Source organism: Physcomitrium patens, chromosome 20, assembly GCF_059467195.1.
Source record: "Physcomitrium patens ecotype Gransden chromosome 20, ASM5946719v1, whole genome shotgun sequence".
Classification (NCBI taxonomy): Eukaryota; Viridiplantae; Streptophyta; class Bryopsida; order Funariales; family Funariaceae; genus Physcomitrium; species Physcomitrium patens.
Window position 1 is genome coordinate 7,380,429 of NC_143429.1, and position 144,179 is coordinate 7,524,607.

The 144,179-nt window shown below is 33.5% G+C and overlaps 9 protein-coding genes and 1 long non-coding RNA gene across 58 annotated transcripts; 4 read left to right on the forward strand and 6 right to left on the reverse strand.

Annotated features, from left to right (window-relative positions):
• The first annotated feature begins 12,815 nt into the window (after positions 1-12,815).
• Positions 12,816-17,266, forward strand: LOC112272976 (mitochondrial import inner membrane translocase subunit TIM50). The gene is made up of 10 exons (XM_024501231.3): positions 12,816-13,282; positions 14,097-14,185; positions 14,580-14,616; positions 14,758-14,819; positions 15,115-15,228; positions 15,464-15,568; positions 15,885-15,983; positions 16,147-16,303; positions 16,464-16,566; positions 16,698-17,266. The coding sequence occupies exons 1-10, from the start codon at positions 12,967-12,969 to the stop codon at positions 16,750-16,752; spliced, it is 1,137 nt and encodes a 378-aa protein (XP_024356999.1). The 5' UTR covers positions 12,816-12,966; the 3' UTR covers positions 16,753-17,266.
• A 506-nt stretch (positions 17,267-17,772) lies between these two features.
• On the reverse strand, positions 17,773-26,111 carry LOC141044620 (phosphatidylinositol:ceramide inositolphosphotransferase-like). 7 transcript variants are annotated; one of them, XR_012216239.2, is made up of 5 exons: positions 25,478-26,111; positions 21,032-23,185; positions 19,227-20,703; positions 18,726-18,877; positions 17,773-18,225 (listed from the first exon to the last, which is right to left on the reverse strand). XR_012216239.2 is itself a non-coding variant. In XM_090245378.1 (2 exons), exon 1 carries the CDS (start codon positions 24,807-24,809, stop codon positions 23,919-23,921), a length of 891 nt encoding a protein of 296 aa, XP_090101504.1. In that variant the 5' UTR covers positions 24,810-25,813; the 3' UTR covers positions 22,659-23,185; positions 23,462-23,918. The 7 variants fall into 7 exon arrangements, 1 of the variants encoding a protein (XP_090101504.1); XR_016499102.1 differs by lacking the exon at positions 25,478-26,111 and adding an exon at positions 23,462-23,920 and having other exon boundaries at positions 21,056-23,185; XR_016499104.1 differs by lacking the exon at positions 25,478-26,111 and adding an exon at positions 23,462-23,920 and having other exon boundaries at positions 17,773-18,111; positions 18,726-18,779.
• Positions 26,112-29,517: 3,406 nt separating this feature from the next.
• LOC112273643 (uncharacterized) lies at positions 29,518-32,549 on the reverse strand. Of its 29 annotated transcripts, none has more exons than XM_090245401.1 (6): positions 32,514-32,549; positions 32,141-32,267; positions 31,503-31,623; positions 30,863-31,281; positions 30,085-30,446; positions 29,518-29,894 (listed from the first exon to the last, which is right to left on the reverse strand). In XM_090245401.1, exons 3-5 carry the CDS (start codon positions 31,603-31,605, stop codon positions 30,129-30,131), a joined length of 840 nt encoding a protein of 279 aa, XP_090101527.1. In that variant the 5' UTR covers positions 31,606-31,623; positions 32,141-32,267; positions 32,514-32,549; the 3' UTR covers positions 29,518-29,894; positions 30,085-30,128. The 29 variants fall into 29 exon arrangements, with proteins under 29 accessions (XP_090101527.1, XP_090101526.1, XP_024358415.1 ...); XM_090245400.1 differs by having other exon boundaries at positions 29,518-29,672; positions 32,510-32,549; XM_024502647.3 differs by having other exon boundaries at positions 29,518-29,672; positions 32,147-32,267; positions 32,463-32,549.
• An 898-nt stretch (positions 32,550-33,447) lies between these two features.
• LOC112273410 (uncharacterized) lies at positions 33,448-37,160 on the forward strand. Of its 11 annotated transcripts, none has more exons than XR_002967008.3 (5): positions 33,587-33,890; positions 34,170-34,552; positions 34,720-36,497; positions 36,610-36,703; positions 36,948-37,160. XR_002967008.3 is itself a non-coding variant. In XM_024502142.3 (3 exons), exon 3 carries the CDS (start codon positions 34,749-34,751, stop codon positions 36,141-36,143), a length of 1,395 nt encoding a protein of 464 aa, XP_024357910.1. In that variant the 5' UTR covers positions 33,448-33,575; positions 34,170-34,552; positions 34,720-34,748; the 3' UTR covers positions 36,144-36,530. The 11 variants fall into 11 exon arrangements, 6 of the variants coding, with proteins under 6 accessions (XP_024357910.1, XP_024357909.1, XP_024357912.1 ...); XR_002967009.3 differs by having other exon boundaries at positions 36,951-37,160; XR_002967010.3 differs by having other exon boundaries at positions 36,622-36,703.
• A 1,655-nt stretch (positions 37,161-38,815) lies between these two features.
• On the reverse strand, positions 38,816-41,766 carry LOC112273412 (LOB domain-containing protein 4). Its single transcript, XM_024502145.3, has 2 exons — positions 40,272-41,766; positions 38,816-39,774 (listed from the first exon to the last, which is right to left on the reverse strand). The coding sequence occupies exons 1-2, from the start codon at positions 40,440-40,442 to the stop codon at positions 39,430-39,432; spliced, it is 516 nt and encodes a 171-aa protein (XP_024357913.1). The 5' UTR covers positions 40,443-41,766; the 3' UTR covers positions 38,816-39,429.
• Positions 41,767-47,218: 5,452 nt separating this feature from the next.
• On the reverse strand, positions 47,219-50,913 carry LOC112273543 (uncharacterized). Of its 4 annotated transcripts, none has more exons than XM_024502452.3 (8): positions 50,792-50,913; positions 49,683-50,109; positions 49,347-49,399; positions 48,976-49,040; positions 48,694-48,772; positions 48,309-48,608; positions 47,950-48,100; positions 47,219-47,712 (listed from the first exon to the last, which is right to left on the reverse strand). In XM_024502452.3, exons 2-8 carry the CDS (start codon positions 50,015-50,017, stop codon positions 47,610-47,612), a joined length of 1,086 nt encoding a protein of 361 aa, XP_024358220.1. In that variant the 5' UTR covers positions 50,018-50,109; positions 50,792-50,913; the 3' UTR covers positions 47,219-47,609. The 4 variants fall into 4 exon arrangements, with proteins under 4 accessions (XP_024358220.1, XP_024358218.1, XP_024358221.1 ...); XM_024502450.3 differs by having other exon boundaries at positions 49,683-50,115; XM_024502453.3 differs by having other exon boundaries at positions 49,683-50,131.
• A 10,640-nt stretch (positions 50,914-61,553) lies between these two features.
• Positions 61,554-64,993, forward strand: LOC112273628 (uncharacterized). Its single transcript, XM_024502598.2, has 8 exons — positions 61,554-62,358; positions 62,874-62,951; positions 63,133-63,182; positions 63,504-63,567; positions 63,862-63,917; positions 64,196-64,276; positions 64,444-64,521; positions 64,740-64,993. The coding sequence occupies exons 1-8, from the start codon at positions 61,569-61,571 to the stop codon at positions 64,893-64,895; spliced, it is 1,353 nt and encodes a 450-aa protein (XP_024358366.1). The 5' UTR covers positions 61,554-61,568; the 3' UTR covers positions 64,896-64,993.
• Positions 64,994-85,633: 20,640 nt separating this feature from the next.
• On the forward strand, positions 85,634-88,367 carry LOC112273162 (bifunctional nuclease 2). Of its 2 annotated transcripts, none has more exons than XM_024501639.3 (2): positions 85,634-85,853; positions 86,741-88,367. In XM_024501639.3, exon 2 carries the CDS (start codon positions 86,820-86,822, stop codon positions 87,819-87,821), a length of 1,002 nt encoding a protein of 333 aa, XP_024357407.1. In that variant the 5' UTR covers positions 85,634-85,853; positions 86,741-86,819; the 3' UTR covers positions 87,822-88,367. The 2 variants fall into 2 exon arrangements, with proteins under 2 accessions (XP_024357407.1, XP_024357406.1); XM_024501638.3 differs by having other exon boundaries at positions 85,634-85,716.
• A 2,019-nt stretch (positions 88,368-90,386) lies between these two features.
• On the reverse strand, positions 90,387-93,528 carry LOC112273161 (uncharacterized). The gene is made up of 2 exons (XM_024501635.3): positions 93,340-93,528; positions 90,387-92,862 (listed from the first exon to the last, which is right to left on the reverse strand). The coding sequence occupies exon 2, from the start codon at positions 92,635-92,637 to the stop codon at positions 90,907-90,909; it is 1,731 nt and encodes a 576-aa protein (XP_024357403.1). The 5' UTR covers positions 92,638-92,862; positions 93,340-93,528; the 3' UTR covers positions 90,387-90,906.
• A 29,563-nt stretch (positions 93,529-123,091) lies between these two features.
• LOC149987280 (uncharacterized) lies at positions 123,092-125,485 on the reverse strand. Its single transcript, XR_016498942.1, has 2 exons — positions 124,732-125,485; positions 123,092-124,317 (listed from the first exon to the last, which is right to left on the reverse strand). It is a non-coding gene; the product is annotated as an uncharacterized LOC149987280 (long non-coding RNA).
• Positions 125,486-144,179: the final 18,694 nt, after the last annotated feature.

Below are 144,179 nucleotides of genomic sequence, written 5' to 3' on the forward strand. Positions count from 1 at the left end.
TCTACTTCCTTTGGCAAGTTGAAATTGATCATAACTTGAATACAAGTCATCCATTGAATAGATCGCCCTTCCAGCAAACGCCTCAGCAAATTCATCCACAATAGGTCCAATTCCTGCATTCCTGACAGTTACTGCATTCACCGGTTGCATATCTTGAATAAACCGTAGTGACCCATTCTTCTTAGGTACCGTAAACCATCGACTAGAATACGGTGCAAACGAGGGTTCCAATATTTTCATCTTTATCTTTTCTTTTAATAGCTCAACCAATTTAGGTAAATGTGCCCTCGGTACTGAAATCGGTCTTAGATTCCAAGGTACATGCGGTAGAGTGAAGATAACCATAGGTGTTATAATATTTGGATCCACACACCCAATTTCATGAGATTCGAAAGCAAACGATCTACCTTGTTTAGCCAACATTTTTTTGAAGCAAGTAATTTCCTCGGGCAATAAAGAACCATCAGAACCAATCTTCAATTCTTGAAAAGTTTCTTTAGTAAACTGATGTCCAATACTCATTGGATCTCTTAAACTTGCTTCTTTTGATGCTTCTCTCATTTGTTCTTTAGAATCTTCAGGTAATGGTGCAGCAACAAGCTTTACCTTCTTATCTACCGTTTTATATCTCGTCTCTACAGTGACTTTTAGTGCTTGAAAAGATTCAAGTATGGTATAAACCTCTTTTGAATGAATCTCAACAATCTTATCATTATCCCCTAATCCAATAGATGTAATCAATTCCAATGAATCTTCCAGTCCATTTTCTTCATAAACACCTAAAATCCTCTCATCATCTTGCAATGTACCTAACTTGCGTAATTGTCCTTCAATATCATATAATCTTTTTCTTTCTTTTCTTTTAAAATCATCAACTTTCTTATACATAATATTTCCATTCTCCAATATACTAATAAAACTCGCATCAAAGGCACCTTCATCTCGCGAGAGTACCTCCTCTTTTGTACCTCCATAATTTCGCTTTATAGTGGTACCTCCCCAAAATCCTTAAATCCTTCAATAATCTTTGGCAATGGTTTCTCCCTCAACCTATCTCGATTCCGTTCATGGTTAGGAGGTACTGTTAGAAATTGTACAGCTTTCCTCCCATCTTTGCTCCGTACCCTTGCATAAGCAGAACCATCGTCAAGTACTTTTGTTTCCATCCGTGTTGCCGTGATATAAGGTTGTCCTAAAATCAACGGATAAGACGTTGTATCTTGAACAAAGAAATGTTGCTCCGTCGCAACATCCCCCAATCCGAATTTTGACATCTGGACAAGCTCCATATAATTCGCTCCATGTGTTATTAGCTGCTCGAATTGCCCATCCATGTTCCATATCAATTGGCCATTTTTGCTTCTCATAAAGATCTTTATACATGAGATTTATTTCAGAACCATGGTTGACTAAAGCAACTATTGGTTCTTCTATATCTCTTACTTTCACCAATACCTCAGTAGTTGCCCTTGCTCAATGCTTTCGAGTTTAATGGCTCAAAGTTTCCATTTCCTTGACACTATAATCTTCGAAACGTACTCGTTGATTATACCGATTCTTTTCATTTGTTGGTTGCTTGTAACCAATATCAACCTCTTCTTCATCTCTATATATTCTTGCATCAATAACATGACTCATTCCAGTTTCACCCATTAATTGCCTCTTTCGCTTAATGCTGTCAATGATAAAATCATGAAACTCCTTCTTTGCAATTTCCAAAACTTCTTTCAATGTGAATTCCATCTTAGCGTTTAATATACGTTCTTCCAACACCCCTTTCAAATTTGTTGCCACTTCAATGTCAGAAAGTAGCTTATAAGCAATTGATTTGCCCTTATCTTTTGTCTCCTTTGTTTTTTCTCCCAATGATGCTGAGGTATCCTTTACAGGCAATTCTTATGAAGTTGCTTCCCGAGCCTTGTCTCCTCGAGTTTGCCTCTTAGAAGAATTTCCTTCTCTAGTATCATCAAAATTTCCTCGTCTCTTTTCTTCCATCAAAGCTTCATGTTGGCTCTTAGCAATATATGCATGAACTGAAAGAGATTCAATAGGATCCCACCAATCTGTTCTACCTCGTATTGTAGCTGCAGTCCTCAATAACGCTTCTCGAGGTAATTTCCCTTCTTGCATTGTAGAAACGGCAGAAGCCCAAAACTCACTAGTTTCCGTACTTCCACCAATTTCATCATCTACTCTAGCACCATAACTTGCACTTTCTTGTGCTGCTGTTTCATGCTCTTTTAGGTAATCTTGAACCAATGCTCTCATTCCTCCCTTGCCAAAATTGGGTTGAAGAAGATCATTCCTATCTTTCAATGCTATCTTCCCATCTTTCCAGCAAATAATTCCTTGCCGTATCATATTATTAAATTCATTGCAATCTTTTCTAGTATGTGAAGCATCATCACACCAAATGCATCTTTGTACATATCCTTGTTTTGAAACATTCTTCGAATTGTTTATAGAAGTATTCTCTTCAAGTCTTGCCAATTTGATTTAAAGATCTCGCATTCCTCGTATAATTTCTTCCATTCCCATATCTGCTTTTTTTTATAAGGATGTCGAAGGTTGAACTGTAGGCATTGTTGGTGGTGTTGAACGTACTTGAGCTTTGGGTGCTTGTATTGTTTTTGGAATATTGCTCCTATCCTTCCTCCTTTCTTTTTTTGTAAGCAATCCCACCGCATCTTCAACGTTCTTCCACTTCGTTGTCAATCCTTCATCTTCTTCTTTGTCTTCAAGAAGGAGTTCTAATTTCCCTTGCAATTCTCCATCAGCAGCTTGAAGAAATAAATCAACTTTGTTCGGCTCCAATGTCAATTTTTCTACCTTCGATAATTGAGAGTACTGCCTCTCAAATTCTCTTAGTAGCTCTGTTGCTTGCAAATTCTTATTGGGCCGTTCAATCCATTTCAGAAACAGCTTCTTAGTAACGCGATCAGCATCTTCCAAGAAATATTCGTCTTTCAATGCATGTGAAAAAACCTCCCATGAATTCCCATAATGATCCGTAATCGATGTAATGTGGTCTCTTATCTCCGGTATCGTGGCAAGTCTAAATAATTCAACCATTTTCTTCTCAGAAACCCGATTTAATTCCATTTTACGAACATAACATCTTCAATACCTTGAAATATTCCTCCCATCAAATTGATCTACTTTATTGACCACTGCTTGCAATGCTTTGGTTGCCAAAGCTTCCTTTTGATCATTGCTTTGCTGTTGCTGCATTGATAATGAGAAGGCTTGAAACATACTAGCAATAGACGGATCCATGTGCATACCTTGTCCTTTAGAAGAATCACCACCAGAAAGTCCTCCCAAAAATCCTTCAAAATTTTTATTTTTGTTTTCTATAAAATAAAGATAAAATCAACTAAAATCCTATACCTTCAACCTCAAGCTTTTACGTCGGATTCACCACTTTTGTCGTATTACGTGCTTTCTTGCTCGAGAACGCGCTGAGCGTCTGGCTGTAGAAGGTAGTATGGAGATTCGCCAATATTCAAGTAGTTTATCGGTTTTTGACTGTTGGAATATAAACAACTGCAAGAATACACCGTAAATCTATACGGATGCCCTTCGACTGCTCGCCGAAGTCCTTCTTGTCCTAGCCGGTAGGTCTCTAGACGTTACAGAGAACCTCGAACAACTCAAACTGCTAATCTTTCATACCGCTTTATACTCACGATCTTGTATCCACTGACTGTCTTGTTAGATTAATCCAATAAATTTCATTCACTCCGCATACTCAATCCTATAGACACCCTTTTAACTCTTCATCACAAACGTAACTCGATTTCACAAAACAGTCAAGAGTAATCAAACCCACTTCATTAAAAATCTCGATTCACCATTACAACACTGACTTCAGCAACGATTGCCTTAGTCTTCCCAAAACCCTATGAAGAATAAAAAAACCCAATTCTCTGTCTTTTTTCCTCGCTCCGAAGCATGAAGCTCCTCCCCGATCCTTCAAAAACCCCTCCCCAAAACTATATTCTCTCCCCCTAACTTTATCCTTTGAATTTCTTCAATCTTCAGTCTTGGATCCGGAATTGGCTCCCACCGTCAGAGCTTGGATCCAAAATTGGCTCTCGCCGTCAGAGCTTTCTCCCCCGTTTTTACCTTTAAGAGATCTTTTTACCGAAAATAACGTTCCCTGAAACGGCACAAAGAACAGGACAGCCTGAAACAGAATCGAAACCCCGTAATCGGGACCACATTGAGTCGCCCGACCAATTCAGGTCTCATATTGGCTAAGAGTCCAGTAGTAAGACCCATATGTCTCCGTAATTGGATCAAATTGGTCCTTCGCATCAGATTGTCAAGGACAAGAACTCGATGAAAGCTAAAGAGTAAGTGAGACTTTTCTCAAAGAAATAGGACAAAATAGAAATATGTATATTAAGAAAGAAATTAGAATGGCTATTGCCAAAATACAAGAAAACTAGAGACCCTTGAAACTAGACTAGAAGCAAGAAAGGAGTTGACAAGAGTGAAGAGGGCTTCACTCTTGCCTCTATATATACTATCTAACTAGAAGCCACATGGCGATGTTCTATAAGACCTCCAATATATGTTGACTTTCTAGGCCACATGCCTTTGCTTACAAGGCAAGTTTTCTATGGATGGACCACGTAGTTAGCTTGTTCTTTAAGCTTCCAACATGTGTGGCACATGGCTAACTTGTTGACCAAGTTTCTAGCCTAAAAGTCAACTATAGACTCCTATAAAGTCAAAGCAACGTCTACGAAGCTTCTAAGAAGCTTCTCTAGAAGATATTACACAATTAACCTACTTTTATCTACTTTTACATACTTTTATCTATTCATATAGGTAATTATATGTATGTCCGTGACATTACCCCCCCTTCTAGGGACGAGTTCCACGAGGAGCGGTGATTATATATTGAGAAAATCTAATATGCGACGAATTGTATTTGCTACATACTCTGATCTTTGTTCTCTTCGAAGATAGTTGATGGGTCCTCTTAGCCATCGATAGTGTCCCATTCCAGGGCGAGAAGACCACCCTGTTATTTGATCACTGTTGAGGCCTTCATAACTTCCTTCAAATAATACATTTGAAACACCATCAGGAGTCGTTCCTATCTCCAATAATATCACCAAACATCGAGAATCTCTTCCAAGGTCGTGATACCAAATGCGTTGTATCTCACCATCTATTCGAGGAAGAACATGTCGTTCTTGAGGGTCTTCATCTCGGTTGCGTCGTCTTGAAGGTTGTGACAATCGCAATGTCTCATCCGGTAAGTCAGCAAACGAAGGTTCTTGAGTTGAATCCGCTGGTTGTTGGCTCTCCATCTAATTAGCGTCACAAATGCAAAGAAGTTACAAACAAGGATAGGAAATTGAATGTTATCTTGCCTCAATCTTGTCTCTTTTATAAGAGAGGTTTTCATCTTGGTTTTGATGGATGTCGTTGATGAAAAACTTTGACTTTAGTTGATGCATTTGCTAGATTCCTGGATGGCTCCCATGTGCGCTCACTAATATCATATCCGCGCCAATGAACAAGATATTCTAGCTTATTTCGGCGCCACCTTGAGTCTAATATCTCTTCCACCTCAAATTCTTCATTATTATCTACTTCTATAGGAGGCGGTGGCATTTGTCTTCTTCCTTGTATATCCACTGTCTTATATGGTTTAAAAAGAGACACGTGGAATACAGGATGGATCTTCATTGACTCCGGTAGATGTAACCGATATGCAACTGGGTTGATCTGTTCAGAAACAGAAAAGGGGCCAAGCCTACGATAGTCCAATTTGTCACAAGGTCGAGTGGTCTTGATATTGCGACGAAGTAGCCATACCTTATCACCCACATTGAGTTGTGGTTGCTCTTTACGATATACATCTGCATTTATCTTTTGTCGTTCTTGAGCTTTCTTCAACTGCGCCTTCATTATTGCATGTAACTCTGACAACCGATTTGCCATATCTTCTGCTGCAGGATTATCAACTTTTGAAAAATCAAAAGTATCAAGTCGTGGATGATAGCCATAATTGGCAAAGAAAGGTGTTTGTTGCGTGGAAGAATGTACTGTATTATTATAAGCAAACTCTGCCAATGGCAGAAGGATTGTCCAATCATCTTGTTGGTAGTTGATGGTACACCTTAAATACTGTTCCAAGACTTGGTTTACGCGCTCTGTTTGTCCATCAGTTTGAGGATGGAAAGCTGAAGATAGCTTTATGTCCATTTTTAAAATCTTGAAAAGAGTCCTCCAGAATCTCGACACAAATTGAGTTCCCCTATCCGATATGATATCTTTAGGTAATCCATGATAGCGATAGATATTATCAATGAAAAGCTTAGCTGTTTCTTCACCTGTGATAGATTTTGTACATGGCATAAAATGTGCCATCTTGGTGAAACGATCTACTATCACAAATATAGAATCATAAGATCTTGAGTTTGGAAGATCTGTGATGAAATCCATAGAAACAGAAGACCATGGTTGTTCTGGTATAGGTAATGGCTGAAGAAGTCCGTAAGGTCGATGTCGAGGAATTTTTGATCTTGAACAAATATCACATGATTGTACAAAGTCTTTGACTGACTTCCACATTTGTGGCCACCAAAAATCTCTTGATATGAGTTCCAGAGTCTTATTATATCCAAAGTGACCTGCTGCTGGAAAGTCATGACGTGCTTGAAGAACACGCAAACGTGCTTTTCCTTCAAGAACATATAGGCGTCCTTCAAAATATAATAGATTATTCTTGAACTCAAACTTAGAAGAATCATGAGACTTGGAAGAATTATTCTCGATATCATGAACAAGAGGGTCTGAGGACATACTGGACTGGATTTGCTTGAGAAAAGTTGAATCAACAGTCAGTGTTGATTTCATTGCTCGGAGATGAAATTGCTCCGGTTTCAAGAGGACCGTTCTTTGTTGCTCAAAAGCTGCATCTCCTTCTTTTGGTGCAAAATAAGAACGTCTAGACAGGGCATCGGACAAACCTTGTTGTTTTCCTGGCCGATAAGTGATAATGAAGTCGAATCTTGACAAAGACATACTCCAACGAGCTTGACGACGATTCAACACGCGTGCTGACATGAAATACTCGAGGTTCTTGTGATCTGTATACACAGTGACTGGACTAGAAGCACCTTCTAGATAATGACGCCATTCTTGAAAAGAATCCACGATTGCAAGAAGTTCTTTATCGTGGATCTCATAATTGATCTCGGCTACTGAGAATTTTCTTGAATGAAAAGCTATCGGATGAAGTTTGTCATCTGTTCCCATTTGTGATAAAACTGCACCCAAGGCAAAATCCGATGCGTCTGTTTCTATAAAAAATACCTTGAAAAAGTCAACACGATATAAGACTGGTGCAGAGACAAACGATGTCTTCAAGGCTTCAAATGCTGCTTCCGCTTCTTGATTCCATTGGAATTTATCTTTACTAGTCAAGCGTGTAAGTGGAGCTGCAACTCGTGAGAAGTCTTTGATGAAGATCCGATAGTAATTGGCAAATCCCAAGAAACATTGGACATCTCTTACAGTCTTTGGAATCTTCCAATCCATGATTGTTTGGACTTTCTTAGAATCCATCATAAGACCATCATTTGAAATGATGTATCCTAAAAAGTCAACTTGAGTAGTGTGAAATACACACTTTTCTATCTTGGCGTACAATCCTGCATCTCTAAGTTTTTGTAATACTTGACGAACATGTATTTCATGTTCTTCAACATTCTTAGAATAAATCAAGATATCGTCTAGGTAGCAAACGACAAAATTGTCTAAGAATTCACGAAATACATCATTCATGAGATGTTGAAAAGCAGTTGGTGCATTCGTGAGTCCAAAAGGCATGACATTGTATTCAAAGTGTCCGTACCTGGTTCGAAACGCAGTCTTCCATTCATCTCCTTCTTTGATCCGTACTAGATTATATGCTCCTCTTAGATCTATTTTTGTATAGATCTTAGCTTGATTTAACTGGTCAAGGAGTCCTGATATCAAAGATAATGGATACCTGTTCTTGATTGTGATCTTGTTGAGTCCTCGATAGTCAACACACATTCGTAAAGATCCATCTTTTTTCTTTACGAATAAAATTGGAGCTTCTGCTGGAGATTTTGAATGGCGTATGAAATTCTTCGCTAAATTCTCGTCAATATATGTCTTGAGTTCAGCCAACTCATCTTGCGATAAACTGTAAATTGGTCCAAATGGTGGCTGAGTTCCTTCCTTGAGATCGATTGAACAATCGTATGGGTGATGCTCAGGAAGAATATCTGCATTCTTTTTCTCAAAAACGTCTTGATAATCCTGATATTGACTTGGAATGCCACTTGAAGTCTTTACGCTTTCAGAAATAGGTGCAGCATAAATAGCAAAAGTTGATCCTTCTTTTGCTGCGTGTATAAATGCTTTTGCACCTATAAGTGCGGGTTTTACTATACTAGACTCATGGTTTTTTACTTAATTAATAGAACTGTTACTAATGCTCCGAGGAAAATCAAGTTTACGAGAAATCCAATCTATTCGAGGATTATACTTTTCTAACCATGATAAGCCTAAAATTACTGGATTAGAGGGAGATCTAATTATATTAAAAATTACGCAACTACTATGACCATTTATTACTACATCTACAGGAAGTGTTTCGTGAGTTACATCTCCAGAAGACAACGGACGACCATCTATGACTTCTACGTGTACAGGTTTAGTTTTTTGTTATAATGATATTCTATGACATCTAGCAAATTCTTCATCTAAAAAACAAGCTGAGGCTCCTGAATCTATCAAGGCAGAGGCTTTGTAATTATTAGGTCCTAAACGCACATCTATTATAAAACAAGGAGATGGTTCTGAGGAGAGGATAGGACCTTCATTAGAAGTTGTACAAGATTCCAGCCGCACGGTCCCTATTGTAGCTGGACGTACTCGTTTTCTGACATACTGTCTTCTTTGACAGCCTTACTCCTCATTTTGTAGTTACGTCGCTTCTTTGGACAATGTTGAGCAGTGTGCTTAGGTTCTCCACAATATAAGCACAATCCTTCTTGTCGACGACGAGACTTTTCTTGCTCAATAAGAGGTTTGAAACGTACCACATCAATTTGCATATCCTCTACTTCTGAAGATATGTGTTGAGGAGACGTCGGTGTTGCCATTGAATTGTAGTAACGTTGAGGCCTACTTGTGCGACTCTCGGATCGAAATTCAAAAAGTCGATTGTCGCACTTCACAGCAAAGTCAATTGCTTGACTCAATGTTTGAGGATCAGGTAAATTAAGCATCAATTTCTTTACCTCATATTGTAATCCGTAGAGAAATTGACTCACAAGTGCGGCATCATCCCACTTGATATCAATTGTAAGTTGTCGAAATTGCGAAGCATATAATGTTACTGATCGATTGCCTTGTCGCAAAATACGGATCTTGTTGGTTGTAACACGAATTGCATCATGTTCTCCAAACATGGATCGAAACTCCGCCAAAAAAGCCTCCAGATTATCCAATATTGGATCTCGTCGTTCAAGAAAAGATGAAAACCATGACAATGCTGAACCTGAAAGAAGTGTACCAATGAATCTAACTTGTGACCCTGGAGTTGGATAGCTCTGGGGTTGAAGTTCAATCACTAATTGGACCTGATTGATGAATCCTCGAAACTTGGATCTGGTACCATCAAACTTCTCGGGCAAGGCCACTCTCGGTTCTCTAACACTCGAAGGGTGTTCCATTCTGGGAGAAGGGACATGGTTTGGTGCAGATGTTGAAGCAGCCCCAATCATCTCTATATCTTCACTTCCTACCATTCTTGTTGCTCCTTGTGGTGGTAAATTGAGTTGATGCATCGCAAGCATTAACTCCCTCAATTGTTCTTGCATCTGTGCCATTGCACTCTTCATTTCAACAAGCTCTGCCATAGTAGCACTTAGAAAAGAGAAGATGTCTAATAACGCTCAAAACAAATAGAAGAGAGGAATTGATAACAAAGAAAATACTAAGAACAATATCAGTTTAAAAGAGGGTAATCCGCAACTTCTAATGCGCTTATGTCTTATCAAGAAAAAGGGGTAATCCACTCTTAATCAAGAAAAGACAAAGCTCTCATATTGTAAGTGTACTCTTGTCAATCTGTCAAGGACAAGAACTCGATGAAAGCTAAAGAGTAAGTGAGACTTTTCTCAAAGAAATAGGACAAAATAGAAATATGTATATTAAGAAAGAAATTAGAATGGCTATTGCCAAAATACAAGAAAACTAGAGACCCTTGAAACTAGACTAGAAGCAAGAAAGGAGTTGACAAGAGTGAAGAGGGCTTCACTCTTGCCTCTATATATACTATCTAACTAGAAGCCACATGGCGATGTTCTATAAGACCTCCAATATATGTTGACTTTCTAGGCCACATGCCTTTGCTTACAAGGCAAGTTTTCTATGGATGGACCACGTAGTTAGCTTGTTCTTTAAGCTTCCAACATGTGTGGCACATGGCTAACTTGTTGACCAAGTTTCTAGCCTAAAAGTCAACTATAGACTCCTATAAAGTCAAAGCAACGTCTACGAAGCTTCTAAGAAGCTTCTCTAGAAGATATTACACAATTAACCTACTTTTATCTACTTTTACATACTTTTATCTATTCATATAGGTAATTATATGTATGTCCGTGACACAGATTGGTTGAGGCCCATATTAAGACCTGGATTTTTCCGTAATTAGACTACATTGGGTTGCTCGGCCAATTCAGGTCTCATATTGGGTAAGAGGACCCGGATTGGATTCTTGAAATTGGATCCAATTGGCTCTTCGAACCAGGCTCATCCGTTGTGTGAATTGGTCCTTTCTCTTCCTGCTGACTCCCGTTATTGGAATTGAATGGAGCATTTCAGTATGCCTAGGCTGACTGTAACGGGGTGACTGAACCTGGCCACTTAGTATTTGCACTGGAGTTGGTCGTTGCTCCCAATATTCGAGGTAACTGAACATTAATAAAAGTCCCCTTTCTTTATATTTTCATGGTATACTCGTGTTACAACATGACAACGGGTTAGGAAACGGAGGGAACGCGGGTTGAGAACAAGTGGGTTGGGATCAAGGCCATTTTAATAATAAGGGTCACTTTAATAAAAGACTGGATCACTTTAATATTTCTCTGTTTTTATTACCTACCAAGTAAGGCATTTATTCCTCTAAAAAATTAAGACTATTTCCTCTAAAAAATTAAGACTATATTTGAATTTTATTGTAAGACTTTTAAATAAAAATATTACCTAAACAAGTGCAAAAATATCATCTTTGCTTGATATATAATATTTTGATAAATGTAGTGTTATTAAAAAATAAATCAATTCTTATAATCATTAAAAAATATAAAAATTAATGCATCTGTAATATTGGATATATATATATATATATATATATACGGTATTGCTAATGCCACCATAGTTATTGCTACACCTACCATAACTTGTCATCCACCACATGTGATCACAATTTTTGTTAATGCCACAAGTTGTCATAAACTTGTGTTGTACATTATAATATATTCTATAGAACACTAATCTACATATCCATAAAGAATGTACACTTTATCAATTGAGGTGTGTATTAGCAATTTTTTTTGTGAAATACATTATTGTATACAATATAAGTTTAAAACAACTTCTAGTGACATTAACAAAAAATGTGATGGTATGTGTTGAATGGCAAGTTGTGGTTGCAATAGCAAAGTTTGTGGTAGCAATAGCAATAACAATACCAAATTAATAAATAAATATATCAATAAACAAAATACCTTCATTCAACTTTAATGATGCTTCAAGATTTGTATTAGAATTTTCAAAATATCTATTATAGAACAAAAGTATATTATGAAAATACCACATAAGTGTATTGATGAAATGTATAATACAATATTGAGTCATCTTTATAAATATTGTTTCTATAAAGTGATATTTTATGAATTAATATATAAAATTGGATATAACTCAACAAGCTGTAAAATTGCAGCAACTTTGCCTTCATTATTTGAATGCAAAATATGATAATATTTTTATATTAGATTGTAAAATTATTTGTAAGTAGCTTCAATTTGCAAGTTTTTTTTTTTTGTAAGAAACTCTTCTTTGCACAATTTCTTGAAAATGACTTTTATTTAAAAACCAAGACAACAAAAATATATGTTTAGAAATTGTGCATAAAAGAGTTTCTTACATTTAACTTTCATAAAAAATTAAACACTTTAAATTTCCAAACACTTCAAAACTTCTATTATAAGACTTAGAAAAATAATTCTTAAAAACAAGCTCTTTTAAAAGAATCTCTTCAACTTTACATGCAAAATCGTGAATAAAACAAGTTTCAGGTCATCCTTAATTATGTTACCTCTTTTCAAAATTGCACTCATATTCTAATTTACTTATCTTCTTGTGTCTCACACATCCATTCAAACCACTTTACTTTGTAATAACACATTCAAATTTTGTTCTTCTTATTATTACTATTATTAATACCCAGCTCTTTATGCACACAACTACAAACAAATCTTTCTTTTTGGCAGCCTCAAAGAAGATCCAAACTCCAGCCTCCACCACTCGGGAAAAAGTAACTTTTAGGGTTACCCGGGACTTTTTCGATGTCCGACAACGAGGATAGTCCATCTCGACCATATTCCCAAACCGGAGCTCACGTGGAGGCGAAGTTCGTATCCACGTCAGCTCGATGGGTCGGCGACCATCAGTCGGTACGAGGTCGGTGCCGTTTTCTAATCCACATCGTCATCTTCATGTGAGTAAGCTGCTGCTTCTGCTGCTGTTGCTGCTGGAGTAGTAGCTTCAGAATTGTGGCTCTGTTTCAGTTTTTTGAGTGGGAGGGAGGGATTGATTGATTGATAGATTGATTGATAGATTGATTTTTCCGTGCCGTGTTAGCAGCAATAGAAGAATAGAAGGGCACTATTGCATGCGATGAGCACGGCCAAAATGCTGCGACGATCCACCGAAGCAGTGGCACTGCGCGGGGAGGTGGGGCGGTTGCCACCTTCGTTGTCTGGAATCGCTCGCAGATTCTCTTCCTCACCCTCTTCCTCTTCCTCGCTGGCGTCGCCGAACAATGTGGCAGAGGCGGCCACAGTGGCGGAGGCGTCATCGTCCTCTGGCGGGACTGTGAGTAGTGGGGGTGAGGAGACCGCGCGGCCCGGGAGCTTGTTGTGGAGGGTGATTAAGTCGAGTGTGCTGCTGGCTTCTACGGCTGTCGCGGGCGGAGCTGCCTATGTGACCTATGGTGAGGTTCTTGTTACATTTTTTGTGCGACGAGGATGTGTGGTTGTGGCTTCTGTTGTTGGAATTCTCCGGTGGTTTTTCTTCTTCTTATTTTCTAGTTAAATATATGATTAGGCTGCGTTTCTTTTTCTTTCTCTCTTTCTTTGCTTCCGGAATTTCGTTGGTGATGGACTGGGTGTAATTCGATGAAATTCTCTAGCTAGGTGTGGTGAGGAACTTCTTTGCGCTTCTGCATTGTGCAATTTTGGGAATGAACAGGTTTTACAGGTGACCAGTAGAGGAAAGTGGGTCAGGATACCTAGTTAGAGTTAGTCGCATACGTGTGGGGATAAATTAGTGATTCCATCTAGCGCTGAGTCTCAACTGGGGCACGAAAATGCCTATGCATTGAAGGAACCGAGCTCTGTCGAATGTAGGTCGTAATATTGTAGGATTAGGGTTAGGGTTATATATGTTTTATCATTTTGATTACATTTGTCTGATTGGGTCGTTTGACGTCTGCAACGAACATGTTTTTGTCAGCCAAGGATGCAGCTGTTAATGTGATCAAAGTTGATGATAGCAAGCATGTTTCCATTAATTCATTAGGTTCTGTTCATAATTTCGTGAATTCCCACCAATTTTATGGAGTGTCTTATCTGGTTAAGTTCTACATAACCTGTTTTAAGGAGTAGTAGCATTTAGAGAGGCATTTTTGAGCGTTTCTCTTTTGGTGTAAGGTTAAGCAAGGTAGTTTGTATCTCGTGTGTTTGCTTTCACGCAGTACTAGTGTTTTAACGTATCTATTTTTTTCATCCGATTCTGGAACCATGCAGCTTTCGATGTTGATACTGTGGAGCAAAAATTGTCTGCTTTGAAGTCCGCCAAAGATTTTCGGGCTTCTGATGAGGCAAACATTTTCGAAGTAAGTCCTTTACTTGTTTTTTCTTTTCTTTCCCACCGATTGTTGTTTCATGTTGGAACGTGATGAAATCCAATTCAATTTTTCGTGTGGGGGCTTCGATGTGAATTTGAATGGTCAGTTGAGTTCAAAGTGCTTCATTTTAGACTGACCTTGTGTACCATGCTCCCGTCATTTTGGCGTGGTTTTTAATCTGGAATTGAAAACAAATTAAAAGATTATGTTTTTTCGTTTTTAGATTTGATTTTTATTGTATCCGCTTGTCAAGTACGAGGTGATGGAATCTCATGATTTTTCGAAGTATGATCCAGTGACTTATCACACGAGGAAATAGGATGGTTGTAGTCTAACAAGCTAGAAAAGTTCTCATACTTTTTGTATTGCGTGTGCATTTCAGAAGTTACGCACTGCGGTTTACACAACTTCTCTTGGAGGTTTGTTCCAGTCATCCCGGATATGGTTTCTCCTAAAGATATGGATTACTAAATGGGTTTTTTGAGTGATGCTTGCTTTCGATCATATAGTCATCCTAGCATCTGAACGCTAGTGGGCTTTTTGGCATTGTTGGAAGGCAGCTGGTACATCTGTGGCGGAATTCTACATTGATACACGAAAGAATCTTGAAGATCAAATTCGCGTAAGTGAACTTAAACATTCCTCATCAAGTTACTTTCAAGGGTCTCGATTTAAACTTTTTTCTTAGCATCTTCTCTGTGGGCTGACGATACTTTTGGTCTTAATGAGGAGTTTATTCTGTTCTTAACCACCAGTAACAGGTAGCTCACAATGCCGTTCCTTAGTTTGAGGATTTCAAGTTGGTTTGAGTAGATGCAGCGCCTGTGTCGACTGTTACTGTTGTTAATTCTTTGTCTGGAACTTTCCCATATAATTTACCCTCATCTTTATTGAGTGAATTGCTGGCTTTGGTGCAGGGAATTGCAGCTCCATCTTCTAGCAAGTTGTTGCCAGATTTACTTCCACACGAGAAGGGCACGTTCACACTTGTCTTGGATCTTAATGAAACTTTGCTTTATTCTGACTGGAAGGTGAGCTTTTCGGCTTCTTATGTTCAATGCTGAGAGAACCCTTCTTTCATTATGGGGTTAATCGAGGTATTCGATTTCTTTGTGCCTCGGTTTGCTTGCTTGCTCTTGCGACTTGATATTGTTTATTTATGAAGAAGAGTTAGGTCTATGAACTTCGTTGTCAGAGCTGTGTGACGTTGTACAGTTTGTACTTTTCCTAGGTTGTGGCGGTGTTGACACACAATGTAATTCACAGAGGGATAGAGGTTGGCGAACTTTCAAACGACCTGGAGTGGATGCGTTTTTAGAGAAGCTTGCTCAGCACTATGAGATAGTCGTCTACTCTGATCAACTCAACTTCGTAAGTTAACTTCCTCACGTCTTCTCTCTCTCTCTCTCTCTCTCTCTCTCTCTCTCTCTCTCTCTCTCTCTCTCTCTCTCTCTCTCTCTCTCTCTCTCTCTCTCTCTCTCTATTATTATTATTATTATTATTATTATTATTATTATTATTTTATTTTAAATTTCTTTAATGTGAACAAGTGGTAATGAGAAAGGGGCAGGCTCTTTCTCCAATCAGTTTGCAAGTTCTTGTACTTACTCTTTGGAGAGCTTGCACATGTGCTCTGAGGATGTTTTATGTTTTTGGCCACTTTCACTTATCATAATTTTGTAAACAGTACGTTGAACCGGTTCTGGAAAGACTGGATCAGAAGGGGTGCATAAGGTACAGATTATCGCGGGACGCTACACAGTACACCAATGGCAAACATCTTCGAGTAAGTGTTTTCAACCGCTGATGATTGTATGTAGGAGGGAATTAAGTGTACACGAGTCCATGTTTCTTGAATGTCGGTAGTTTGCAGATTGTGAAAGACTTGCCGAGCATTGTGACTACGATGACCTACACATTTTGGTGTAACAGAATTAAATTTTATGCAGGACCTGGAGAAGCTGAACAGGGATCCATCCCGTGTGATTTACCTTAGCGGGCATGCCAAGGAAACGACGTTGCAACCCGATAATGCCCTTCCTGTGAAACCATGGAAATTAGAAGCCGATGATACAGTTCTTCTCGACATGCTTCCTTTTCTTGAATGTATGCATCTTTCGATCCAATATTAGCTGGTTTTACAAACTTTTCAATTCTCATGCCGGCTTTTGAGTTTCTTTTCATGTTTCTTAGACACTTTTATTGAGATTAACGACTTTCAGTATGTGATTAATCTAAGCTCAATTCCTGAATGTGGATATTGCAGTTGTCGCTAAGCAGAGACCAGCTGACATTCGACCTGTGTTAGCTTCATATGAGGGTTTGGATGTCCCCACAGAATTCCGGGAGAGAACCAAGGAATTACAGAGGTGATGTCACGAACCAGATGGCGATAGTTGAGAGCCCGGTATTCAGAGACGATGTTACTTCGTTCTGGCTCCTACACCTCTTGTGAAGGTCACTGATGTTATTTATTTATTTATTTATTTATTTCTTACAGGAAACTGGCGGGACGCAAGCAGACAACTCGTTTATGGAGAGGATCATCGGTTTGACCATCACTTAAGAGCTGTTCACTTTGTTAGCTAGTTGCTGAATTGATTTTCTAAAGCTCGAGATGTTCGAAGATGGAAATCTTTGACATGAGTTTGGATCAATTCGAAGATTAATCACAAGTCTTCTGGATGCCCTTGAATCTTTGTATGGGGATCTTTGGCTTTCACACCGGCAAATAACTTGACGAGAATGTTGTGTGTTTGCACCACATTGTGATGTCCTCACGCTTTTGTTTGATGGGTTGTCTCGAAGCGCTTGTAATGCAAGAATTATTTTGAGCTAAATTACAATTACGGATCTCAGAATATTTGTGAGGTTGGCAGACGTTAGATGTGAGAGTTGGCCCATATCTGGTTGAGAGTAGGTGAAGAGATGTTTTAGGATACTTAAATTTCAGTAGTGTTGACTTTGGACGCTTGGTTCCCATGGAACATCCCCATAATTTTATTTGTTCTCACAATGATGTATTGAAGAGTAGAGATGATTAAAAGTTCTTAGGTGACTGTTATATTCTATCTTTGTATTGAATTGGGTGCGAAATCATTGCTTTGTTTTTTTTACAGTGTTAATCCTTTCTGACAATGTATTTGTTTCGTTCACTCGCAACGTTTTACAGATGTAACTTATTTCATTACTGCTTGTACTCGTACATTCCACTGCTGAATTTCTTGCATGAATTAGACATTGAAACTGTTTGATTCCTTCGCACTGCTCACGTTTTAGAATGCTAGTACTTGAACAATGATCTCGATGATCACCTCAAGGTTTTAAATCATTCAAACATGTATTAAATTCTTCAAATGATTTAAAAGTAGTAAAATCATATGTAACGTTCATATGATTAGAATTGAATGTTTAGAATTCTCGATCAAGAAGACTGGGTTTCTTAGTAAGGTGTGAAAAAAATGTTGTAAATAATTCAGCCAAGTGTTTCTAATATTTATTTAAATGAATGATAGAATTATTTTTAATCCGCACATTTAATAATGTATCGAATGACGTTATGCAAAATACATGTGTTCCATTGCAATTGTAATTACTACTGAAAAAAGAAGAACAAATATAGTAAAAGCCAATAGGATGTTGTAATAAACATCCAAGATTCTGTCGTAAGTACTAATCTCATATTTAACCCGCTAAAAATATTTAAGTTATATGAAAGTAATTTAAACTTTATTCTTATTAACCATTCATGACGTTGCTGAGATATAAGATTCTATAAATTTACCTTAAGTTTCTAAATCATATAAGAAACTTCAATATCAAATAAATTAATACATTGTAAGAACAATTACAAATCACTAACAGGAGATTTCAAATAACTCATTTAATGGCCTAGGTCCATCCAATAGTTCGTCCTGCATGCAGATTTTGAATGTTTTTTAATTAAAATTTTGAATTTCGATTCTCAAGCCTATGGATGAATATAAATATAACGCATATTCTATAATGAATCTGAATTGTGGAAAACCCTGTTTCAAACAATAGATTATATCAATCAGATAGAAAATTTAATTATAAATAAATAAATCAACTATGTAATGTAATTCACCTCATTTGTATTTAAAACTAAAATATAAAATAGTATTAGATATTTAGTGAAAATATTGTACAAAATTTAGTCAATGTAATCTAGAATAAATTTATATGAAATAAATCAATGTATCTTACGATTTGAAAACTGGAATGAATTGAATTTTTTAAAAATAAAAAAATAAAAAATTATCAATCAAATGCATTTTTACACATTTATATAATAATAAAAAAAACTATGTATTAGTTTGGGAAAATTTTCAGGTACATCTAATTATCAAGGTATACCATGAGTGGAATACTAGAGTTTTATTTATTAATTTATTTTTTATTGCTTTATTTTTGTGATGTTTTCAAGATTTATTAACTTTGAACTGTTCTTTAAAGTGGATGCCATTTAAATTTGTCATTTCAACAATGCTAAAAACCAACTTTTTACCTTGAAAGAACTAATAATCCGTCTTTTGTTTTGGTAGTGTAGTCACAATCCAACCTTTTATATTGCAAAAATTATCATTTAATTATTAAATATATCAAAATATTTCAAAGTATTATCTGCTATAAATATCACGTCATTTAATTCCCTTAAGACTGCAAATAGTTACGTAACAATATTTTATATTGGTAGAAAATAATGTTTGTTTTACATTATATTTATATACTCTATTTCGTAAATTCATCAGCAAAACTCTACAATATTTATCTTTATTTAAAAATTAAATAAATGTGAATAAAATCAACACCAACGATTAACAATGAATAATCAATATAACATACTTTTATAATGATGTATTTGATTGATTGATAGATTGAATTTCATAATTCAGACAACAATTTATATTTCTTTAACAACAAAACAATTGATTTCTTAGTCATTGATTTATATATGTATTGGTGTAAATAAATGATAGTTAATAAAATTTGATATTTGAAAATTTACCATCTGAATTTTGTTTTTTGTGTTTTTTGTTTTTTTTGTTTTTTTCTTTGATTTTCCATTATTGCATTAGAGGTATGGTTTTACACATAATATATCAGATCAACCAATATTTTCGTCTAGTGTTTGATTGGAACTTTTGATGTTATAATCAACAATATTCATAACTCCTAATATTTTGTCTGATGCTAAAGTATTACATTGAAAAGTTTTGCTATTATAAAACTTACATTTGTGGCAAAAGTGTCCCGGTTTGTCACACAACAAACATGTAAAAGAGTCATTTGAAGGCCACTTTACATTGCTTTTTACTTTCCCATAGAATTTCACCTTACAATCAAGTTTTTTTCCTTGACGAGTTTTTAAAACATTAATATTTCTATGTATCCTAGCTATGTTATTATTTGATGCATTATTTCCTTTGTTCCCATTCTCAATTAAGTTCTTCCAAGGCATAAAATGGTTTATATTATTGATTGAATACTCTTTAGAAGGTACAAGTGAAAGATTTGAATCTTCACTAGAAGTCCAAGAATCATGTGATTTTGGTGTAAAATCATCAATTTCCATAAATTGCTTAAATTGAGCTTTTTTCCTCAAAAATGCTAAACTTTTCCAATCAACGTGTTTGTAGTCTAAATGATGAAGTTTTGAATTGGTCAGGGATTGCAAAACCCCAAAAGATATTGCACTTGAATCACTTTGATTACTTATGCCAGGTGACATTGTATCATTATAATAATTGTTGCTTTCAAGAGTTTCTTGTTTGAAATGTCCCCAATTCATTAGAGCCACATTGTTGAGGGTTAATGAATCGTTTGCAAACAATTGAGGTTTTTTTTCAATTGGCAAACTATACAATTGAATTTCATTTTTTTCAAAATGTTGAACATTTTTGGTCTTTTGATTTTTATTTGTCGCATGTGTTTCTGAATGTATGCGTACACTTTCTGGTTCAAAAGACAGTCTTTTCAAATGAACAATTAGCTCATTAGTACCTAGTACACTATTATCCAGTACTGTTTTTTGACTGTGTGTGTTATTTACATGAGGTTCATTCTGGTTTGTAGGCTTCTCTTTGGCTTTTAAAGATAAATTTCTCATTTGAAAAATGATTTCTGGCTCCATTATTATTATTATTATTATTATGATTATTAGTATTTCTTTTAAGAAGGAAGTTTTATAATATCAAATGATTGTGTTTGGACATGTTTTATTTTCAAAAGAATTTGAAATAATTCAATTTTGATATTATAAGAGATAATTCGTGAATTTATCGAGTTATGACTTGAAATTTGCATTTACAATATGAGGTTTGAAATGGTGAAGGAATGTGATAAACAATTTTCATGTTCATATTTCGTATTCATATTACAGCTCTGATGTTTTAGTTGTAGCATTTGATTAAGTGTGTTTTGTAAATGATTGACGCAAATACTTTTATCTGAATCTATTGTGGTCATTTTAGGATGCTCAAAATCTGTTTCAGTCAAAACATTATATTCAATTGATCTACAACCTTTCATGTAACATTTAATCAGGTTATTGTGATGTATATATATATATATATATATATATTTGATCTATAACCAACCTGCATGTTTTTTACTTAATTATTTATTAATATTATCATTTGTTGGGTATTCATGTTTATTGTTTTTTAAAACATGTAAAGTAAAAATGATTGAAGATCACAAAAATTAAGATTGAAATTTGAAATTATTTATCTGTTCTTATGTTGTATGCAAAAACACATTGTTTTTTATTTTTTATTTTTTATTTTTTATTTCATTTTAATTCAAACTTACATAGTTTTCAATTCAGGTTTGTACCAATTGAAACTAAATGATAATTGATTAAATAATTTTCTTGTAAGAAATTTCTTATTGACAGTCAGATTATCATCCTTTCCTACAAACAACAAAAAGAAGAAGAAGAAGAAGAAGAAGATATCACTCTTGGAATAGGTCAATTTAAACCTACATTTCAGCTCATGTTTGAAAGCAGCAAACAAAAACTTAAAATTGCTATTAATCCACAAATTTATCACTATTATTAATAATATTACTGTTATTTTTTGCAGACTTGAATATGATGAATTACTATTTCAATCTATTGTGACACGGAGGAATTATGTGGATGTTTTTTATGTAATGGTTTGGTCAAGAAATCTCAAGGAGCTGGGCAATAGTCCAAAAGGGTGTGGCTTTGAATTCTATGGTTATTATATAGACTTATTGCATGGAGATTTAGCATCAACCAGATGATTTAATTTATTTGCATATAAAAATATAAAAATACTATTAATATTGAAATAAAGCAAATTATAAAGAAACAATATATGAAACTATTCAAACGTTCTGTTTGTGCTATGTTGTTAAAATATTACAAAATTTAGTTTTGAAAGCTCATAATTTTTTTTAGAATAAACATGTTTCTGTTAAATTCTAATTGCAAATCTATTTCTTGTTGTAAATTTTTAACCTAAACTGGGAACAAAATCACATGCATTAATCTAATTTCTACTGGTGTTTTTATGCAAAAGAAAAAATATCTACTTTTACAACATTATATGTTTGTTCTTATTTTTGTTTGCAATTGTATGTGAGGATAGCACATGCTATGATTTCTTATATTTTAACACTCCAATATGATATTTAATTTTTATTTTCATCTTAGCGTAACAAGTGTTGAATATCACATTATTGGTTAAAACAACTTAGAGATGTTTGTGTAGTCTAATGGTAGTTGAAGTACTTTATAATTTAGCATTTACACTTAAAATTTTATTTTAATTCAAAGCTTGAAAACTTACATGCACAATTATAATATTTTTATATAATTACATAATAAATAATGCAATTTATAACATAGAATTAAATATCATGTAATGATAATCCTTACAATCTTTTATTGACGAATGTTTTTGCCATTTAGTAGTACCAACCACTAAACAAAAGTTACTGAAATTCTTGATTCTATTAATAACAAAAGAATTTTAATAAAACATAATTACTTTATGATTAATTATTCTACAGACACCAATGTAATCACAACCAACTTTGTAAATATTATAATAGTTCTTGTACCAATTCCAAATATTTTTACAACATCAATTTTAAGATGTCTTATTTTCATAACAATCAATTTCATGTAATGCCATAGTCAATTGAGATTTTGCCAAAATTTTACTTTTAAAATTTTATGCATTTGAAATTAAAATTATTTATTTTCATTAAAAACTTGATATGTTAATGGCAATTTGCAAAATATGTAAATCATCTACTCCAAGAGCATTTCTTAATATTAATGCAAACGACACAGTTTTGCAAAATTCAGCATAACAAGTTTGTTTTCTTATTTAATCAAAATTTAAACAAAGAATTTTACCTCAATTTTATACAAGTGATATTTAATGTTAAAAAAGAACCATGCTTTACGAATTCAAATCAACAAGTAACAATTAACTTGGAAAAAAATACATTTTGCTCTCCAATATACAAGTTCTTGAAGCCAATGGTTTTCATTCGCTTCCATACGTAATGAAGTACAAAATTTTAAAAAAATATATGGGGACTTCTCTGAACACTCTTAATCATACCCACTTCAATAGAAGCTCTTTCTAGTATACAAAGTTATTGGCAATGTAAGCATGGGATACACCGAAGTTCAATGGCCATTAACAAGCTTCGGAAACAAAAAAATTTAAAAAATGTCCACAGATAATATATGAGAAAACAAAAATGTCTGTGCTTCATGAAAAATGAAGTCAGGAAAGCCTCCAGATTGCCTTCATCAAGCTCGAAAGCTGAATACATCAAAAACACAGACAGAGCTGAGAACTTATTACCAAAATCGAAACAGCCTCCAAAGGATCTCATTCGAATTGTGCCTTTCATGAAGTTCAATGAGACAGATGAAAGATCACCGACTCCCACCTTCCACTTCTTTCAAACGCCCAACTGTCACATTTCAGAATCAAGCTATTAAAATGAAACTCATAAAAGAACATACTCAGGTAAATGGAGATCCTCTTAATACAAAATCTATAAGATCCACATTGGCAACGGCCATTAATACAGGAGTCTCTGTAAGAAAAAATTGTCAAGTGGAAACTGCAGCTCACATGAACAAGGGCAAAATACTTCAACGTAGCACTAAACATTCACCAGAGTCCAACATGTGAATTAGATTTCGAGTTCCATTGTTCTATCAGAAAGTAAAAAACATCACTATACCTAAACACATGCAAGAGCTGGCGGAGATCCTTTCAAGTATGAAGGACTTTTAAGAAGGTGGTCACAGTCGCAGCCGCAGGTAGAGGAGCACAGTCCCCATCATCTGACCTCAACCCTAAGAACCTTTCTCTCCTGGTAAACATGAAGAGGCTATGGCAGACCTCAGAGATAAATGTTCAATGTATTCTAGCCGGATGCCGGTGACTGGGATCCTAGGTTCATCAACGAAAGATGAAAGAATTACTGAGCCAATTTCGTACAAGCCTTTCGCAGCCCCCCCCCCCTCCCCGAAAAAAAAGAAAGAAAAGGTACTACACACACACACTCTCCAAGAGCACCGAGAATTTCTTCTTCTTCTTCTCTCCTATACCATGTAACTAAAAGACCACCATATTTAGGGCATCAGAATTATCAAAAAATCTGCTCATCATCGAGCCCCTGCTCTAACTTTTTACACTCATAGTTCAACGCTCCCATTTTCTGTAATTCCGTTCGACATTTTCTCCTCTCTAATGCGACCATCCTTGCCTGACCTCGCAGTCATCGGCAGCAGCGGTGGTCCATTACTTAGTACACGCTCATTGATTCCGGCATCGACCAACTTCCGATCCACGAAAAAGAATACAAAATACACGGTGAACCAGGCCACGACAATGTCCACAGAGTAATGCTTGTGTGAGGCTATGATGAGAAGGCTCTGGGCTACCATCGCCAAAAACGCAACAAACTTCATCCACTGTCTCGTTCCATACTTGAGATAAGTATGGAAGAACGTCAGAGCGAAGGTCATATGCGAGGAAAAAATCAGGTCTCCACACCCATAAATCACTCCATACGGAAAATTCAAAAGCAGCACGTCTTTGATACTCTCCGGAGGCGGCAAAGTTGCCGTTGGCTGTCCTTCATGGCAATGATAGTTGGGCCCGGGTAATTGGGTCACCATGAAAGATGACATCCTCAGAAATTGGCAGATTATTAAACAAATAAGAACCCTCAACCACAGCAGCGCAGTGTAAAACCGCTTGTTGTAAAACACAAAAGGGTGGAATGACCATAGCACGAAAGATACAAAAACAAACGTGAAGAGACTCTCGCTTATGTGCGCTTTCTGTTTCCCAAGCTCCGGCAGATATTCAAAGCCAGCGTCATGAAGTAGCGGTCCTGGATGGTGTTGGTAATGCGCGATACGTGCACCAACTCCATGAACATACTGAAACAGCAACCCTCCTAATATCACCTTCCAATGCTCCATCAACAGTGCCCATTCCACCGATAGCTCAATAATCCCTCTCTTCCATACTTTCGAAACCTCACGGGTCACCGAAGTCGGCAATCCCATCACCCCCATCTCTTCTTCCAACGTGATATATTCCTCGTTACACCAAACCCACTACTACACCTTGTTCCCCCGTCCCCCACCAGCCCAAAAACCAAACAAACTATACATCAAGTAAAATAATAAATAAAAATACAAAAACAAAAACAGGAACCTAACCTACGCATATTGCTACTTCCAGCAAATCCCCCAAAAATCAGTCAACTTATAAACCTCGTCCATCTTTCCACCCACCCCTGCTGCTCAAACAAGTCCACTTACTTCTGGCGGACAATCTCACTCCATTCCATAGTAGCCTCTCTCTCTCTCTCTCCCTCCAAACTACAACTCTCTTCTTCCTCGCCCTCAAATCAAATAAATCATAACCACCTTACTACGTCTAATAACGAATCACCCACATAGAATAGCCCTCCACGCAGATTGCTCTCACCTCTCAACTCTCATCTCATCTCATCTCTCCCTCACTCACTCACTCACTCAACCCACACACATACCACCTCAAACGTACACAGAAAACAGGTAGAAGTAGTAGTAGTAGCAGAAGAAGAAGAAGAAGAAGAAGAAGAGGGGTCGGGGAGCAGTGAATGAATCCGGATTCACCATAGCCAAGGAGGGTTTGCAGCAGGTAGCAATCAGGGTTAGGGTAGTTAGTAGCCTTATACACGTCGAGTGGGACATACACATAGAAATCCCACAATATAAATCAGTTGCAGGTCCCCTCGTCCTCCTTCAACTCTCCGAGTCAGTTGAAGAATTGGGTGTTGTCCCTCCCCTGCCCCCTTCATTCCCAGAAACAACAGAGCACAGAATGCAACAAAAAGAAGAGGAAGAAGGAGAAGCAAAGCAAAGCAGTTCCGAGAACCAGGAACTGCAACAATAACAGTCAGTTGGGTGGGGTCCCAAAGGAAGGAAACAATAAGAAAAAGGGAGGAAGGAAGGAAGAAAGAGCATCAGCAGTAGGAATGGGAATAATAATAGAATTAGAAGCAGGAATAGCAAGCCCTTCCTCCCTTCCCCTTTATTGATTTATTTTGTTGTATGATTTTTCATTTATTTCATTGCAGATGGTTAGTTAGTTAGTTAGTTAAAAGAGGGGATTCAGGTTCTCAGGAGATTCGTGGTGGTAGATTGTGCTTTGCCTTTGCAATTTCCATGTTTCCACAACATTGTAACCTTTAATGATTTCTTTACCAGAATGGCTGTCTTTCTTCTCGACCCTTCTAAAGTTTTACTTGTTATACTCTTCTTTTTTAAAATTAATAAATAAAAGAAAAAAAGAGAAAAACTTCTTTGGCGTTTTTGTGTTTAGATTCTCTTCAAAACATTTTGTTTGCATTCTTCTATTTGTTTTTGCTTGCTCCTCGTGGCTAGTATCCTTCACCTTGTTTTTCTTGTCTTATTTGTGGTAAAGTTTTGTTTCTCTTCATCACTCATTTAATTTGAATTCTTGTTTTCAAATTGAATTACTCCTAACATGTGAATATTTCTTCTTATAGGTATTTTGCATTGTTTTTTTTTTCACAATGAATATTTCTTCTCATGACTAATATACTATGTGTAATGTTTGATTCTTAATATGATTTACATTAGCTTGCTTGTTGCTACTAATTTTATTCTATGTAGTTGTTTAGTTTTGATTCATATTGTTATTTATGTATGATTTAATTATCCTTTCATGTTTAGAGTTTATAACTTCTTGTTGGTAATTGTTGTTGATGTTGTTTCATATTTGAATGTGGTCACTTTTTGCTACTTAGTTTCTTCACCATTGTTTTAACAAGGTATTAGCTATAATTTAGTCTAAAAATTTTCATTTTAGCTATTTTAAAAATATATTCTATTTCAATATTTTATCTTGATTATAAATATATATTGTTAACATCTAATCTCTCTCCTACTAAATCTAGTCTATCTTCAAAACTTTTAAAGAATCAAACCAAGTATTGTTATTTAACAAGTTACCATCAATTTATTCTAATATAGATTTGTATTAACCACTAATTATTTTTGGTTTTTTTCTTCCTATAGGTAGATTTCTCATACATTTTCAATCAGATAACTTGTGTCTGTATAACCTGTATCTTTGCATATTAATTAATAAATAAATTTTTATATAAAATAATTTAAATAGTATACTAACTTATGATAAAAATTAGTTGTGTAAAAATAAAAAATATATAAAAAATATATTTTAAAATAAAATATAAGCACCTAAAAAAACACAAATAAATATGTTTTAGATTGCATATAAGAATTCTTTACATGAACTATTGTATTATTTCTACAAAACTTAATAATATAAATCTAATAAATTTCTTATCAATGTATAGTTCTATACTTTTTTTTGTATAAACCTCTACAATGTTTTTATTTTAATTGATAGATACGCATGCATAATCTTTTTAGATTCAAAATCCATGTTTAGATATAATGAATTACATGCATTTCTAAACTTTGGACTTTATTTATCATCATATGCTCTTTGTAAAATTGCAACACATTATTGTGCCAAATTTAATATCTTCAAATATTTTTGCAACTTTTATAATTTTTATTTTTTATTTAAGTTTTCACATCAACTTCTCATAAGAATGTTGATAATACTACTTTAAATATGTGTACATGTGTACAATATTCTTCTTAATAAGTAATTCTTCAAAAAATAATAACCTCTAATAATTAATCATAATTTTAGAAACCAACCTTGTTCTATGGTGTACAATTAATAACCTCTTGTTTCTAATAATTTATTAATTTTTTTATTAAATTCTATTAATTAACAAAGGTAAATAATATAGGCCACATGGCTTGTAGGGTTACATGGCAATACATAATTGGACAAGGCTACATAATGACCATAATAGAAGCAAGCAACCTAGACTCAAGGACCCTAGCAAGGATGATTTCTATTTTATCATTAATGTGCCAATTCTAATAATTAATATTCTCTTGTAATTAATACTTTTTCTTGCAACATATTATAATAATTAACAAGGAGGACTTTGTACATATATATTTTACTTCTTCACCTCTTACATTATTTTTAATGTCTTAAGAATCATTACTATTTTATAAAAAATAATTTTGAATTATGACCTCTGAATCTAGATGTATATAATATAATATATTCTTCAAAGCCATGTTATCATAGTTCAACAAAAATTGGGCCCTCATAATTGGTCACATGGAAAACCAAGAGAAGCAATAAGGAGAGTTACATTCAATGCCTGACTCTATGCCATAAGCTGTATTTAAAATAAATTGAAAAAGAAATAGCAATTATATGTTTGCAAAAATTACATCATTTGACATGTTCACCAAAATAACATGCACAATTTATGAAATAAAACTATTTATTTTGACCCATAAAAAAAACTTTTATATAAAGTATAATTGTTGTAGTTTTTATTAATTTTTGAAACCACCTATTTTGATAATAACGAATATCAGATATTTTCTTTTTTAAACACACACACACACACACACACATATATATATATATATATATATATATACACTTTGCATTTTTTTATTTTTATGTTGTTTATTAACTTTTACTTTAGCTGTTGTACTGGTTTTACAACCACGATTTTTATACTTATCAAAAAAAATTCAAAGCCATTACTTAGACCAACGGTGGTCAAGATTGACACGTCACCACCTAGCTGCTGCCCTGACTAGTCTTATTAAACCGACAAGATCTTGCTTGGGCCATTGAAGGAACGGAGCAAGCTAGACAAGCATAGAGCGACAGGTGAAATGGCCCACCCACCCGTAGAGGGTGGGTGAAAAATCCATCCACCAAGGACAAGTCTAGGTCTCAATTTTCCCAGCCTGTCATGATCACACAACATGAATTTTCTATTGTTTTGCGCTCTTTGTCTTCTAGTAACACCATGTGATGGAGCGCAGGCCAAGGTCAGCTGTTACATGACTTGGGTGAAGGGAGAATTCGCAACTAAAATGACCTGGAAGCATGAAGTTGGAGAGAACTGAAGCTGATTACAACTGGAGCTAAAAACGGACATGATGATAAGTAGAGTTGTCCAGCAGCAAGAGAAGCGGCATTGGAGGTTCGGCACTGACGGGTTCAGCAGGGCTCTCACGTTCACGTCCAATCTGCTTCGTCCCGAAAGGATGGGCCGTGGTATCATTTCTAGGCAGCCTCGTCTTTGCAGGGAACAGGTCGAGCCCAGATGTCCACAGTGTCGTCACATATTCCAAAAGCGTTGACACAGTAGTAGATTCTTATGTGATCCTCAACCCTTCCTTGGATGACTCTGATTCACTTCACAAGATTGATATCATGGTAATTTCATCCCATTAATGGTTTTCAAGATTATTTCATATCATTGCAGGAGGATTGCGACCAATCACTGTACCGTTCTCTTAGTAGATTCGTGATTGAATAAAATGGAACATGAAAAGAGCAACGGCGCAGACAAATCCACGTAAAGTTCCAAATGACTTTTGACATTGAGGATGGTGATCGAGGACATTCTATGTATTCACCCCCAAAATTAACTTCTAGTCATAAGATAGAAACCATTTGCTTAGTTAGAGGTAAATCCATTACTGCACTGCCGTGCTGCAAAATAAGTACAGCATATTATGCAACATAAAAGCGATATTATGGCAGAAGCATCTGTAAAGTAAAAAGCATGAGTAAGAAATTGAAAAAACACATTGAAAACTAATTTACAAACCATGTGATGTGCAATGACAGCAAATCCATGTCGGACAACCTTCATTAATAAAGGCATTAATTTTGTGAGAAATATATTAACAATCTACATAAGTGAAGTGCAACTGAAGCCCACTGCCAGTTAGGTTTGGATGTTCGTTCCTTCCAGAAGAGATAACGCTGGAATTATTCTGCGAAACAAGGTTATTCTTTGACCAATTCAGTAAAAAAGAGCAGAACAGCTAGCTTGTTATTGTTTGGATCAAACTACATCAACAAAAAGGCAACCAAACCACTAACACTAATGTCCATACAAGCTTATAAGCTAAGAAGTGACCTGTCAACAATACTGTACTGTATGTTCAGCGAAGGCAATTCCTACACGGTGTTGTAACGTCGGCTCGTTGTTGAATCTGAACGAAAGGGTGTTAAACACGGATGGCGCGTAGTACCGTTGCTCCAAGAAAGAAAAAGAAAGTAATGAGAGCAATTTAAATGGGTAAGTGGGTAACCTAATAAAAATATTTCAAACTAGATCCCTTTTCTGACATCCTCAACAGGGCTTATATTGGAGAAACAGAGTTAGCGAGAAAACTAGCCCACCTGATATATGTCAGCAACCAGTTCAATAATGATACGGAGAGATTTCAAAGCTCTTCAGAGGGTGGTACTTCCTCATCAGAACCCCAACCCCAACCACTTCCACTCTCGTCACTGCTGGGATTCTCGACAACATCTTTCGCTGACGATGACTGATACTCGTTTGCAGCTATATACTCCTCGCTATTTTTCTCCTCACTAACCTTCTCTTCTTCGTCTTCGCCAGTAACAAAATCCTTGACTTCTGAAGTGATCAATTGTATTGCTTTAATTATATCATAGGTCATAAGAGCAACCCTGCTCCCAGCCCAGCTCCCCACTTGAGATCCAAGAAGATAGCCAACACGCCCAAGTCTATTCTCTCCCTGCACATGAACAAAATTATTAGCACTGGTGATTGCAAAAACCTACGCAAGGAGCTTGAACAATATTTTGTATGATTTTTGTGTTAAAATTCCATTTTGAAATATAAAAAGAATGCACCCAAGAAATTATTACTTGATGTTGAGGAAAATGCTACAAAGTTCAAACTAAGTTGCATATGACACTTTGGATAAAATAAATAGATAAAATGCACAGAAGGTACACAATAACTTTTATGTAAGCATCAAAATAATCTATTACAGGATCGGGGTATAAAGGCTGTATGAGTACTGAATCAAGAACAAAAACTTAGCCTCAAGCTAGCAGACTCGAAATCCACACAAAATTCTCAAGGCAGTGCCTGTAATCTTAAACTTAGCGAGAGGATAACGAGATGGGGTATGCTAACAATACTTACCAGTACGCCTCCATACCAAGTCCCGCAGAGTGTGCCAGTTGCCCGCATTGAGACCTCAGCAAAACTCCCACCATAGTAAAGAACCTCTAAACCATCCCAGACAGCTGCAAACAGAGGTCCGAATATTCTCCGAGCCTGCTTTTTCGTGTCCTTTGCAGCAAGGTCCGCTATACTTTGAGCCTTCCTCGCAGCTTCTGTCATTCCCAAGCCATCTGAGATTAATGCCTGCAGGGCATTCTGATATGCCCTTTGCTTGGAATGTTCTACTATACTTGCACGAATGTTGTTGGTGTACAGCTTCGAGCCCTGTTTCACCGCACATGTTAAGGAACCAAAGCCTAAGTCGAGGCAGTCACCAAAATCATCCTTGCCGGTTTTTGAAGCAATCTCATCTCCTAATTGTCTCCTCGCTTCTTTGGCTGAACTCAAAGAAATGCCAAATGTCGCCGAAAGCAAACTGAGCATTAGAAAGCTGTACCTCTATCAAAGCAGTGGTTAAGCATACTACAAGAGAAATTGAAGAAATGATAACCCCGTGCCAACACGAAAACAAGACGACATGAAACGGAAGCCGCAGGTTGGTTTTGTAACGTTAATACTGCCTCAGTGAAGTGGATAAAAGAGGATGATAAATACACACCTCCTAGGTGCAGAAGATAAAAGACAAGAATAAACGCCGTCCACAGAACAAGATTTCTCCGCCACTGTGGCTTAGGGTGCTCTTGAACCGATGACTGAGCCATGTTCTAATTTCCTCCACACTGCAATCGTAACAGCAGTTAAAAGTGTCAAGGGCATGGAATATTACATTTCGATAAAATGAAAATTGGGAAAATAAAAATAAAAATCCAACGTACGCACATAACGGATCTAACTTGATGAATCTAGTAAATGGATTAAAAGAGCCAGTGGAATGTTCCACGACTTAACAAACGCCGCGAGAATTAGTGCAACACTGTGAAAAATTGAAAAACCCTTCCAACGTATACATGACTCACACTACAACAGGAAAACCACGACAACTAGCAAATCGCAACGTCCATCAGGCAACAGAAAGCGAAATTAGCATTAATTCCTAGACTTCTTAGATCTCCACCTCTTTCACAAGCAGCAGATTGTGCCCTTGCGAACATGTAATCGACGTCTTGCGTCTATTTACTTACTCCGCGCATGGTCTAAAAGCTTTTTTTAAAGCCTCCATCAGTTATTTGCACTACAAGCTGTTTTAAAGCTAGACAAACCTAATGATTCCTCCTCCATTGAAAATGTACACTTAACGCTTACAAACTCTGACAGCTGATTTTCGCTGAAGGAGATCTTAGGCCATCTCTGCAACCCCGACACCTAAACCTCTAACATGCACAACTTATCCGCAATTTTCGGCACATAGAATAGCACTCAAAACCTGCTTCAAAAAAAAGAACATACTAAGAATCAGTGTCTCATAGGTTGCAGTCTAATGCTACAAACCAACACAGAAAAAGCCTTAAAACCAGAAGAGAAAGTGCATGTGAAGAAACACAACCAGAACTTCTCCGCTACTGGACCACACAATTAGAAACTAAATTGACAAGAATTACACAGAAAAAGAGGGAATTACAATGCGAAGGAGATTCTATCAGTGCACGAGGGAGATTCAGCGTCCACCTACTACGCAGTCTACAAATCGCAGTCCGCGGGGCACAAAATTGACAAGGCTGCGGAGAAAGGTGATCGACGAGACGTGGTAGAAGACCCAGGGGGGGGTCCAAGCCTCTTCCACAACGATGGATGAATAGAAGAACGAATGACGTATATCTACTGACCTTCATCCTTCACGCAATTCAAACATTGAACTTTCAAAATGAGATCCCGACTTAAATATCCAATCAGTTAGTAAAAATTTTTAAAACTCCTTCCTCCTAGATAACTTCATGACCTTCGAGAGGATATTCATACTCCGTCGTATGTATTTATGTATAATGATACCAAGGTATACTACAGCGGGCATCAAGTTGACGTATACTACATGAGGGCTACGAAACCACGTGGCTCCTCCTGGCAGGGATTTCAGATATCAGCGTTTATTAAGGGAAAGCACCAGATGTCATGTTCGCTCGAGTCCAGCCGATGGTCGAATGGGAGCAACCAGGTGGCCTGCGCTTTTTGGACACCTTTTTAATTCACTGATAAAAATGCGCAACCGTTTTGACCGGCAACGGCGGGAACGGGCTGCGTGTCTCGACAGCCCAGCCGTGCCCGGGGGGGTGGACAAACATCTATTGCCCATCATCATCCATGCTCACACTCCACACGCTTATCGAGAATGTTCCGCGAGTATAATGAAAAATAAATATATTCAATATCGAAAGTCACCATTAAAGAATCAGTTCATTTTATTTAAGACCACTCTTCATTTTATTCACACTGTCTTCCTATAAAACCAATATCTCAAAATCAGCATTCTTATATTAAATAACGTAAAGGGCCAAATCTTAAAGCAAGGATTTGATCAATGCACTCGGAGGGAGGGCACGGATGGATGAATAAGGACAATGAAGAGGGGAGATGAACAAGGATGAACACGATGCGGATGAGTGAAGAATTGCCGCTTCCACCGTGGAGCTTCGGGGCCTTCTTCAGGGCTGTCTGGTGAGAATGCAGCCGGTAGTCCATGGATTTGCATCTGTACGAAGAAGAAGATAGATGGAGCCTCCTCCTCCCCAGCCAGAGAGTATGTGTGTCTTGTTTGCTGTGTCGGTCGTCGTTTTATAGTTTATTTTTGTTGGTTGTGTGCGAAGGTGTCTGGTCACTTCAGTGTGTCAGTATTCGGCTTTTTAGGTTGCAGCTGCGGGGGGGGGGGGGGGGGGGGGTGATGTGTGTGTAGAGGTGAGCGCTGGTTTGGCTGTTTCTAGGGTGTTTGTGTTTGTTAGCCGATTGTTGCTTGCGATTGACTGGCTTGGGACTGAGGAGAGTTCTGTTCGTAAGCTGTGCGTGGCACTGCGAACGAATTTTCCTTCACTAGACTGTGAGTGATTCGCAGTTTTTGGTGAGTGGTAATTTGCGTATGCTGTGTTGGTGTCTGGCTTAGTTTTCTTGCCGTGGGAGTTTTAGAACCCGTTGAGGGTGATTAATTTGAATATATTTTTTGTTTTATCGCATACGGAGAGTGCGTGGACTGGTGTGTGTGGGAGACAACTTGGAGCTGTACAAAGCGGTGCTCTTCTTGTGGCTTGATAATATGTGTTTGATCCTATTCTTGTTTTATTGTTTATCCGTGGTTTATTAGAGCAAGCACAAGTTCTTGACTGTGGTTCATTTGCCTCAGGGAGGTTGCAGGGAGCTTGGAAACAATGGAAGTGATAATTACTGATCGAATCGATAGGAGGAGGAGGACATCACCCTTGGGACCTAGCAATTAGTGCTGTGGTACAAAGTGTGAAGAGGATATCGATTCCTTTTTGTGTGGCTTATCATTCATGAAGTTTGGTTTCGAGGAAGTGAATGCCAGGTCGGGAAAATCTAGGTCTCATTGCGTGAGATTGTCCCGGATTCTGGAGAGAAACAAGGCCCGTGCTTAGTACTATCGATCAAACCTCGAAGAGAAAGTTGGAATGCACTGACTGTCCAATTAGTATAGGACGAAATCCGGTAACACCTACACTATCTTAAATGCATCTAGTGCACGATCTCCTGGAGTTGCTAGAGAAGGTAATACACCTTGATTCACTGTGTCCAGAAGAGCTCTTTTTGAACAAAATTTGCTTACTTGTCAGCAGTCATTGATCACTCGAATATTCAAGAAGGGATACAAAGCTTTATATTTGATACCGCCGATCGGATCCTGAAAAAGAGGTCGGATGTGTGTAATGAGACAGGGTTAAAAATTTTGGAGAAGAAAGGGGGAATGGAGGAGGAGAATACTGCTGCAGACGTTCCGACCCGGCAGGGGAATGGAACAGGTACTCGCCAACGCAACAAAGAGGCATTACAAAGATTGAATTTGGAAAATGTCACGAGAAATTTAATTTTGAGACAGATCCGGGAATACACAGTGGACATCGGTGTACCCTTGATGACGTTGCTGCAGGGATGTTTGGAAACAGAACATGGACGCTCCTCCATTGTTGCACTCTCGGGGTACGTTGAGCATTTCGAGAGTAGGCTTGAGGAAGACCTTGGTTGGGGCTGTGGATGGCGTAACATTCAGATGCTGAGCTCTTATATGCTTGCTCAGGATTCAGAGTCTAAAGACGTCTTGTTTGGTGGGGCGGGCTTCATTCCGGATATTCCTGCGATTCAACAATGGCTGGAAATCGCGTGGCTGAAAGGGTTTGATGTCTTAGGTGCAGATTATTTTGATTGGAAAATTTCGGGCACTCAAAAATGGATTGGAACGACAGAGTGCGCTACAGTGCTGCGTTCGTTCGGCATGCGAGCACGTATCATGGACTTTCGCATCGCGAGTAGCAAACGAGCGGCGGGTGGTATGAGAGGCAAGGGCGGCTCGCATTTAGATCAACCTGGTGAATTGGATGAGGCGGATGACGTGTCAGGCAATTTCAGTCTCTTGAAAATTTCCAGCAGCCATCCTGAAGAGTGCTCTGATGACATCAATAATGAGTCTGATGATCAGAGTCCTCCCACCTCCGGTGAAGACGTCTCAGCGGAAGAGCGTCGTCTCATTGTACTTCCTGATCAGAAGGAAGAGCTGCATTTTTTACGACAAAGTCCGGACGACCCCAACATATGCCTCACATGTGTGGAAGAGCGCAAGAATAGTACATTTGCAAACCACCTGCACAGAGAGGATGATGCTGATTCAACCGCGTCCAACAAGGAAATGACAGAGCAAAACACATCTGGTGATTCTATCGCCGGCGGAGGGTGTGGAACGTACCTGCCTGATACAGACTCGAACCACAAGTACATGACCGACTGGATTTGGAATTATTTCCGCGCTGAAGGTGGCAGTTTCTGCAAGTCCATTTATCTCAGCAATCGTTCTCCGCTGTACTTTCAACATCGGGGCCATTCACGCACCATTGTTGGGATTGAGCGGTCCAAGAGAGAGGGCTCGTCCAAAGAGGAGGACTATTTGCTTGTGTTGGATCCATCACAGAGAACCCGGGACATTGTTAGGTCACTAGAAAGGAAACAGGGATGGGAGGAGCTTGTGAAACGCGGGATGCACTCGCTGAATCAATCTGAGTATCAGTTGTGCTACGTTGATCCTGGTATTGCCAAGGAAGAGGAATACGAGAGTTTAAAAACGCTCAGCAGTGTGCGGTACTTGTATTGATACGATTCGTTGGGTAGAGAAGTTCACCAATGCAAGTGCGTTCATTCCTCAGGTCGTTGCAGTTTCAAGATTCAGTCTGTTACAGCTGGTCGGATCACGGATGGTTGTAATATAATGTCATTGCAGTATGGTTTTAAGTGTAGAATGCGGGAAGTCTTCAAGTCCTTGGTTTCGTTAGCAGTAGCTCCATTTCACAAGCTTAGCATTCTTGGCCGCATGGAGTCTAATCTCTTCTAGACATAGAACACGCACTATTTCTGGTCAGGTCTGGACTTGAAAGTTAAGGTCCAAAGCAACTGCAATCCGACTTGTATGGGAAGAACTCTTCAGTCTATTTTAGACATCTTTATTTTGGTATGTTATTAATTCTGAAACCTCTTATTGGTTCGTCTGGCTCAATTCCTGTGATGATACCAGTGGGGACTTCGAAGGAGGAATATACTGATGCATTTGGATTTTATCATAGATGTTCTTGCAGCTATGAGAAAAGAAATGGCTGGGCTTGCATGATACCGTGAATATATGAAATATCATTCAGCAGCTCTTGCTACGTCTTTCAGGTGCGTGGTGACTTAATATCGCAAACATCTTAATCTTAGTTACTAACATGAAAGGTCTACTTGGGCTTTGAATGTGATCTGTAAGATGTTCGCTTTGCATAAAGACGGATACTTGGAAAGCATGTACTTCGACAAAACTGGTTTGATGATGGTTCTGCTTTGAAGTGCATTTCCATTCGGGGCAATCTGTAGTCCTGAGCATTTGCCGATTGTAACTCTTTTTTGATTTTTCTGCGAGGTGAAGAAGACGTATGATTGAATATCAAGCTAAAGACGTGGTGCGTGTATCTAAGATATTTATTTCATATGTTTACAACATGAGCATAGTAAAGCGATAGTCACTTCTTTTTGAATCATGAGTTGGTAGTAGGGTCTTGTATTAAAAGCTTTGCATGTCTGGTCTAGAATTTAAAACAAAACCATTAAATTAAGTGACGCATGGGTTGTTTGTCGGGAAGTTATTGTTCTATTTGTTGTGTTTAAGATGGATCTGAATGTGGTCATGTGATTTGGATTGTGCTTTCAATTCCTGTTTGTTGGATGGTGTGTCCAGTTCCGGAGTCGGGGCTGTCATCCTTTAGCTTGTCGAGCATATGTGTATTTTCCAAGGCCAGCCCTGGTCTGAAACTTGTTACATCGGAAATAGGACGTTGCTAAGAATGATTTAAATCCATGTGTTAGCATGTTTGCTTTCTTTGATAATCTAGAGAATTTGCAGTGTATTAATTTGAATAGATAGTCTTTTCATTCCTTCTGTTGGGATTAAGATGCTGATGGTAAGTAAAATATGCTGTCTTATAGAAAAACCTACTTGACCTAAGAGGTGGCAGGCCCAAGTCGTTCTTCAAACCCCTGGTGCTTAACATAGACAAGAATTCATGAACATAGGACAGCTGCATGTTACTAGCCATTGTAGTAAATTTCCGCTACAAAGAGACGCAAACATGGCACCATATTATCAGGACACAGGTTTGCTCCACTGTATCCTTTGACCTATCTGTAAAAGCAGTCAGTATATGTCTACAGTATTCCTAGCAAAAGCAACGTTCTGACAACTACTATTGAAAAGAGTATTGCAGTACAATCTTGTTGATGAACTGACAACATGACCTCCAAAAGGATTATGGGCATTTGTTGTTGCTCGAACCAAAGTCACCATCCCGGGGTGCTCATGGGCCATTTTCATGAGTGAGGTGTTGGCATTTGTCTAACACTTTCCCTAGCTTAAACATTCCATCAATCTGACCTCTTCACTCTAACATTTACAAAACATGGAGCCTTCAAATGTGTTCTAATTTCAATCAGAATGCACCTCAAAACAACCTTTAATACATTAATGAATTCACTACTCATTATTTGCACTCCACTGAAAGTACAACCAAGTCTTGATCCTCACAAAAGGATTCGTTAGAAGCTTTTGACAGTTGAGTCGTCATTTTGCTCATGTCAAAAGAAGCGATTTACGAGAAACAATTGTTATAAGTTTTGAAGAGTGTTTTTAATGACCATCGAGATGTTTTTTTAAAAGCAATTTTTGAGTTTGTTGTTAGCCATTAAATGGTGGTGCCTAACCAAAATTTGCACTTCATTTGTACTCGTTGACTTTCGTGACAAAAGTAGAAATGATCAACTGGTTTGTGCAATTATTAAAGGGCAAATTAACCTGCTTCGAATTCAGGGAATGTCATGAAACGAGATGATAGATTTCAGTTGCGGCAGTTCTGCACCCAATTGCATTACAATGAAGCTTACGGTTCATGCATTCACAAGCTGATCGGTGTTGTCGATGAGGTTGCTGACTTCGGAGGAAGTATTACGTTACCGTTTCATTGATTTTTCTGATTGAAGACCAAAAAACAAAACAAAAATAAAATGTTGCAGATGTGTTAATGTCCGAAACAATAGCCTCAGCTTCTGTCAGTTGCATCTGACGCTCAAAATACAAGTACTAATTTAGATCAACAATCAGAAGGGTCTCGCAAATTTCAGAGCGGCTCGGAAGAAACAGCATCTCTGACTCATCTTAAATCGTAACTGAAGACTAGACCGTGTCACGAAACAAAAAAAAAAAAAATCACGAAACCTTGCAGAGTTGAAAGGTGGGGCCAAAAATGGAGGTAAGAACATGATCTTTTATGACAGTTTTTTCACAAAAAAGCAGGAAAAAATTAACAAAAGAGATGTGTACTCAAGTATGCGCCCTTCCAGGGGTTTCTCATCAAACCCAATCGTCGACAGGAGCTCCAGCTTTTCGTCACAAGAGGTCACGAGTTGCCGAAGGAAGTGGAGAGGCCTTGAAAAGGAGGAGGAAAAAGAAGAAGACGAAGAAGAAGAGGGCCCCAATACAACTGCTGTATATTTGTAGTCTACCGACACCTGTCTGAATGTTACCTCAAGCCAGCGAACAGGATAGGAGGAAGAAGAATTTTTTTAAAAGGGGGGCAAGACTGGACTATGGCAGGTTGATCCTGCTTGCGGCCGCCACTGATCTACCAGGTCGGTGGTATGTCATCCAACACTTGGCAGTCCGGGCGTCGTTGAAAGGGAAAACCCGAAACCAAAACAAAAGTAGAAAGGCTGTCCCTCTTGTCGTTGCTGTATGGGAAAACAAAAACTATGCCGAAATTCAATCAGTCATCGGATGCTCTTATACCCTTACCCTACGACGTCAAGACTTATGGTGACTGATTACAATGGCTGCATCGATGTCATCGCTAAAATACACCTCATGTCCAAACTGCCTCCCCTGACTCTGAGGCATTGGTGCAGGGTTTGTGGTGATGCTGGAGCTCCGGCGATTGAGGCTGCAAAGGCGAAGACATTTCTGGGGGTTGAGAAGGCGGGGTGGCCTGGGGTTCAACCTTCAATGTGGGTGCATTGTTAGCTGCTTGCTGCATCCGCATGCACAGTATCTCTGCATTCGCGACAGCCAACTGGTTCTGTAAAAACGCGATTCGCTGCTGTAGAGAGGAGATTGCGCCAACGCAGCCGTAAACAGGATCCCTCACGCGTGCGTCCGCCTCGTACACCATGGAGCTCACAGCATCCCCTCGTTGATGCACGGGCAGGTCCTGAGATTGACCAACAATCAGATCCTTTGTCAGACCACCATTCGGCATCGCAAAGAACGAAAAATAAATAAATAAATAAATAAATAAACTAGTAAGCCTCGCAGCGTTCAACTAAGCATGTGAGTTTTTTATGGCATGAAACCAGGCCACTTGAAATTGCAGACCAAGGAAGGGTATGCCTTGCAATAGTCACTAAGTGGAAGGATGTCAACGTCTCTACACAGATTCTAGAGTCTCTTAAATCAGAATAACAAGGTCTTCCGATAGTAACTGCCGATATCAATGTGAGAAGAAGAAATTCAAGCAACTGTGGATGGTCAATCACCCTATGCAAGTCAATTGTAGTAGGCATCACCGTTGGGTGCGCGACTCCATATCAAACAGAAATTCCATGATTATTTCGAAAAGACGCTACAGCCATATCTGCTAACAATTGTGCGATAAATGTTCGAAATACCAGTGACTAGACGCGGCCGGCGCTCAGGGAAGAGACTTACATGAAGCATTTTGTTGACATTAGCAGCCCCAAAAACTTTGTGCACGTTGGCGAACTTCTGAGGCTCGTCGGGAGGGAAGTACGGCGCAAACACACAATCGCGGGCACATCTTCGTCGAAGCAGTTTGCATGCGGCACACGGCGACATCCCCGACCCCATCTTTGAGAGCATTCCTTGGAACCAAAACTGCGCTAGAGGTGGGCACAGGCAATCAGCGCTCCAACGCCAATCAACCGTACATACGGTATCCCGTCTAGTCACCAAGCCTGCAATAGCTTCTCACATCTCCTTCGCGGCAAAAGGGTAACGCTAGAATAGAATAAACAAGTGGATCAGAGCTTGAAATTTTGGGAAGAAAATAAAGAGCGTTATGCTAGTGCTGTAGCCCACGAGAAAACCTTGTGAACATCTTAGGGAATTTCTCGACAAATGCTTGGTCGCTCTTAAGGCACTCTTGCGCTCCTCACAGACTTGTAATACAAATGGCCCGCGATTCCCCGCAGATTTCAAAATGAGCCCCGCTCAACCCAGCTAGAAAATGCGTAGAAACGCAGAAACCCTTCCGCACGTCATGATGCCATGACAAGTTCTACGCTCAGATTCTCCAGAAGGTAGAATATAGTGCGAGATCAACACGGGAATTAGCGGCGTGCGCAGAAACACTGCTCCGAACCAAATCCCAACGACCCAGATTAAATAATTTTACTCCCAATGATGCGACAATAATGTCACACTCAGCAACAACGTCAACAACTGATTCCGGAATATCCTTCACCGTCGACGCATTGGCACGTAGATAACATCAAAGTCACCAGAAATTTAATTATTATTATAAAAAAAACAAAAAAACTCTCTCTTTCTCGCTCTCCCTCTCACACACACTCACACACGCACATCAATTTCTCAAATCCCGACAGTTGACAGATACTGAGATGAGCTGATCGTGACGGAAAACTTTTTCCCAATCGCGACGAAATCCCTCAATTGAGATCATAGGTAGCCTACAACTCGCAGAAACCCGTCGAGAAGAAGAAGAAGAAGAAACATAAACCCCTTCACCCCGTCTCTGTCTCTCTGTCTCTTTAACTCACGCTCTCTCTCTCTCTCTCTCGCTCTCGTTCACTCGCTCTCTAGAGAAAAGGAACAAAGCAAATCCTGGTCAGTAAGCAAAACACAAGCAGAAGCGAGTAGTTCACAAATCCCGAGGAGGCGAAGGAGGGGGAGTAGTAGTAGTAGGAGTAGTAGGAGGAAATATCAAAGGAGGGGTGGAGGTGGGGCAGGGAAGGGCAGGGAGGGAGGGCCAAATCTCATAATGCTACTACCTACGACGATGATGTAACAGCAGCAGCAGCAGCCAATCTGACGCCGAAGACGAGTTCTGGTGACACTCATCATCATCATCGTCGTCGTCGTCGCAGCAGCAGCATCATCATCTCCTCGGGAGCCACAAAAAAGGAGCGCCGTGATGGAAAAAGAACGCAGCAAGTATGCATGCCAGGGTTTAAATAGAGGGAAACGAGGATGACGAGGCTTTGGGCCAACACAAAACAAAACAAAACACACACCTGGACTCCCCACTACACCGACAGTAACACCCCCCCCCCTCGCGGGCCCCACCTCCCGTCCCGACCCGGGGGCAGGAGTGGTACCCCTGCTGTTCCTCCCGCCCTGTTGTTCGTCATGAGAGCTGCTGATTTGCTTTGCCTGCTGCTACTGATTGGGTGTGGGAATGAATCATGCAGCGTGGCCATGTCCATCATGGATCATGCCCCCCCACAACCCCACCCCCTTGGTCTCTCTCTCGTGTGTGTCTCTGCCTGTCCCGGCCCGGTTCCGCAGCAGCGGGGGGAGGGGGGTTTATCGACATCGCTGCTGCTGCTGGTTGTAATGACGAAGAAAGGAGGAGGTGGGGGGTGTCGTGGCGGGGTGTCTCTCTCCTTTCCTGGCACCATCCTCTGCCCCCTCCCGGCGTTGACAAATTACCCTCCCGCCCGCCATGAAGCACAACAACAACAACAACAACAAGTGCTCAGTACATGGACTTGGTTGGATCCTGGTTATCATCCTCTACCCTCTCACTGCAACCCTTTACATCCTGCAAGAAGAAGAATTACCATCTCAATCCCAACTAAAACTAGTATTTGTTTTTAATGCTGTAAGTGAATATTTATAAATTATTTAATAAATAAATATGCATAGTTTGTTTTAGATTTTATGTATGTATGTATGTATTTATTTATGTATACTTTAAATTGTTTTTTTTTTTTTTTGGTTGTTTATGTGTTTAATGTCTAAATGATCCCATGTAGATATGTAGACTTTATGAACTGTGATTTTAATCCTAATTATTAATTTGAATTTTAAACTTATAATGAGATTTAGTAGCACATAATCTTATAATTATGATGCATGTTTATAATTCATTTTGTAATGGGATGTGACAAATAATACTACAAAATAAAAATTATATATATGTCTTAAAAAATATTAAAATATTATTTAAATGTTGTCACTTTAAAATCCCCTTTATACAAAGTAATTAATTGAACCTTTACCATTGCCATAGAAAATATGCAAAAAATTGATTAATTTTGTTTAAGGAACTATTTCTAAAGTTTAACCATAAGAAAGAATTTTTTTCGCTAAATCATTCAATCATATGTTTCATGTAGAGATTTATGGTTGTTGCTCAAAGATCAACACTTCCCTAAAAATCAACAAAATATAAGTCACAAAACTATGGAGAGCTTAAACTGCAAGTACAAGTAAGAGTGGAGTTGTGATGAAAGAGATACTATAATTAGTAAACATACTGTAAACAATATAATTACCAAGAGAAATAATGTCACTAACATACATATTTATTTTAATAATTACCTATATAATATGAATATGTAAAAATAAATAAAAAGATAAATTTGATAATATCTTGTAAAGAAGCTGCTTAGATGTTGGTTTGCTTTTATACATATCCATAGCTAATTGAAAGGTTTAAAACTTAGACAAAAAGTTAGCAATGTATCATGCATGTTAGTGACTTATGGTACAAGTTAGACATGTGGCATACATATAAGAAGCTTATCTTACAAGTTGAATTCTACAAGTTGGACATGTGTTGGAGATTCTATAGAATGTTATCATGTAGCTCCTAATTAGATACTATATATAGAAGCAAGACTGAGGCCTTCCTCATTCTTGTCAATTCCTTTATTGCTTCTAGTCTAGTTTCAAAGATCTCTAATTTTCTTATCTTTTTGGTAATACCCATTTTAGTTTCTTTTTAAAAATACATATTTACTTATTTCCTTTTTGTCATCTTTTTTTGAGAAACATCTATTTTATTTATTTGTATTCATCAAGTTCTTGGTCATGACTGATAGTGACAAAAAGTTCCATCACTATGTACTATATTAAAGAGCCTTTCTGCTAATAGTGACTATTCTGGTACATTGTGCATGGAGCTTATCTAGGACATGCTTATTAAGACAGCCAATTGGAAAACAAATTTGTCTCTTTGATTTATCTAATTTATTTATAGCTTCTTTAATGTATTTTATATAATAGATATATATATATATATATATATATATATATATATAATATTTTTATAGATTTATCATAAATTTTATGATAATTTTTATATTTAAAATTATGTTATATATTAATTTAAATTATTTAATTAGTATAACTTAAAAGAATGATTTTTCTTTTCTTTTCTTTTCTACTTGTATGTTTTTTCTTTTAAATTATATTCAATGATGTGTATTTTAAATTAATTTTTTTAAAGAATAATATAGATTTCTATAAGAAAAAAAGAAAAAAAAGTAATATTAAAAAATTAAAGTTTACATCATATAAAAATAAGATAAATAAATAACTCTTTATTAAGTTTGTCATAATAATAAAAAAATTAGACCATTTCTTTACTGTAGATGCAAAAGTAAAAGATTAAAATATAAAAAAAGGTGTTGTATAAAATACTCAATAAATTATAAAACGTTATTGTATAGCTTGATTTTCTATGTAAAAATACATTGGATACCTAGCTGTAGAAAGTTTAGCTTTAATTTATTGGAAAAGTACCAATAAGTGATGTATACTTATTATAGAGTCAAATAAATATAATAATATCAAAAGATATTTTATCAAAAAAATATTTTATCAAAAAAATATTTAATCAAAAAAATATTTTATCAAAAAAATATTTTATATTTAAGAAGCTTTATATATAAGACTTTCTAAAGCATCTAGAAATGCCCTAACATCCTTTGCTATGCTAAGTCATAACTAATCATTTGTAAGTAAGGCTGATTTTGAATAAGCTCAAAGAAAACCTATAATCTCCTTACAAAAATCCATCTTTATACCATAATTTTTTCATAGCTCCACATCTCTATTTCTAATATGTATGTAAAGTCTTAGCTTCCAAAACTCCCTTTAATTTATATAAAATGCCCAAATTGTAGTAAAATCCTTTAAAATATTTTTCTCCCCCAAAAGATTTGTTTGTCTCCAAACTTTAGAAATTCATATCTCTTAATCTATCCATTCAATTTTTCTAAAATTTATAGATAATATAGACTTTATCCTTAAGTTTTTTTTAAAAAAAAAAAAAAAAAAAAAAAAAAAAAAAAACATAAATCTATTGCAAAAAATTTGAAAATTTAGAAATCCTAACAAGTACTTTAAACCCTAATTTACAAGTACATAAATACTATTTTCTTCATATCTCAAAAATCTAAAATCCAAATTCCACAAAATTTGTATATATAGTTTAGTAACATTATAATGCACATTTTTCAAAATGTTTAGTCAAAATCTTATCAAATTGCTCAAGATATAGCTCAAAACACAACCACTAGAAAATTGGGTCACTTATTGCCCTTAGATTGCAAGTGTTGACTTCAACTTTTTATATCTCCTTCATTCTAGCTTAGAATTCATCAAATAATATATATAAAAATATAGCCAAGAAAGTGCTATCTTTAACCCCAATCATTGATTCTTTATTTCTTTTTGTATGTGTGCATTATGTCCAAAAGAGTGACAATAGGTATAAAACCAACACCTTAACTTTGAGTGCCTATATCTCTTTCATAAAAACTCCAAATCACACAAAATTTGCACCAAAACCATAGCCAAAAATCTAAAATTCTGATCCTAGCCTCCCAAGTTCGAATGGCCTGAAAAAAATAACCCTAATTCCTAAAAAGGCCTCGGGCAACTTCCTTGAAGCCCATTGGGCATGCCTTTTGGTCAATAGCAATGGAGATTTTTAACATCCATCTCCATTCATCCATATAGATGCCTTAACTACCTTTTTTGCTACCAAAATCCCTCTCCAACCCTTTTTCTTACAAGATTTACATAATGTATGTTCTAAATACCAAATAAAAGAAATAAAACAAAATTTTAAGAATCACCAATGTCTAATAAAGGTGGCTCTAAATATATAAAACTATTATCAATATAAAATCAACTTCAATAATAGTCATTTTAAACTAACCACTTCAAAGTATTAATCCAATCACATTTTGTAACCAACTAGAATCTAATAACATGGCTTTCACTACATTATATAATAAATTATATATTAGATGTGTATATGCATTATTTTCACATGGTAGCTGAACCACAACACAACAACATTAACAAATTTCAATGCTAGAAAAAGACATTAGATTGTGTTTTATTTAAAAAATCGAACTAAATTATCAAATGCATGTGTGTGAATAAACAAATTTTACTTGCATAATAAATATGCTGCTTCATTTATTGAAAATTAAAATTCATGTTTCTAATGGTCTTTCCACCAAAAGTTATACAACTTATGTAAATCAACTTGTATACAACAATTTATTTTAGGATAATATTAATTCAACCCACCTAAATTTTAAATCAACTCACCACATGACTTTGTAATTTGAAATCACCACAAAGCTCTTCCTAGCTAGATGGTTTTTCAACCTAAGTGATTTGTCCATTAATTCAAGCAAACAACTTTAGATGTCCTCTTCTTGGTGGGATGCTAGTACCTTATGTATACTATTCACACCTTATGTATACTATTCACAATGGTCATGAGGAACATTGGATGTTTGGACTCCAAGTGTTTGTGGTGCCATGGTGATCAATTTAAGATTTAGGGGGATCAATTTAATGTTCCCTTATTTTAAATAGAATGAATACTTTTTTTAATGGAAATTTACAAAATGCTAGTTTCAGGCATTCACATAACCACATTTTTGGGAAAATAATCTAATTAAGATAATAGCTCATTTTGACATTCTCACAATAGAAATTCCTAAAAATAATGTGGGCTGAACTCACAATTCGAACTACCCACCGTATACCTAAGATTCACACCACTCATACTGCCTGCAAGAAAAACAAAGAGCTGTTCAACAAATAATTCCAGTTACCCTTCACAACTTCCAGCAAAGTTGAAAAACACTTATTTATCATTAACATCTTGTGAGACCATTCCGAGTTTTTCTTTCTCTCTTTCATTCTTTCTTCTACATCTGCTTTATTTAGGTAACTTCTAGTTTAAGAGAAGAGTTTTCCACGTCAACAGAAACAAGTCTCCACTTTATCTTGGGTCAACATCCTCACATCAACCTTGAACCATTCGGACTCTGAGCTAGAGTTTGTGACCGAAGCAACCCAAATGTCTGGACCCTGTCAGCTGGCATGTTGACTGCCACCCAGTGAAGTAAATCTGGAGACATGCAAAAAAATTTAACTCCGAGCAAAAAGGTCGGCCTGGCATGATCATTAAGCTGAAAGCGTGAAACCTGCAGTCACTGGCCTGGGCTTCTGGGTGAGACGGCTACGTGATCCAAGCACGAACTGAAAGATGGTTCACTTTGAACCTCAAAAGAAATGTATGAAATCATCAATAGTTGAACGTATCCTACACATGACTCCATACACGCACAACTGGGTGAAAGAAAAGCAAGCTTGCACACTTTTTGGCAAACTTGAGCATATATTAACATAACTTGAACCATCCGTTTTGTACAAAAGGTAATAGCTATGGAGAGTCTGCAAGGTATCGTAACACTAAGTGAATTTGTTTGGGGATTTACAGTGCTGACCACGGTGGTTGGGGCAAAACTATCGACTCACTCACAATCCACACGCAAACATTCTCCTGCCATCTCAAAGAGACTACTTGATATTTGGTGGCAGCGAGCAAAACTACAACTGCCTACTAACATGGGAAAAGCTGCAGAGGTATACATCTTTTCTTCCATGTTGCCACTTCGTTTCATAAACCTAAGGAAATTTTCTTGGTCCTTGATGCGAACTTCACTTGTTGATGAGACCAACCTCTTAAACTAATAGGTGCCCACAGAGGCGGGTTGGAGTGAAAGTATTGGAATCCGAGGCATGAGAGTATCGCATCGGTTCTGCACCTGACGAGTCTGTTTTGACCCTGAATCATGCATGACAATGAAACGATATTGAAGTGATTTTTAAAGACTACAGGCTACAATCACTGGTAGAAGCATTTCAATATGAAAATATAATATTTGACCCTATTTTTTAACCTTTAAGATTAACCTGTACTCTGAGCATGTCATGGGCAATCCACACATCTTTTCTTCTTTTTCTTTTCATTTCTCCATTTAATTATATATAATAAAATGTAGATGAAAATGGGAAAGCTTACGTGAGAGATGAATCTATATGGCATTTGTGCAGCTGAAAAGCTGGCGTAACACGTTTACCGCAGCTGCATGGAATACCAGCCCAGTTGAAACTTCCCAATCTTGACTCACAATTCAAACATTGAAGCTTTCCTTCGTGCAATCCATCTCCGTCTTCAGTTTATGTTTTGCCAACATAGTGAAAATCAGAACAAAACAGCATACACTTACTTCTTACAAGCACAACATAACAAAAACTCTGAAGTAACAAATTTCACGCCTGCTACCAGCAAACAAATTAACAACACTGTTTACCATCAGTCTGATTAAGACTCGACAAAGTTCCTATAAACAAAAAGGATAACAATAAAAACTGCTTTACCTAGGTTCATCCATTGCATGGGCTCAACAAAAATGGATGTACATGCTGGATCATCGTGCTCTCCACCCCAACGCCGAACATCACGCCGTCTCCACCTGAAAGAGCTCTCACCAGAAACGGGTTCGTGAGGAATCACATTCTCCTGACAGGCCACCACTCGCTTGCACTTTTTGCAAGAATATTGCGCACTGGCCTGTGAAGAAGACACCCCAACATCTTCCTCAAACTTATTTGAGTTGACCGCGGGATCAGCAGCATAACGAGAGTTTTCGATCTTCTCCCCCCTCCAAAAGGCTTCGTCTGGATCGCAAAAATCCTATTAATATCTTGCTCCATGCTAAGTGAAGCTCCTAGCTTTCACTATTAAATGATTAGACATGCTTACCGAGATTTTCAAGATGGAATTTCTTGAAAGACAAGTTCTTCCTGTCCACAACGTAGCCCATTTCCTCAAATAGTTGCAACTGCAAGAGACAATCGAATCAAATGAGTAATGCTACTCAAATTTTACAGATTAAGAAGCTGCAGGAAATTGCATCACGTCCAAGGTCGAATTTTCAATGTACCAGAATATCAATCAAACAAGTCATGCAAATAAATACTAAGAGCAGAAAAACATGCATCCAACAAGTATCATAGGCTAAGCACCACAAGGTCTGTGAAATACCTGCTGCATAAACCCATAATTTGGGTAGACTTTACTGCTCACTTGCTGTAAGGATGCTGATGCTTCTGCGTAACAAGAAGAAAAAAAAAAAAAAAAAACAAACAAACAAACAAACAAACAAAAAATCAATACACCGCGAGAGGTAAGGAACAATCAGAAAGTTGCACGTCGAGATTATTTCACACACACACACACACAAATATATATATATATATATAAAATAAAATCGGTGCAAGGTATTGTGACATGAGTAGGGCAGATTTCCCACTGATCTACCCGTAAAAGCTTCAATATCGGTTCCAACAACTGAAATCACAACTTAAACAGTGATCTGGAAAAGAAAAAGTAAAAAACAGTTTAAAGAAGCGAACCATCTACTGTGAGGCGTTCCAAGCGCATCAGATACGCTGTAATGACAGCCGCACTGCACAATTTAAGAACAGCACTATGTTGAAAGGTTTGCAACACAGGATTCACAAATAGCTTCAAGCATGTTCGACGCCAGAGGAGCTCAATTGAGCAGTCCATCTACCTACAAGATAACGATTCTCTTGCTATGAATATCACCAAGTTCCACGAAGACCAGTAGGAACGTATCAAGTGGAGAACCTCTCGACGCATAAAATCCCTTGATCCACAAAGATAATCCCACATAAATATGCGAGGATTCCACAAACGTAAACGAAGAAATGGGTTTAAGCACTTGCCTACGAGAGACTCCGGCAACACAATGAACAAGAACACTGCCATTACTCCTGCCATTCTCAATGAACTCAAGACATCCCTCGAGATGATCCAACAAATTCTGTGATTCGATGTCACGGATGGGAACAATCTTCCTCTCGAGCTTGTCAACCTCAACGTTTGCAACATTGAGAACCCTAGGGCTGTCTTCGTCTGAGGCGGGTTGCTTGAACTCCAGCGGGTCCATGTTCGGCGTTATCAGGGACAACATGTGCGTAACAGGCGGATGTGATGATGTCAGTACTTCGGCAGCATCCTTAATGTTGCCTATGAACAATCTGTCACGAACTTTCTTCATCTTCTAATTCTTCACTTTTTTCGCTTGAGCGTCTACGTCTGGGAGCTTCTCCTAGCTATTCCACTTCCTGTTTCTGTGTAGAAGCAACTCTCCTGTTTCTTCTCACACAAGGCGCTGATAATGATTATACAGAAATAGACCACGAAGTGTAAGCTTTATCTTCACTTCTAGTCCAAGATCCCTTGGTTCGAAACGTCATAAGCACATAAAACCCTTTGCAAACTGAAACAACCGGGAAAATTCCAACGCAACAGAAGATGAGATATTCCCTCGAACAATTTCAAACGTAGAACCTCCAACCGAATCTAACCACTCCGACTCGTCACCCTGACAGGGTCAACAAAACGTCAATCTTCACAACTCACTGCAAACTCCACGACACTGTACAAAAATTCTCTTCTCCACGAACGTAAGAATTACCCATCCCAGCAAAACACCCTACAATATCATCAAACACGCCACCTCTCATCCACAAGGCAAAAAGAATTACATACCCAACTAAACAAAGGACCACCAATCCATCAACGCCACCTCTAAGAAGGGCCCCAAAACAGGAAAGAAAAAACCCGCTCGCTCGCTCGCTCACTCTCAACAACCCAGTGTTTTTTTATTTCCCACGGAGCAGCAGCAGGGCACCACCGGAGTACATTCACACACACCGCTTCAACCCCCCAATTCCAACTCCGTCCCACCGCAATAAACCTAGAAACACGCCAAATGCCACGTCCGACCCACAGCGCAAAAATCTGAGAGACAATCTGAGGGAATCCGCACCTGAGTCGCAACGTGGAGCGGGGCCCGTTTGTTAAGCGCAATGCCGGATTCGATCCCCCTTCACGAAAATCACTCAACGAATGCAAATCTCTCTCTCTCGCTCTCACACTCGCTCGCTTGCTGCGAGTCTCTCCGAACCACTAAGCCCGCCCTCCTTCCCTCTTTGTATCCCGCACACACCCCCCCCCCCACGGACGGACGGTCCCAGTGTTCGTTCACGGCGCCTGTTCGTTCGTTGGTCGCCGAGTCATGTTCGTTATGTGGTCTGGCTGGATAGATGAATTGATGGATGGATGAGGATGGGACTTGTCATTCGTGGAGGATGACCTACTTTTGCATGCCAAGTGTCGTGAATTAGTTCGATCGAAGCAGTGGTGAGGTATTGTGGTGAGTTGGACATTTGACTGCCACGTGGCGGAAAGTTTTGTTTTTACTTTATGTTGAGATTGTTGCTTTTAAGAGAAGAACCGAAGTTTTAAGTGAATTGGGTTTAAAATAGACTGTATCTGGAAGTCGGAAACATTTTCTTAAGTCAAACAACATGAGTTTAATATTAATAATAGTTGAGAGAGAGAGAGAGAAAAAAAAAAGATTCTTTGTGGGTCCCCCCCTCCCCCTTCCCTTTTCGTGTTGTGATTAACTTATGATGATGTCACTCTTCTAAAAACAAATTACTCATGTTATTGTGAATATCAACATGCGATTGTGTGTCTATGAAAATAAAACATAAAAGATCGTGAAACTGTTCTTGTAATGTAACACTTGAAATACATAACTTTAGTCTAGAACAAAATTGGACATGACTGGATTTTATTTATTTATTTATTTATCTATTTTTTGATTGGTTTGAATGTAGAGTTTATAAGAACTGAACACCCTGTTATTTATGTTATGTGTAGAATTCGTTATCTTATGCATTTAATAGATATGTGTGGGTGTGTATATGTATTTATATATGCACATACAGAAAAGTATTGGAACCTAATTTGTAGTTTAATATCATTTTATACACCATAAATTTGACTTGTTCAAGATTGGCTTGAGAAGGGTTACATACTTTGATTCATGAGAAAAAACAAATCTTAATTTTTTTTTACATGGAGTTTCAGAATTATGAAATAAATATGCATTGTGTAATGTGTCAATGTTGAATCATATCATAATCGTGTTAAAATTAAAAAGTTTATAGTGATGGGTTTTGATTTTTCTTTTTTAAGTTAATAACTTTAATGTAAGGTATTATGTATTGTTATCTATGGATAATTTTACTTAGATTTTGGGTACTTTTTAGATTATCTAATTAAAATGAGAAAACTTTTAATAAAAAGAATCTAATTAAAATGAGAAATCTTTTAATAGATGTTCCATAAAAATTTGATGTTTAAAAAGAATTTTGATTTTTTTTTGTAAAATACAAATCATTTACATAAAATTTCAGTATTTTGTAAGTTATTGTGTTATAGATTGCCACCTTGACAGATTAACACATGCTAATATTAAGATTGGTTATGAAATTTTTAAAGATTGAAACAAGATGTTAATATATTCAATTAGAATTAGATAATATTCACAATAAATATCAAAATTAAGATGTAATTACAATGTAAAAACCTTAGAATGTAAAAACCTTAGAGTTTAAAACAATCAAAATATTTGTCAATATACATCATGGACTCAAAAAAATCAATTAAAGTATTTGGAATAAAATCTGAAAGAACAATGCATGTCTTAAATTTTCAGTAGAGATCTTATTTTATTCTATTCTATTTTCTTTGCCTTTTTTATTTTTTATTTTTTATAATTAACATTGCATAAGTTATTAAATGATTGTTATTGAAATTGATAAGCAAGTGGAGGTTGATTCATCAGTACACACATTCCGTGTTTTTGTTCACCCAAAAATGCTCATACAGTAGAATTCATAACACATGCACTTGAGCTTATCTGTGTGCTATTCAACACATCCAACCTTACTATTGTACACACTATTATCTGAAAATATATAAAATAATGGAATATATATATATATATATATATATATAAGAACTAAATTATCATACATGAGCAGAATTATGTTCATATCACAAGAATGAGTAATTAAAAAAATTCATAAAGTTTTAAATGTCTTGTCTTTACTCTTCAAATGTATTGTATGATGTATTTATTTTATATTTTTATATTCTGTTTTATTCTCATACATACAAAAAAAAAAAAAAAAAAAAAAATGTTAGCTTTATTTGCATTACAAATAAAAGGAAACCCTACATTACTATTGTATGCCTTTTTGTACTTTATACAATCTCTATTTACCTATATACAATCTATCTCAAGTATGGACATAATTTTACAATCATAATAAAGGAAAAATAAATAAAATAAAATAAAATAAAATAAAGTTCACTTAATTCTAAATTTTTTTTTTGAGAAATTTTTATTACAATTTTAAGAATAATTCTAAGTTGAAAATTTATGTATATGTTTATGTTTATTTTTTAATTTTTTTAAAAATTTTCTATTTTAATTTGATAGTATTTTCATGCATGAATTTCATTTTGTCATTCATTTAATCTTATTTAAGGCATAGATAATTTTAAAACGTGTATAAAATATACAAATAATATGTCTTCACAAGTCTTTTATAACTATATATATATATATATATATATATTTTTTCTTCCACAAACTCTTGAAAGCTCAAACACCATTGGTTCTTCAATGTGCAGAACATTCTCACAGATTTGTCCAGTGAAGGATAACAAATGGCTTTTTTCACTGTGCGTTCTATCCATTTCTGTATTGTGATCCCAAAGTAACAAAATGAATTTATTTCTATGACATCATAGACATTAAAACTTGATATATATTCATACACACACACACACACACACATATATATATATATATATATATACACACACATATATATATATATATATATATATACACACACACACATATATATATATATATATATATACACACACACACATATATATATATATATATATATATACATACATGAATTTTCTTTGTATCCACAAGAATACATTTTTCAACCAATATATCCATCAAATTTTATTAAATAAATGATTTATCTTTTATATTTAGCTTTTTACAGTAGCAATACAATAGAAAATTCACAAATCTCTTTGTGTGTCATAAAAGTTAGAAAAATCATTCTAGAATTCTCAAATTTGAGTATGATTAGGATTATATCAAATCCATTCAAATAAATGTCAAATTGATTCACTTTTGTTCTAACCATCTTGTGTCATGTCATATATTCTTCACTAATTCAAAAGTCGACCTTCCTTGCCAATCCCTAAATTTTGTATTTTTAGAAATTTTTATTTTTATTTTTATGTACAATTGTATCATAAGTGCAGAATGGGTGGCCAAATTGATTGAGATTTTCTATTTTTTTATAACATGATCATGGAGAGTAAAATGTTGGAATGAAGTGAATGGGTAAGGTGGTTAGGATGTGGAATAGGATGGTAAGAGTAAAGGTGGGTTGATTTAAGATTTAAGTTACTAATCACCTATAATTATCATAGAACAATTTAGCATGTAATTCTACCATTCTTAGATAGTTGAAATGCTCAAGAAAGTGCTGTCAAGTATAATTTATTTGCTTATAGTATAACTTGCATTACTTTGCAAGTTTATTTATTGCTCAAACATACAAAATTCCTTAGAAGCGTAGTTTAAAGCATGTGAATACATAGAGGATAGTTATTGGTTATCTTTAAAAAAATATTAGCTTTAGTCTGTGTAAACATAAATAATTCATTTATTTATTTATTTATTACTATAGAATATTTACACCTATTTCTTGGAAAGTTCAAAGTTTGAATATAGAAAGCTATTTTGACTAAAATATATAGAATGAGATATTTGTAGAAAATATGTTGATTAGAAACAAAAATATTTCAACTTTTATATATCCATTTTTTCAAATGTTCAGTGGCATAGAAATTCATGAATGTACAAGCTTTGGAAAAATTGCAATTTAAATGGTCTAATTGCTTAAATGTGCAAAAAAAAAAATTGTGATTTATACAATTTCGTGTGAACTCACATGCTCAACGAATTTTATGGAATTCATGAGCAATACAAGTGAGACATATCTTTAAAAACATGCTCACATTGTGTTGAGAAAGCTATAGGTTTATTATACACTTACTACCACAATCCACAATAAGTATAGTGAGATGGATAAATATTAAAAAAGAAGAAAGTATAAAACAAAAAAAGAATATAGAAAATGAACAGGAGAATATAATTGTTTAATGTAAAATAATATATTATAAAAATTAAAGAGTAATCAAAACTTTATTTTAAAATAATTGATATATATATATATATATATATATATATATATATATACATATATAAATATATATACTATATTTTAGATTTTTCAAATATTTTGAAGTCTCAAATAAGTTTCTCTATCATATTTATTCTCAAAACCACATCATAATCTTTTATAACTACTTATGATATATATATATATATATATATATATTTTTTTTTAATTAAAATTTTCTTATATGTATATTTATACTTAATAAAGCTGACTCCTTCTTTGTATATTTCTCAATACATCATACAAGGTTGATTATGGTAGTAATATGTAAGATTGTTTTTGAATTTTTATTTATTTATGTGCGTGATTTAAATAATAAAACTTTCAGATAAATAAAACTCAATATGAAAATAAAAAATAAAAAAATTAATGTAACTAAATTTAAGTAAACATTGAATATTAAATTAAAATACTATATATATATATATTTAAATATTTAATATTTAATAGCTATTACAAAAAATGATATTCAACATTCTATCTATGAGAGTGAATAATGTGTAAGGCTTCACAAATGCTACCTGTGACATAATAATATTGAACTTGATGCTCAAGTTTTTGCTACAATAGAAAACATGAATAAGCTTTTTCAATACTATTAAAAAAAAAGGTACCTGAGAAGTATAAAAATTTTGAATAATGAGTGTACAATAATATTTAATACTAAATTAATAAAATAATAAATACATAAATATGTAAATATATATATATATATATATATATATATATATATTATTTTTTACATAATATATTATCATGAAAAATATATTAAATTAAATGATTATTTTACACGTTTGTAACTATTGAAATAACATGTATCAAAAAACAATGTCATTGAAAATTATAAGTTCAAGGTAGTAATAAAATAAAAATTAATTAAAAAATAAAAATTAAATTCATAATATTAGAGATATTATATTATTTTTATTATATTATAATATATAATATAAATTTATTATTTTAGAAATTAAAATGACCATTTTCAAATATTTATAAAATTGTAATCAAAATATCATTAAAAAGTCAAATGTTATGATTTATAGAAAAAAAAAATTAGTTTTGAAATTCTAATAAATAATTTTTTTTAAAAAATATTTTGAAAATAAATTGTCAAGATATATGATTTTAAAGCTATTTTAACTACTAGTAAAAATCCGTGCCAGTAGATAGTGCATTCTCTAGCATTGCCATCCATCTATTCTCTTATTCATCCATGCTCATCCATGTTTGGCCAATAAGGCTTTTTTAGGTCTTTATGTCATGCCTTAGTTTTTTTATATAATAAATAAGAACTTAAAGTTTAAAACATGCTTGTATCAAATACATGAATTAAATACACCAAAAAACTCTAAGAACTTAAAAAAAATTATATTCAAATATATTTAATGGTATATTGTTATATTTGACCATAATTTTTGTAGATAAATAAAAAAAATCCAGTATTTTAATATATATATATATATATATATATATATATATGTATATTTGTTGGAATAGCTCTTCTACATTACACACATTACTTGAGATAAAAGAATTTACAAATTTTCCAACATATTATTAAATTTTGAGAATCTACATGTTATTTTTTAATGGTCTTTTTAAATTAAAGCTTTATAGTGAAGTATAGATGTCTAAAATACAAAGATGTTGTATAACTCAGAAATTGAATGCAATTGTAAAATAAACTTAAAATATATTATGTATGTAATACAATGAAGAAGTTTGTTGATGATATTAATTTAAAGAGGAGTTGCTTAATATTGTTAAATTTCTTTTATTTCTATTTTTTGCTTACAAAAGCTCTTTTGACCCAAATGCATTAGCAACACTTGTCAAAGAAGACACTTATATTCCAGAATTATTCCAGAATCTTGTTTATACCTTAAATTGTTTATGATTTGTCAAAGTCAAAGACAAAGCAAAAAAATATATAACAAGATGTAGCAAAATTATCTATAGAGATTGGCCTAATTTATTTTTCACTCTTGTGATATTGTAGATTCTTTGGTGTTTATTTATGCAATTGTTTTTGGGCATGTTGAACTTGAACATGTAAAGCTTGCTACAACAAAAGAACAAGGGATGTCCATGCTAGTAACTTTTGTATTAAAATAGTAATGTGTTTATTTGCACATTGTCAAAATTTTAAAAAATAAAACTATATGTGATGTCTAATAGTCTCTGTATTTAATAATTAAAAGAATAAAGACTACTACATAACGGCATATTTAAAATTCTTTTTGTCTCCATTGCTAAAATTTTTTATTAAATAAAGAGATTCTTTTTTAACAAAGTTGTCAATTCAAAAAAAATTCTTAATCAACTATAGTACTAAAATTCTCAGATATTTCTTATTGTAATATGTTTTTTAAAAATTTAAAAATTCTTCAAAAAATATACTTTAAAAAATACACATTATGTTGCACATAAACATACACTGCAAAACTCACATTAAATCTTTTTAATCAACAATTCACACACTATTATCAATAAAAACTACATCTTTTCAAGCAGTCACATTTTGAAATAAGAAAGAGAATTCTGCGAGTACTACTACAAATAATATTCACATCTAAGTTAATACTAAATTGATGCTCCAAAAGAAAAGCAATGACTCACAAACACAAAGCTAGTATAGCTGTGTAAGTATGTTTATATATATATATATATATATATATATTCATTCATTCATTCATTCATGACTGGTGCACCCAAATTGTCATAGGTGGCCCTCTTAGATTAATCCAAAGAAGCATAAGCTCTCTTTGGGTCAGTGATAAAAAGGTCCCATTCTATCAACATTCACTGCTTTTTCAGTTGTTGAAAAAGGTTCTGAAAATGATTCACCACAAAAGTAAACCACACTACCACTCCCCCAAAATTTCTTAGTTACTCCCCCAAATCCAAAAAGAAGAATCAGAAGCTGAAAGAAAGAAAATCCCACTAAAGAATCAATCTAAGTGCTGCGTAAAAACCACATGGTTTTAAATTCTTCATACATAAATCTACTCAAACAAATTTACTATAGTACTAAAAGGCACCATGGATGGGAGGTGGATAACCATGAAACAGCCAACGAAAACATGTTGTCGTCGTTGATTTTCATCACTGAAAAAACCCAAAGCATAACAAGGGTAAGCTTCTCATTCTGTACAATCTTGTGCGAAAAAAAACACAGAGCTCACACATCATGGCCGATGTAACAAAACACATGCTCGGCAATGCCGTCGATGCGGGATCAATGTGAGCTTTTGCGGTGCAGGCGAAGCAGTCAAAGCTTGAAGAAGACGAAGAGGAAGAGGAGGAAGAAGAAGAAGAAGAAGATCCACGATGCGTCGAGCACGAAAACCATGCTTGCTTTGTGGCTTTTATTTTTATTTTTATATATAATAAAATTATTATTATTATTATTATTATTTGTTTTTTGTTTTCTGGAGGTGGGGCCATGTGTGCAGTGTGCTCGACAATCTCAGAATCACATCACAACACCGTGAAGAGCAGGTGTTCTGTCTACTGTCTTCTGCCCCTTGTAGGTTGCACGTCTAGATGCACCAACATCATCAACAACAACAACAACAGAACCTGGGGCTGAAACGATCGGAAGGTGCTCGATGTGGGAGAAGTGGATGTCGATCACAGTCTGAGCGAAATCGAGGCCATTTACTTTCGAAGCGTGCAGATGTGTGACTAGTAGACTTGATCTCGTCCACTTGGAACACTGTGGCCTCAGATAATCGACTCGGTAAATGAAGGACAAAAGTTCCTTTGTTGGTGTAAAGCGGACGCCATAACGCATCATCTTCACGCCTACTAGACAGAAAAATTTAAAAAAATCTAAAAAAAACTCATGATTGGCATGGTGTAAATTTGCGAGCTGAGAGCGAGATGGAGGTTTCAGAATCGGGTGTGGGTGATTTGATGTGCTTTGCGTTGAAAATAGTTGGTCTGTGGGGTATATCTCTTCCCCACCTTTTTCAGTGGTGTAGCCCCAACCTGCCGTGGAATTATCCGAATCATGGATCCTCCCGAAGCTACAGTGAAAAGACAAGATGAATCTGTTGGTCATGTTTTTCGGATGGTGCTCGGCTGCACACCACCCATCGCACTTGGACCCGTTCCGGATCACCACATCATCCCCATCCTGCTGCTTGCGCTTGCCGTAGCTTTGCAGGGTGCTTTGCCTGTGTTAAGGTCAATGGCAGCGACACCCGAGAATAACAATAAAAAGCTTCGTTTCCATCTTCACGTCAGTGTTGGGATTCTACAAGGCCTTGACCCAAGATACAGGTCGTAGCTCAACATCTTAGCTCCAGTCTCCAAGGTTCAAGAATCGTTTCTTCTCACCCGAAACAGCTGAATCATAAGTCCGCACTGATTCTTCCAGTCAACATTAATAATCTAGCACAAATAGAGATTTGTTCCTTTCCTGAAGCATGTTTCAACTCCCTCTGGACTCCGCTGAAATGGGGTCCATGCTTCAAAGACGCGTTACAGTGGTGCAGCTTAACATGGGAACGTTTCTTGAGTTTCATAGAAGAAGATGAAGAAGAAGAAACAGACGAAGGATGAACTGTGGAGGATCTGGTTCAATTTGGATGGGACCTTCCAACGCTGCTCCTTCGGTGATATGCGTGTAAATGGTGGCAGGTCTGATGATAATATTTTGCTGTGCATGACTAAACCTTCTGTATTTCATGTAAGGCGACGCTGAATAGCTCGTTCCGTGTGTTGTGTTTGGGCACTAGATCATGCTCATCTACATCAATGGATCTTCGGAATCACCCGTGAATTTAAGTGAATGCAGGTGTAATTGAAAGGAAGTAGGTGTATACCACGTCCATATCCTTGCAGCGTTTTATTAATTGGCGGCCAGGTTTTTGCATTACTTCAAATATGATGTACGAGACAAAATCGAAGAGAGATCGAAATGAAAAGCACGAAGTGTGGCGCAAATTCGATGAATCCTTCAGAGGGGAGAAGTTGGCCTGATGAGTCCTTCAGACTGACATGGGATGTTCAAAAGATTGTCTGCCTATCAACAATGAGACACACCACAACTAAGCAGCAGGCCGTGAAGTCGAAATTTTCGTGAACCAATGCTTGACACGGGAATTGGGCACATCAGGATAATAAATAAACATACTATTCTCTTCAAGTTTCGATTCGAAGCAACTCTTCGTCCCGGGAACTTTTCTACGCGCTTGACTTGGAGACAACCTCTACATTCTTAATGAATTCACAGATCGCCTTCACGTGTAGACCAAAGTGAAAAGTCCACAGAAAAGAAAATATCAAATGCTGATATAACTGATTTCGTCTTCACCTCTCCTTGCACTATTGACTAGAAGCTAGCCCTGCTCCACTGTTCCATTCATTGCGTTAAACAGTGACTGCAGTGGAAGGAAATCGAATGTTTACAGCAGATGACGAGGAGCAGGTTTTGAGCGAGTGATGGCAAAAGTTGGAAAATTTCAACTAGCATCTGAGCTCACGTAACGAAGCCCATCAGAAGCCAACAATTGCTTCGGAAAAAGCTTCTCATTCTCATTAAATCTCGGTCAAGCGACAATCTCTCTCACACTAGCCAGGTTTACCTATGCCACGAACTCATAAACGAACTCATTAAGGAGAGTTAACGAGACACAGCAGTTGGGAATAGTGAGGGAGCTATCTGAGACCATAGTGTCCACTTTCTGTCATTAAATCTGGTGTTGAATCTCATACAATAGAAAGAGCTCATCGGTTTGGTTCATAATATTTTCCAGAGCATGTAGGCAAGCAAGGAGCACAGAAACCATGATTAGTTTCAGTATGCGTCTCTTTTTATTGAAGAAATTTATTTTATTTATCTGTTCAGTGGATACCTCATTGGAGCTGCTACCAGTGCCTTCAAGCAATCAAATCACATCCACAATTTCCGCGCGGATTCAGCTACACAATTCAGATTCCCATGAAAACTGCTTGAATGTTCACTCCATTGACATCTACAACGATATGAAGAATGGATGAAGTGCGACTCGCACTCCAGCGCGAGTGGGCAAATGATGGAGAAGATAGTCATGGATAGCACAAAGTGGCCCTGCAAATAGAGACTGATTCGGAGACTGCAAAGATTAACGTGGTCTTTGCGAAAAGAAACTCAGCCATTGCTTCAGACCTGGGGTGGCAATAACTGAAGGAGGGTTCTCATGAATCCAGACCTCAATTCGCTGTACAGTGAGCTCAGTGTAGTTTCTCTCCGCATTGAAAGTTTATTGCTTCGAGGTTGGGGAGATATCCGAGAACGTAATCTTGAACGCTAATTCGGTCGCGTGAAATCTGTTGCGAAGCAGCCAATGGTTGCGAAGCTGACAGGCCCCATCCACTTGGAAGCGGGATGATCGACACGACTTCGTTTTTCGGTGGATGAATCCGAATGCTGGTTGTTGGCGATGTTGGGATTGCGGGCTTGCGAATAGGGTTGGCATGAGCCAGGTCCCACAAACGTCTTTCCTTCTCGTCCAAGGCCTGACGAACGAAACCCGGAGCTTTTTTGGCTTAATGTGCTCGTGTGAGCGATCCCTGGAGCAGCATTCGACGATGGAGGTCCTACTCCAGCCTGCTCCTGTGCGAGCTTCGACAGCTTTCCTTTCAAATGGCGAGGCCGCTGAATCGAGCCATAGGTTTTCAACGCTGTCTTCGTCACGGACACTTTGTGTAGAACGGAGGTCCGGTGTTGGAAATGGTGCAAGCTGGAGGTTTGATGTGCCTCCTCAGTCCTGCAGGAAGGTTTCTGCAGGATTTGTTGGTATTAGCGAGCGTGTTGAGCCTGATTCGCAGATGGGTTCGTTGCCTCGCACCAGGGTTTGGGACTCAAAGGTTTCGAAATGGAGTCAAATGGGTCGGAAACAAGGTCGGAGTCTTCATGTTGTCTGTGCAGCAGAGAGTGACGGAGAGACGACCAGGAGTAAGCTCGGGAGTATCATAAAAAATAAGCAGAGGATTCTGGAATCGCAATTGAGGGGAATGGCGGAAGGAGAACTGGAGTCGAAATTGGCACTGACGAAAGCGGTGATGAAGCCGTATAACCTTCTTGATACCATTGCACAGCAGATTATGGAGGGGCGCACTTCCGTTGTTGTTGAAGCTGCCCGCTTATCACCCTCAGAAACGCCTGAAATGCTTGCAGAGCGTTGTGTGAAATACGTGGAATGGGGTAAGTTATATTTGTGAATCTATTTGTGAATTGGCCCGTTGATTGTTGTAGAATTGTCCAGAATGACGCATTAGTCCTGTGCTCGCTCTGGGTTTAAGAGACATGTCGTTCGGTTCGTGTCTATCTGTCGAGTTTGTTGTGTTGCCAAACGCCCACTATTCTTCAAGGAAATGAAATTGTATTGACGAGAGGTAGAGTGCATATTTAGGGTATTAATTATGAACACCTGCTTTTCAATAGGTATTATGCACTGTTGTATAGGGTACAACTCTTCTTTGCAACTTTTCTAGCGAATCGGTTGTTCATTCACTGTAATCTGCAGGGTAAAACAGGATCCTATATGAAAACCCTTTCACAATACAATGCGTGGTCATTGATTTTTTGAGTCGAATCTCTCGTAGCCTCCCGTAAACAGAGTACCACGTCGCAACACTCTCTTGTGTTTAGGGTTTCTTTTTCTTTTCGATCAGATGAATGATGAAGACATTGACAAACTGCACTGTTCCTGTGAATAGGAGCTACCGCTATATCAGTCTGTACCGATGAGGAAAGCTCTCCAAACGGTTTGGCAGACTTGACTGCAGTATGTCAAGGTATGGCCACTTTTCTGTTTTACATCACTATTTTGCAATTCAAATCACTCACTCAGAGGTTGCCTTCAATCATTGCCTAAATTACCGAAGCTATAATTCTTCGAATTCAACTTTTTGGAAATGCGGATGTTTCTTTCTGCTTTAGAAATTAACCAGAGAACACCGTATTTTCTTCTTGCAGCTGTCACAGTACCTGTTCTACGGAGGGATTGGATCATCCACCCATTGCAGGTAAGGATCTGCATTTTGTAAGAGCACATGTTTTCCAGGAAGCCCAGTACGATGAAAATCATCTGAATGAGATGGCCGTTCTTTAGTATTTTTTGGAGATGGAATGGAATACCAGCACTCAGTTGATCGGATAGATGGTCAATTTTCACGAAATCAGCGGATTGTAATCTGACTGAAAGCAGTTGGAGGCTTTGCATTTTCAGATGATAAATTCGATTTCATTGTGACCTAGCGCCTTCTACTCAATATGTTGCGATTACAAGCACTCTAGCGCAACATGATGATAATTGTGAAATTGATAGGTGGCCTTGTAATTTACAGATTGCGGACACATGTGAGGCAGGTGCCACTGCCCTGACAACAGTTTATTCTATTCTTAGCAAAGGTGACAATCAAGACTTTTCCGTACAAACTATGTGGTTGCAACTGGATCTTCAGAAGGGGTAGTGGACGAAGTTTAAAAGTGCATTTAGAAACAGAATATTCGACCGTTTTTGACCTGAAACAAGGAAACCTTTGAGTGAGGGATTGTAATGATGAGCCACTCTTACAAGGACGGGGACAATTCTGAATGCACTAAGCTGACGACCTTGCATATTGTTTCACATCTACACATCTATGTTTGAGGAAGTGATCTACGCAATAGAAGTTGACATTTTGTGCTCCATATCTTCTGCAGGATTGCCAGCTATCTTGAACTACGCAGTCTCGCTGGGTCTCGATGCTGTCGTTGAGGTCAGGGTTCTCACCATTCATCTCATTTCTAATTACAGATGTTATGGTGATTGATCGGTGTGCACAGTCTGTTAAACCATGCATATTTGCGAGGACTTTTGGGAATTTGAACAACACTCTTGAATTCATGGCTATCTTGAGGGTTTTTTCTTCTCAAAAACGGTGGAGAGAGATGCTGAGGATGTTGTATTTACAAACAGGGGGTCATAATTTTGATAAATGTATTACAATTTTGAAGCAACTTTGAATAGTCACACGCAAATGATGGACACTGTCAGGTCATAAACATGAAGGAGTTGCAGGAAGTTGCAACACTTGGAATACCCATCTATGGCATCAACCTCTCTGTCGGCCTTGCGGTATGTGTTCCTTTGCACGACTACATGAACTATTTGTACTTTCTTCCTCGTGACATTTTAATCTCATCCTAGACGACTTCAGCAGGACAATTGTGAAATTTTTATTTACATGTCAACTTTGGGATCTTTTAGAACATCAGAGTTCTTACATGAATCTTCATCAACAGATATCCATGCCGTCAATAAGACAAGATATTTCTAAGTCATTGATTGGGGAGATCCCTTTTGGAGCTTCATCCATGGTGGTAAGTCTCCTTGCCAAGTCTTGTGAGAAGTTTGTAGCCACTACTAATGCACTCTTGAGTGGAGTGACTCACACAAATCTCTTTCAACTTATTCTCTTCTTGGTTACAAACTTTATGCTTTCCTCCCGTCGGAATGACGTTCTAAGTCGTTAATTCGTGCTCTTTGTGATTTTAGTTATCTGGATGGTTTTGTCTTAAATTTTCTGGCACTCGTTTAGGGCGTTTACTCCATCGAAGAGGCGAGAACAATGAAGATAGCGGGTGCTGATGCCGTGTATATCAAGCACGAGGTTTTACATGGTCCACAAGCGACTGAGAAGAATGCCCAAGTTTTTCTAGAAAACCTGCGGGAAGCTATGTCTGGCGACGACTAGTAGTATGGCTTTTGTTGTTGAACTGAGTCCCATGTACACTTCTGCTCCTGTATTGGCTATTGAATGTTATTTGAGCGTGAAAATTTTCATTTCCTTTACTTTTGAACTCTTCTTCAGGCATTGCCATTCTTCGCATTAGTGGAGACTTGGATGGTGTTTGTCGACTGTTTTCTCAAGTAATTAGTCGAACAGACTGTGTTGCAGTGGCAGCTCTATTGTTGAAGACTGAATGGAATTTCGTGGCATCGACAATTCCAGAGTTATTTGGTGACGAATCACAGCATTGTCATGCAGGATGATCTAGTTGGCTCATCATTGATGAACATGTCTAACTCTTCATGAACACATCCATCTGAACTGTTGGCACAGAATCGTATGTGGCGATCTTGACCAACCTTTTCTGTTGTTTCTTCCTCCCTGTAATTGAACTTTATTGTAAGCTCCCTGTGGTGGTTGTTTCCAAGGAGGCATTTAACGAACCTGAGATGTTCGGGTCAGCCTAGGATAGTTTGTTTAATCATTGAAACATATGCTGCAAAAGTTGAACTAAACTGCTTAGTGCACTAAAGATATATCACTCGTTTCTTGTCTTCTGATAGAATAACCCGTGATGTGGAGCCATTATCAGTAACAACCGCTTGAGGCTTAAGAGGTTCACATCATGTTTTAAGGAAAGATGCTACAAGTCCCATCCTGTCGAAGGAACAATGTCACTACAATCAGGACAAGAGAACAGTGCATTTTAGTCCTCATTAATAATTATCATAATGATAGACTTATTGCTTTGCTCTCAATTTTATTTGTTTTTGGTCTTAGTGATGGATTTTTCCATCATTCTTTGTTTGCTCTAATTTTATTTATTTAATTATTTATATTATTATTTGGTGCCAGATGTTAAATTTGTTGATTTCTGTTAGGTGAATGTAGGTTTTGGTTGTACATTTTTGTTTTCACCATTCTTGATTATATTTATTTTGGACTTGTTGAAAGTTGTTTTATTCATTTGCTAGTCTATGCCATTTATATTTATTTTGTAGACATATTTGTTTTTGTATGAAAATGTGTAGAGCAATTTGTTACATGTATCTTGCAAATTTTTACATGCTATAGAATTAAGTCATGTTTGTTTTGTTGTTATTATGGTATTCTGGTTTATTTAATTTATGTTTTTAATTAAATTTGTGTTTGGTTTAATCACCAAAAAGTTTAGGATATTAATTCTACATAATATATATATTTTTTTAAAATTTTTCCACCCAATCTGTCACGTGGTCTTGCAATCTGCTTATTAATTTAAATATGACATGGATTTTTATTGCAATCTACAAATCCCTGTCTCTGTAAAAAAACAAGCATCAAAGTTTGGAACCCACAAAACTCTTTATGCCACTCATGTTTGTGAACATCTACAAATTCAAATACTACCAAAAGCTGAGGTTTGGTTTGTGAAATTTCCTCACATGTGACAACAACCTCATGTGTAAACTTTTATGCATCCCATAAGTGTGGAAGCTTAGCTCTTGTGATCATTGCAAAATTGCTTGAAATTTTGTTCTACAATCAGTTTTTTGAATTTAATTTCATCACCCTTCTATTCTATGTTGTTTCAATGTTAGTTGATGCAATGTTCATCTTACAGAATATGTTCTGTAATTAACAAGTTTGTTCTGTAATCAATGTGGTTGAGTCATTGATGCAGTTGTACTAGCTTAGAAAAATTATTACAAAAGGGGTTTTTGAGATGTAGAATCATAGGTGCTTGCAACCCATTCTATTGTTATGTTCTCATGTTAATTGAATACGTATTTGAGCAGCATTTGGGTCCATTGTTGCAGCATTTATGTCAACAACTTTTAGAGTTGTGGTGACTAATTTGTGTAATTGTTGTAGATTTTTTTGGAGGTTTGGGCTGAGTTCCGATAATTTCTCCATCATAATTGTGACTTTTGTTGTATCTAAGATTTTGTCCCAAGTTGGAATACCCAATTGTGTTTTGAGTTCTTATATTGTCATTTTGAGATTGTGTAATTGTTTCCAATGTTGTGGAAGTAAGGTTATTGGGATTCTACCTAGTATTCCATTGTTTCCAAATCTTTGTCTTTTTACAATTGGATTATTATACCAAAAATCATTAAAACACTTGTACTTGTATCCTTCAACTTGAAAATTATCACACCATCTTTACAATCTTGGCCCTTTTTTTGAGATGTGAGCCATTGTAGTTTATATATCAAACAATTTTGTTGGTGATATTGGATGGATTTATAGTTCCTACAACCATTGTTTATATGCAACTATTGATTCAATTAAAATGTATTGTAATAGACTTTATCTAGATGTAATATTAGCAATGATTACATTCCAAGCTCATTGTTTAGATTTTGAGGATTCCATTTGCAAGGTAGTTGATGTTTATAATTGCAAATGTTATACATAGGTAGTTGTTATACTAACTTTAGTGGCAGTATGTTACAACTAACGACATTATTTGATTATCTAGAAATTTGTTTAGCCACATCTATTATTTTGCGCAAAAAGATAATATATATATAAATTAATCATTGTTGAAGTAAAATATGTAAATCTTGTTAGAACTAATTACATAATATGGAGTCATTGATTGGTGTTTCTAATTTATCCAATATTTTCTTGAATCAATTATAAAAGACATCTATTGATTTGTTTAGGTGTTGTCTAACTACCTGTCATAGACATTTACATGTAAACTAATAATTACCTATACGATTTAGATAAAAGTAAGTAAATATAGATTAATTCTATAATATCTTCTATAAAAACTTCATAGAAGCTTTATTGACATTGCTTTGACTTTATAGGTGTCTTTAATTGACTTTTTAGATTAAAAGCATGGTCAACAAGTTGGCCATGTGCCACACATGTTGGTAGCTTGATGTCATGGACAAGAACTCGATAAAAAAATAATTCAAACAAGTGAGCATTCACTCAAAGAGAGGTAACAAAATATATAAGTATATATATTGAAAGAGAAACTGGAATGGCTATTGCCAAAAGACAAGAAAACTAGAGACCCTTGAAACTAGACTAGAAGCAAGAAAGGAGTTGACAAGAGTGAAGAAGCCTTCACTCTTGTCTCTATATATACTATCTAACTAGGGGCTACGTGGCGACGTTCTATAGGACCTCCAATGTGTGTTGACTTTATAGGACACATGCCTTGACTTACAAGGCAAGTTTTTCTACGTGTGGGCCACATAGTTAGCTTGATCTTCAAGCTAACAACATGTGTGGCACATGGCCAACTTGTTGACCACGTTTCTAATCCAAAAAGTCAATTAAAGACACCTATGAAGTCAAAGCAGTATCTAGAAAGTTTCTAGGAAGCTTCCATATTAAATATTATAGAATTAACTTACTTTTATTTACTTTTACTTACTTCTACCTATTTCTATATGTGATTATTAGCTTACATGATTATGGCCGTGACATTACCCCCCTTCTAGAGACGAGTTCCACGAGGAGCGGTCATCATATGTTGAGGAAATCTATGATGCGACGAATTGTATTCGCCACATATTCTGATCTCTATTCTCTTCGAAGATGATTGATAGGGCCTCTCAACCATCGGTAGTGTCCCATACCAGGGCGGGAAGACCACCCAGTTATTTGATCATTGTTGAGGCCTTCGTAACTTCCTTCGAATAGAATATTTCGAACACCATCAGGAGTTGTTCCTACCTCTAGCAAAATCACCAAACATCGGGAGTCCCTTCCCAAATCGTGATACCAAACGGGTTGTATCTCACCATCTATTCGAGGAAGAACATGTCGTTTTTGAAGATCTTCATCTCGATTGCGTCGTCTTGAAGGTTGTGACAATCGTAATGTCTCATCCGGTAAGTCAGCAAATGAAGGCTCTTGAGTTGAATCCGCTGGTTGTTGGTTCTCCATCTCCTGAGCACCACTACTACAACGAAGCTACGAACAAGAATTGAAAGCAGAATGTTATCTTGCCTAAATGTTGTTTCTTTTATAAAGAAGGTTTTCATCTTGATTTTGATGGATATCGTCGATGAAAAGCCTCCACTGCCTTTGCTGCATTTGCAAGATTCTTCATTGGCTCCCATGTGCGTTCACTAATACCATATCCGCGCCAATGGACAAGATATTCTATTTTATTTCGGCGCCGCCTTAAATCTAACACTTCTTCTACTTCAAACTCTTCATTATTGTTCACTTCTATAGGAGGAGGTGGAGCTTGTCGTCTTCTTCGTATGTCCACTGTCTTGTATGGTTCAAGAAGACACACGTGGAATATTGGATGGATTTTCATTATCTTCGGTAGATGTAAACGATATGCAACTGGTTTGATTTGTGCAGAAATAGAAAATGGTCCCAGCCTTCGATAGTCCAACTTGTCGCAAGGACGAGTGGTCTTGACATTACGACGAAGTAGCCATACGTTATCACCCACGTTGAGTTGTGGTTGCTCCTTACGATATAGATCTGCGTTTATCTTTTGTCGTTCTTGAGCTTCCTTCAATTGCGCCTTCATTATTGCATGTAACTCTGACAACCGATTTGCCATATCTTCTGCTGCAGGATTATCAACTTTTGAAAAATCAAAAGCATCAAGTCGTGGATGATAGCCATCATTGTCAAAGAAAGGTGTTTGTTGCGTGGAGGAATGTATTGTATTATTATAAGCAAACTCTGCCAATAGCAGAAGGATTGTCCAATCACCTTGTTGGTAGTTGATGGTACACCTTAAATACTGCTCCAAGACTTGATTTACGCGCTCTGTTTGTCCATCAGTTTGAGGATGGAAAGCCGAAGATAGCTTTATGTCCACTTTTAAAATCTTGAAAAGGGTCCTCCAGAATCTCGACACAAATTGAGTTCCCCTATCCGATATGATATCTTTAGGTAATCCATGATAGCGATAGATGTTATCAATGAAAAGCTTAGCTGTTTCTTCACCTGTGATAGATTTTGTATATGACACAAAATAAGCCATCTTGGTGAAACGATCTACTATCACAAATATAGAATCATAAGATCTTGAGCTTGGAAGATCTATGATGAAATCCATAGAAACAGAAGACCATGGTTGTTTTGGTATAGGTAATGGCTGAAGAAGTCCGTAAGGTCAATGACGAGGAGTTTTTGATCTTGAACAAATATTACGTGATTGTACAAAGTCTTTGACTGACTTCCACATTTGAGGCTACCAAAAATCTCTTGATATGAGTTCCAAAGTCTTATTATATCCAAAGTGTCCTGTTGCTGAAAAATCATGACGTGCTTGAAGAACACGTAAACGTGCTTCTCCTTCTGGAACATATAGGCGTCCTTCAAAATGTAATAGATTATTCTTGAACTCGAACTTAGAAGAATCATGAGACTTGGAAGAATTATTCTCAATATCATGAATAAGAGGGTCTGAGGACATACTGGACTGGATTTGCTTGAGAAAAGTTGAATCAACAGCCAATGTTGATTTCATTGCTCGGAGATGTAATTGCTCCGGTTTCAAGAGGACCGTTCTTTGTTGCTCAAAAGCTGCATCTCCTTCTTTTGGTGCAAAATAAGAACGTCTAGACAAGGCATCGGACAAACCTTGTTGTTTTCCTGGCCGATAAGTGATAATGAACTCGAATCTTGATAAAGACATACTCCAACGAGCTTGACGACGATTCAACACGCGTACTGACATGAAATACTCGAGGTTCTTGTGATCTGTATACACAGTGACTGGACTAGAAGCGCCTTCTAAATAATGACGCCATTCTTGAAAAGAATCCATGATCGCAAGAAGTTCTTTATCGTGGATCTCATAATTGATCTCGGCTGCTGAGAATTTTCTTGAATGAAAAGCTATCGGATGAAGTTTGTCATCTGTTCCCATTTGTGATAAAATTGCACCCAAGGCAAAATTTGATGCATCTGTTTCCACAAAAAATGCCTTGGAAAAGTCAACACGATATAAGACTGGTGCAGAGACAAACGATGTCTTCAAGGCTTCAAATGCTGCTTCCGCTTTTTGATTCCATTGGAATTTATTTCTACTAGTCAAGCGTGTAAGTGGAGCTGCAACTCGTGAGAAATCTTTGATGAAGATCCGATAGTAATTGGCAAATCCCAAGAAACATTGGACATCTCTTATTGTCCTTGGAATCTTCCAATCCATGATTGTTTGGACTTTCTTAGAATCCATCATGAGACCATCATTTGAAATGATGTATCCTAAAAAGTCAACTTGAGTAGTGTGAAATATATACTTTTCCATCTTGGCGTACAATCCTGCATCTCTAAGTTTTTGTAATACTTGACGAACATGTATTTCATGTTCTTCGACATTCTTAGAATAGATCAGGATATCGTCTAGGTAGCAGACGACAAAATTGTCTAAGAATTCACGAAATACATCATTCATGAGATGTTGAAAAGGAGCTGGTACATTCGTGAGTCCAAAAGGCATGACATTATATTCAAAATGTCTGTACCTGGTTTGAAACGCAGTCTTCCATTCATCTCCTTCCTTGATTCGTACTAGATTATATGCTCCTCTTAGATCTATTTTTGTATAAATCTTAGCTTGATTCAACTGGTCAAGGAGTCCTGATATCAAAGGTAATGGATACCTGTTCTTGATTGTGATCTTGTTGAGTCCTCGATAGTCAACACACATTCGCAAAGATCCATCTTTTTTCTTTACGAATAGAATTGGAGCTTCTGCTGGAAATTTTGAATGGCATATGAAATTCTTCGCTAAATTCTCGTCAATATATGTCTTGAGTTCAGCCAACTCATCTTGCGATAAACTGTAAATTGGTCCAAATGGTGGCTAAGTTCCTTCCTTGAGGTCGATTGAACAATCATATGGGCAATGCTCAGGAAGAATATCTGCATTCTTTTTCTCAAAAACGTCTTGATAATCCTGATATTGACTTGGAATGCTACTTGAAGTCTTTACGCTTTCAGAAATAGGTGCAGCATAAATAGCAAAAGTTGATCCTTCTTTTGCTGCATGTATAAATGCTTTTGCACCTATAAGTATAGATTTTACTATACTAGACTTATAACTTTTTACTTGGTTGGTAGAACTATTAATAATGCTTTGGAAAAAGTCAAGTTTACGAGAATTCCAATCTATTCGAGGATTATATTTTTCTAGCCAGGATAAACCTAAAATAACTAGATTGGACGGGTATTTAATTATGTTAAAAGCTATGTAGCTAACATGACTGTTATTGTTACTTTTATAGGGCGAGTTTCATGAGTGACATCTCCAAAAGACAAAGGACGGCCATCAATGACTTCTACATTTACGGGTTTAGTTTTCTGTACAAAAGGTATTTTATGAATTTTAACAAATTTTTCATCTAAAAAACACGCTGAGGCTCCCGAATCTAATAAAGCAAAGGCTTTGTAATTCTTAGGTCCTAAATATAATTCTATTATAAAACAAGAAGAGGTTTCTGAGGAGAGGATAGGACCTTCATTAGGAATTGTACAAGGTTCCAGCTACACGGTCCCTATTGTAGTTGGACGAATCCATTTTCCGACATGTTGTCTTTTTTGACCGCCGTACCCCTCATTTTATAGTTACGTTGTTTCTTTGGACAATATTGAGCAGTGTGCTTAGGTTCTCCACAGTATAAACATAATCCTTCTTGATGACGACAAATCTTTTCTTGCTCAGTTAGGAGTTTAAAACGTACCGCGTCAATTTGCATGTCTTCTACTTTCGAATGTACGTTTGGCGAAGATGCTGATGTTGCCATTGAGTAATAACGTTGAGGTTCCTGTGTACCACTCTCGGATCGAAATTCAAAAAGTCGATTGTCACATTTTATCGCAAAATCGATTGCTTGACTCAAAGTTTGAGGATCAGATAAGTTGAGCATCAATTTCTTTACTTCGTATTGCAATCCATAAAGAAATTGACTGATGAGTGCAGCATCATCTCACTTGATGTCAATTGCAAGTTGTCAAAATTATGAAGCATACATTGTTACTGAGCGGTTTCCTTGTCGCAGAAGTCGGATCTTGTTTGTTGCGACACGAGTTGCATCGTGTTCACCATACATAGATCAAAATTCTGCCAAAAAAGCTTCCAAATTGTCCAATATTGGATTTCGTTGTTCAAGAAAAGACGAAAACCACGATAATGCAGAACCAGAAAGTAGAGTGCCAATAAACCTGACTTGTGATCCTGGAGTTGGATAGCTTTGCGGTTGAAGTTCAATTGCCAATTGTACTTGATTGATGAACCCTCGAAACTTAGATCTCGTACCATCAAATTTCTCGGGTAAGGCAATTCTTAGTTCTCTAGTGCTTACAGGGTGTTGTACAATTGGAGAAGGAGTGTGATTTGGTGCAGATGTTGAAGCAGCTCCGATCATCTTTATATCTCCACTTTCTACTATTCTTGTTCTTTCCTGTGTTGGTGAATTGAGTTGATGCATCGCAAGCATTAACTCCCTCAATTGTTCTTGCATTTGTGCCATTGCACTCTTCATTTCAACAAGCTCTGCCATAATGATACTAAGAAGAAAAATTTGTCTGATATTGCTCAAGACAAAAGAAAAAGAAAAGACTTGATAACAAAGAAGATACTAAGAACAATATCAGTTTAGAAATGGGTAATCCGCAAACTTCTAATACGCTTATGTCTTGTCAAGAGAAAGGGGTAATCCACTCTTACTCAAGAAAAAACAAAGCTCTGATATTGTAAGTGTACTCTTGTCAATCTGTCACGGACAAGAACTCGATGAAAAAATAATTCAAACAAGTGAGCATTCACTCAAAGAGAGGTAACAAAATATATAAGTATATATATTGAAAGAGAAACTGGAATGGCTATTGCCAAAAGACAAGAAAATTAGAGACCCTTGAAACTAGACTAGAAGCAAGAAAGGAGTTGACAAGAGTGAAGAAGCCTTCACTCTTGTCTCTATATATACTATCTAACTAGGGGCTACGTGGCGACGTTCTATAGGACCTCCAATGTGTGTTGACTTTATAGGACACATGCCTTGACTTACAAGGCAAGTTTTTCTACGTGTGGGCCACATAGTTAGCTTGATCTTCAAGCTAACAACATGTGTGGCACATGGCCAACTTGTTGACCACGTTTCTAATCCAAAAAGTCAATTAAAGACACCTATGAAGTCAAAGCAGCATCTAAGAAGTTTCTAGGAAGCTTCCATATTAAATATTATAGAATTAACTTACTTTTATTTATTTTTACTTACTTCTACCTATTTCTATATGTAATTATTAGCTTACATGATTATGGCCGTGACACTTGAAGAACAACCTAATTATGTGGTCTACACATAGAAAACTTGCCTTGTAAGCTAAGACATGTATCTTGCAAAGTCAACATATATTAGAGGTCCTACAAAATATTGCCACATAGCTCCTAGTTAGATAGTATATATAGAGGCAATAGTGAAGCCTTCTTCAGTCTTGTCAATTCCTTTCCTGCTTCTAGTCTAGATTTAAGAGTCTTTAGTTTCCTTGTTTTATGGCAATAACTATTCGAGTTTTGTTTTAATATACATACTACTTTATCACAATTTTTTCACTTTATTTTTAACACAAATTTTCCAAGTTAATGCATCTTTTTCTAATTCATGTCTTTAACAAATTGACAAGAGTACACTTACAATATTAGAGCTTTGTCTTTCTTGATTAAGAGTGGATTATCCTTTTTTCTTGATAAGACATAAGTATATTAGAAGTTACGGATTATCCTCTTCTAAATTAATATTGTTCTTAGTATCTTTTTTGTTCTCAAGTCCCCTCTTTTGCTTGTCTTGAGGGATATTAGATATTTATTTTCTAAATATTATTATGGCAGAGCTTGTTGAAATGAAGAGTACAATGGCATAAATATAGGAGCAATTGAGGGAGTTCATGCTTACGATACATCAACTCAGTTTACTACTACAAGAAGCAAGAAGAATAGCAAGAAATGCTGATATAGTGTCAAGGATAAGAACATAATAAAGAAAAATAAACAAGTGAGACTTCTTTCAAAGAAAGATGATAAAATAGAAATAACTTGATATATATATTAAAAAAGAAATTAGAATGGCTATTGCCAAAAGAGAAGAAAATTAGAAACCCTTGAAACTAGACTGGAAGCAAGAAAGGAGTTGACAAGAGTGAAGAAGGCTTCACTCTTGTCTCTATATATACTATCTAACTAAGGGCTATGAGGCGACGTTCTATAGGACCTCCAATATGTGTTCACTTTGTACGACACATGCCTTGACTTACAAGGCAAGTTTTTCTACGTGTGGACCACATAATTAGCTTGGTCTTCAAGCTAACAACATGTGTGGCATATGGCCAACTTGTTGACCACGTTTCTAATCCCAAAAAGTTAATTAAACACACATATAAAGTCAAAGTAGCATCTATGAAGCTTCTAAAAAGCTTCCATACTAAATACTATAGAATTAATTTACTTTTATCTACTTTTACTTACTTCTACTTATTTATATATGTAATTATTGGCTTACATGAGTATGTTCATGACATATAGATATGATTGGAGCTACTTCAATATTTGCATCTAATCATGTCCCTTCTCCTACGGTGAAACATCCTTTTGGTACTAGAGAACCAAAAGTTACCTTGTTTGAGAAGTTTGATGGCACAAGATCTAAGTTTTGAAGATTTATCAATCAAGTACAATTAGTGATTGAACTTCAATCCCAAAGCTATCCAACTCCAAGATCATAAGTTAGATTCACTGGTACATTTCTTTTAAGTTTAGTATTATCATGGTTTCTATCTTTTTTTGAATGATGAGATCCAATATTGGATAATTTGGAAGCTTTTTTAGCAGAGTTTTGATCCATGTATGAAAAACGTGATGCAACTCGTGTTGAAACCAACAAGATCCATATTTTATAACAAGCCAATTCATTCGTAACATTATATTCTTTACAATTTTGACAACTTACAAGTGATATTAAGTAGGATGATGTTGCACTTATTAGCCAATTTTTCTATAGATTACAATATGAGGTAAAAAAAATTGATGTTCAACTTACTTGATCTTCAAACATTGAGTCAAACAATTGACTTTGCTATGAAGTGTTACTATCAACTTTTTGAATTTTGATTTGAGAGTCGGACAAGTGGGCCTTAATATTACTATAATTCAATGGGAACACCAACGCCTCTTCAACACATACATTCAAAAGTAGAGGATATGCAAATTGATGCGGTATGTTTCAAACCTCTTATTGAGCAAAAAAAGACTTATTAGCGTCAAGAAGGATTGTGCTTATATTGTGAAAAACCTAAGCACATTGCTTAATATTATCCAAAGAAGTGACACAATTATAAAATAAAGAGTATGAATGTCAAAGAAGACAATATATCAAAAAACAAGTTTCTCTAGTTATAATAAAGACCATATAGTTGGAACTTTGTACAATACCTAATGAAGGTGAGATTCTCTGCTCTAAACCTTCTCTTTGTTTTATATTAAATATTATTTTAGGACCTATACATTACAAAACCTTTGCCTTATTAGATTCAGGAGCCTCAACATGTTTCTTAGATGAAGAGTTTGCTAAAAAACTTAACATATCTTTAATAAGGAAAATTAAACAAATTCACGTAGAAATCATCAATGATTTCCCATTATCTTTTGGAGATGTTACTCACGAAATCCTTCCCATAGAAGTAATAACTAATAGTTATAATAGCTTTGTGGTATTTAATATCATTAGATCTCCTTCTAATCCAATCATTTTAAGTTTATCATGGTTAAAAGAATACAATCTTTGAGTACATTGGATTTCTTGTACTCTTGATTTTTCTAAAAGTACAACTAAGAGTATAGTTAATCAAGTAGAAAATCACAAGTCTAGTACAATTAAACCTATATTTGTAAGTATAATAACTTTCTTGTATACTGCAAAAAAAAGATCACCTTGTGTCATTTATGCCATACTTGTTTCTAATGGTGCAAAGACTTCAAGTGATATTCCAAGCCAACATCAAGATTTTTAAGATATATTTGAAAAAAAGAATGCAAATACTCTTCCAGAACATCGTTCTTATAACTACTCAATTGACCTTTAAGAACAGGTATCCACTACTTCTAATATTTGGACTTCTTAATTAATTAAATCAAGCTAAGATCTATACAAAAATAGATCTATGAGGAGCATACAATCTGGTACACATCAAAAAAGGAGATGAATGGAAGACTACATTTCAAATCAATTATAGAAATTTTGAATATAATGTCATACTTTTTGGACTTACAAATGCACCATTATCTTTTCAACATCTTATGAATGATGTTTTTTGAGAGTTTTTGGATGATTTTGTTGTTTGTTATCTAGACAATATCTTGATCCATTCTTAGAACACAGAAGAACATGAACTTCATGTTTGTCATGTGTTACAAAGTTAAGAGATATGGGACTATACACTAAGATAGAAAAGTGTGTATTCCACACTAATCAAGTTGACTTTTTAGGTTACATCATTTGAAATGATGGACTTATAATGGATCCTAAGAAAATTCAAATTATTATGGATTGAAAGATCCTAAAAATAGTTTGAGATGTCTAATTTTTTTTAAAATTTACTAATTACTATCGGATCTTCATCAAGGACTTCTCTCAAATTGCAGCTCCACTTACACATTTGACTTGCAAAGACAAACTGCAATAAAATCAAGAAGCGGAAGCAGCATTTAAAGCTTTAAAGATAGCCTTTGTTTCTGTACAAATCTTGTATCACGTTGAATTTTCTAAGGCATTCTTATAGAAATAGATGCATTAGACATTGCTTTAGGTACTATATTATCATAAATAGGAATAAATGATAAACTTCATCCAATAGCTTTTAATTCCAAGAAATTTTTAGCTGCCAAAATTAACTATGAGATCTACAACAAAGAGCTTCTTGTAATTGTGGATTCTTTTCAAGAATGGCATCATTATCTAAAAGGCACTTCTAGTCTAGTCACTGTGTATATGGATTACAAGAACCTCGAGTATTTCATATCAACTTGTGTTTTAAATCATCGCCAGACTTATTGGAACATATCTTTGTTAAGATTTGAGTTCAATATCATTTATCGGCTAGAAAAACAACAAGGTTTATCCAATGCCCTTTTTGAACATTCTTAACTTCCACCTAAATAAAGAGATGCAACTTTTGATCAATAAAGAATAATTTTATTGAAGCCAAAATAATTTCATCTTTAAGCACTAAAATCAACATTGTCTGTTGATTCAAACAAATTCAGTTAAGTATGTCCTCTGATCCTCTTGTTTATTATATCAAGAATACTTCTTCTAAATCTCGTGATACTTCTAAGTTTGAGTTCAAGAAAAACCTACTTTATTTTCAAAGATGCCTATATGTGCCAGAAGAAAAAGCATGCTCATATATTCTTCAAGCACATCAGGACTTTCTAATAGTACGACATTTTGGATACAACAAGACTCTGAAGCTAATATCTAAAAATTTTTAGTGGCTGCAAATGTGGAAGGCTGTAAAAGACTTTGTTCAATTGTGTGATATTTGTTCAAGGTCAAAAATTCCTCAGCATCAACCTTATAAACTTCTTCAACCCTTATCTATTCTAGAACAACCATGGTCTTTTATTTCTATGGATTTTATTATGGATCTTTTAGTCTTAAGATCATGTGATTCTATATTTGTCATAGCAGATTGTATTACCAAAATGACACATTTTGTACCATGCACAAAATCTATCACAGTTGAAGAAATAGTCAAATTTTTCTTTGACAATATCTATTGATATCATGGATTGCCAAAAGATATTATATTGGATAGGGAGACTCAATTTATATCAAGATTTTGGAGAATTCTTTTTAAGATCTTAAAGCTAGACATAAAACTTTCTTTGACCTTTCATCTTCAAACTGATGGACAAACTAAGTGCATAAACCAAGTTTTGGAGCAATACTTAAGCTATACCATCAATTATCAATAATATGATTGGAGAACCGTCTTACCATTAGCAAAGTTTGCTTATAATAATATGATGCATTCTCTTATGTAATAAACATTTTTTTTTTTTTTGCCAATTATGGTTATTATCCACAACTTTATACTTATATACTTTATACTTTAAAATTTGATAATCATGTGGCAAAAGGTTTGAAAAATCATTTGTCAAAACTACATGCAATAATGAAGGTGCAATTAAAAGAAGCTCAAGAATAAAAAAAAGTTCAATGTGGATGCCTATCAAAAAGAACAACCACAATTCAATGTAGGTGACAAGGTATGGTTGCTTTGTTGTAATATCAAGACTACTTGTTCTTGTGATAAGTTGAACTACTATAAGCTTTGACCTTTTTTTATTTGTGGAAAAATCAATTTAATTGCTTATCAATTACATCTACCAAACGAAATGAAGATCCATCATATCTTCCACATATTTCTTCTTGAACTATACAAGACTATGAACATACCAAGAAAAAAACAAGCTCTACCTTATCCTATAGAAGTAGACAATAATAAAGAGTTTGAAGTAGAAGAAATTCTAGATTCAAAATAAATTAGAATATTTTATCCATAGGTGTATATATGATATTAATGAATGCATATGGAAGCCAATAAAAAATCTTGCAAATATAGTAAAGGCGGTGGAGGATTTTCATTGATGACATCCATCTAAATCAAAATGAAGAATAGTAAGTCTTTGCCATAAAAGAAACAAGGTCCAAAGAAAATTACATTCTACCTTCCATCTTTTTTTGTAACTTTTGTGTATTTGTGAAGTTAAGAAGATGGAAAAGCAAAAACTAGCAAATTCAACTCAAGAGCTTTCATTTGCAGACTTACCGGATAAGACATTGTGATTGTCACAACTTTCAAGATGACAAAATGGAGATGAAGATCTTCAAGAACAACATGTGAATAGACAATGAGATACAATGTGTTTGATATCACTACCTTGGAAAAAACTCTCGATGTTTGGTGATTTTATTAGAGGTAGAAAAAATTCCTAATAGTATTCCAAACGTTTTATTTGAAAGAAGTTACAAAGACGTCAACATCTATCAATTAACAGGGTGATCTTCTTGCCCTAATGTGAGCCACTATCAATGGCTGAGGGGGCCTATCAACTATCTTCAAAGAGAATAAAAATCGGAATATGTGGCAAATACAATTCGTTGCATCTTTGATTTCTTCAATATATGAAGATTGCTCCTCATGGAACTCATCTCTAGAAGGAAAAATAATGTCATAGACATATATATGTAAACTAATAATTACTTATATGATTTAGATAAAAGTAGATAAAACTAGGTTAATTCCATAATATCTTCTATATAAGCTTCTTATAAGCTTCATAGACATTGCTTTAACTTTATAGGTGTCTTTAATTGACTTTTTAGATTAGAAACGTGGTCAATAAGTTGGCCATGTGCTACACATGTTGGTAGCTTGAAGAACAACTTAATTATATAGCTCGCATGTAGAAAACTTGCCTTGTAAGCTAAGACATGTGTCTTGCAAAGTCAACACATATTAGAGGTCGTATAGAACATTGCCACATAGCTCTAAGTTAGGTAGCATATATAGTGGCAAGAATGAAGCCCTCTTTACTCGTGTCAACTCTTTTCTTGCTTCTAGTCTAGATTTAAGAGTCTTTAATTTCTTTGTCTTTTGGCAATTTCCATTCAAGTTTTGTTTTAATATACATACTATTTTATTACTATTTTGACACTTTTCTTTTAACTCAAAATTTGAAGGTTAATGCATCTTCTTCCAGTTCATGTCCTTGATACTATCCCCAATGCTTGCAATACTTTCTTATTATTTTTAAAGTCTTAATTTTTTTTATTTTTTTCATTTCCTCCTAAGTTATAATAAGATTTTATTTTTCAAAGTTATAGGCTCAATCAATTGCCATTCCTTCAAAAGATGTAATAAAAATATTTTAAAGTTTTATTGAATTGACAATTTGATTAATTTTAGTAATATTTTTTAAATATCACACATTATTGATTTAGATTGTGATTTATTTGAAATATTGGATATGGAATCACATGTTGTAGCTTATTAAATAATGCTGATATATCTACCTCAATTGGTATAGTAACTAGTGCAAAAATGATGGTATGGTGATTGGAAAAGTTTCTCTTCATACAACTATGTTTTGTATTTGTAATTTTACTAGAAGATCTTAGATCCTTACATCTATTTCTATATTTCTAGTATTCATAGCTAAAACTTGGTATTTCACCTATTTTAAGAGATTCTTTGTAAATCCCTCTTCTTCTTTTGAGCTTTCTTTAAATGTTTTCACATGATAAAATGGTAATTTATCTTTATTATCTTTTCTAATAGAGGTGTCTTCTTTTGTAGCCATGTCTCCTAATACTGGTGGTTTGTTAAGTCGTACTTCTAAAAAAATAGCCTTGTTTATTATTCATTATGTTTATTGTCTCAAATTAAATGACCATTTCCAATATTATCACCAAAATTTTAGCTTAAGGTTTTTTTGGTTAATAGTGTATTGTAAAATAATAATTGCAATAAGAAGATACACCAAAGTGATAAATACATTCTTTGGTATAATATTTCTTTGCAACACAATAAAGTTTAAAATTATCTTAGAAATAATTGATCAATGCTTTTTTTCTTTTTTATTTATTTGAGTACAAAATAATATATCATTTTTTCTACACAATACTTCCAAAAATGGGCCAAACAAACTTATCATATTTATTCATTGCTGTACATCCAATTTTCAAAGAAAGAGAAAAAAAAATAAAAAAATATAAAAATTTGTTCATTCATTAATTCTTATATGCCTAGAAATTTCTTAACCACTGCTTTTATTCTAAATTCATGACAACACTATAATCAATTGCATTTTTATCCTATCTTCTTACTATATCATCATCCTTTCCTATTACAACTTTTGCTGAAGATTGTTAACGTCATCCAAGATGATGACACCTATGAAATATCAACTTATAACTCATTGATCAAATAATATATATGGATGGAAGAATAAGGCCTTTTTCACTCTTTTTAATGACTTTCTTGTGTTCTTGTCTTGGTTGAAGAATCTCTACTTTCTTTATATTTGATAATAGTCATTCTAATTTCTACCTTATATTTAATTTTTATTTGTCTATTTTCTTTCATTAAATGTCATAAGAGTGCATTACTTCTTTAGACTTTTTTAATGATTCATGACTTGGATAATAGTCTAATATTAAAATATTATTATAAAAATAATAAGAAAAAATATTAATAAAGATTAAAACCATAAAAAATGATTTATAAGACTATAGATGTTTTTAATCTTGAATCCATATATACTAGCTACTATAAAGAGCATGTTGAAGCTTTCTAAGAACCATAAAACTTATGACCAAAGCATTAAAGTTGTTGGTTGTTTTTTTTTATTAATCTTAAGTAATACGCTACTTCTAAGAAAAGCTGTTATAGTCATATGTCATATTTATAAGAATCTAAATATTTTATTTTAATATAAGATTTATTTATAATTTTATCTAAAAATATTCTTATGACATCTACTTACTTCTATTAACTTAATAAAATAAGTATTTATTCCAATAAATAATATATAAGTACAAGGTTTTTTGATAAATTAATATGTAGTTAATTTATATAATTATGAATTTTATATTTTTATATTTATATATAGTCTAAAATTTTGAAATTTAATTTTTTGGATGTAAATTTTTTAAATGATTTTTGTTCAATCTTACAAGGTTTCTACTTAGACAAGGTTTTAACAGTATCATGCCATGAAAATAGCTAAAACAATACTTGAAGAAATAGTCAAGTACTAGTGATAAAGATTTGTTTTAAACAAGAATTTGACATATATAACTAAATTAGTAAAAAAAAAAAATAGTAGTTATGAAAATCAAAATATTTAAATAATAAATAATAAGATATGAATATTATATTTAATAAATATAATCAATATTTTTTAAAAATATTTTAATTTTTATCAAAAAATAAACAATCAAAGTAATAATCATAAAATATCACTTTTAGAATTACAAAACAATTCATTTATTAACTTTTTATAAACCAATTTTGATTTAGATAATGTATATTTAACTTATGGTAATTTTTAGCATGCCATATATATATATATATATATATATATATATATATACATATAATTATTATATGTTTAACATTTTAAAATATTTTTAATATTTTTAATTTTTATATAAATTTATAATATTTTTTATTAGATATATTTTTTATATTTTTATTAATTTGAAATATTTATTTAAAAGAAAGAAAAATTATAATCTTAGTTTTTTATTTGAAAAAAAATAAAAATAATATATATATATATATATATATATATATATTCCAAATTTTTATTTTTATAATATAATACATTATTTGTGTATTACTTTTTATTCTTTTTATTCTAAATCATAGATAGGTATAAGAGTAATTTCATTTTCTAAAAGAAAAAGACTTGTCAATTGAAATAACTTAGTATTTACAAAGAAATATAAATGATATTTATACATACATTTTTTTGTAATATTAATAACAACCTATGTTTTAAAAAAAATAATGGTTTTTTTTGCAAATAAAGTCTTGAAAGATAGATTCTATGTTTTATGGTTAATAAAACTACTTAAAGATAATCTAAGTGTAAATAGTATATATTTATATTCATTGCGTACATAATCATAGTAAATTATACTTTTTTGTTTTGGTTTTGTATAAGCAATGATATATCATTATTTTGGTTTAATAAAACATATTAAATATGTATATATCTATATCTATATATATATATATATATAGATATACATATGATGATAAATTCTAATATAAGTATTTAAAAAGTTAGTATTAATATTTTTTTTGTTCCAAATAACGCAATTTATAAGAAATGATTATTAAATAAGTATTATATATATATATATATATATATATATATATCATCTTTTTAATACAAACATATAAGAGTTTGGATTAAAGAGAATAAACTAAAATTAAAATAAATAGTAATAAGATGCAATAAATTTATAAGATTTTAAAGCTATAATTAAAATAAATATATAATAACTTTCGAAGTAAAATTCTTTTTATTATTTTTTATTATATTTTATGCTAATCTGTTAGCGAATATTATTTTTGTAATATCAACATATTTTGTAAGAAAATTCAATGTATCAAAACATTATTTTAAAAAATAGTTTTTATATTAAATTTATTTTAACCTTTCTTCTTTGACACCTTGTTTATTATTTGAATCAATAATACAACTCAAGTTCTAAATTTAATAGAATTTACTTGTGACATAAGAAAATTTGATGTTTTTTAAAAAAATTACTAGATAACAAACAACAATCTTAGGATTCTTTTCTTCATGCTTATGATACATAACATATTTACAAAGTTATCACTTTTGAAATGTTTTTTGTGTTATTGTATTCATTTAATATTTTAGATTTATTTTCTTAAAAGGTTGTTAATGATTGACAACCATGATATCAAATGCACTAAGTGATCAAATCCAAAAAGACTATTGATAAGAGTCTTTTATTATATATATACATATATAATTTCTCAAATAAATTAAAAGTGGTTTATATCACCTTTGACATTAACCTTTCATGTCAATTAGATTTTCAATCTTGCACACAAAAAGCCAAATAAAGGCATAGACGGGTCACATCCTCTTCTTTATTTCGCTTCAGACCCATTCTAATTCAGTAGAATTATTAAAAAGTTATCTCAATATAGTTTCATATATATATATATATATATATAGACATGTATATGGAGAATTTTTTAAAGATGCAAGCTAGTTGATATGCACAAGTATCAGTGATAAGCACTCTGCATTAGTTTCTATTTAAAAAAATAAAATAAAACTATAGTTAATCTCCTTCTTACCATGGACAAAAACCTAAACTTATCCAAATCCAGGCACACCTCGAAGTGCCCACCGACACGTGGCAATTGATACCGTCACGTGTCGGCGGAAGTATACGTGGAACCTGAAATTCCCGTTCACACCGCATCTGGGTGAGCCGGACACATTCCCACGGTAAGAGCAGTTCAGAAAATTCGCATTTGCCGACGCACGCAAAGTTAGTGGACGGGGAAGATACCGAAGCACTCGGTTGCAAATCGACAAACCGTGGGGACAGATTTCGAATCTGCCCGTCATGGTTCGGCAAAGCTCAAATTGATGGTACCCAGGGGTAAAAGAATCCAGCTTAGGGTCTCATCTATGATTGTTGTTGCGGTGGATGGGGCCCAGGAACGGCAGAACGAGCCTGATCATGCCACAGCCTGTGCGGGAGCACCATTAATGTGGCCGCCCACACCCATCACAAGATCCGAATCTGGGAGAGCTCTGCCGCATTAAGTAGGATCCCCCACTTGATCCCTGCAGGTCCAACACAGCAATCCGATGAGCTTCGTTGCGAAGCCAATGATTTGCCAGTTGGGAGGAATTCAAACTCCTGTTGGTGGTCCACGGCCATGGCGTTGGCATTCACAGCCTTTTTCTTCCAGCACGCGGTTCCTGCACAGTGAATTCCTGCGCCTCACCATGTCGTGGGTAAATTCAGCAACCCGTGGAGCAGGAGCTACTAGTAGGGTCCTGATTTGGTTTAGTTTAGTCTAGGCTAGGCTAGTCTACCCTCCTTGCGGGAGGATAAAGTTCCACAGGAAGCTATTGTTCTACGCTACCTCAAGTGTTGCTGGTTAGTGTTGCTGCCGTCGGAGCGGAGTCGCGTCGTCTCCGACCTTGAACTCATTTGTAAATATCTGCGTGGAGGTGGGTGGATCACCAAGCGTTGAGCTTCTATTGAGCCCTGTTGTGGTGAATTACTCAGTTGATACTTGCTTGCTTGTTTGTCGGTTTGGAAGTGTTCCGGGGTGATTCAAGAGTCCAGGCCTCAAAATAGGTTATTGGTATGTGTTCTCCTTTTGTAATTTCACAAAGTGTGATTTATGGGTGCGTTTTTTGCTGTTATGCCGTGAAGCAGTGGCTTCTGTTCTGTCATGTGGGCTGCGTCGACTGCTTTGTTATATGGCGCTCTTTTAAAATGCTTGCGGCTTGCAGTTGCTCGAAGATGGTGTTGTCGATGTCGTACACTCTCAACTGAGGTTCCTTAGGACCTCAAGAAACCTTTACCGTGTTTTGATATGGCTTGGGTAATTTTGTGTGGTTGATGTGTTATAGAAGTTGTGTTCTTGTTTGAGTTCAGTAAATGGAGTTGTGTCCTGGGAGGTGGTACGAAGTACTGGCGGGTTTTCAGGCCGCTTTCGTTTGTATTGGTTTCCTATGTTCGAGTCGCCTGGCTCTTCGTTTACTCAATTGTGTCGTTTACTCAGATGTTTGACTCTGAAGCACCTCGTACACGTTTCACTCCACACTGGGATGGTTCTTGCGTAACTGATTGCTATCAGATTCAAATATTCCACACTCAACTTGCGTGCATTTATCTGGTCTGTCATGTGCCGTAATTTCCTAAGGAAAGAGAAGATCTGCCGGTGATGGATTGCTCCCCCATTTTTGCACTCTACCGGGATGACTGAGATGAATTTGTGGGTCATGTGTGTTCTAGTATCGTATAATAACTTGAGTCGGAGCTCTCATCCTTTCTTCTGTGATACGTACCTATTCCAGTCGCTAGCGTGCAGTGATACCCTGTCTATGTGTGTGCTTGGTGTAATACTATTTCATTTTGTTGCTGTCCCTCTGGATGCTTGTCGTATTTAGTACCTTCTGTTGACATTACAACTTACCATTGATGTCATCATCTAACGTTACAACACCGATCCCTATGTATGTGCAGGTTGATCAAGTCGCTGGCACCCTGTACACTTGCCACAACTATTTAGTGCGCTTCTTGCTATCAAGCCTGCCAGACCAGAATGGCAACCATAACACAAACTGGAGCTCTGTCAGTACTCCTCTCATATTGCCCCGCGCCTGCACATCAAAGCCACACAACGCCGGCGCTGTTCCCACAATCGTCTCTTGCGAGCAGTAGTAAGCTTAACCAGCCAATTCTCAAGGGTGCCCTCTCTTTCGGCTTCGGCAACGGCCAAGGAAGACGATCAAGTGGGAAATCCTACTCTAGCAGGTCATTCGACAATGGTCTTCCACTCGATCAACCATTCAGCGAAAACGATGAAGATTATGTCGACTCAACTGTGCTGGAGGCTTTGGAGGTCAAGAGTGGACCTGAGGGCTTTATTATCAAGATGCGTGACGGGCGATTCTTGAAGTGTGAGCACAACATGCCTGAGTCGGGTCATCTTCCCGAGTATGGCCCCCAGCCAGCGATCGTTCTGCAGTTGAACAATGCATCCAAATTGCTGCTGCCCATCATCGTGTTGGAGCTTCCGTGCACCATGCTGCTTGAGGCAGTACGCAACGTCCCCATCAGTCGGCCCACTGTCTACCACGTGATGAAGGACATGATCGACGTGATGGGGTATCAACCTAAGATGGTTCGCATCACGCGGCGCGTGCATGAAGCCTACTACGCTCGTGTGTACATGAGCAAAGCAGGAAATGAATCTGGAGAGGTCGTGAGCTTAGATCTTCGCCCTTCGGATGCTATAAACCTCGCTATTCGGTGCAAGGTCCCCATACAGGTGAACAAATCGCTAGCTGAAGGAGATGGTGTGCACGTTGTGGCAGAGCCTTTGAAGCTTCCGTCACGTGCATTACGATCTTCTTCAGTTCTTACTGTGGCTAACCTAGATCGACCCGACTCCAGTCGCTGCGGAGCAGCAGAGGAGTTTATCCTGGTTCGGAATATGATGATTGCAGCTGTGGAGGAACGGTACAGCGATGCCGCCAAGCTGCGAGACGAGCTCAGGCAGTTCCGTGAGAAGAGAAGATCACGTCAATTCAAGCAACTGTGATTTTTGAAGCAGTTGTCATTCATTGAGAGGGAAGGTAAATCTAGAGACTATTCATTGATTTATCTGTGCACTGCAGTTGGATCTGAAATGTCTTGCAGGTCACGCATCTTCACAAAACTGGAAGGTGCTGGGAGGGCTTGTGTATTTGGAGAGGTGTCTGAACAAGAGCTGTGGTGAATATGTTGTTCATATTTTTGTATAGTGGGACTTGATCAAATCACTCCACATGTCTGATTTGATGTGTGTAGCAGGATGCCACAAGTAGTATACAGGATTAGATCTTCTAGGCGCGTAAATATCAGGATTTCTGGTGAAATATTGTTCTCTACGAGCACAGGAGGGTGCTTTTGTACAAATTATTAAGGTCCCTTGGGTCACTGTAGATTGTATATACCTTGGTTGGGTCGGGCAGTAACCACTACTGCTGGGCTCCTCTTCTTGAGCTCTAATCTGTCGAAATCAACGGCATCGCTTGTTGATGCCTTCGTTATGAATGTGAAGTCTCCAGGTTCGTGGCGGATCATGGTGAACAACATTCTCGATGAATTGATTGCATTTCTTTTGTCACTTCTCATCAATTCTAATTCGACCATTGTGATCGCTTTTCTATGGTTTACGTTGCATGCGTGTGCTTGAGTGAAGTGGACAAGGCTACAGTTTATGTAACTTGAACGTATGCTATACTTGCGGGATCACAATCATGTTTTTATTGAACGTTGTGTTGCAATGATCCCATTTCGGTGATGTTTGAAAAACGGTTCAAGCGAATGTCCATACTCTGGCGGTGCCGCTCCTTCTCATGTAAGAAACCGGAGAATAATTGGGGGGGACGGTTGAGCATTCTGGACTGGAAGGCTGCAGCTTGGTGAAGAGCGGATGTTACTGACTAGTGTGGAGAAGGCGATGTAGAATTGAAGACCAGAGGAAGCACAGCTGTTTGGAAAGTGTGTTTTGTTTAAATCTAACAACGTTACAGTTTTTGACTGAGGATTAAGACGGCTACGTGACAGCAAATCGCTTCGGATATTCACGAGACCGCAGACTATCTCGCACTTGCCTTGATTTTGTCTTGGCAGAAGGACCTTCACGATGTCTTCGTTACAAGGGCGATTTTGTGGATTGTGCGACTGGAGATGAATCTTATAGCAGCAGGGACCGTCAGCATCTGCCGCTGAGTCTCTTGAGGAGAGCTCCACCTATTGTATTAGTTCTCCTCAAGTGTTCATAACTGTAGCAAGCTGGAAGATGGTGTCAAATTCTTCATGACTGCCATGTTCAGATTCAGGTTTTAGGCTCCGTTGAAGAATTTTCCTGAGGCACATTTCCATTAAGAATGAAACACTCTAATTTGCCGCATTTGAGTTACTAAATTCTTCAGCAGTTGTTACCCGTCCCTGCTGTATAGGCGATTTAAAACTCTGTTAATGGCAGCCCACGAGCATGCCATGTCCCTAATTTAAAATAGACATGTTTTGAGCACAGTTGGCGATTATCAGAGAAACTCGTTACATGGGTTTGTGTCCACTAACAAGCTGCTGCATGTGACCCACACATGAAAAAATCTCACCCACCCACATATGTTTGACTAGCTCACTCCAAAATTCACTGAAACATAAGGATGTGCAACATTTTCTTCTCTTGTATCTCTATTTCATGTGGTGCAGCCTCAGGAATTTCCAGGCTGAAGGAATAAAGGTCAACACTCTCATGGAAAATTTCTTTTCTGTGCAGGTTTGATGCGAAGGTTCGTTCGAAGCGCTTTAATTCTGCCATGTTGATTCGACAGTACTCACCTCCAAGCTTTCTCTGCAGGAAATTGTGGGAGGCTCAATTACAGACAAGCTGAAGCTTCTTTACTAGATTCAACGGATGAGTCTTATGAATTGCTATTTCGGAGATTAAGATCCTGTGTCAGGATGACGGCTCTTCTAGAGCTCTTAGGAACGACGATGATTTCGGCAAACCTTATAGAGCCCAGCAAATAACGCTATGCCGAAGTGTTTTTTTTTTTTTTTTTTTTTTTTTTTCTTTCTTTCTTTCTTTCTTTCTTTCTTTCTTTCTTTTTTCTTTTTTACTGATGCAGAGGGCTTTGCTCGCAATGTTTCGATGCTCTTCCGTCGATGATGATATGTGGGTTCAAGCGCCTGGTTGCGGTAATCGGTTATTTAGTGACTTTGGTCTGAAACCCTGCGGAACCATGCAGATGTGTAGACAGATTTGAAAATCGTATTTTATGTTCATTCTAACGACTCATTAAAATTCGAAAATCGTATTTTATGTTCATTCTAACGACTCATTAAAATTCGAAAATCGTATTTTATGTTCATTCTAACGCGCATTGACCAGGTTTAGCTTCTTTTCTGAAAGAACGGTTATATTCAACGATTTTACTTATCTATTCCTGCTTCTTTGCTGTTCTTATCTTCTTCCTCTACAAACTTATGCTTGGCACTGGGCTGGACTATATCTTCAGTTCTTACAACGAGAAGAGTTGTAGTGACCAGAATTTAGGCTTTTCATATCTACGACCAACATAATGCATACCATCCCATTTGCACTGCCATGTACTGCAAACTTAAGCTTCAAATAAGGTTCACAACAAGGGCTCTAAGGAGTAAAACCAGGGCATCGTCGAGGATGCAAGGCCCGGCAATTTCAACCAGGAGACTAACATCTGACTTGTAAATTCGCAAGAACAAGGCAAAACTGAATAAGGTTCTAAGTCTTGATAGTCCAAGACAGTTTGGCTAAACGCACGACCGAATTCGGCACAATCTGCAGCCTCAGTTAGACTTAAGTTGTCGTTCGACATGCCCACAAGGTAAGACAACTGTACATCGTGTACAGTCTCCTGCGACACTGCCAAGTTCATCTGCTGCCCACCGTCACGTTCGTCCATAAATAAGTCAGGTGAGTGGAGAATTCTCGAGTATTTTCAGCATATTCTAAAGAGGAATTCGAACGCAGCTCTACATGTTCTAAAATTACAAGTTGGATCGCTCAATTCTCCTCAGCAGCTTCGAATGAATCCTCGGAATAGCTCATCTGAATCGCTCCAGGAGATAGTGTAAAAACTGGAAGTAGATTATTCAGAGGTAAGAGCTTGAAGACAGATGGCATGAGATGGTTCGGTTGATCTTAATCGCAACAAAACATTGTCGCCAATCTTCAAGCTTTTGACAGATATCCTCACCGCTCCCGCTTCACCTGTGCCGTACTGTGCACTCAAACACAGAGAATCGCTGTGATGGAGCATCACACTATGTCGTCGTCCCTCGCTGTGCGCTTCGACTAACACCAATGGCTTCGCAGTTGTAATTGCGTGGTCTATCGGTATGGATCTCACCCGGCCGTAGGTATCCACCGCTAGAACTCGTTGGTCAGACTCCAGGTACGCGAGTTTCATCGCCATTCTCCCCTCCATGGCGATATAGGATCCTGACGTGCCGGCGCTCAATCTGTGACACGACATAGCATCTCCTTGCAAGAGAAACAATGCTGAGGGTGACGATCCTACTAACAAACCCTCTCCTGGCCGAAGCGCACCGCGGAGGATAATCTCCACGGATTGGGCCAACCCGACTACAAAAGTCACTCTCGAAATTACGACCTGCGTCAAAGGCTCAGTGATGGCAAGGTTGGAATTCGTGGATGTTGTATCGGCATTGCCGCTGGCAAAAAGCTCGTCGCTCTCGTAACACGACGGGCGTGTATTCGTGACAAGGAGCTCGGTGGCGAGTTCGTTATGGCGGGTGGCGCCGTGATAGATGCTGAAGAGGTCGTCATCTATGTCGTGGTGATCGGTGACAGTGGAGGTGGATTTGAAGGACGATGACAAGTTATGCCTTACAATACTTGAACGTTGCGAGGAGGATGACAAAGAAGCTGCAACCAGAGGCAGGGAAAGCCGTTTGGTTCCCAAGGTGTTCTCGAATTCAGCAACCTGGTCTCCATAGCTCAAACGCGGTGATGGAATCACGGAGGTTGGGGAATGTGGCTCTGAGCTGGACCGGATGACTTGTACTCCTCCACTTCTCCGCATTCTGGTCACGCAGCATGTAAGGTTTTGAAGGTAAAACTCTCGTCTCCGGTTCTTCAAGCTCTTGTCAAGCACCACATGCGCCGCGCCCTGTTTGATGGCTTCTTTGACAATAGCCACCTCTGGCCGATGCGCTGCTTTCACGATTACCACCAGCTGTAAGCCTCCTTCCTCGCACCGATACTGTAGCCCTGGAAATTCTTTCCACATATTTATCTTGCAACGAATCTCTTCCTCCACGAGCTTCTGGTTGGCAGTCAGCCATTTCTGGTCGCCAACCTTGATCGGTATCCCAAATGGCCCGCGGATAGAGCTTAAAACAGAGACAATGGTAAGAACATCGCCTCTCTTGAGAGTGTGCTCCATCGCCCAGATAATGCCTGCATGAGAGATCTCCCTCACGCTCGCGTCGAAGGCCAACGTAACAACGTTCTGGTTCTCTCGACGCGATTCGTGCAATCTACTACTGCTGAAGCATCTGCAAATGCTAATCTCTGCCTCTGCGTTTTGAGAGGGATCTCTTTCTAACGACACTGTACCAAGGTTAAGCTTCAAGGCACCCAAACATGCACCTTCCACTTCCGAAAAGCTTGCATCGGAGGGTCGTGAGCTTAGCGGTTCTGATGAAGAGCTGTGCAAGCTAGAGCCCGGACTTGTTGTTTTCCGAAGCCCGAGAAAATTGCGGAATGAAGAGGTTATGTTACTGATTCGCGGTGTTTCGTGGGGACTAATTCTCAAATTTCTCCCTCCACCTCCGTGCCCAGCAGCTTGTGCCATCTCAAATAATCTTCAACTCGCTCACAACCTTCACATTTCTCAAACATCACCAACTTGTATCACACCCTCGAAGGATCACTTGGACCCTATACATCTGCGTCTTGATTTTCTACATTCAAGCAGAAACTTAGAGCGCACATCGTAAACCTGCGTCCTCCCTGAGACACCACCGAAGACTACACTTCCACAATCACAGCAACAATGTCGAATGGGGACGCTGATATCCTGAGGCAAGGTCAATAGAATCAGGATCAGTTCTAGCACTCAGCCTTCCATCAATCGCGGTCCCAAGTCTCACACGTCGCAATGTCAACAACAAATCTTCACACGCACAAAACCTGCTATCTCTATAACGAAAAAATACGCGCAAATGCAGGGATTCTCAGTCCAAAAATTCAGCACCGCTAACATAGCCTAAATTCGATCCCCTTGATATCTATCACTACGATCCGTCACAAGATTCCAACATCAAAGCAACAGACCATACTGTAGCCATTTCCGTTGATGACTTTGCCTTCAGAGAGAAAAAAGAAAAAAGAAAAAAACTCCACAACAAAGGCGCCTGTCAACGGAACCGGCAGCGGATTCACAACCTAAACAAGAAATTGTACAGAGATATAACCCCCGAGAACTATAAAAAGAAAAACACACTGTCTCTTCACACACGGGCTAAGCAAGCAGACACCGAGCTTCATCAACGACCTCTAACTTTGTGTAAAAGCTTCCTCAACGCATCGCTCAAGCTCCCCTACATTGCTCCATTCGTAGATGGCGGACAGATACTGAGGAATCCTCCCACGGTGAGATTCCTGACACGGATTCTCCATGGCAAGCGTGGTTACACTCAAGGCTCTTGGCCTGCAGGAGGAGCGTCACGAGAAGATTCAAAATAGAGCTTGAATTGTGCTCTCACGCTTTCTCTTTCCCTGCGAGGAGGATGCGCCGACAGATCAGCCCCATTCCCGCGGCTCCCATTCCCGCGGCTCTCCCGTTATTCTGGTCCCCGCATGGTACATCTCGAGCCCGCTCCAATCCTTTCCCCCTCGGTCGAAACCCGCGTTTCTTGCACCATCCTGGTATCTTTTTCTTTCCGCCCCGTTTCTTTCCCCCTTTGTCTTTTTTGGCTGGAGGTGTGCACCATGAGCTTCTATTCCATACTCGCTCTTTCAAATGAGGCTTGGAAGCGTGATCCTACATGTTGCGTTTTTTATTTTCTTCTTTCAGATGATAATTTAATGATAATTTAATGATAATTTAGTGAGATAAAATAAAAATGATATAGTTTCTTCATTCTTTATATTTGTCATTCAAAAATGGTATTGTAGGATTGTAAGCCTAGGAAAGGATGATTACATAGATATAATGCTTTGGGGAGTAGAGATGTATGTGTTTTCAAAATATGCATTGCCAGAAAAGGAATTTTTAATTTATAAAATTTTAAATTTATTATTTTTTACAATTTTATTTTCCCTTTTTATTGAATAATAATGATTGATAAATAAATAAATGACCTCCACCATATGTTATTAATTGATACCCTGTGACAGTAACCACTCCCTTATTCTACCTTCAAAGTTGGAAAATAACCGGACAACATATTAATGAGAACATGGTCAAAAGTGCAAACTCAGGCATTAAATGCCTTGTCACTCATTCAAGTATATCTGTATATGTAGAGGGAGAGATGTATGTGTAAACATGAAATAAAGAAGCAAATTTGAAATCTTAGAAGAAAATATATTGTAAGGAAGCAGAAAACTAATGAATGGTTAAATGAGAAAGAATGTTCTGTTCCAAAAGATTAGATTAAAAACTCCCAAACCAGACACTCATCCTTATCTTATCTTAACCACACAAATAATCTGAATTATTCTAGACATGCAATTGACATTGTTGGTACTCGTGGAGATCGTTCAGTTCATTTTTTAGCATACCATTTGCCACCATAAACAATGACAAGAATGGAATAAACGAGTTAGGCATAACTGATTTTTATCATTTTCTGTAAATAAATGCTTAAGTTTCGACCGAGCACAACTATGTTCTTATTATTGGAAAACATAGAAGTACGGAATAAATTATTTGTGGCAGTACAAATATTATTCTGAGGTGCTGTGACAAGTAATACCTAGAAAGACCAATCTGTGCTAAAGATGTCCACAAGGGCCACATTTTTTTAAAGTAAAAAGCTTTAATATTGATGTGATATAGTTTGTAATGTCATTACCTCTAGAAGATGTTCTTTTGTATTTGGATTATTTCTAATGATGTCATTATTGCATAAGCTTGACTAAGAAAAAATTTCAAATCAAAATCATACCACAAAAAAATTATAAATATATACACACACATACATAAATATAAAACACATATCCTTTATTCAAGTATAAACTTTTTTTCAAAATGAAGAATATGCAAATATTGATTTGATGTGATGTAAGATTTTTTATTTTTTATTTTTTTAATCTTATTATTCAAATAGCTGAAATATATATATATATATATCAAGAGAAAAAAAAAGAGAGAGAGAGAGATTTCATGTAATCTATAACTAATAAATGAAATATAAATGAAATATACATCAATATTTAAAAAAAAAAATAAATAAATAAAATAAATTTAAAATTTAAAATAATTTTTTCTTATTAAATATTTTTACATATAAAATCTATTTATTAGGTAGAATCCTATTAAAATAATTTTATAAATAATTATATATATATATATATTTATATAAAAAAAAGAAAAAAGGAATATTAAAATTATATTATTAAAAGATATTTATGATTATTTTATTCTTTTTAAAAAATTTATAAATATATATAATAAAAAAATATAATATATGTATATTTTTTTAAAAAGTTGTTAATATATTATAAATCTTTAGAAATAAAGAAATACATTGGTGCCTCTTAAATATATCAAATCTATTGACATCTATGGTAATATAAATACATATTACATATTCATATGTGCTTTGAAAAATAAAGAATTCTTCACTCTTGTCAATGCCTTTTTTATATTTAATCTTGTTTGAAGAATCTATAGTCTTCTTATCTTTGATAATTGCCATTATAATATTAATATTATGCTTGTTTTGAGTGGATATATAATCTTTTTTGGTGACACTAGAGTATATTAATTCTTTGGTTGCTCATGATTCATGTCCTTGATATATTATATAGATAAAAATTATAGATAAGATTATTTGACATGCTATTGTAAAAGTGATTGATTTAAGAATATCTAAGATTGTATTATAGACATACATATTTATCTTAATATTTACTTATATGATTAAGTAGAAGTAGGTAAAATTAAATTTATTTTAATATATTTTTTAAAAAAACTTCCTAAAAACTTCATATACATTGTTTTGATTTTACATATGTTTGTAGTTGATTAATAGGTTAGTAACTTGGTCAACAAGTTAACCATGTGGTGATAGCTTGCAAAATAAGCTAACTATGTGGCATATATATAAAAAACTTGTCTTGCAAGTTAAGACATGTATCTTGCAAAATCAATACATTTTGAGGGTCTTATAGGACATTGCCACATAACTTCTATTTAAGAGTATATATAGAGGCAAGAGTGAAGCCTTCTTTACTTTTTTCAATGCCTTTCTAGTCCTTAGACTTATTTCAAGACTTTTTAGTCTTTTTGTCTTTGAGCAATAGCCATTCTAGTTTAATACTATATCATCTTTGAATGATTTTTTAATTCTTTTCAGTAATATAAGACTATATTCAGAATTCCTTTCTTCAAAATTCATGTCCTTGACAATTTGACAAGAGTGCCAATTTATTGTTTTTGTCTTGTTTTAGAAGTGAGTGGATTATTCCACTTCTATTGTTGTATTTTGAAGGTTGCAAATTACCCACCTTTAAACAAACTGTTGAGTTTTCTAATACCAATTTTTTTCTTTTAAAAGAATAGATTATCTCTCTTTGTAAAAAATTTCATTTGATATTAGAGGTTATGGATTATCCTCCTCTAATTTAACTTTTGGATTTGTTAAGTTGTTTGAAATGGAAGGAAAAATCATGGATGGTATACTTGGTAGAAGTGAGAATAAATTTGCAACTATTGTAGATCTTAACAAACTTATCAACACTCTTAGAGTGGAAATTTCACACATTACCAATATCAACCACGGAAATATTAATCTTATGCCTATAGAAGATATTCAAAATTTATGTCAAGAAGTTGTGTAGTTGAAGGAAATAAGTAGATTAATTTTACAACCAAATTCAAGAAGTTTTTCTTCTACAAGTATGACAAGGATATGGATACAACTAAATTCAAGAAATATGATAAGGATATGGATTACTATGTCTAATAAGTTTGATGGAACAAAATCAAAATTTTGAGGATTTTTGCAATAAGTGAAGCTCTATTTAAATTTATATTCCTTCCAATATCTTCATGTATTTACTCAAGTTAGGTTCATAAGCACACTTCTATTTGGAAGTACTCTCTTTTGGTTTGCACTATTAATGAAAAAATATTTCACAACTCCTTTGTGATTTGAATTTATTCTTAGAAGTCTTTACTACTATATTTAGAGATAGTGATTAAAAAAGAATAGTAAGAATTAAGCTCGTATCTTTACAACAAGGATTATTGTTAACTACTATATATACTGCTCAATTCTCAAACCTTGCTGACAATGTGGATTAAAATGACAAGCTCTCATCAATCAATTTTGATATGGATTAAAGGATAACATTAAAGATTTCTTATTGACAATGTCAAAAGAAAAATCTTTAAAATAATTTATTGTTTGAGCCATTTCATGCAATAATTGATTATTTGAAAGGCATCAAGAACATAGATTTGGTTGGAGAAGAATAAGCCAAGTAATGATGGTAGGTCTTAAGTTTTCAAAAACTTATATATGAAGGTCGAAACCAATGGAAATTGATATAATATTTTTTAAACTTCTCATTGAGCAAGAAAAGACTTGACATTCTCAAGAAAGTTTGTACTTATATTATAGAAAAGCTAAGCCACATTGCTAAATATTGTCCAAAGACAATGTAATTACAAAATAGAGAGTATAATTGCCAAAGAAGATAATGTGTTAGAAAATAAATTTCTCCAGCTATAATAAGGATTGAGCACTTGGAATCATGTGCAATATTTAATAAATTTCCTATTTTTATTTCAGATTTCTCACCTTGTTTTACAATAGATGTATGTTTAGGACTTAAAAATCACAAAGTCTTTGCATTATTAGATTTAGGAGCCTCAATCTCTTTTATAAATAAAGTCTTTATTAAAAAATAAGAAATACCTTTAATCAAGAAACCTAAATTAATACATGTAGAAGTCATAGATGATTATTTTTTATCTTTGAAGATATTACTTATGAGACTATTCCTTTAAATATAATAATTAAAGATTATAATAGTATAGTAAAATTTAATGTGATAAAATCTCCTTCCAATTAAATTATTTTAGAATTATCATGGTTAAAAAAAATATAATCTTTAGATAGATTAGATTTCTTATAATCTTAATTTTTCTTATAATTCATCCAAAATTTCAATAGTGAAGTAAAAATAGATAAGCCTAGTACATCCAAATCCTTACTAGTAGGTATAAGAGCTTTCATGCATGTAACAAAAGAAGGGTCATTTTTTGCTATATATGCCATATTTATTTTTGATGGTGAAAAGACATCAAGTAGTATTCCTAAATAATATTAAGATTTTTGAGAAGTTTTAAAAAAAAAATACAGATATTCTTTCAAAGTATCAATCCTACAATTTTTCAATTGATCTATAAGAAAGAGCTTAACTACCATTTGGACCAATCTATAGTTTATCAAAAAATGAGTTAGCTACACTAAAGGAATACATTGATAAGAACTTGGCTAAAAAATTCATATGCCATTTAAAATCTCTAGCAAGAATTCTTATCTTATTTGTGAAAAAAAAGATGGATCTTTACGAATGTGCATAGACTATCAAGGACTTAACAAGATCACTATCAAGAATAGATATTTCTTATCTTTGATTTCAAAACTTCTTGATCAACTCAATCAAATAAAGATCTATACAAAAATAGATCTACAAGGAGCATACAATTTGGTCCACATCAAAGAAGGAGATGAATAGAAGATTGCTTTTCAAACTAGGTATGGACATTTTGAATATAATGTCATGCCTTTTAGAATCATTAGTATACCAACTGATTTTCAACATCTCATGAATGATGTCTTTTGTGAGTTTCTTGATGATTTTATTATCTATTATTTAGACGACATTCTAATCTACTCTAAGAATATAGAAGAACATGAACTTCATGTTTGTCATATGTTATAAAAACTTAGAGATGCAAGATTATATGTAAAATTAAAAGTATATATTTCATACTACTTAAGTTGATTTCTTATGATATATTATTTTCAATGATGAATTAATGATGGATCCTAAAAAAGTTTAGACTATAATGGATTGGAAGGTCTTAAAAATTATTAAAGATGTATAATATTTTTTAGAATTTATCAATTATTATTGAATCTTCATCAAGATTTTTTTTTTTTTTTTTTTTTTTTTTTTCAAATTGTGGCTCTTCTTTCATTCTTAATATTTAAAAACAAACTTGAATAGAGCAAAGAAACTGAAATATCTTTTAAAGCCTTGAAGATAAAATTTATTTCCGCACCAATTTTGTATCACGTCAATTTTTTTAAGATATTCTATATCGAAATAGATACATCAATCTTATCTATGGATGCTTTCTTATCACAAATGAGAGCAAATAATAAGCTCCATCTAGTAGTCTTTTTTTCCTAAAAATTTTCAGCAGCCAAAATTAACTATAAGATCCACAACAAAGAACTCCTTGCAATTATAGATTCATTTCAAGAATGGCATCATTATCTGAAGGTGCTTCTAGTCCAATTACTATAGAAATAGATTATAAGAATCTTAAGTACTTTATATTAGTATATATTTTAAATTATTGCCAAGCTTATTGGAATATGTCTCTATGAAGATTTGATTTCAAAATCATCCATAGATTTTAAAAATAAGAAGTTTTATTAATTTTTTTTTAAAAAAAACTTATCTCTTATTAAAAGAAGAAGATGTAGCTTTTGATCAACCAAAAATGATTCTCTTGAAGCCAAAGTATTTTCATCTTCAAGTAATAAAATCAACATTGACTATTGATTCAACCTTTGTCAAACAAATTCGATTATGTATGTCTTATGATTCTCTTATTTATGATATCAAGGATAATTTTTCTAAGTCTCATGATACTTCTAAGTTTGAATTTAAAAGTAATCTATTCTATTTTGAGGGATGTTTATATATTCCAAAAAGTTAAGCATAATTATATGTTCTTTAAACTTATAATGACTTTCCAACAGTCAGACATTTTAGATACAACAAGACTTTAAAGCTAATATCTAGAGATTTTTAGTGGCCTCAAATGTAAAAGGAAATCAAAGACTTTGTACAATCATATGATATTTATTCAAGATCCAAAACTCTTCTTTATTGATCTTAAGAACTTCTTTAGCCATTACTTATTTTAAAACAACTATGATCTTTTGTTTCTATGGATTTTATTATAAAACTTTCAAACTTAAGTTTATATGATTCTATATTCTTGATTGTATATTATTTTATTAAAATGATACATTTTGTATCATGTATAAAATCTATCACAAGTGAAGAAATGGCTAAGCTTTTTTTTGACAACATCTATTACTATCATGGATTACCTAAGGATTATATTGGATAAGGATTCAATTTATATCAAGATTTTAAAGAATCCTTTTTAAGATTTTAAAGGTAGATATAAAGCTATCTTTAGCTTTTCTTCTTCGAATTGATGGACAAACAAAACGAGTGAATTAAGTTCTAGAGCAATATTTGAGGTATACCATCAATGATCATCAAGATAATTAGACAACTCTTTTGCCATTGGCAAAGTTTGTTTACAATAATTCAATATATTTTTCTATCCAATAAATACTTTTTTTTTACCAATTATAGTTATCATCTATAACTTTATACTTTTGACTTTTCAAAAGTTAATAATCCTATGACAAAAGATTTAGCAAATCGTTTGTTATAATTACATATAATAATAAAGATGCAATTAAAGGAAGTCCAAGAATAATAAAAGATCAATGCAAATGCTTATTGTAAGAAACAACCACAATTCAATGTGGATGATAAAGTATGGCTACTTTTGTTGCAATATCAAGATTACTTGTCCTTGTAATAAGTTGAACTATTATACGCTTGGATTTTTTCTTATTTGTAAATAAGTCAATCTTATTGCTTATCAATTACATCTATTAGAATCTATGAATATCCATTTCATATTTTACATATCTCTTTTTGAGCCATATAAGATAGTGAATATCTTGAGAAGAAGACAAATGCCACCTCCTCCTATAAAAGTAGATAATAATCAAGAATTTGAAATAGAAGAAGTATTAGATTCAAGACAACACCAAAATAGGTTGAAATATCTTGTTTATTGGCATGATTATAATATTAGTGAATACATATCGAAGCCAATAAAGAATCTTGTAAATGTAGCAAAGAGAGTTGAGGCTTTTTATTGATGACATCTATTAAAATGAAGATAAAAATTAAAAAATCTTTATTATAATAGAATCAAGATCCAAGGAAGGTAACATTCTATCTTCTATCCTTGTTTTTAGATTCTTTGTATTTGTGATAGTAGAAAGATAGAGAACCAAAAATTAATAGATTCAACTTAACAGCTTTTACTTGCTGATTTATTAAATGAGATATTATGATTGTTACAACCTTCAAGATGACGTAATCAAGATGAAGATCTTTAAGAATAATATGTCTTTTTTCAAATAGATGGCAAGATATAACATGTATAATATCACAACCATGGAAGAGACTCTCATTATCTAGTGATTTTATTAGAAGTAGGAACAATTTTTGATATTATTCCAAATATTTTATTTAAGAAGAGTTATAAAAGCTTTAAAAATAATCAAATAATTAGATGGTATTTTAGTCCTTGTATGAGACATTATCAATAATATGAAAGGACCTATCAACCATCTTCAAAGAGAACAAAGATCAAGGAATCTGACAAATATAATTTGCTATATCTTGGATTTTCTCAACATATGATGATTGCCCCTTATAGAAGTCTCTAGACAAGGAAGTAATATCACAAATATACATATTTATCCTAATATTTACTTAGATAATTAAGTAGAAGTAGATAAAACTAGATTTATATCAGTATATTTTTTAGAAAAGTTTTTTAGAAGCTTCATAGAGGCTACTTTGACTTTACATGCATTTTTAATTTATTGGTAGATTAAAAACTTGATTAACAAGTTAACAATGTGATATATAAATAAAATATTTACCTTACAAGTTAAGATATGTATCTTACAAACTCAACATATTTTAGAAGTCTTATAGGACATTACCAGGTAGCTTCTAATTAAGAGTATATATGGAGGTAAGAGTGAAGCCTTCTTCACTTTTGTCATTGTCCTTCTAGTCCTTAGTCTTATTTCAAGAATTTCTAGTCTTCTTATTTTTAGGCGATAGCTATTCTAATTTAATATTATATCACCTTTAAATGATTTTTTTAGTTCTTTTGACTAATATAAGAATGTATTGAAAATTTCTTTCTTTGAGATTTATGTCCTTAATAGATTGAAGTTAAATTCAATCCAAAAACTATGGAAAATATTTAAATATTTTTTGATATTGTTGCATGTAAAAATCTTAAGATATTAAAAACTAAAATTTAAATAATGACAATATTTTCTTTTGAAAGAATTGTTTATTTATTTTCAATGATATGTTTTGAATTTTTTTCAAAAAAAAGTCTATTTGATGATATTTTATAATAAAAGAAATATTAAAAAGAATTAAAAATATAAAATACCAGTTTTTTCTCCAAATTATACTAAATTAATTAATCTTATTAAAGAGTATTAGAACTTAAATCATTTGAGGTAATTAAAATTTGTAAAAAATTATGAAAATATAAGCATAATAAAGCATAATTTTTAATAATAATTACTATAGAAAAAATACTATATTCGAAGCATTAAAATGTAATACTTATTAAAATATAAAATTTTATGAAATATACATTAAATTATTATTGATAAGATTTATACTAAAAATTCGAAAAAAGATGTATCAATTAACTAGATTAATTGCATTTTATATTTTTATATACTCTTATATGCTATAGAAATGGTTTGATGTTATATTATGAGCATAAGTCAAAAAAACTAGATTAAAATATAATATATGCATTATTTATAATTTTTTTATTAATTTTTGGTTGAATTCTTACATATTAGTTGATTTATCTAAAAAAAATATTTGGTAGAAAATAATATTTATCTCTAATAAGACAAAAATGTGCCATCAAAGTAAAATCATTATATCTTATTAGAATTAGTGGAATATGTAAGACAACAATAGCAAAGATAACATTGAATAACATGAAGCATATACATATTGCTTCATGTTTTGTTGAGTGCATTAAAAGTAATGGTGATTTCTATTAAAATTCTTGTAATATTATTTAAAAAATGAAGTCAAATTAAAACTTATGGGTTTAAAGGAAGCTGAAAGAATATTAAAATTATTCTGATTAAGAATAAATCCATCTTGGTTTTTCATAATATAAAAGATAAGTGTCAAATTGCAGATGTTGTGTCTTTCAATGACATATTTGCTAGTAATGGTAGCACATTGATTGCAACAACTTGAGATTCAATTAAAATAAAGCATTTTGGTGAAGAGTCATAAAATAAATATTAAAGAATTTAATAAAGAATTAAGTTTTAAGTTGTTTATTACTTATTCTTGTGGTTAAGAAATATTTTCTAATGACCTTCTTAAGATTGGCAAATACATTGTAAGAGCTTGCAATGGCTTATCATTAAATTAAAAAAATTGTGAGATAATTCTATATATATATATATATATATATATATATATATATATATATATATATATATATATATATATATATATATTGAAATATTAGGAGTAAGTTTCATAAAAGCTAAAAAAGAAAAGAGAATTGAATAGAGATGAAAAAAATAGTGACTACAAGAATTTGCTTTGATAATTTAAAAGTTAAAAAGAAGAATATTTTTTTGAACCTATATTGTTTCTTTTGTAATGAGGTGTGTCTAAAAGGCATGTTAAAAGAAAGAGCGTTACACTTATGGATCAATAGTCAAAAACAAATATTGAAATAGATTATGGAATTTATATTAGATTCATTGATTTATCCATCTTTGATTAAAAAAAAATAAAAAAAAAAGATAGAATTATAAGAACACGTAATCAATTATAAGAAATGGTTAGAAAGATTTTTAAATTTGAAATGGAATATAAATATATATATAAAATTAGAATTTAAAAATATATATATTTAATAGAATATCAAAAAAGATATTTAATTTATTTAATTTTTACCTATATAACATATATAGAATTAATATCAATAGTTAAAAATCAACATTTAAATATTATAATTTTTTATCTTTTAATTTTTATTAATTTTTTTTAAATATATTAATATGAAATTATTTTTGAAATAAATAAGCTTATATTATAATTAGATTTTTATATATATTAAGTACACTATTAATGAATAAATTCCATTTCTTTTTATGTATTAAATTATGAAAATATATAATTTAAGTAATTATTTTATAATAATCTAAAAAATACTATTTTTATAAAAAAATACTTTTTATCACTTTAATTTTTAATTTTTAATATTGGTATTTTTGCACTGAAGCTTTTTATAAAGATATAAAGTGATTTTTTGTATTAATAAAATATCTTCTTAACTTAAAATGTTCTCTACTAGAAATATTACACAAGCACAAATTAAAAGAAGAATTAATAGATAAAGAATTTTACATGATATATAACAAAGATATTTAAAAAATATTTAAAAAAAATATTCTTTTGTAGAAATAAAAAATTACATATCATTAATAAAAAAAATATCTATAAAAAATCTAAATATAAATAGATCCTTAAGTTAACATTATTATTAAATAAATTTGGCAATCTAAAATCTTTGACTATTTTTAATGTAAGAAGGTATTTAAGCTTGATATCATTGCCAAATGAATTAAGCAACATCATATCTTTGACTAATTTTAATATACGAGGGTATTAAAACTTGATATTTTTGCCAAATCAACTAAACAACCTTACATCTTTGACTATATTTTAGCTAATGAGGTGCTCTATTTTAACATCATTGTCAAATAAATTAGGCAATATCATATCTTTGACTATCTTTGATATAAGAGGGTTCTCTAACTTGATATCTTTGTCAAATCAATTAAATAACCTCACATCTTTGACTAACTTTTATATGTAGAGATGCTTAAGCTTGACATCATTGCCAAAAAAGTTGAACAACTTCATATCTTTAATTAACTTGGATTTAAAAAGATGCTGAAGCTTGACATTATTACCAAATAAATCCAACAATTTCACATCTTTGACTTTTTGAATTATGTGATCACTCTATGAATTTTTATTATTCTAAGTATATTTAAAATATTTAAAATAATATATATTTTTTAAAATATTGATATAGAATTATCATTCATTTAGTGCTATTTATTCTTTACTCAAGATTTATTAAAGAAATATAATTTTGAAGTCATAACACATAGCATCAAGAAGGTTATATACAAAGAGAGTATGGAATAAGATAACTCTCAATTCCATTACCCATTACTTATAGGTGATAGATGCTACCCTAATGGATAACTTCCATCTTTTGATGAATACATCCATGCAACATTCTATTGAGACTATCTATTCATATCTTATCTACTATAAAGAAATACCTTTAATATATCTTCTATATCTTTAAAATCCTTTATTTGTTCATCTATCTTGTCTTTTGGTCTTTTATATATCTAAAATCAATTCTTTGACCATTAGCAACTTACCTAAGATAATATCTTTTATAAAGTAACATATTCTAATTTTATTTTTACTTATTAATTTTAAAATTAATATTGGTCAAAGATTTTTAATTCTTATATCTTTATAAATATGTGATGTTTATTCTTTACTAATGCCTTTGTCAAAAAATCAACAAGCATGTCTTTTATTGTACAATACTTCATACCAATCATTTCTATTTCAATCTTCTTTCTTATAAAAATATATTGAATATCAATGTATTTAATTCTTTAACGATACTTTGAATTTTTTATAAAAAAAAGACATCCTTAATTATCACACTTTGTTGGAGTTGCTTTCAATTGCATTATTTCAATGTCTTCTAAAAATTATCTCAAGCATATTGCTTCTGTTGTATCATGGCTTACTATTATGTACTCCATTTTTATTATGGACCTTGCAATTATTGGTTGTCTTTTGTAATTCCATAAAATAGCTCTCATTCCAATAAAGAACACATGTCTTGTTGTTGACCTTCTATTATTTGCATCTCTAATCTAATCTACATTACAATAACCAAGGAAAGTAATGTTATCATCTATAAGATACAGTTTGAAGTGTAAAATACCTTTTAAGTACTTTATGATCCTTTTAATGGTTGCCCAATGGATTGATCTAACCATTGATATGTGTTGACTCATAACACTCATAGCATATGCAAGATCCATCCTTGTGCCAACCATTATATATATAAGTGAATCTACTATTGTCTTATATAGAATATCTTATATTTCAACTTCAATTTTAATAAATTTGAATATTTCTTGAATTTTGTGGTATATATATATAGATGAAATATAGATAATATGTAGATGTGCTAGTTGTAAATGTATATGAAAATTTTGATATCAATCAAATGGTTAGATTGAAGTATATGAAGATTTTTGTGGATTGAAGTTTCAAAAATTGGAGTTTGAAAATCAATGAAAATTTCTAAGATCTTCAATAATTTGTCACTTGGATTGAAGTGAATTTTTTTTGTATGCTTACTAGACTTGATTTTCAATGTTTAGATGAAATTTGAGAGCAATTCAATAGTTCAAGAAGGAAATATTGATGCTGAAAATTCAGTATTTAGATTGGAGTAGGAGGCTACCTAACATCCAATTGGATTATCTTGCATTTCTTTCAATTGATAAGTGCAATTGATTTTATCTTTCTTTTATTTATTTTTAACTAAAATATTAAAAAATTTATAAATTTTGAATTAATATTAATGATTTGAATATTAGTTGTTGAGGTTCTATTTTACTATAAGATTTGTTAAGAATTTGTTTAAGATCTAGAATTTGATTAGGATCTCATTCAAGATTTTGTTAAGATTAGGATTTGGTTAAGATTTGATTTAGAATTTTTTTAGAATTTATCTAGATTTTTAGATTTTATTAAAATTTCATTAAAATTTAATCTAAGATTTGCTTAAGATTCAATTAGGATTTCAATAAGAATTTGACTTAAGATTTGATTAAGATTCAATTAAGATTTTAATTAAGATTACATTAGAATTTTATTTTTAGTATTTATTTAGGATTTTTTATATTACTTTTGTAACTTCTTTTAAATTTATTTTAATAGATAAAAATTTGATTGGATTTATTAGGAATTATTTAAAGTTTATTTAAGACTCTATTAGACTTGGTAGAATTATTGTTGCATTGTGTAAGTTTAAAATTTGCTCCTTAATCCAAATTATAAGATGGTGTCAATTAAGAATGGCTTGTAATTGGTGGTATGAAGTGGAAGTAGCAAGAACAAGAACAAAATAAGCACAATACAAAAACAAGTGAAACAAGTACAATCAAGTAGTTTACACTACAAAACTAGTTATAATCTGTTCATTGAGTTTTTATCTAACAAAAAATTAAAAAATATATATTTTTGAAAATTTAATTTTTTATCTTTCTAATGATATAAGAAACACGTAAATCCAAGTTACTATGAGTAAGTTATCAAGGTTTAAAAATAACAAGTAAATAAAAAAAAATAAAAAAAATAAAAAAAAATTATCTGAAGGATAATTTGCTTAAGAGATCAAGAGTTCGAACCTCACCAAGGCTCACAAGTAGTATATATGGTTCTTTAAGAGAGGCCACAAGGCCTTAATCTTATCCATCTAACTATCTTTAAGGTGCTATAACCCATATGGAACTTGTACACCTCCCTTCTTATAAGGACTACACTAGTTGTTGATCCTCTTATTTTTTACTAGTAAAACCAATATTTTTTCATTTTTAACTTCTTAAAGGTATTCAAAAACACCTAATTAGCGTGAGAACCGTGTGTAGCCTTCAAATCTTGCTCTATTTCTTCATAATAGCTCTCGAAGTAGTAAAACTCATTTTTACCAAAGTCTTAGAAATTACTCTAAAAATTCCTAAAATATTCTAAATAAATTTTAAATAAATTCTAAATTTTTTATAATAGTTTTATAATATTAATATAAATTTAAATCTATATTTTCTTATATTTATAAAAAATTAGTAATAAAATCAATTTAAATCTACTATAAATCTTACTTTCTATATAAATAATTAAAAAGACATGTAGTTCTTTCTCATGCTTCTTCTAGCTACTAATTAGTATTCATAGTTTTTTATAAGTAATATGAAAAGATAGAAATCCAATATAAATATTGACATTAATAAATAATCCTTAATACTCAATAATAAGTAAAAAATACTAAATCAAGTAAGATAATTACCTCTAAGTCTTACTAAGACTCCATTTCTACAATTAATATTCTAATTTTCTATTTGTCTAAATATTTCTATGTTATTTATTATATATTGTGATTTTAAGCACTCTAAATATATCTTTTATCTTAAAACAACTAGTAAGACAATTTATTGACTCACACATTATTACTTATCTTCTATAACTAGGTGCCCATTACATTTTCAAATAAAAATGCACGTAATATAATATATTTGGTGAATTTGATGTAAAAAGCTTGAGATGGAAGGTCTTTAGAATTATTTTTTATTTATTTGAATTATGAAGAAGGAAGGCAAGAGAATAGAAGGAAAGGCTTTTGATGGTGCTTCAAGTGGTGTTGGAAGTAGAGCTACAATTGGAAGAAAAAGTATGTATTTTGATTCTAATCCCGCAAGCATGTTTGAGGCTTTTGCCCTATTCATGCAACAACAATAAGTTAAAGATTGCAAAGAGGGTATGGCAAACAAAGCATTACAAGTAATTGTGGACAAGATTGATCAATTCAAAGGAAAAGATATTATAAAATATTTAAGGTATTATATAAAGAAGATGGAATTAAAGCATGTTTCAGAGAAGGAGATGGTTCAATTATTTGAATTGGCTATTGCGCTAGAAATAAGAAATCAAGCAAAATCCATTATAAGATATTTTGAAGGTTCATGGGAGAAATTTTTATAAGCATTGAAGGATGAGGTTTTTTTAAAAGATAGTAATTGAATTACAAAGGAATCTTTTTTTGAATGGATTGAAAGGCCTAAAAAAGATCTTCTAGCAACAAATTTATTAAAGAAGTTTAAAAAGTAATATTCTTATTTATCAAAGAAAGAAAAGCAATTATTAGATCTAAATAAAGAGGAGCTTTTTTTCAAAAGACTAATAGAGAATTGTAAGAGAATTTGGAAATCTTGCTTGAAGATAAAGAAGAAGATGAAGGATTAATAATAAATTGAAAGAAAATATAACAAGAAGTAGAATTGCTTGCAAAAAGAGAATGAAGAAAGGATAGGGTGGATATTTAAAGACCATTATAAGTATCTAAGATAAAAATACCTACTACTAATTCTACATCTATAATTCAACCTTCAATAATTATATTGAAAGAAGGTGAAATGTATATTGATGAAACCATACATGAAATAAGAGATTTATGAATAAAATTTATAAAAATTGAAGAGAAGAATCAATCATTAAGAATATCAATAAGACAAAAATTGAGACCAATAGAAGGTGTAGTGCATAGGTGTATGGATCATGAAGAAAGAAATATGTGATAGCATGGATCATGAAGAAAGAAATATGAAGATTTTATAGAAGCATTATGCAAAGTTTTTTTTTTTAAAGATGGTATAATACATTTAAAAGAAAGTGAAAAAAAATTAGAAATAAACTTACATAAGGAGAGGATAAAGGTACTTACAAAGAAAGCATTTAAAATCTTAAGAAATGAAGCCATTATATAATTATCATGGAATGGATATATTTTATCAAAAAATATAAATAATTTAAAAATGATGGAAAAGAAAAATATCAAAAATATGAAATATGAATTGAAAAAATGTGGGATAATTGATGAAGATGAATACATATTAAAGATATTTGAAGAATCTTCTTTAGTAATAATATGGATAATTTGCAAATACTTTTGGATTTAAATTTTGAAGGTGATAATAAAGCAATTAACGTGCATTCTAAGCAATTTTATGATGTAGTAAAAAGATATGTGGATAAGTACAAAGAGAGGGTGAATACAAAATATAAGATTGTTACAACAAAGGTTAAACTAGTGGCATTGCTACTACCATTGGATGTTGAAGAAAGAATTGAGAAGGCTTCTATATAATCTAATTTAAGAAATCTAAGAAAAATAGGTCATGAATTTAAGGATAAATTAATATTAGATGATTTAAAAGTTAAGTGTAAGAATTTTTTTGATAAGAAATAAAGAAAAATGTTTCAAAAGAATGTTTTCATAATATGATAAGGCATTTAAATTTAAATTATATGAAATAAGATGTATTTATTTTAATATTATAGCACCTATGATTGTTTTCACAATTCTATATGAACTATGGAATTTGAAGCCAATGCCAATTCTAAAGGCTCATTTGCCAAAGCTAGTCAAATTATTCAATGAAAAGATTATGATAGAAATTTAAAAACCATCTATTGCACCATATTTTAATTGGTGGTTCACAATACCTAAAATAAAATAGAACATTGAGATTATTCAAGATATGCAACCAATTAATAAAGTGACTATTAGAAACATGGATTCAAGTCCAATTGTCAATGAGTTTACAAAGATATTTACAAAGAGAATAATTTATTCTATAGGAAATCTTTATTTGAGATATGCTCAATTTCAATTAGCCATACAAAGTAGAGATTTGACAACTATAAAGATACCATTAGGATTAGTCAGAATGTATATATTACCACAAGGGACTACAAATTTTGTGGCACATATGATGAATGGAATGCATAATGTATTAAAGAATTTTAAAAATATAAAAAATTTGTGGTCAATCATATTATTGATTGTAAAAATGTTTTGATAAGGTTAGAAGAAGTTCATTAAATCTTGTTAAGAGCAAAATCAATGTTTAGAATAAAAGAAGTTTTGATAGTAAGGCATATATGTAGATCATATAGATATAAGCCAAATATAAAAAATATTGATATTATAAAAAAAATGAAAGAATGTACATATACAAAAAAAATTAGAAGGCTTTTAAAACCATATATTTATTATCGTATATCAATACTCATTTTGCACATGTAGAAAATCTATTGTATGAATTATTAAGAAAGAATCAAAAAAATTAATGGAAAAGAAAACAAAAAAAATCTATAGAAAAATTGAAAGAACTTCTTTTTTAACTTCTAACTTTGAAGAAAGTAAATTGTGAATGTGAAAGGCCAATGATATTAACAATTGATGCAAGTCCAATTAAAATGGATTGGATAGTTAGACAAGATGATGAACAAGGAAATACATATATAATAAGATTTGGAGCAAAGGTTTTGAATGTTAAGAATAGGGCATATACACAAATCAAAAGAAAATTATAAGATATAGTAATAGCTATGAAAAATAAAAATAAGTACTTAATTAGTACATTGATAGTTATAAAAATAAATTTTCTACCTTTATTGGTGATGATTACAAATTATTTAATTTTTGATATTGCTATATTAAAATAAATGGTATATATCAAATCTATAAATTCAAATTTTACATACATTGCAAAGAAAAACAAATTCAATTGCAAATATATTATCAAGAATAAGAAATTATGATAAAGAAGATATGATTGATTTGGAAGATAATATAGATACAAATTATTATACTAATGCATTATCAAAAAGAGAAGGTATATGTTTGAATATACTATTAGAAATATTTTTAAGAAATTTATTTGAAAGAAAATGAAAAGTTGTTAGAAAGTATTTAAGCTGATTAAAGTGACAAGAAGATTGCAAAAATCAAGAATTTAAGAAAATCTATAAGAAAGTCTATGGATATTTATGGAAGCATCCAAAGAGAAGAAGAAAAGTACCACAATAAGTTATATTTCATTTACAAGTTCAACAAAAGATTATTAAAGAATTTCAAAAAATTTAATGGATAGGACATTGGATTATTTAAACAATATTTATTAAGTTGAAAGAAAAATATTAGTAGAAGGGCATGTACAAAGATGTAGCAAATTTTATAGGATCTTAAAAAACTTGCCAAGTGTATTTAAAGATTTGGCATTGAGATGGATTACATCAAACATATCTTTTAGTTTTACATTATAATGGGTGGTGGATTTAGTGGCAATGCCTATGGAACTTGAAAAAATGAAGTACTTAGTACTTGCATGAAAAGATTTATGAAATATAGTTGAAGGAAAAGGATTAAGAATGAAGGATATTGAAGGTGTATGCTGATTTTTATTGAAAGATGTTATTTATTGCTATAGTCGTATTGAAAAAATTATAGTTGATAAAGATGAATTGAATGTAAGGAAAGCATGGAAATTTTTTAATAGAATACGAATTAAATTTTTTTTAACATTAGTATATAATCCAGAAGGTTGTATACCTTTTGAATTAATGCATGGACAAAAATCAATAATGTCAATAGAAGAGGTAGTCCTACATGGGATGTATTGTATTAAAAGAATGATCTCAATAGAGAAGAACTTTTAACATTACGGATTCAACAATTAGAAAGAAGATTTAATGATATTAGAGAAGCAATATGAGGTTAAAAGAAGCAAGAAAAAAGACTAAAGAAAGATTTGATAAAAAAACATTAACTATGACCTAAGGTAATTGAAAATAGTGATTGGATGTTAGTTTATAATAATAGCTTAGACAATCAATATAGCACAACAAAGAAATTTGCAAAGATGTGGTTTAGGTAGTATGTTGTCAAACAAGTATATGACAATGGAACATACTTGTTATGAAAACTTGATGGTATAGAATTGAAGATATCCATAGCAAACAAGCAAATCAAATTATTTAAATAAAGATGTAAAGATATTTTTTTAATGAAGAACAAAATCCATTACAAGACATTGAAATAGTAGAGGAGCAAATTGAATATCAAGAATTTGACCAAGATAAAGAATACTCTATATCAATATAATAAAAAAACTTGACGCATGCCAGAGGGTACTTAAGTTCAAGGAGGTGGAAGTTATGATATAACATAGCTAATGAATGAAAAAAACATATATTATGTTATAAAAGATTTTATTTTAAAATATTATTATAAATTATCTTAGAAATATAGATAATAGTCAAAAAGATAATAAAATCAAAAAGTATTAATGCTATCTTTTTATAAATGGACTTCTATTTATTTTGGAGGATCATAAATAAGGAAAATAAAAGTAAATTAAATAATTAAATAATATAGGTATATGTAGAAAAAAATTAAGAATAGATTTTAAAAAATTTTATTTCAAGAAGCCAAGAATTGATACCCAAAGAGGACTAGTTGTGAACTTGGATCACGATCAAATCTCAAGACACAAAACCATACATCTACAATGATTCTAGAGTTCTTTGGTAGATTAAAGAAAAGAAATTTGATAGCAAATTCGAGAAAAAAATTTTAGGCATTGATTTCATTTCTTTAGAATTAATATTGAGATTTTGAAAGATTTTCAAAGTTAATGATATTCTTGGTGGGATTAGAGTTTGAAAAATAAAAATAGATTTAAGAACTAAAGCATTCAATTCATTCATAATAATATCTAACTTAAACTTAAGAGACTCAACTATCCTAACATCTTTACTTCTAGCTATTTTAAAAATAAAAATAAAAAAAGATATTTTTAAATAATACAAATTTAGGAGAGGGTATTCCATAACCTCTAAAGTGCTTAGATACCTTCAAAAAGAGAGATAATCCATTATCTATCAAGAAGGATTAAATTCTAGTATTGATAAGAAGGTAGTCTTGATAAATTGTTACGGATACACTATACATGAGACCAAACAAGAAATCGAATTAAAAAGTTTCAACACAAAATTTAACAAGAATTCAAATAAATAAGAAGAATATAAGATCAATACCAAGAGAAGTCAACTAGAGCTTTTAGACATGTATTATTGATATTGAGGATTCTTTGTGCTTCTACTCTTATATATACTAGATATTAAGAAGATTTTTAAGAAGTTTTCATATTACTTGAAGATGAAGTAATTTTAAGAAGCTTCTTAGATAATTTCTTCAATCTTTTTATAATTTTTTAAAACCTATTAGAATATTCTAAAAATATTTTAATAATATTTTTTAAATCGTTTAGAAACTTTTAGAACTTAACAAAATATTTTTTAAATATTTCTAAAATCTTTTTTTTAGATGTCTATAATAGTTAACTTATTCTACAAACTATCAACACTTGTAATATGCAGTTAACTTATTGACTAAGTTTCTAACCTATTAATCAACTACAAACACATGTAAAGTCAAAGTTGCATCTATAAATCTTTTAAAAAGCTTTTTTATTATAAAAATAATCTTTTTTTATCTACTTCTACTTAATTATATACATAATTATTAAAATAAATATATTTATCTATGATATAAGTTTCAAATAAAAACTTATATAATATCATGTATTTAGTAGTACCTAAATCTATAATCCACTTGGATATGGCAACCATGGAGGCTCTTGCACCTATCATGAAAGCATAGTCATTTCTACTAAAGTTATCATGAGTATTATTTGTATTCTCCCTACCTCTTTTCTTAGCTTTGTAGCAATTCTTAACAAAATAATCTAATTTTTTATAAATATATTAATTTTTCATATTATTTTTTGAATTATCATATTATTAAAATTATTACCTTTACCTTATCTTGAGAATAGAACTGAATCATTAATTTGAAGCTTTTTGGTGATTTTATAGATTATTCTTGACACGGCATAATTCATGGTAAGTTCCTTCATCTTGTTAGATTCCAATGTCACAATGAAGTAGTTGTAGGACTTTGAAAGGCTCATAAGTAATGTCAATACAATGTCCTTATCGATAACTAGCTTATTAAAAAACTACTAGTTGATTTGCAAGTACTTTTACCTTATTGATATGAGCCATGAAATTATCTCTTTCTTCTATCTTTATATTAAGAACTTCCTACTTATATGTAGAATATTGATAAGATTTCTATTCTCATAGATATTACAAATAGTCCTCCATGGTTTTATTAATTTATTGCAAGCAATTACATGTGAAAAATTGGCATCATTAAGATTTGTTGCAATCAATTCAAAAGCCTTCTTTTCATGAAATTTGTACTCTTTTTTCATCTTGATATTAGAATCATCACTAAGAAGCTCTTCACTTTTATCAATAATATTTGAAACATCTAATGAAGCCAATAAAAGCTCTATTTTTTACTTCTAGTTGTAAAAGTTGTCACATCTAATTTTTTCAATTATTCTCAAGCCATCATCTTCACTTAAAGCCATGTTTAAAAAAGAGTTGTATCAAAGGAAATTAAGAAAAGATAAGATAGAACTCTCAAAAATTAAGATAAAGATGTTGCTACTGTAGAAACCTAAAATATCTTTTTCATCAGTAAATTAGTGATTTTATTCTTTAATCACTTTCAATTTCACTTATAAGTCTTTTTACAAGTCTTATACTCTATCTAAATCTCTTTTATAAGTTTTTACACTCATTAATCACTATTAATCTTATATAATACTTATAATCTCATAAAACAATTTTTATTACTATGAAAGGATATTGTAAGAAGTTTATTATATAAAAGCACAATATTAGTGCATCAATAATCTAACTTAGCAAAGAAACACAATACTAGTTTTCTAAAATATTTTTCTAAGATATCTCATAACTTCTAAGTTTATGAATACACTTAACAACAAATAAGAACAAAACTATATCAATAACTAGATGCAAAAGTGGGATTAGAAGATATCAAATCTTAACATCAGTAACAACTTTCATCATTTTATGAATATATCCATCTAACATTCTATTGAGACTATCCATTTATATCTTATCTACTAAGAAGATATATTTTTAGCATATTCTTTATATCTCTAAGATCTTTTGTCTATTCATCTACTTTGTCTCTTGGCTTTTTTACATATCAAGAATCAATCATATAATCATTAGCAACTTATCTAAGGTAATATCTTCTATAAGCTAACTTATTCTATTTTCACTTTTATTTACTTATTTTGATAAGATTATCAATTTATTTTGTTACAAACATGGTGCAAATCTGAATTATAATTTTTATAAGAATTTTTATAATAAAAATACTTTTTTATAGATATTATAAAATTTGATAGTCATCATGGTTATCACAAAGGTATACAAAATAAAAATAAGACTATCTCTTTGTAGTAGTTTTTTCAATATTTAATGATAGGTTTTTTTCATTTTAGATGTTCCACAAATATTTGTTACTTTTTATATTTGTAAAATTAAAATATAATAATTATTTTTATTTTTTGGTCTTAGCTTTTGACTTTATTTTTTGATTTGTACACTCAAGATTAAAATTTCTATGCTAATAAAAAAAGTTATAAATAATCATCATAATTACTAATTTTAATTAATTTTTAACTTTGTTATTAATTTTAAATAGAAATTTTAAATTATTATTTGTACATATAATGTTGCAAAAAAAATGATAAAATTTTTAATAGAATATGTTTATAATCTCAATATTCACTTCTTATCCATGTTTTGATACAAATATTCACTACTAAAATAAAATCCATATTTTCATACAAATAAAATGAAATAAAATAAAATATTTAATCTCATATATTGAATTATTTTGTATAAAATATATTAACATATATTTTCAATACTATAATAGAAATATATTTATTTTTATTTGTTATTCTCGTCGTGTTTAAGCTTCAATATACCAAAGCAATTGAACTAATAGAGGTGGATTCGAACACGAGAAAAGACTAGTTATATGAATTGGGTCTGTTAGTATCACAATTGACTGTATTCTAGCTATTTGAAATCAATTATCAAACTACAAAATACCAAGGCTTATTACTTCCGTCTTAATTCAATACATAATCCATTCTACGACTATCAATTTAACAATACTTCCATATTCTTATGAGTTCATCTCCCACTTACTCTCTTTGCGGTTTATATATATTCAATTACTGATCTCCAGCTTACTATTATATTCAGTTTCTCAATTCATCACACAGAATTCAATATCTTCACTTAACACAACACCATTCGATAATCTCAATTCTCAAGGTCACAGATTTTTTCCAAAACGGTCAGTCCAAAGTCATATTCTACAATATTCTAATCACAGTTTCAAGAATACTTTTCTCAATCACAATTCTTCATAAGCAAATAATAAAAGCAAAGAAAACAAAGAGGTAGCACCAAGCTTCCCCCCAACTTACGACTCTCACAGTCTGGCCCCGATCTCCCACTTCTCAACCTCTTTATCCTACCAAAAGATGGACCGTCGGCTAGTAGATTCTAAAGGTTATGACTCTTTGAATTCTTAACCATTTGCTCTACTAACAACCTACTGTTACCAACTAAACTACCTAACCATAAGTCTAATTCTCAAGGTTGTCAATAACCAACTAGTAACTTACCACAAAATTTATTTATCTATTCTATAATACTCTTTTCAAGTCATGTAGAAAGTAAAAAATGAAAAAAAATCCACCACAAAAAAATAAATAAATAAATAAATAAACTTGTAAACTTAAGATTTTTCATGAGTAATCAAATTAGTTTTTGAAACATAAGAAAAAAAAAAAAAAAAAAAAAAAAAAACTATTTGCAACAGTCTTTTTGGTGCACATGGCAGTCTTTTTTGGTGTTGTATAAGTTCATGTCCACAAGAATCCTAACCTAGAGACATGAGAAGGTGGGTCAGTGGAGTAACTGATCAAACATTCTGTTTCGGCACCAGTTTGCACATCTTGAGCTCTGATTTACCCACCGTAGCTATCAGACCTCCAGTTTATTGTATACTGCAATAGCAAGTCTACGGGGTACCTGCGTTTTGCAAGACTGGTAGAGCACTGATAGATACCTATTGCCTCCTCGATCGCTATTGCTTCCGAATCCTTCACTCACATCAAACTGATCTTGATTCTGATCCATGTTCAACTTACATGCTTCATCCTTACACTGTCTGAGATCATTTGACATCTTCACACATGACCCTTTTGATAATGCCCTGTATACTTCAAACTTTTAAAACGTCCATCAAGATATCTTTTCTGGACCTCTACTAAGTATATAACAACATTCATTGTTTGAATTAGTGCTCGACTATCCGGTCCATTGAACCTCTTCTATTCTTGCTGAAATTGGCAACACTAAAATCACATACCCTGTAAGTTTCCAGCAGAAGAAAGCAACCGAATATGATGGAACGGCGCATGAATTCATGACAGAAAACAACTAATACATAACAGAGAGAGAGAGAGAGAGAGAGAGAGAGAGAAATCGAGTGGCAACCCATGCAGACAGGTACAGACAGTATGATCTGCACCATGCGGATCTTGGGCAACAAGTGGCTGGATCGAATGACTCGTTCACGATGGGAGCAGACAAATAATGGTAAGTCATCCTACGCATCGTGAATATCTACGTTCTTACGCTAAGCAGGTACATGAACTGTAGTGTCGGTGCAGACCTTCTGGACGGGCTGTTTTTGACCGACAGTCAAACCTAAATTCTGAAAGGAGATCGCAGCGTGGACCTGAAGCATGCGCATCACATCCACCCGAATTCTAGCATCAGCTCACCATCCATGTGTCGATGAGGTACTGTAACAATCAGAGACTTCAACTCAGTGGGAAAAGGTGTCCCACGTCCCAATATAAACTGTGCCGTTCTAGTGTGGAACTTGGGCCATCTCATTTTGATTACAGTGTCCAGGTGTGTGAGCTACGGCGCATCATTCTCGTCAAATCCATCTCGTAAATTACGACGACTACGAAGAAGATAAAGCTGTAGAACTAACTAATCCGGTACTTTGTTTGCTTTTTCTCGGAATTTCGTGGATGCCTCGGGGAAGACTTCAATGGCGTCGGAGAGGGACGTCCTTGGTCAGGATTCGAACCTGCGATCTCAGAATCGGGTTATGAACATCTCCGTGGTATTCCCGTGATTTTCTAATTTAAGAATAACTTTCGTTTGCAGGTTAAGACAATGTGGAAGGCTTTTTGGACAGAATGCCACCTCCCTGGCATATGCGCTTCTTCTTCTTGCTTGATGCAATTTAAATACGAGTCATTATGTTTATGTGTAATTTGAAGATAAACTTACTAATTTATTTAGGGAAATGATAAAATGACTCAGTGATTTACTAAATTTAACTACCCTATTGTAACCATCATTTGAAAAATGGATAATCTCCAAAAACCATCATTACCTTCATCCCACCCCCTTATTCTCAGCCCCCAGTCTCTCTATTCCTAGTTTTTTCCATCCCAATTCCCTCCATTCCCCCTTGTTCTCCAAAATATGGTGGATTGATTTAGTAAATGGGTGGGTCATTTTAACATTTTTCTTTATTTATCATAATATTTAATAGAAATTACTATAATTGATGAAAAATAATTAAAAATTAGCTTTTAAATAAATATATGTATATTTATTTATTTATTTATGATTACATATAATACTAATAACATAAAATATGTCTTGAGATGTTTAAAAGAAGTAGTAACTCTTAACTTGATTAATTTTCAACAATGCTATCTAATTTTATAATTATTTTATAAATATCCTATTGAAAGTAAAAAAAAACATAATAAAGTACTTTATTTATAATAAAAAGAAACATAAGTTAGGTAAAAAATATATGGATTTGTTTTAAAGAAATAGCATAGGATTTTTGAATTAAAGTTTGATATATATTTAAAGATATGGAATTAAAATATTTTTAGACTAATAATAATATTTAGAACATATATATATATATATATATATATATATATGTGTGTGTGTGTATATATAAGTTATTATAGATTGAGTCAATATACTCTTATGCCATTAAAATATAGTAAATGTTCATTAAAAGATAGTTATAATATTAAAACTAAAATGGCTATTGCTAAAGACAAGAAGATTAGAGACTCTTGAAACAAAACTAAGAATAAAAAAGGTGTTAAAAAAAGTAAAAAAGACCTTACTCTTGCCTCCATATATATATATATTATTTAATTAAGAAGCTACATAAAATATTATATAAATCATCCAATATGTATTCAACTTGCAAAACAAGATTCTAACATATGCACCACATGGCTAAGTTGTATGACAAGTGGTCAACATATACAACATATAGCCAACTAATTAGCCATGTTTTCAACTTACCAATTACATGTCAACACTTAAGAAGTTAAATCTATGTTTATGAAGCTTTTAAGATGCTTCTTTACAAGATATTATTAAATTTACTTACTTCTATCTACTTCTACCTAATCTCTTTTATATAAATAATTAATAATATAAATATCTATATTTGTGATATAAAGATAAATTAAAGTAGGATAAATATGCAAAAGTAAGACTTTAAGGTTTAAAATAATTTTTATTTAGCTATTATTTTCTATTATTTAGATTTTTTAAAAGAGATAGGTGTATATATATATATATATATATATATATATACATACATACAAACATACATCAAAGGTCTTATTTTAAAATATATATATTTTTATTATAAATAAATTAAAGAATAAAAATTCATTCTATTATTTTTTATTTTAGAAAAAAATTAAAGATTAAGATTTGTTATGAATTCAATAATAAAAAGAATTCTTGTAATTATGTATTTATTTCAAGAATAGCATCACTATACAAAAGATGCTTCTATATTAAATAAATTTATATCATTCATACAAATCTTAAATTATTAATAAGTGTACTGCAATATATTTTTGTTATAATATGAATTTAACATTATATATGGTTCTTAAAAACAACAAAGTCCATAAGATATGTATTTAAGACACTCTTTTTATGCACCAAAAAAAATGTATATAATTAATAATAGATTATTATATTAAAGTTCAAGAAATTTTATCTGTAATCTATTTAATCAAAAAAGATATTATAATTTTAAAATTTAATAATATTAATATAATTTTTAGATGATCAAAATATATTTCAATATGACTTTATTAGATTTAATTTTAACAAAAATCTTCTCTATCACAAATGGCATTTGTATACTTTAGATGATGAAATATAATCATGTATAATTCAAATACTTATAACTTTCTAATAATAAGATATTTTAAATATTAAGAACTTTGAAGATTATTTAAAGGAATTTTTAGTGGTTTCACCTATGAAAAATTATCAAAACATTTATTCAATCATGTGACACTTGACCTTAAAGAAATATTTTTTTATTATAGATCCTATATGCTTTCAAAATATTTAAATATTCAAAAATAATATTATTAAAAAAAATTAAAAATTTTATTAAAAGATCTTTGATTTTTAAATTCTTATAATTTATTTATTAAATAGTGATTTGTCAAACCAAAATATCATATTTTTTATCTTGTATAAAAATTATAATTAGTAAAGAAACAAAAAAAAACTTTAAAAAGTATTCATCAATATTATGGCTTTTAATTATTTTTATATCTAATTAAAGAATACACAAAAAAATAGAAGTAAAGAATGAAATATTTGTAAAAGTATAAATGTTATTCTGAGATTTTTTGTGACAAGTGATACCTCAAAAGATTGAACTATGCTATAAAGTCATATTTTTTTAGTATAAGAAGCTTTCATATTAATGTGATTAAGTTTTTGATAATATTACCTCAAACAAATATTGTTTTGTATTTGGATCATTTCTAATAATGTCATCATTACATAAGCTTAAGTGAAAAAAAATTATTCAAATTAAAATCATACTATAAATATATATATATATATAGGATAATAATAAAGTGATCCAATTAAAGCAACCTATTCTATTTTAACCATCATTGAATCCTTATAGCCTCTATTTCTATTTTTAATTATTCTCCATTCTCAACTATAGTCAAACAAAAAGATGGGGGGGTAGGAATAAGGACAGCAATTGGGAATATGGAAATAGTTGAGAAGGGAAACAATAATTGAAAATAGAGAAATAGTTGGAATGGAGATGGTGTTGAAAAGATATCATGATGGTTTAAACATGTCAGTTGATTTAGTAAAATTTTGAATTGCTTAATTATATATATATATATATATATATATATTTATTTATTTATTTATTTATATTATATTTTTGAATAATTTCTTAAATTTAATATATTTAAATATATGTATATAAAACATATATTGATTATTTAAAAATAAACTTATTTATAAAATAAATAATATACACATATTTTTTGATGCAATATAAGATTTTTTTATATTAATATTCAAATAGATAAAGTATAAATATATTTATATATAAAAAAAGAGAGATATCTCATGTAATTTACAAATAATAAAAAATATATATTAATATTTATTAATATTAAAAAATGATAATAATAATTTTTTATTGAATATTAAATTATTTTTTTGTAATACACACTTTATACTTAATTTTTCTACATATAGAATCTACTTATTAGATAAAATTATTTAATAATGGTTTTAAAAGTATATATATATATATATATATATATATATATACACATTTAATTTTAAAAGAGATGTTAAAAGTACAATATCAAAGTATATTCATGATTATTTTTTTAAAAAATAAAACAAAACAAAACAAAACAAAGAAGTACTATATATATATATATATATATATATATACATAGATAGATAAAAAAAATTTAAAAAGTTGTTAATATTTTATAGAACTTCTAAAATGAAGAAATACATTGGTATCTCTTAAATGTATTAAATCTATTGACACTTATTATAATTATAATAATGTAAATACATATTTTCAAGGACATAAATATTAAAGAACTAAAAGTTCAATACACTTTTGTGTTACTCGAAAAGACTAAAAAAACATTTAAATATGGTATAATATTAAATTAAAATGACTATTATTAAAAATAAAAACATTAGAAAGTCTTCAAACAAGAGTAAGGATTAGAAAGGCATTGACAAGAATGAAGAAGGCTTTACTCTTAACTCCATATATACTGTCTAACTAAGAGCTATATAGTGACATTCTATAAGACATCCAATATGTGTCCAATTTGTGAGACATGTGTTTTAACTTACAAGGCAAGTTTATTATATATGTGCCAAATTGTTAGCTTATACCACAAGCTACCTACATGTGCAATATGTAGCTCACTTATTGATCAAGTTTCTAATTTATAAATCAAATATAAATATGAATAAAGTCAAATATATGTTTATAAAGCTTCTAAGAAGCTTTGCCTTAAGATAATATTGAATCTCTTTACATTTACTTTCTATTTAGCACTTCTTATCTAAATAAATATGTATGTCTATGACACATATTAAGTTTTGGTATTATCTCGATAAACATTATTTTGTGAAAAATGAGATTTCATTTTACATAACTTCATTATTATTCATTATATTTGATGAGGTACCAAGTAGGTGTAGGAAGTTTTTGAAAGAAGTAGAGCTTGTAACCTAGGTAAATGATAAACATGTAGAAGAAAAGTATAAATAAGAAACAAACATATTCTTTTTACTTAACATTCAAAAAATACATACCAATAAGAAGAATTTTAATCTCAAAATATGAAAGTGAAATTTTATATTTAAAATAATTAAATATGTATGTACAATAATTCATGTTTAGATCAAAAGAATGTAGATATATGAATTGGAATTAAACATTTAGTTCAAATATAATATTCAATGAAAAGAATCATGTCAAAATGAAATAATATTAAAAGAATCAACAACATAAATTAAATTTCTAATAAATAGAAGAAGAAGAAGAAGAAGAAATGTTTTGGACTCTTTGACAAATATTTCTATCACAACTAAGAGCCAGACTTCTAGTGGTAATCAATTCTACAAAAATTATAAAATTGTATTACGTTAAAGTAAATAGTAAAAATACAGTAGAATAGGTTTTAGAGGCACCTGAGAGGACCGCAGCAGAGTGTTGTTATCGATGCTCTCTTGGCTCTGCCTCAGTGATGGTGAGGCAGCTGAATGCAAGCTCAGCTTTACTACCGAGCCGTAGAGTGACAATATATATAGAGATATATATATATATATATATATAGAGAGAGAGAGAGAGAGAGAGAGATATATATATATATAAACAGACGTATGTGTATGTGTTTATCATTCCTCTTTGCTCGTCACATATCAATGTGTTGGTGCTCCTATTTCCGTCATGGACTGCATCCTTTGCATCGTATCCGCTTGCAGCTGAATGTTGCGCAGGTTTATGGTCTAGACCACAACTCTTGAATTCAGTAAGTGCCGAATCAACGTCAGGATTCTGCACGCGGGGTGTTAAGGGACGTCATGAAAAAAAAATTGTTCCGAAGAAGAACCGCCAACACCTCAAAACTACGAAGCTCGTTTCAAAGTGACTGGCGCATTGGCTGAAAGGCGTGGCAGTAGTTTCAACGCCGTGGACGGCACCAACGGGCTGAGGTCTGCCGTTATGTTAACATCCACTCCTTATCACGACCAATTTCTACACCCTGACGACCTCTTCCATGCACGTCTCATGTGGTAGTGACTCGACCAAACGGCGAGAGATTCCTCGGTGGCCGATTCCGGTAATCAGCACAACAACGCACGACTTAAAGAGATTTTAAAATAAACAAACAAACAAATAATACTGTGTAACAATCCACATGCGTCGCGTGGAACCATGTCGGGAAAGACTGGAAGCAGTAAATTTCACCACGGAGAAGAAGACTTCAGGCTTGTGGTCCGTCAAGCTCCTCCACCGTTCTGTTGCAGCATGATAATGAAGAAGAATCAGGTTTCTTGTGACTAATGGCATTGAAGAAACATGCTCCTCCTCCTCTTCCTCCTGTATCACCACAACCTAAAGGAAGAGGAATGTCTCTCTCCCCGCTTTCAACATGTGCTTCCCGATGAAGGCAAAAGAGTTTGTATTCCACAACACTGCCTGTCAAGCAGCAATTAATGACAATGTAAAGCAACTTTGCCAACAACTTTGTTGAAGAGTGTTGCTCTAAAATGTGCGCCAACGGCTCTCTCTAACTTTTAAATCATATTATTCCAACATATTGTATATTTTTACTATTTTATATGATCGATGTTCCAAGCTTGTCAATTGTGATATTTTTATATTGTGTAGTTAATATAGTTTAAGACATCTATAGTTTATATCAATTTCTACATCAATTTTAATTAAGATTTTATAATTTTTATTCTTACTTGTGTGTTTCTATAAAACATTATAAAATTTTATTATAGCTTAGAAGTCATGATCATATTACTTGTTCTATCTTGTTAATATAATTGATTTTTTTTATTGAAACTTTTGTATTGTATCATTTGGTGATAGTTAACATGAAGATGTATTTAAGTATAAGTTAAATATTATTAATTTTTTTGTGCCTTAGAGGAAAGCTTTTTTTAATGTAAAATTTAATTTTTATAACATAATGATTTTTTATGCCCTCCATATATTGCTTCTCACAACTAATTTATTAGAAGAAAAAAAAGTTATATAATATTAAAAAAAGATATATCCAAGAAAGATATCAAATATAGAATTTTATATTTCTACTAAATCTTATTATTGAATAATTTGGAATTATTAAAGTATAAGAATTTCTTATACAAAAAATAGATAGTGTAGAATCTAAAATTTATATAATAAAATATATATAGTCATATTATATAATTATTGATAATAAGTTAAAAGATACATAAAATAATATGCAAGAAAAAAATAAAAAAAATAATAATAATAATTGAAAATTATCTTGTATAAATTTAATGATCATAAATGTAAGATATTTTATAAAAATTAAAAAATATATTTACAAAATATAGTTAAAGTTTACATTATCAAATTATGTTTTGACTAAAAAATTTATTATTTTAATAAAATCTGGAAACTAATAAATCAAAATTTTATTATAGATAATAATATTATTATAATTTTAAAATAAATTTTTAATAAAATTCTCAGAAAATTTAAATTAAAATTAAATTTAAATTAAAAATAACTACTCTCAAAATATATAAGATAATTAATGTTTTATTTATTCATACTTATTTTATTTATGTGTAAAGGCTGTAATTAATGCCACCAAAGTTTATATTATTGCCACTATAATTTGTCATCTACTACATATGACCACAATTTTTGCTATTGCCACCATAATCCACTACTTATTTGACATATTACTTTACTTAATTTATTTTAATAGATGATTTTTTTTATGATATAATTTCTTTTTTTAAAACTAATATCAAAAAATGAATCTATTTATTAATAAATAATTAAAATTTTAATAAGAATAAGTTTTTAAAGATGTGAATCTTAAAGAAAGAAATCCTCAATGCACTCTTGTATCATTCAATAGGACTAAAAAATCACTCAAAGATGATATAGTTTTAACTGGAATGGCTATTGCCAAAGACAAGAAGACTAAAAACTCTTAAAACAAGACTAAAGACTAGAAAGGTATTAACAAGTTTGAAGAATGCTTCACTCTTGCCTCTATATTTACTATTAGTTAGGAGCTAGGTGGCAATGTCCTATAGGACCTCCAAAATGTGTTGACTTTACAAGACACATATCTTAACTTGCAAGACAAGTTTTTTATATGTGTACCACATAATTAACTTGTTTCATAAGCTATTAAAATGTGGTTAATCTATTGATTAAGTTTCTAACCTATTAATCAACAATAAACACATATAAAGTTAAAGCAACGTTAATGAAGCTTCTTCAAAGTATTTTTTTTAAAATATTATAAAATAAATTTATTTTTATTTATTTCTATTTAATCAAATAGATAAATATTAGAATAATATGTAGATCTATGACATTATTCTTGTCATGGACATACACATGTAAGCCAGTAATTACATGTATAAATAAGTAGAAATAAGTAAAAATAAGTTAATTCTATAATATTTGCTATAAAAGCTTTCTAGAAGCCTTATAGATGCTGCTTTGACTTCAAAGGTGTCTTTAATTGACTTTTTGGATTAAAAACGTGGTCAATAAGTTGGCCATGTACCACACATGTTGTTAGCTTGAAGACCAAGCTAACTATGTGGCTCATACGTAGAAATACTTGTCTTGTAAGTCAAGGCATGTATCCTACAAAGTCAATACATATTGGAGGTCATATAGAACACCACCATGTAGCCTCTAGTTAGATAGTATATATAGAGACAAGAGTGAAGCCCTCTTCACTCTTGTCAATTGCTTTCTTGCTTCTAGTCTACTTTCAAGGATCTCTAGTTTTCTTATCTTTTGGCAATAACCATTCCAATTTCTTAATTAATATACATATTGCATTATTTCTATTTTGTCATCTTTCTTTGAGAGAAGTCTAACTTATTTATTTGTCTTTATCAAGTTCTTGTCCTTAACAGATTGACAAGAGTCCACTTACAATATCAGAGCTTTGTCTAATCTTGATTAAGATTAGATTATCCTATTCTTTATATAAGACATAAGCCTATTAGAAGTTGTAGGATACCCTCTTCTAAACTGATATTGTCCTTAGTATTTTTTTTGTTTTCAAGTCTTCTCTTTTATTTGTCTTGAACGATATTAGACATCTGTTTTTTTCTAAGTGTTATTATGGCAGAACTTACTTAAATGAAGAGTGCAATGGCACAAATGCAAGAACAGTTGAGAGAGTTAATGCTTGCAATGCAATAAGTCAATTTACCACCACAAGGAGCAACAAGATTGGTAGGAAGTGAAGATATAGAAATCATTGGAGCTACTTCAATATCTATACCAAATCATGTCCTTTTTCTTATGGTGGAACGCCCTTTCAGTGTTAGAAAACCTAGAATTACCCTACTCGAGAAGTTTGATAGCACCAGATCAAAGTTTAGACTATTTATCAATCAAGTACAATTTGTAATTGAACTTCAATCCCAAAGCTATCCAATTCTATGATCACAAGTTAGATTCATTGATATGCTTCTTTCAGGTTTAGTATTATCATGGTTTTCATCTTTTTTTGAATAACGAGTTATAATATTGGATAATCTAGAGGCTTTTTTGGTAGAGTTTCAATCCATGTATAGAAAACATGATACAATTCGTATTGCAACTAATAAGATCCATATTTTGCGATAAGGCAATCAATCACTAATATTATATACTTTACAATTTTGACAACTTGTACCTAATATCAAGTAGGATGATGCTACATTTATTAGCCAATTTCTCTACAGATTACAATATAAGGTAAAAAAATTAATGTTCAACTTATCTGATCCTCAAACATTGAGTCAAGCAATTGACTTTGTTGTAAAGTGTGACAATCGTCTTTTTGAATTTCGATCTGAGAACCGTATATGTGGACTTCAACGTTACTATAATTCAATGGCAACACCAACATCTGTTTAACACATACATTCGGAAGTAGAGGATATGCAAATTGATGCGGTACATTTCAAACCTTTTATTAAGCAAGAAAAGACTTGTTGTCATTAAGAAAGATTGTACTTATATTATAGAGAACCTAAGCACAGTGCTCAATATTATCCAAAGAAGTGATGCAACCATAAAATAACGAGTACGGCAATCAAAAAAGATAGCACATCGGAAAACAAATTTGTTCAGTTACAATAGGAACTGTGCAACTGGAACCTTGTACAATACCTAGTGAAGGTCCTATCCTCTCATCAAAACCCTCTCCATGTTTTACAATAAATGTTATTCTAGAACCTAAACATCACAAAGCCTCTACCTTGCTAGATTCAGGGGCCTCAGTATGTTTCTTAGGTGAAGAATTTGCCAAAAGACATAGCATACTTTTAGTAAAAAGAACTAAACTTGTTCATGTAGAAGTCATAGATAGTCGTCCGTTGTCTTCAGGAGATGTTACTCATAAAATCCTTCCTATAGAGGTAGCAACTAAGGGTCATAGTAGCTCTGTAATATTTAATATCATTAGATCTTCTTCTAAACCAGTCATTTTAGGTTTATCATGACTAGAAAAATATAATCCTAAAATAGATTGGACTTCTCATAGTCTTGACTTTACTGAAAGTATAACTAACAGCGTAGTTAATCAAGTAGAAAGTCATAAGTCCAGTATAATTAAACTTGTATTTGTAGGTGCAAGAGCTTTCTTGCATGGTGCAAAAGAAGGATCACCTTGTGTCATTTATGCCACACATGTATCTACTGGTAGAAAGACTTCAAGTGGCATTTTAAGCCAATATCAAGATTTTCAAGATGTATTTGAGAAAAAAAATGTGGATACACTTCCGAAATATTGTTCCTATGATTGTTCAATTGACCTTCAAGAAGGAGTACAATCGCCATTTGGACCAATCTACAATTTATTACAAAATGAGTTGGCCAAATTCAAGGAATATATTGAAGAAAATTTGGCCAAAAACTTCATACACCATTGCAAATCTCTAACAGAAGCTCCAATTTTATTTGTGAAGAAAAAAGATGGATCATTACAGATGTGTGTCGATTATCGAAGACTCAAGAAAATCACCATCAAGAATAGGTACCCACTACCTTTGATATCTAAACTCTTTAATCAGTTGAATCAAGCTAAGATCTTGTCATGGACATACATTGGAAGATTCTTCGAATATTCTTTTAGAATATTCTCTAAAGATTCTCTAAAGATTCCTTGAGAAGGTTCTAGAAGATTCTTAGAATATTCCCTAAAGATTCTCTTAGAAGGTTCTAGAATATTCTTAGAAGGTTCTAGAATATTCTGATAGATTCTAGGAAGTTGCTCGACAAGTTTCCTAATTAGTAGAAGTTGTTGGAGAAGCGTCCTAGTTAGTGGAAGTAGCTCGAGAAGCTTCCTATTCAGTAGTATATATAGGAGTCGAGGCTGAAGGATTCTTCAGTCTCGACAACACATCTCTTGGAGTTCTAGCTCACCTTTCTGGTGTTGTTCTTGTACTCATCTGTTTAATTTAGTTCTGCCACTTCTTCTTGAACTTCTTGTTAGATTTCAAGTCTGTATTTTGTGTCCGTGACAGTTTGTCGAGACTGCATTTTCACTGGTATCAGAGCTAGTTCCTTCTTGTTAGAGAGTGGATTACCCCTCTTTTTGAAGGTGTGCTAGTGTTTTAGAGGTTGCGGATTACCCTCCTCTAAACTGATATCTCTTCTTTCTCAATATTGGAGCCTTATTCTTCTTGGAGAGAGTGGATTACCCCTCATCTTGGAGTCTTAAGGCGTTTTAGAGGTTGCGGAGTACTCTCCTCTGAACCAATATTGTCCTCTTGTCAAAACTATTTTTTCTTCTTTCTGAAGGTTAGCCGAAGGTTAAGACATTAAAATGGCTGAAAGTTTGGAATCCAAACTAGACGCCATCATAAATGCTCTTGCCTCGTTGTCACATAGGACAACAGAGATCGAAGGAGTCATGGTAGGACTCCATAACAATGGAGCATCTGGGATAGCGCCATCTAAAGCATATCAGCCTCAAACTTCTGCGCCAGAAGAAGCAGTTCTACCTCCATTTCAACAAGATCGAGTAGTCCTACAACGAAAGGAGCCTCGAGTTAGTCTTCCGGATAAGTTTGATGGAACTCGTTCCAAGTTTCGAGGTTTTGTCAACCAAATCAGGTTGATAACAATTTTACAGCCCGAACGTTATCCGACAGAGGAAGCGTGTGTTGGGCTTGTTGGAACCTTGCTTACAGCACAAGCTCTGTCTTGGTTTACTCCCTTGTTTGAGAAGCGATCGCCAATCCTGAGCAACTTTGAAACGTTCTTGGAGGCGTTTGCAGAAGCATTTGGCGAGCATGATAAAGTTCGATGGGCTATAACAAAGATCCGATCGCTACGACAAGGAACACGCTCTGCATCAGTCTATGCCTCGGATTTCAGACAATTGGCAAGTGACATTAATTGGGGTGAAGAGGCGTTGGTGAGTCATTTTTATTGGGGCTTGAAGGATGATGTGAAGGACTTGCTGTTATCTCTTCCTGATCCTCAAACGCTCAACGAAGCTATTAGCCAAGCTGTAAAGTGTGACAACCGCCTATTCCAGCGTCGCCAAGACCAACGTCCAAGACACCAAATGACTCGTTACGACGTGACTATGTCTGCAAATAGCTTAAACTCACATTCGGAGGCAACAGACATGCAAATCGACACGGCGCGTGTCCGATCTCTTACTCCAACAGAGAAGAAACGACGTATGGAGGAAGGGTTATGTTTGTACTGTGGAGAAGAAGGTCACAAGGTTGGAAATTGCCCAAAGAAGCAAAATTGGCACCCTGTCAAGACTAGAAGTGCGATGATTCTGGAAAACGACGACGCCCAGCCACAGTAGGAACCGTGCGGCTGGACAATCTAATATCACGACAACAATCAAGTTCCTCCTTCTTTGTCCAACCTGCCCGTTGTTTTACAATTCCTTTGTTTTTAGGCCCTCAAAAAAAAAAAACTTTAGCTTTATTGGATTCGGGGGCATCTACTTGTTTTTTAGATGAAGAGTTTGCTAAACGCAACAAGATCCGTTTAGTACAGAAGTCCAAACCTGTTCACGTAGAGGTGATAGATGGACGACCCTTATTGTCAGGCAACGTTACCCACGAATCAGAACCTATAGAAGTGGTGTTTAAGGACCATAGTAGTCACGTTATTTTTAACATTATTAGAACCCCATCAAGCCCTGTTATCCTTGGTCTTTCTTGGTTAGAAGATCATAATCTGTCCATTGATTGGAGGCTACGAAGGATAACATTTCCTGAAAAAAATAATAATAAACTTGTTGGTAGAACCTACATGAAGAAATCCATGTTTATTGGAGCGAGAGCGTTCTTAAGATCGTCCAAGGAAGGCGCACCATTTGTCATTTATGCAGCTCCAACTAGTGGCGAGAATATCTCAACATCGAATATACCAGAGCAATATAGAGATTTTAAAGACGTGTTTCAGAAGAAGAACGTCGATATACTGCCGGAACATCGACCATATGATTGCGCCATAGACTTAGAGGAAGGAGCGCAACCACCTTTTGGTCTAATATACAACCTATCGCAGACGGAGTTGGCAGAATTGCGGAAGTACATCAATGAGAATCTAGCCAAGAATTTTATTCGACATTCAAAGTCGCCAGCTGGAGCACCAATCCTATTCGTGAAGAAAAAGGATGGCTCACTGCGGATGTGCGTGGACTACCGAGGACTCAACAAGGTGACCAAGAAAAATCGCTATCCCTTACCTTTGATCTCCGGCCTCTTAGATCAACTTGGAGGTACAAGGATTTTAACAAAGATTGATTTAAGAGGAGCCTACAACCTTGTGCGAATCAAAGAAGGAGATGAATGGAAGATAGCCTTTCGTACAAGGTATGGCCATTTTGAGTACAATGTCATGCCTTTTGGTCTTACCAATGCTCCAGCGGTCTTTCAGCATATGATGAACGACATCTTTCGAGAGTACCTCGATGACTTTGTTGTCATCTATCTGGATGATATTTTGATATTTTCCAAGAATGAAGAAGAACATGAGAAGCACGTTTGTTTGGTTCTTGAAAAACTACGCGAACGAGGACTCTACGCCAAGTTGGAGAAGTGTCAATTTCACCAGAATGAGATGGAATTTTTGGGCTTCATTGCGACTACAGAGGGCTTGAAGATGGATCCAAAAAAGGTAGAAGCAATTATATCTTGGGAAGTTCCGAAGACGGTTAGAGATGTTCAGTGTTTTCTTGGATTTGCTAACTTCTATCGGATCTTCATCAAGAATTATTCTCAAGTTGTTGCACCACTCACGCGTCTAACAAGCAAAGACAAGCTCGAATGGAGATCACAAGCAGCAAAAGCATTTCAAGATCTCAAGACGGCATTCACTACGGCTCCAATCTTGGTACACCCTGACTTTGCAAAGGCTTTCTATTTAGAGACCGATGCTTCAGATTTTGCTTTGGGAGCTGTGCTTTCACAGATGGGCATAGACAAGAAGCTTCACCCAGTTGCGTTCTATTCACGAAAGTTTTCTGCTGCTGAGATCAACTACGAGATCCACGACAAAGAGCTGCTTGCTATAGTGGATGCCTTCCAAGAGTGGCGTCACTTCCTCGAAGGAGCTGCACATCTAGTGACTGTTTATACGGACCACAAGAATTTGGAGTACTTCATGACAGCTCGAATTTTGAATCGTCGTCAAGCTCGATGGAATATGTCTCTATCACGATTTGACTTTATTATCACCTACCGCCCTGGAAAATAGCAAGGATTATCTGACGCATTATCGAGGAGATCGTATCTTGCGCCAAAGGCTGGAGAAGCAGCGTTTGATCAACAATGTACAACATTGTTGAAACCAGAAAAATTCAGGATTTTTGCTACTGTTGCAACTATCGATGACGGCTTCCTCAGCGAGGTACGTACTGCGACCATTGAGGATTCTATAGCTCTTGACATCAAACAACGTGTCGATAATGACAAGTTTAAGGTGGAGGGAGATCTTCTGTATTTTGAGGAGCGGTTGTATATCCCAAAAGGACCAACTCGACTCCGAGTACTTCAATCTCGCCACGACTTTCCAGCTGCGGGACATTTTGGATTCAACAAGACTTTGGAGCTCATTTCACGAGATTTTTGGTGGCCCCAAATGTGGAAGGATGTGAAAGAATTTGTCCTTTCTTGTAATGTTTGTTCAAGATTCAAGATCCCTCGACATCGTCCATATGGACTTCTCCAGTCATTGCCTATTCTGCACCGACCATGGTCTTCAGTTTCTATGGACTTCATTACGGACCTATCGCCATCGAATTCATTTGACAGCATCTTTGTTGTGGTGGATCGATTTACAAAGATGGCGCATTTCGTGCCTTGCAAGAAAACATCGTCAAGTGAAGACACCGCAAGACTCTTTCTTCATAACATATATCGTTATCATGGCCTACCAGATGATATCGTGTCGGATCGAGGTACTCAGTTTGTATCCAAGTTTTGGAGGTCCCTCTTTGAGTTATTGAAGGTGGATATTAAGCTCTCTTCGGCTTTTCATCCTCAAACTGACGGTCAAACGGAGCGGGTGAATCAAGTTTTGGAGCAATATTTACGATGCACCATCAACTATCAACAAGATGATTGGACTGCATATCTACCGCTTGCTGAGTTCGCATACAACAACACTCTTCATGCGTCAACTCAACAAACACCATTCTTCTTCAACTACGGATACCACCCCAAGCTCGATTTATTGAGTTCTTCAGCAAATAACAACCCAGCAGCTGAAGGATTTGTGAAGCAACTATCGGAGCTTCAAGCGACGTTGAAGCTTCAATTGCAATCTGCCCAAGAGAGTTACAAGGCATCTGCAGATAAATATCGAAATGAGGTGCCTACTTTTAAAGTTGGAAGTAAAGTATGGCTTCTTCGACGGAATATCAAGACCAAGCGGCCATGTGACAAATTGGACTATCGGAGATTAGGGCCATTTGTTATCGGGAAGCAGATCAATCCGGTGGCATATCGTCTGGAGTTACCAACTACTATGAAGGTACATCCAGTCTTTCACGTGTCTTTGTTGGAACCTTATCGAGAGTCAGCTTTTCCCCAAAGAGTACAAAGTCCGCCACTAAGTATCGAAATTGAAAACCATGAGGAATACGAGGTGGAAAAGGTACTAGATTCACGGCGTAATAGAAGAAAATTGGAGTATTTAGTGCATTGGAGTGGATACGACATCAATGAACGAACGTGGGAGCGTGCCGAAAATCTTGCCAATGCGCCAAAAAAGGTACAAGAATTTCATCAACGATATCCTTATAAACCTAAGCCGATTCAACGATAGCTTCTTGCTGAAGCTTGCTCATCAAGTAGCATAAAAAGGGAGGAGGGCACCTCCAAAACCCATAGTTCGATAGTGTAGAACTTTGTTAGCAACTGTAGTTTGCTCTCATCATTTTAGCCTTTAGACATGGATAGTCAAGATACTACACTTGTTATGTCATCTCAAGCGACTAGCTCACGAAGACGACCGCGAGATGAAGAACCGCCTGCACCACGACGACGTCGGAGGATACCGAGCAACAGATCGCTAGTAATTGTATTTGAGGTCGAGCCTGCCTACGACGGTCAGCCAAAAGGTGTGTTTGGAGGACAGTTTCACAATGAAGACACAGAAGTCCACGCTTGGTCAGAGGTTGAAGGTGTTGGTCACTACCGTTGGCTCCAAGGGCCGATGAATCATTTGCCTCGCAAACAACAATTGGAATTTATAGCGGATGTGATGCGACAGATTTTCATTTTCTTGCGTTGGTATTGACTGATAACAACATTGCTTCTCGGAGACCTCGAAGCCAGAAGAGGAGGTGATGTCATGGACATACATTGGAAGATTCTTCGAATATTCTTTTAGAATATTCTCTAAAGATTCTCTAAAGATTCCTTGAGAAGGTTCTAGAAGATTCTTAGAATATTCCCTAAAGATTCTCTTAGAAGGTTCTAGAATATTCTTAGAAGGTTCTAGAATATTCTGATAGATTCTAGGAAGTTGCTCGACAAGTTTCCTAATTAGTAGAAGTTGTTGGAGAAGCGTCCTAATTAGTGGAAGTAGCTCGAGAAGCTTCCTATTCAGTAGTATATATAGGAGTCGAGGCTGAAGGATTCTTCAGTCTCGACAACACATCTCTTGGAGTTCTAGCTCACCTTTCTGGTGTTGTTCTTGTACTCATCTGTTTAATTTAGTTCTGCCACTTCTTCTTGAACTTCTTGTTAGATTTCAAGTCTGTATTTTGTGTCCGTGACAGATCTATACAAAAATAGATCTACGAGGAACATACAATCTAGTACGCATCAAAGAAAGAGATGAATGGAAGACTGCATCTCGAACAAGGTATGGACATTTCGAATACAATGTCATACTTTTTGGACTTACAAATGTACTATTAGCATTCCAACATCTAATGAATGATGTCTTTTGGGAGTTTTTAGATGATTTTATTGTCTATTACCTAGATAACATCTTATCCTATTCTAAGAACTTAGATGAATATGAACTTCATGTTCGTCATGTGTTACAAAAACTAAGAGATGCGGGACTCTATTCCAACTTAGAAAAGTATGTATTTCACACTACTCAAGTCGACTTCTTAGGATACATCATTTCAAATGATGGACTTATGATGGATCGTAAGAAAGTTCAAACTATTATGGATTGGAAGATCCCAAAAACGGTAAGAGATGTCCAATGCTTTTTGAGATTTGCCAACTACTATCGGATCTTCATCAATGACTTCTTTCAAGTTGCAGCTCCACTTACATGTTTGACTTGTAAAGACAAACTTCAATAGAACCAAGAAGCCGAAGTAGTATTTGAAGCTTTAAAGATAGGCTTTGTTTTTGCACCAATCTTATATTGCGTTGATTTTTCTAAGCCATTTTTTATAGAAACACATGCATCAGACTTTGCTTTAGGTGTCGTATTATTACAAATGGGAATAGATGATAAACTTCATCCAATAGTTTTTCATTCCAAAAAAATTTCAATAGCCGAGATCAACTACAATATCTACAACAATGAACTTCTTGCAATAGTAGATTTGTTTCAAGAATGGTGCCATTATCTAAAAGGTACTCCAAGTCTAATCATCATATATACAGATCACAAGAACCTTGAATATTTTATGTCACTACGTATTTTGAATCGTCGCCAAGCCCGTTGGAGTATGTATTTATCAAGATTTGAATTCAAGATTACTTATCGACCAAGAAAACAACAAGGTTTGTTAGATGTACTCTTTAGACAACTTTACCTTGTATCAAAGGAAGGAGATGTCGCTTTTGATCAACAATGGACAATTCTCTTAAAGCCAGAGCATCTTCATCTTTGAGCAATGAAATCAACACTAACTGTTGATTCAACTTTCATTAAGCAAGTTTAGTCATGTATGTCTTGTGATCCTCTTATTCGTGATATTAAGAAAAATCTTTCAACGTCTTATGATACTTCCAAGTTTGGATTCAAGAACAATCTATTATATTTCGAGGGATGCCTATATGTTCCAAAAGGTGAAGCTCGATTACATGTTCTTCAAGTTCGTCATGACTTTCCAGCAAGATGACATTTTGGATAGAATAAAACTTTCGAATTAATATCCAAGGATTTTTGGTGGCTCCAAATATAAAAAGAAGTCAAAGATTTTATACAATCTTGTGATATTTACTCAAGATCAAAAATTCCTCATCATCGACCCTACGGACTTCTTCAGCCACTACCCATTCCAGAACAACCATGGTCTTCTGTTTCTTTAGACTTCATCATGGATCTTCCAATCTCATGTTCTTATGATTCTATATTCGTGATAGTAGATCTTTTTATCAAGATGGTACATTTTATACCATGTACAAAATATATCACATGTGAAGAAATAGCTAAGCTCTTTCTTGATAATATCTATCGCTATCATGGATTACTCAAGGATATTATATCTGATAAGAGAACTCAATTTCTATCAAGATTTTTGCGGACTCTTTTCAAGTTTTTAAAAGTGGATATAAAACTATCATCGACATTCCATCCTCAAACTGATGGACAAACGGAGTGTGTTAATCAAGTTTTGGAGCAGCATTTAAGATGTATCATCAACTATCAACAAGATGATTTGACAATTCTTTTGCCATTGGTAGAGTTTGCTTACAATAATACAGTACATTTTTCTACAAAACAAACACCTTTCTTTGCCAATTATGGTTATCATCCACAACTTGATACTTTTGACTTTTTAAAAGTTGATAATCCTACGGCGAAAGATTTGGCAATTCATTTGTCAAAGCTATATGCAATGATGAAGGCTCAGTTAAAAGAAGCTCAAAAACAATAAAAGATCAATGCATATGTCTATCGAAAGGAACAACCACCATTCCACATGGGTGATAAGGTATGGTTACTTCATCGCAATATCAAGACTACTCATCCTTGTAAGAAGTTGGACTATCGAAGGCTTGGACGATTTTTTATTTCTGTACAAATCAATCTAGTTGCATATGATTTACACGTACCAGAGTCAATGAAATTCCATCTAGTATTCCATGTGTCTTTTCCTTGAACTATACAAGACAGTGGACATACCAAGAAAAAGACAAGCTCCACCTCCTCCTATAGAAGTGGACAATAATGAAGAGTTTGAAGTGGAAGAAGTCTTAGATTCAAGGCGGCGCCAAAATAAATTGAAATATCTTGTCCATTGCACGTATATGATATTATTGAATACACATGGGAGCCAGTAACGAGTCTTACAAATAGAGCAAAGGTAGTGGAAGCTTTTTATTGACGACATCTATCAAAATCAAGATGAAATCCTTTCTTATAAAAGAAATAAGATCTAGGCAAGATAACATTCTACTTTCAATCCTTATTTGTAGTTTCTTTGTAGTTGTGACGCTGAAGAGATGGAAAACCAAAAACCAGTGGATTTGACTCAAGAGCCTTTGTTTTCTCACTTGTCAGACAAGACATTATGATTGTCACAACCTTCAAGACGATACAATCGACATGAAGATCTTCAAGAACGATATGTTCTTCTTCAAATAGATGGTGAGATACAACGACTTTGATATCACAACCTTAGAAGTGACTCCCAATATTTGGTGATTTTACTAGAAATGAGAACAAGTCCTAACGGTGTTCCAAATATTTTATTCGAAGAAAGTTATGAAGGCTTCAACAACAATCAAATAATTGGGTGGTCTTCTTGCCTTGGTATAGGATACTATTGATGGTTGAAAGGCCCTATCAATCATCTTTGAAGAGAACAAAGATCAAAGTATGTGGCAAATATAATTCGTCACATCATAGATTTTTTCAACATATGATGACCACTCCTTGTAGAACTTGTTCCTAAAAGAGAAGGTAATATCATGGACATATACATGTAAGCTAGTAATTACATATATAAATATATAGAAATAAATAAAAATAACTAAAAGTAAGTTAATTCTATAATATTTACTATAGAAGCTTTCTAGAAGCTTTATAGATGTTGCTTTAACTTTATAGGTGTCTTTAATTGACTTTTTGGATTAAAAACATGATCAACAAGTTGGCCATGTACCACACATGTTGTTATCTTGAAGACGAAGCTAATTATGTGGCTCATACGTAGAAAAACTTACCTTATAAGTCAAAACATGTGTCCTACAAAGTCAATACATATTGGAGGTCCTAGAGAACATTGCCACGTAGTCCTTAATTAGATAGTATATATAGAGACAAAAGTAAAGCCCTCTTCACTCTTGTCAATTCTTTTCTTGCTTCTAGTCTAGTTTCAAGGGTCTCTAGTTTTCTTGTCTTTTGGCAATAGCCATTCTAGTTTTTTTTTAATATGCATATTGAGTTATTTCTATTTTATCATCTTTCTTTGAAAAAAGTCTCACTTGTTTATTTGTCTTTATCAAGTTCTTGTTCTTCACAATCTCTTCTTTTAGAAACAAGTTTCATAGGGAGCAATCATCATATATTGAAAAAATTATAGATGTAAATTGTGTTTGCTACATATTATGATCTGTGTTCTCTTCAAAGATGGTTGATAGGTCTTCTCAACTATTGATAGTGTTCTATACCAAGGCAGATAGACAATCCTATTGTTTGATTTTTGTTAAAGCCTTTGTAACTTTCTTCAAAATAAACATTTGAAATACCATCAAAATTTGTTTCTATCTCTTATAAAATTATCAAATATCAAAAGACTCTTCCAAGGTTATGATACTAAACACATTATATTTTGCCATCTATTTGGAGAAGGACATGTCATTTTTAAGGATCTTCATGTTGATAAGATTTTCTTGAAAGTTATAACAATCACAATGTCTTCTTTAACAAGTTAGCAAGTGATAATTCTTGAATTGAATCTATTGATTATTTATTCTCCATCTCTTTAGTAATATAAATAAACAAAAGTTACAAACAAAAATAGAAGATAGAATGTTATCTTTCCTAGATCTAATTTCTTTTGTAATAAAGATTTGTCATTCTTCATCTTGGTTTTAATAGATTTTGTCAATGAAAAGCTTCAACCTTCTTTGTTGCATTTGGAAGATTCTTTATTAGCTTCTATGTGTGTTCATTAAAATCATATTTGTACCAATGAACAAGATATTTTAATCTATTTTGATATTACCTTCAATCTAAGACTTCTTCTATTTTAAACTCTTGATTATTATCCACTTCTATATGAGGAAGTAGCATTTGTCTTCTTTCCAAGATATTCATTGTCTTATATTGTTCAAAAAGAGATATTTAGAATATGGGATGGATCTTCAAAGAATTCAATAGATGTAATCAATAAGTAACAAGATTGACTTATTCACAAATAAGAAAAGATCTAAGCCTACAATAGTCTAATTTGTCACAAAGATAAATTGTCTTTATATTACGACAAAGTAACCATACCTTATCATATACATTGAATTGTGGTTGTTCTTTAGGATAGACATTCGCATTGATCTTTTGTCATTCTTGAGCTTTCTTTAACTATGCCTTCATTTTTATATGTAGCTCTAACAAATAACTTGCTAAATCTTTTACCATAAGATTATCAATTTTTGAAAAGTTAAAAGTATCAAGTTATGGATGAAAACCATAATTTAAAAAAAAAGATATTTTTTAAATAAAAGAATGTACCAAATTATCATATGCAAACTTTGCTAATAGCAAAAGTATTGTTCAATTATCTTAATGATAGTTGATGGTATACTTCAAATATTGCTCCAAAACTTAATTCATCTATTTTATTTGCCCATCAATTTAAGAAAGAAAAGCTAAAGAAACCTTTATATCCACCTTCAAAATCTTTAAAAAGATTTTTTAGAATCTTGATACAAATTGAATCTTCCAATCTAATATAATATCTTTGGACAATCTATAATAGCCATAGATGTTGTTAACAATAAGTTTAGTCATTTTTTTTACCTATAATAGATTTTATATATAGTATAAAATATATCATCTTAGTATATAAAATGTGCCATCTGAAAAGTCATAACAAGCTTGAAGAACATGTAATTATTTTTCACATTTTAGAATATATAATTGTCCCTCAAAATAGAATAGATTATTTTTGAAATCAAATTTAGAAGTATCATGAGACTTAGAAGAATTATTCTTGATATCATAAACAAGAGGATCAAAGGACATACTTGATTGAGTTTTTTTGACAAAAGTTGAATCAATAGTCAATGTTGATTTTATTGCTCAATGATGAAAATGCTCAAGCTTGAAGAAAATTGTTCTTTATTGATCAAAAGCTATATTTTTTTCTTTTGATATAAGATAAGAATGTTTAAAAAGAACATGTAAAAAACCTTATAGTTTTTTAAGTTGATAGATAATCTTAAAATCAAATCTTCATAAAGACATGCTTCAGCAAGCTTTCAAATAATTCAAAACATGTGCTAATATGAAGTATTCAAGGTTCTTGGAATTTGCATATTTAGTGATTAGATTAGAATTTCCTTATAGATAATGATGCCATTCTTTAAATGAATCTATAATTGTAAGAAGTTCTTTGTTATAGAATTCATAATTAATCTCAGCTACTAAAAAAACTTTAGAATGAAAAGCTACTCAGTGGAAATTATCATTTGCTGCTATTTGTGATAAAAGAATATCTATGGAAAAATTTGATGCATATTTTTTAATAAAGAATTCTTTTAAAAAGTTGACATAATACAAAATTGGTGCAGAAATAAATGTTGTCTTTAAGGCTTCAAAAGATATTTCAATTTCTTTGATTTACTCAAGTTTGTCTTTACATATCATGTATGTAAGAAGAGCCGCAACTTAAAGGAAGTTCTTAATAAAGATCCAATAATAATTGATAAATCTCAAAAAATATTATAATTTTTATTATTTTTGAAATCTTTTCATCTATGATAGTCTGAACCTTCTTAAGATCTATCAAAAGACCATCATTTGAAATGATGTATTTTAAGAAGTCAAATTGAATAATGTAAAATATATACTTTTCCATCTTGGCATATAATCTTACATCTCTTAGTTTTTGTAACATACAATGAACATGAACTTCATGTTTTTTTGTATTCTTAAAATAAAATAAGTTTTAATCTATATAGTAGACATTAAAATCATTAAGAAACTCACAAAAGATATCATTTATTAGATGTTGAAAAGTAGTTGATACATTTGTGATTCCAAAAGTCATAAAATTATATTTAAAATGTCCATAATTAATTCAAAATGTAATTTTTTATTTATCTCTTTTTTTTAATATATACCTGATTGTATGTTCTTTGTAGATCTATCTTTGTATACTTCTTTTTTGATTTAATTGATATAAAAGTCTTAAAATCAAAAACAGAAGATATTTATTCTTCATGGTGATCTTGTTGAATTCTTGATAGTCTACACACATTTGCAAAGATCCATCTTTTTTCTTTATAAATAAGATAAGAGTTTGAGTTGGAAATTTAGAATAATATATGAAGTTTTTAGCCAAATTATTTTTAATATATTCTTTGAATGCAGCCAATTCATTTTATAATAAGATATAGATTTGTCCAAATAGTGGTTGAATTCCTTCTTGAAGATCAATAGAACAATCATAAGAATAATGTTTTAAAAGAATATCTCCATTTATCTTTTTAAAAATATCTTAATAATTTTGTTATTGGCTTGGAATATTAATTAATATCTTTTTACTATCAACAATAGGTATGATATATATAAGAAAAGTTGATCCTTCTTTTATAGCATGCATAAAAGCTTTTGCACCTACAAATAACGGTTTGGATATATTGATCTTACAAGTTTCTACTTGCCTAGCAAAATCTTAGACTAAACTATAGAAAAAATTAAGATTATAAAAAATCCATTCTATTTTAGAATTATATCTTTTTAATTATAATAATCCTAAAATAATTAGATTAGAAGGAAATTTAATCACATTAAATATTAATAAACTATTATGACGGCTAATTACTATTTTTATATGATTAATTTCATGAATAACATCCTTAGAAGATAATAAATAACTATCTATTACTTCTACATGTATAGATTTATTTTTTTGAATTAAAAATGTATCATATTTTTTAATAAAATATTTGTCTATAAAATAGGATAAGGTCTTGAATTTAATAAGGCTAAGACTTAGTAATTTTTTAGTCCTAAAATAACTTCTATTATAAAATAAGGTGAAGGATCTGAAGAGAGAATAAGACATTTATTAGGAGTTACATAAGATTCCAGCCGCATTGTCTCTATTGTAGCTAGAGGAATTTGTTTTTTGATACATCATCTTCTTTGATAACTATGCTCTTTATTTTGTGATTATGTTTTTTTTTTAGACAATGTCAAAGAGTGTGCTTGGATTTTCTACAATATATGCATAAATATTCTTAATGACAATAAGTCTTTTCTTATTGAATAAGAAGTTTAAAACGTATCTTATTAATTTATATTAGTTTCAACTTTGATAAATAAATTTTTGAAAACTTAAAAATTATCGTTATTACTTGATTTATTCATCTCCATCCAAATCTTTGTTCTTCATGTCTTTCAAATAATTGATTGTGACATGTAATAGCTTGAGCAATAAATTATTTCAAAGTTATTACTTTTGGCATTATCAATAACAAATCTATAATGTTGTCCTTCAACACATATTGAATTTAATTAATAAGGACTTTGTCATTTCATTCTACATCACTAAAAAATATTTGGAATTTAGCAACATATATGATAGTTGACTGTGATCTTTGTTGTAAAGATAAGAGATTAGTCTTTGCAACTCTTTTTCAATAATTTTCTCCAAATGTGGCCGTAAACACTTCTAAGAATGAATTCAAATCATAAAAGAGTCATAAATCTTTTTTTCTCAAAGGTGCAAATCAAAAGAGAGCACTTTCATATAGAAGTGTGCTTATGAATCCAACTTAAGTAAATCCATTAAAGTATTGGAAGAGATGCAATCTTAGATAGAGCTTGATTTATTGCAAAAATCCTTAAAATTTTGAACTTGTTCCATCAAACTTCTTAGATATACTAATCTTTGTTCCTACCATACTTGTAGGAGAAAAACTTTTTAGATTTGGTTGTAAGGTCAATCTACTTATTTCTTTCAATTGTACAACTTCTTGACATAGACTTTGAATTTCTTCCATAGGCATAGCATTAGTATTCCCATAGTTGGTACTCGTGATGCATGAAAT

Bases quoted from the DNA above. Each gene is read 5' to 3' on its own strand.
- LOC112273643 (XM_024502655.3), bottom strand. From the start codon at position 31,605: ATGGCTCAGTCATCGGTTCAAGAGCACCCTAAGCCACAGTGGCGGAGA. The intron at 31,282-31,502 runs GTGTGTATTTAT...CTTTGAGTTCAG, and splicing joins TTATCTTCTGCACCTAGGAG to CCAAAGAAGCGAGGAGACAA. The intron at 30,447-30,862 runs GTAAGTATTGTT...GTTCATGTGCAG, and splicing joins CTTGGTATGGAGGCGTACTG to GGAGAGAATAGACTTGGGCG.
- LOC112272976 (XM_024501231.3), top strand. From the start codon at position 12,967: ATGAGCACGGCCAAAATGCTGCGACGATCCACCGAAGCAGTGGCACTG. The intron at 14,186-14,579 runs GTAAGTCCTTTA...TGTGCATTTCAG, and splicing joins ATGAGGCAAACATTTTCGAA to AAGTTACGCACTGCGGTTTA. The intron at 14,820-15,114 runs GTAAGTGAACTT...GCTTTGGTGCAG, and splicing joins ATCTTGAAGATCAAATTCGC to GGAATTGCAGCTCCATCTTC.
- LOC112273162 (XM_024501639.3), top strand. From the start codon at position 86,820: ATGGCAACCATAACACAAACTGGAGCTCTGTCAGTACTCCTCTCATAT.
- LOC141044620 (XM_090245378.1), bottom strand. From the start codon at position 24,809: ATGGGGGTGATGGGATTGCCGACTTCGGTGACCCGTGAGGTTTCGAAA.
- LOC112273161 (XM_024501635.3), bottom strand. From the start codon at position 92,637: ATGGCACAAGCTGCTGGGCACGGAGGTGGAGGGAGAAATTTGAGAATT.
- LOC112273543 (XM_024502452.3), bottom strand. From the start codon at position 50,017: ATGAAGAAAGTTCGTGACAGATTGTTCATAGGCAACATTAAGGATGCT. The intron at 49,041-49,346 runs GTTCGCTTCTTT...CTTGTTACGCAG, and splicing joins GGAACGCCTCACAGTAGATG to AAGCATCAGCATCCTTACAG. The intron at 48,101-48,308 runs GTAAAGCAGTTT...CATAAACTGAAG, and splicing joins CATGCAATGGATGAACCTAG to ACGGAGATGGATTGCACGAA.
- LOC112273412 (XM_024502145.3), bottom strand. From the start codon at position 40,442: ATGCTCTCAAAGATGGGGTCGGGGATGTCGCCGTGTGCCGCATGCAAA. The intron at 39,775-40,271 runs GTAAGTCTCTTC...GGTCAATCTCAG, and splicing joins ATGTCAACAAAATGCTTCAT to GACCTGCCCGTGCATCAACG.
- LOC112273628 (XM_024502598.2), top strand. From the start codon at position 61,569: ATGAATCCGAATGCTGGTTGTTGGCGATGTTGGGATTGCGGGCTTGCG. The intron at 63,918-64,195 runs GTCAGGGTTCTC...GGACACTGTCAG, and splicing joins GTCTCGATGCTGTCGTTGAG to GTCATAAACATGAAGGAGTT. The intron at 64,277-64,443 runs GTATGTGTTCCT...CTTCATCAACAG, and splicing joins ACCTCTCTGTCGGCCTTGCG to ATATCCATGCCGTCAATAAG.
- LOC112273410 (XM_024502142.3), top strand. From the start codon at position 34,749: ATGGAGGAGGAGAATACTGCTGCAGACGTTCCGACCCGGCAGGGGAAT.